Here is a 140,323-nt window from a genome sequence, read left to right as displayed (position 1 = left end):
TCTTGATGTACTGTCTGCAAAATTGCACTTCAGAAAGCTGCTTTGTCTTCCAAGTAACACAATGCAAGATGCATTCTGTCTTTTGTGATGACCAACAGTGGATGAGGATTATTGTTCTAATTCTGCAGAATGAGGGGGAATAAATGACCAGAGTTTTCTACCCATTCTTCAGTCTCAACACAAAATTTTTGTAAAAGTCATCATTTCCAAGTGCTTGCCATTTGCAAAACAGCAGTGTCTCCACTGCAACTAGATGCATAATTCCTACAGGTGTTGATACATTTCATCACCTTCTTTTGTTTTGTTTGTGAATAACCTGTGAATTAACTGTGATCATCCCAAATGCATCCATTACCTGGTACTATTCACTGCACACTTTTGACAAATAATCCGTGGCTTGTCGGCTCTTTGTGAACAGCCGTATTCCAAATATTCATGCAGATGCATAAACCATGTTGTATGTGTCTTTCTCCTGACTCGATGGAATTAATTCTCAGCAGTAGGGTTTCAGACTGTGAATTAAAAATTTTATTTCTATGAATATCCTGCAATATTTATTGGAAGCTTACAGTCTTAGTCAGTCATTTGCTACTATGTTTGTGGTACATTGGAACAGAAAGTTACAGGGGTTCAGGGATCACATCTAAAAATGGGATTTTTAGATTTTCAAAAGACTTCACAGCCCACAACCCCGAGATGAAAGTCAGTGGGACACTATAATTCCATTTCATTAGGACTTAAATGAAATGTTCCACCTCTGCCTCATTAGCACAGCTGAAGCTGGCTTGTTTGAATCACAAAACATTTTCAGAGGATTTTGCTGGGTCTGTTTTTTCTGCCTCCATGAAGACGTCTGCTTCCTGTCTGGTTCTCATAGCATGGACATGTTCTGCTTACCCAAAACCTCTGCTTCATGTTAGGATGCATGATGCTACTCATTTGCACTCCAGCTCTCAGCAGCCCTATGCATCTACGCAGAGATGGTTTTTGAAGGCTGGGCAGGGGTTTCACAGGGAGAATCAGAGTAGTCAGATGCATTGCAAAACAGCAAAGATGTGGTCAGCCGAAAGAAACAGCAGTGCAATGGCTGAGGTTGTGCAAAACACTTAGATCAGTTCCCCTCAGAGCTCTCTGTCACACTTTCTCTCTCCTCTTCCTCTACCCCTGTGTTGCTAGGATATTTGTCAACAGAATGGAAATGATACTGTTCCCCAAGGAGGAATAGCATTTAATATTAATACTATCTTCCATGGAAAAGCAAGAGTGAGTCAGAGCTGAATACAGTTTGTTTTATATATGAAGTCTTTCATTCTGCAAGGTAACTCAAAGCACAGCCCTGTGAATTTAATGCTACCAACTCAGGTGGCTGTGTAGGCAAACACAGCAGGCTTTATGCATTAAGCAGCAACGTGTGCTGCTGTAGCCATTAGGAGCAGTTTCACTGACAAAGAAATAGAAGAGGAATGCTCATCAGAGTCTTTCTCAGTGGGCAGTATTTGATAAGTGCCACAAGAAGCTTTGAATGCACACTGGGCTGAAATCAGGTAGGATCACCTCTCTTTAAATGGACTCTGCTTTGTCTCTGTCTTTCCAGCCTTCTTTGGCTTCCTCTTTATTTATAAAACTATACAAAATGAAGCTGTTCTGCTCTCCTCAGCCGTGACTCTTACGTTCATGCTGCCCCTATTTCCAAACAAAACAATATAATACAATTTAAAATGTCAGGATTTGATGATACAAAGCTTAAAATGAGCAGCTTTGTCCATTTTTTAAAGTAAGAACTTCACCTTTCCTTTCAGTGACCTTTCTGTCATGTCCCATCGTATTTGTCCTGTGTCCTGTCATGTCCTGATAATGTTGCTGTTATAAGTAGCTGGTGCTTCCTCAGACTTTAATTTGCTGTGGGAAGGAGGGTACCTGCTGAAGTAACCCTGCTCGGCTCTGCATGCTAATGTACGGGTATTGCCTGGTCAAACAATCCCAGTAAATGGGAGGCCACAGTTACTTCTGTTCTGCTCTGAGATGCTGTTTTCCCTGTTTGTGGCCAGGCATGGGCAGACATAAGAGGAAGGAGGAGAGAAAGGATAGCAGAGCTGGGAAAAATATGGTGTTTTGTTGATGCTTGCAGGATCCAAGGCAGATGGTCAGTCACAGATGGATGCTTTGGGCTGGCAGGTCAGCCACAGCAGCTATTGCTCTGGTTGCTGGCTCCCTTCCCCAGTTAACCGTGTAGCCTGGTCAGCGCTGTTTCTCTCTGTTTTTTTTACAGATCTTTCCCAGTCTGGGCAGCTCTGGATGCCTCATAATGTCTCAGCCTGTTGGCTGCACTACAGTCAGTCTCAAGATGGCTGAAAAGCTGAGTGCAAGATGGAGAGAAAAAAATGATGATGAAAGAGGAGCTTTGAGGGAAGGGGAGACAGGAACATTACATATTTCTGGGTCCTTGCTCATGCAGTGGATGTGATTGGGAAGGACTGCAGTGGCGATCTCATGGAGCTACTGTGATTCTTCGGGTCCAAAAGAGCTTTGTTACTAGAGTGGAGCAGATGCAGATTGGCCCCTGCCCTTTCTACAAGTCCTCCTTCCTTCCCCCACCCACTTGTCTTTTTTTTTTTTTTTTTTTTTTTAAGAAGACAGAAAGGGAGACAGAACATCCTTTCATTACTTTAGCTCATTAATTCCAGTGCAGCTTTCAATGAACTCCTTTCTGACTCCAAGCGTCTCTACACATTCCTTGAGCTTTTCCAGCTGGAGGGTTTTATTTGTGTAATTCAATATTCCTCTCCTCCTTTTGCATCTTTCCCATTTATGCTCAGTGTTCAAGAGTAACAGAATATTTATAAATCTGGTGTCCACTTCCCAAGCTTCTATTCCTAACTACTGTAAGCCAGTAAACCTCAGTCATTAGTGTGCTCGCCCATAGGAGTCAACAACCGAATTTAAGAAAGCCTCAGCTTTACTAACATTAATAAAAATTGGCAAAAATGCTTTATTGCTTCTTTCTTTCTGGCCTCATCCTTGGGCTCTTAGTCTGAGGCAAGGGAAGACCTGCACTAGCATGGCTTTCCACGTTGAGACTTTAAGCTGCTGTTTTTCAGGTTGTTGCTGTCTGCCATCCAAAAGTACCAATCTTCTTGGGGGTAACAAAGTGGGTCTCTAACAAGTGTTGTATCATGGAAATATGCTCTTAGGGGCTTTAAATGGTTAAAGTGTTCCAATATAACCCTCACTCTGGTTTTCTTCCTTGTTTTTATTCCATGCTTCATTTAATAAAATTCTCCTTCAAGAGAACAGTGGAAGGAGAGAGAAAAAAAAAAAAAGAAAAAAAAAAGAACAAACTCTTTCAAAACCATGTGAAATTACTTTTGAATCAGATGCAAATTTAGTCCTATTGTTCACAAATTGCTGTGTGCAGCCTTTCTCTGACAGGTCCTGAAGCAAGGGCAGAAGTGCTATCTACAGCACCATGGAGCTTTATGACAGCAAACCTATGAGGGAAACACTGCACCACCGATGTGAGCTCAAGCTGTAGTAGCAGAGCTCATGGAGCTGTTATGCACATCAGTAACCAAAAGCAATCAGGGTCTGGAGGATAAAGCTGAGGTTGGAGGGGTTATGAAGAAAGGCTTATGGGCTGTGCAGTCACCACACGCACACACACACACACAGAGAGGTTAGGAGGACCTCAGGAAGCTCATGGTGAGTGAACTGTGCCCTTCCCAGCAGAATTTATGACCACACCAACAGGTATAGACAACATGCTTCCAGCATTTTACATTTATTTCTTTACTAAGAAAATGTCTGTCCGTTTCTGCAGGCATTAAGTACAGAAGTGTTAAATGCAGACAGACAGAATAAGTGTGCCGATGGGTTACTGGTCCTGTCCACCTGCTTGCTTGGTAGCCATGGCCTTTAGTCAGCCATTATGTCTTTTGTGTCCATGCTCTGCAGCTCCTTGAAAGCTGGGAATCCAGGGCTTTGTGGGACCCTTAGAGCTGCAGCCTTTTCCTGAAAGAGCACAACCTAGAACCTAGTAGTGCCTCCTGGAGATAGGCAGTGGCATTGTCAAACATAGCGTGAGTTCAATGAATACTGCAGGTTTTAGTATCACCCAGGGATGATTAGGTCCCAGACAAAGATTATTTTAGGATGAAACTAACATAGGTTGCACCAGAGAGATTTCTAGGATAAGATTTTGGTCCACAAAGCACTGAAAGAAAGTGAGAGGTGCTGAATGTAGTCAGAATTTCCTTCTCCTGGCTGAGTCCATAACCCTGATATATCAGACAGGATTGTTGCTGCTGTCACTAGGCTCAGCAGGAGTAGTCCCACATCACCAGGAGATGCCAACTGCCAACAGAAGGCTCAGCAGCTCCAGCTTTTGATTGCGAATGATACCTTCGGATTCCATCATTCATACTTGGCAAAGGCCAGCCAGTTTTACAACCTTCTGCTGCTTTCACCAGTGCTTCTGTGTCTGTGGTTAAGTCAGCTTTTATGTGCTGCGGGAGGCTTCTCCTGCACAAGGTCTTCAGCACTTTCAGGGGTACGTGTGCTTGTGACTCACTGGGGCAGCAGCAATGGACTGCACGTGTATTCATCTCACAACAGATTCATTGTCATCTTCCCTACCTGTCATCCAGGCCATGTTAACCAAGAAAAGGTCAGGTTCTTACCTCTCCTTCCTGGACCATGTGTGTGAAGGATCTCCCAGGACAGTGTCAGCTAGAAAGAGCATCTCCACTGAAAGGGTTCAGCTGAGTGTGAATCAAATAGATTGTACAGACATAAAGATCCCAGGAAAAGAGAACTGCTAGCTTCTCTCAGCCCACCATTTTCTGTTGGAGTCTTACACTCTCTGGTGGATACAATATTAAAGTACTATTAACCTGTATTATTTCCCTTTGTTCTACCAACATCCAGGAATTTGTGTAGATTAAGTCCTACCAGGTGCACATGGTGTATTCTTGTCTACATCCGTGTTAAAGCATTAAAATGTATCCTAGCTTTGGGGAAAAAAAGAAAAAAAGAAAGAATCCAGGTTGCTTTTTCTGAACTATGTGTTGATGTGAGTGACAGAGGAAAAGACAGATCTGTGATAGGAACAGTCCAGAAATGGCTTACAAAAGACAGCATAAAACTGTTCCCATCTGTCCATGGCAATGATTTAGGCTGGGATTTTTAAAGGCACCTGATGTAATGATGTGTCCAAAGCCAGAATGCTTTGCCAGATTCCCAGACTTTAATGTGGGATGAAGAGCATCACTGCATGGCCCACATCTGAAAAGCTCTACTCCGCTAACTTTCTGTGTTTTTTGCTGACCAGCTTTATTTTTGTTTTGAAGGAAAACGACTTGAATGAGATCAGTGTTTTTGCTTTCTCTCTGCTTTCCCAACCAACCGTAGCTGTAGAAGCAGTACTTCAGTCTATTTGCTCCCATTTCAGAGTTCTGGATGTGCGTTGACATGCCTACCTACCTAGGCTTGGCAGATAGATAGATGTGCTGACCGGCTGTGCTGCTCCTGTTGCCTGGGGAACTTTTATCCCTTTAACAACAACTTAAAACCCAGGTTTCTACCTGAAACAAGCAAGGAACAATTAAGATGCTTTATTCCAACTCTCCAGCCTTAGACAAGGCACCAGTGATCTCATCCTGTGCTTGGACCCCTTGAACAACACATCAGCCTACCTAATGTTCCTGAAAAGCGACAGAGATGGGGATAAGGCAAAAGAACCCTACACCTTGGTGAGGTTTCAAACCTTTCAGGTTTAATATGTGCCCTCAACGGGCTGTCTCCCAGAGGAAGAGATAAAACAGAGGATGGGGTAGTGATGTTCCTGGCAGAAGCATGTTGGTCTTAAGCAGCACAAAGCCAGCGCTGCCAATGCCTTTTCCTTGCTGTTGCTGTTGAACCATGAGATGGACATACCTAAGGGCTGCAATAGCCAGCACTTTTTCTGCAAACTGTACTGGCCTAACAACAGTTAGTCAAAAAGGTTTCATCTAGGTTGTTTTTCAGAGAAAAACTGAGGTTTCAACTAAGAAACAGCTCATTTTTTTAAAGGAAAACCTTTGACTTGGGAAGTGTAATCTTAGTTTAGAAGGCAGAATAGGGTGTGATATGCTGTTATGAAACAGTGCCCATTTATCTCAAAAAACATATAGACTTGAGGCAAAAAAGTGGCTCACCTGTTTAAAATTGAAAAATGAATACTTTCCAAAGGAATAAAAGAATTCTTACAAGTTTAATTGATTCTGTAGTTGCTAAAAGCCCATCCCTCCCCCAAACTAAGATAGCTATGAACATGTACAGGAAATGCATTCAAACAATGTTCTAAAACCCTAATAAAAATATTTACTTATTGATTTTGACTCAGTTAGAGATTTATGCTAATAATCCAACAGAATTCAACTACCTATCCTTATTAGACCCCAAATAAAATAAATTCAATTACTTTCTACCAACTTGAATGATTCACAGGGTGAAATTGGGGGAAGAACTGAATACCCTGTTCTGCCTGGTGAGGAGTGCAGCCTGCTCAGCACCTTGCAGGATGAAGCCTTCTGACTGCTCCTCTCTCTGTGGGCTTGCTCTGCAAGTCCCCAGCCCTTGAAGGGATCACAGATATGTGAAAGGATAATGAAATCTCTGTCTATACAATTATAATGGATTACTAAAAGTATCAGTTGCTGTAAATAAATCATTATATCAGGTTCATTTAGCCTGATTCCTACCCTCAGATGGCTTGTAATACCATCCCAGATCTGAAAGTCAGTCATTCCTTTGCAATTAGATTTATCGCTAATCAAAAATGGAAGCTTTTCTGCCAGCTCTGAACTGCACTTGGAAATACTGTGTTGGGCTCAAGCCTCAAAGCTGTATTTATTCATTTATTCAAATTTAAAAACCACCCATCTGTAAATATTTAGGTGCCCTAACTATTAATTAAAACTTACAACGTCCATCTAGCGAGGTGCAGCGCCCACATTAACCCAGCCATCTAGTAAATCACAGCAGTTCCTTTCACCTCCCGTCTCCTGGCAACACACCTTCCACCTTCCTCAAAAACTCCATCCAGTAAATGGTTTACAGCAATCACATCTCTGCAAGCTGCAATTTTGCCTTTTAACAAAGCCCGATGGGATGACTGGTCTTGCAGGCACTGTGCAGCCAGACCTGCACCAGCTGTACCTGGGGCAGAGCTCTTGCCCAGCTGGGGCTTGTGGCAAGACCTGGCTTGGGCTGTCTGTCCTCCCACGCGACAGGAGCTTGCACTGGCCCAAGACTGTCTTAAAAGGCACCTCCCTTGTATCCCTCACTGCCTTGTTTGCAGCACCAGACTGTACAGTCGCATCTGATGGCCAGCTCCCCACTGACCCATGCTGGCCACTGACCTGCTCCATGGCCTTTCCCTTTTGGGTCCCAACTCACAGCATGGAAACAAAAACATTTTTGTGTCCTGGAAGGTCTCGGGTCACTGCTCATTCAGGACCAAATGCTTATGTAAAGGCGAGTATGATCTTTTCCCCCATCCCCCTCCCCCCCGCCCCCCGCCCCCCCACACACACACACCCGCCCCCACCAAATACACCCACAAAATCCCAGCTTAGTAAATTCATCTTCTGCAAATATGTATTGGGCCAGGATTCCAAACAACAGGCTGTGTGGGTGGATGTAAATAAAATCCCTTTACCATTGCAATCTTGCCATCTCTGGAAGCCATGGCAACCAAATAAGAGTACTCAGATTCTGTCATCAGTGATACAGCATAAAAGTTTGTATAATACAGGACAGGTTTACACCATTTCACACAAGGAAATCAAAAGGTAATATTGTATTTACCTAGAGATACAGGAGGAACGAGGTGTGTGTGGGAGGAGACATCTGGATATGACCAGATTATATTTTGTAGTTTAATTCCTTTACTCTCTCATAAATAGATTTAGGTGTCAAAATACTCTGAAATTCCTCCTCAGTGCAATTCAGTTCAATGAGCAACGTTCTGTGAGTCTCTATACACAGTCTCCAAGGATGCTTTGAAGACGTGAAAGTATTTTTCTGCCACTGTGTGACCTCATGAAATACTAATATCATATACTTCTCATGTAATTCTTGGTCCCTGAGGGGGTGATTACAGAGAGGAAGAAACATTTGTCTAGGGACTGGAAATCTGTGGGAAAAAAATAAGTATCATGTGGAGCAGAAGCCTGTTCTGCACAAGGCAGCAACCCAACCTCCACCCAGATATCCTCCAAGGCCTACTTTTTAGGAAAGTATAGTCTTACCTATTAAGTAGAGACTGGTAAGAGGATAATATTAAGAAAAAAATCTACCCCCCTACCCCATCCCCCCACCCCCACCCCCACCCCGATTATATTCTGTTGTCCAAAAGATAATGTGTTGCACAGAACAGACTCATTTCAACAAACATTCTCTCTTGCTGACTATAATGGGCATGTATAAAAGTGAATATAAACCAGAAACATTAATAGAATCTCAAGTTGAAATTTTGTCAAGCATGGCATAATGGTTTTGCAATTTAATTTTACTACTTCATTACAACATGTTGTTTGGTGGAGTCCAGTTAACCACAACTATTCAGTATATGAAACTAATTAATGTAGTAATGGAGTGGCATCATGCTATAGATTTCAGTAAAGTGGTCACAGTATGTTAATGTGTATGCTTATCCATGGTACTGTGGTCCAAGAAAGCTTCTCTCAGCAAAATCATGTAGGACTTGTTGCTGCAAGGTTGGGACATGGATCTGCCCCTTCTGATATACCAACCACAAAAATGTCGTGCATCTGGTGATGTTTGATGGTACAGAGCTTTTCCAGCTGTGCAAAAGAGGAGTTCCCAAGGTGCTCAGGAAAGTCCTTTTGATTTTCTTCCTAGCCCCTTGGTCTTAAGTGTGAAGTCTCAGTGTAGCCCCCAAGTCATAAGCATGAGGTGCAAACTGATCATTGGGGAAGATGCTGCTATGTGAAGAAGCTCAAGAATGGCACCCAAGCCAGTGCACAAAAATGAAACTAGCTCTCAGCTCTCCATAACATGGACAAGCACTGCACAAACACCTGACATGAATACCTGCTGCTAGTTTCCAGAATAATTCAGTAAATGGCTAAAATCTCCTCTAAAAGCTGATGACAAAGGTAAGTCTATTGATTTGATCCATGAGACCTTACTCTCTACTCTGTCACAGCGGTTTGCACCTCTCTGACACTGATACCACAGTAATAAACCAGATCTATCATATTCATATGAAAACCAATAATATGCATTGGAACTAAGCAATTAAACAGGATAATATGTTTCAACAAAACAACTGTTTCAATCCAGCAGAAGCAGCAGGAAATGATTTCATTTTATTTTAGAAAACTGTTCTATTTTTTTAAAGAACATTTTAAAAACTCGTAACAATTTGAGTAAATGTGAAGTCTTTAGTCAGCACTCAGAAAATGAGAAAAGGGATGATTTAAAATGCAGAACCTATAAACTTGGCCTCCTTGAAGTTATCAAAGCTAGCAGAGGATCTGATTATAAAAGTGATAATTTAAAAGAATAAGAAAATGCAGTAGAATAAAAATCAGGGACAAAAGCTACATATTTTAAAGCAATTATTGTTCAGCTTGCTGCTGTGTAACACACTCATATAGCACAAACTTTACGTGCAGCTTTGTGAATTTAACAAAAATGAGAGGAGGTAATTTTGAAATCCTCAGATCAAATGGATAAATCGGAAATTCAAATGTTTGGTCTGGGCATCACTTTAAAAGCTGAAGTTGTGCTGTGGGGTCCAGGATGATCTGTGGTTTCAACACTAGATATTACAAGAAAGGCTTGAAGCAGACCTCGTGTCATATGCACAGCCTCTTCTACAGCAGGTGTTAACACCAGTGGGCCTCCTACCACATCTGGTAGGTGACAAGTCTGCACATTATCTTACCTGACCACAGATCTGAGATGGCACAGCCAGCCCTATCAGGGTCAGGGCCTGATGCTAGCCATGTTGTAATGACAGACATGCAGGATACGGGTGTTAAAAGCCATCCAGGTCTTAGTGACCGAGTCTGACTCAGTCGTTGAGACCAGTTGACTACCTGTGTAGTCAGTGGGGTAAGCTCCACATTCAGACGGCCCATGACTGATACTAGCTTTGGGCCTTATTGCTAGATCATGACATCTTTACCCACATCCACCAAGTTCTTACCTCTGTTCGTTGTGAAGGGTCTGACAGCCTTGTCTGCTACACCTATAAGTCATTCACGGTTCTTCTGACAATGAAGAATGTCTTAACAGGCATCATCTCAGTCTAGCTTAGGTGCCATGGCAGATGGTCTGAATACGGTCGATGCCTATGCTGATAAAGCAGAAAAGGGCCAGGGACTCAGCCCCTGAACCTCAGGCTAGGGAGGGTGGACAACAGCCACCACTCCCTTGCACAAGGCCCTCTGGAGCAGCTGTGTCTTGGAGGGAGCTGGCTGAGGCAAGACAGCAAATGAGACATCTGAATGATCAAAGATACACTGTTTGACCTTGTTCCCTAATAACATAGACCTATACAATCTAATAATTTATGCAACACAGCCACAGGCTGATGTAACATTCCCGGTATGAAAATTAGGAAGAAAAACCAGACCTACCTGAGAAGTTAAAAGTCTGCATTTTCTTAGGATATAGCTTACAGTATTTATTAGCCCCTCTACAAATACTGAGGTAGAGATCCTCATACTGTTGAGATATTTCCAGTAACATTTACTTTGTGCAAGACATCCCTCTAGCATTACAGAAAATCATGTCCTTGCCTTGTAGACTTCTACATTTTGCACTGAGAGACCAATAACTTTTTTTTTTTTATCCCAGCTGCTCCCTTTTACAGGAGAATAAGCTTGCTGTACTGTGAAAGAGCTAATGAATGCATTCTTGAAACTAATTCTGAGCTAAAGGGGATGAACCAGATGACTCACAGGTTTTGGTTGCTGCAATTTTGTTAAGCCCATTGGTGGCAACATCTGTTCCTTGAGTGAGTGAAAATGGAAATGCTTTATTTCCTTTTTTCGGTTATCAGAGTTATTAAAAAAGGAGGGGTAAGGTAGAAAGCTGGCTCTAAGGAACTCTGTAGTGTCACAGATGAGCTGTTACTGGCACTTAGATTACTTCATATGAAGTTCGTTCAAGCCTTTACGCTGGACTTCAGTGCAGATAAGCCTTTACTAGGCCACTGTGGGTATATCTGCAGGGAGTAAACATGCCAGTTCCACCAACACTTTCCATCTGATGAATGTTCATCCAACATGCAAGCGGTCTATTTCCTATCTTTGGAGAACAGGAAAATCCTGTTGTAGTTTTATCTGTGAACTGACACAACAGACACCTTGTCAAACTATCTCCACTTCTACCTGCTTTGGAGGAAAAGGGAGGATTCATGTGAAGATGCAGGTGGTGATGCTGTCAGACTTGAAAGTAGCATTGCACAGGCTCTCCTTTGGAGACAGCCAGGTAGGTGTAGTCCTGGTCGTGTCCTGGATGTCTAATACAGACAGATCTACCAGGTCTCAAATAAGAGGCAGATGGAGAACTTTGTTCTTAGAACAGAATAAAAATATTGATGCAAACAGTTCTAGTGGGACTACTCAAGGGATAGCTCGCCCTTCTGAGAAGGAAACTCCTAATTCAGCCACATACTGAAAACAAACAGGTAAACAGAAGTACTTCACCAGGAGGCTTCTGCCCACTCTGCCCATGAGTATTTGGAATCATCCAGGTGTCCTTAGAGCAGGCAGGATATTAATCCACACATAATCCCACTAGAATCAATGGAGTTTAAGGCGTTACTCCTAAGAACCCATAATCTAAGCGTATGTCCACTGAGTGGTGCTGCACAATACGCCTCACTGTATGGGTATCAATGATATGTCAAGCACTAAGGTCAGGTCCCTCAGCCTGCTCTTGTCTCTTTGTACTAAGCGCAGGAGCCACACTGAAAGGAAGTGTCTCTAGAAACTGGGAGAGAGGTAGGAGGGCCTGTCTGGGAGAGCTGAGGAAGGAGAGGTACATGGAAATAATAATTAAAAAAAACCATCCACTTTGCTAAAATCCAATCACAGAGCCTGGTGCTGCATCAAGGTGGAAGAATAGATGTGCTGGTATTGTGGGCAAGCCCATGAGCAGTAGGGCTCTAGTAGATATGCAAAATAATATTTAGGAAGCTCCAGTGTGGCTTTTGTCACATATACAGGGAACAAATCAGGAGGCACAAGATTCCATTTCATGTTTGCCATCTCCCACCACCTCCCCATACATCACACATACTCCTGAGGCTCAATTTCTGTTCTATGTCCCTTTGAAACCCACATTCTCTCCCCAGTGCAAAGAGGGTGTCAAAATATCCCTCAGGAAGGGGATATTAGGAGTAAAGCTGACAGAATGGGCTCTAAACCTTGTTTACTCTTCCCACACCCATGCCAAAGCAGTACCACACAGTAAGGAGGTAAGACACATTCCTCCTGATACTGGCTGTAATGAGGAGCAAGAAGTAACGAGGTGATTTATGGTCCCCCATCTCTCCTGAAGACCTCAACACATTCTGGCTCTGTCCTGGACTCCTCAGCAACTGATTTCAGAGGGACAGAACTCTATTCATTCTTTTGCTGCAGCAACATATCCCGCCTGTTCCCCCAACACAAACAGAGGAGACCAGGCAAGTCACCAGGTTCTCAGAACTTTCCCTCATAAAAGCAATATATGTGCTTATTGTTTTTCTAGATTACAAAAAAATTGGAAAGGAGAAGAGAAGACAGTAAATTGCACAGTTTATTTTATGGAATAGAAAACAGAGCAGCAGACCACTACTTCAGTGAAGTCCATTTATCCATAAAGGTGTCAGGGCTTGATGGAGAGTGCCATAGTCACGCAGATGAGTCAAGATTCCCCAAGAGGAGTATCCACCGGGTTCAGCACAGTTTACCAAATTTGACGGAGAGTGAAGAACTGTGGAACTGCTCCAGCAGCTAAGTATCCCCCAGCTTCGGACAGTCCATTCCTTAACTGCTATCAGTCTTCTGCACTCCTGGGTGTCCCAAAGTCTCAGAGCCAGAGTCCTGTTGTGCCAAACATCGTACAAACAGAAATGAACAAAAAGTCCTTGTAAGGCTATCTTCAGATTTTTCCTATACTGTAAACATTTCTGAATGGAATCTAAGGAGGAGATGAGATATTTAATGTAGAACTGTGAACTTCTTGTTCAGGATAGATTAAATTCTTAGGCTTTCATGCTAGAATGTTTTTCTTCACCCTTGATCCTCCTGGTTTCTTTGAAGCTCTTGGTGAAATAAAGGTGAAATGGATCCAAATTGTTTTGCTGAAAGGCAGGCACCAGTACACCCGGTGATATTACTGGTACCGCTGAGCACACAAGCAACAGCAAGGTATCCAGGCTGGTCTGGCGGAATAGGCAGCTTTCCAAAAGAGTGGTGTTGGTACAGTCATGGTGTACTGAAAAGCCTAATTAATGTTTATTCAGTCTCATGCTGTGTGGGACAGCAAAAGTAGGGTGAGCACGCAGACTGCCTCCAGTCCACAGCTGCCAGGATCCAACTTCTTACATCACCGATGGCAAAAGAAGACATGATCACTCAGACAACTCTGTGTCATTTATCAGCCTGGTCCACTGACTGCTTGAAGTCACCAAAAATGTCTGCTGTTTTCACTGGGTTGGTCTTTGTAAGCCCTGCTGGGTCTGACAATAGTGAAAGTGATCCACAGTACCTCATTTAAATGAGGTAGCTCTAGTGTCATACCAATTATAATCGCAAACTGTACTGATAAACCCAGTGGCCTTCTTCACTAGAAATAAAAGCTCCATAACATGAATCTGGGAATTTCAACAGTTTTTCATGTACTGATTAAGTTGCAGTGATGCGAATCAGAGCCAACAAGCATGAATTTCAAAATAATTGAGGGGGAAAAAAAAAAAAAAGTCATTCTCAAATATAAGGATTATTCTTCGGAGAGACAAACACCCTGAAAATGGAGCTGGCATTCTGTTTGCAGCACTTACAGTGTTTATCCCATGCTGTTTTGCATCACTCATGAGCAGTATTTAAGTAAAAGCTACCTTAGGATCCTTCCGTTAATACTGCAGGCAATTCTTTTGGAGTCTCTTAGGGCTTTGTTCTTTCCTCTGAAACTGTCTCAGGACTGTACGCAGCCACCAGGTTTACTCTGACACCCAGTGTTGCTTCTTGCTCTGCAGCAAGGAGACCAAGGGGAGACCACATACCCCTGGTCAATGCTTCCAGAATCCTGCCACCCTGTTCATCTGGGTCTGAGCTCCGCGTTGGCTGACCGGCTGTGACACACCTGCAGGGTACCACGAGGCATGGGGAGGGCAATTTGGAGCTGTCATTGAGCAGGCTTTGGTGGGACTACCCAGTCCAGCACAGTGTCGGCACACACCCCAGCTCGGTCCCAGAAGAGCTGTGGCTGCATTAGGCTGGTGCTGTGCCCAGAGTAATTAGATCTGCCTCTCAAGAAGACTAAGGAGCTTGGGCAGAATGACAGGGCAATGTAATTATACCGCTTCTGGAGCTAATTCAGGGACCACAGCATTAGGCTGAATTGTGTAGCCTAGATATTTCAGAAGTTACTCCATTTTGAATTATCTCTGATAAGAACTCACAAGGGAGAGATTCAGCACTGCAGCTGTAGGTACCCATCCATCTCTCCCTCCTAATTCTATTAGCAGTGCCTCCTGTGGTGTTTTCCCTTCCAGCCCCCAAACCCATGGTGCAGTCACTAGTGTTATCCCCCCTCCACACTCCAGCCTCCACCAGGATCACAGTCCAGCATGGCTCTTTGTCAGAAAGGCATCTGACACAGATGCCCATTCAACCTTGGAAAAGACCTTACTCTGGCATTTTTCAGGATTGTGGAATGGGGAAGCACATTAAAGGAATGAAAACTAATGGTGTCAAGCACGAAAGAATGGGGTTAGGTTAATAATATCGGAAGGTCATTATTAATTTTTGCTGGCTTTTCAGAATGTTTTTTTTTTTCAAAGCAGCTCAGATATGTTACTGTGATAAGCACAGCATAAATGTTCAGACAGACAGTCAGACACTGTACCTTCACCTTATTACGTGTGACTGAAACTGCAAACAGCTCAGATCAATCTCAGAGATATTAAATTAGAGCTGAAACTCTCTCTATCTCCCATACAAAGTGAGCTGAGCTAAATCGGAGATAATGCCCATATCAAGAGACATTACAAACCATATTCTGCTGGGTGAAGATTTATTTTTAGTTTTTCCACAGAATATTTCTGGTTATATGAACAATAGGAAAGAAGAGAAATTCTCAGCATTAGAAATGCATTGAATCTGTACATGCATTATGTAGCAGCTAGAGGTTCTGTCTTTAAGACAAGACTGAATAATGATTCTTGCATAATGTAACAATATGATAACTATAAAGAAGGCCTGGGCTGAAATGGGTAAAAGAGAATATTACAGATTCACAGTAACAAGGGCATTTGAAAATGATGGCAAGTAAGCAAGCAACCCAATAAAAGAAAAGTAGATAAAATTAAGAGAAAAGAAACATTCATTATGGGGTGGGTACAGACCAAGGAGTAAGTTAGATTCCTAAACTAAACTAAATTGACACATATGTGCAATTTTCTACCTCTAAATCTCCAAAAAAACTATCTTCTCCCACTCCTCATACTGTTACTGCAGTTCTTAGGGGGTTAAAATGAATCTTGCATCCTAAGCACTGATCTAAGCATCATTGTCATCATCATCATCACAACCAAACTGGTTTTAGGCCACTTCAAACAGTTAAGTGATCATTTTTTGGCTATTCCTACAGTTGTAAATAGAACAGGGACAGGTCATAGGCTGACATGCTGTCCTAGGATCATTCAGAGTGTTTATTGCTAAAAGCTCTCCGGCATATTATTCTATTATTTTTCTGGACAGTTTCTGGACACATAGGGGGAATAACCTGGATGAGGAACAGTTTGAATGTGTAAACTCTTTTCTGATGAATGAGGGGAAAGGTTTGCCATGTGGAGATGAGCTGTGTTGTGCCACTTGGCCTCAGGGCCAGAGCATGCTCCTCCGTCTGTTTTATTTGGTAGTGCAAAATGAAGCCTTTGAGAATCAGAGGTCAAATAAGGTACCCGAAGACGGGAGAAAAGGCAAGTGTAGTCATTATTCTTAAATAGGGAAAAAAATCTGTCAACATCAGTTCTTAGAAAAAATCTAGAACAAACAATTGACTAAACTATATGTAAGTACCTGAAGGATAACAATAAGACAGATAATGGCCTACTGGACCTTATCACAAACAGATTGCATTAAACCGATTTAACTTCTGTCTATGACAAGATCTTACAGATATACAAGAAGCAGTTAATTTCACGTATTTTGATCTCAACGTTGTCTCATAGGACATTCTCATTAAAAAAATCTACTTGTATATAGCCTTGATGGAACTTCTATAGTGTGGGACAAAATTGACCAGATAATCACATGCTAAGAATATTTTCTGTAGTTCACTGTTAATATGGAAGGAGATACTGAATGGTGCGCCAGAGGGATCTGTCTTGAATCTCACTCTACTTGATGTTTTAATTAATGACTTGGATGATGGAAGAAAAAATATTAAATATTAAATTTGCAGGTGGCCTGAAGACAAGTAGGACTGCAAATGCATTGGAGGACAGATGTAGAATTTAAGGAGAGACTGAGAAATGAAACACTGAATAAAATTCAAAGTGGATAAATGCAAGATATGACACTAAGGCAAAAGTAATCAATAGTATGTATGTGGTATTCAGTACAACCAGCAACCAGTAAGTCACTCTTCTTCAAGACAGGTTCTGCAGGCTGCAGGGTACTTCTGTGACCTGCAGAGGTACCCAAGCAGGGCTGTGCAATGGGAGCAAGTTTGTAGAGTGAAAGAGCCAGGGCTGAGGACCCAGCTCTCTTGGGTTCACTTTTAGAGGGTTTACTTCAGCCTAGCTCTAGTTTGGTCTTGTGGACTGCCTGTCCATTAGCAGAAAATCCTCAGTAAGTGCATTCTTGAGAAGCATCTTTTGGTTTCATTTCATCCCAAGGGAAAACGGTTTATGCACTTCAACACTGCTCTGTAACGCAAACTAAAACATGTTATATGGAGACAGAGTCCAACACTTCAAAAGTACGCTTGTAACAACTGAAATACTAATGTACATGCATATCATTGGGCATCATAGGCTGAAACCAATATCAGTTTTCCATTGCAAAAATGGCAGGCATCAGATCAGGTTTTACATGCAGAAGAGCAGCTTGCAAGACATATTGTTTTGTTCCACTTTTTGCAAGAGCTCAGCTGAAGTGCTCTGTTTAGTTCTGGGTATCAGAAAGACAAGCTGGAGTCAGTCTAGAAGAAAGTGATTTTGAAATTATATATATTATATATATACATATATTATGATCTATTGGGAAACATTAAAGGACTTGGGATTACTTAATTTAAAGACTGATCAGGGAGATGACAACAGATCACAAACACTTTAAGAGAGAAGAGAATAATCTGTTCCCTCTTCCCATACTGGATAGTGCAAACAAGAATTACCGGAAAAGTCTCCTAAATCTACACATGGAGAAGTACTGACATAGATTGCCTAGGGAGTTGTGGCAGCTTCTGTCCAGGAGGCTCAGTAGCAATTAGACAAGCAGAAGGTATAAATGATTCTTCCTTAGACTAGGTGGATGTACTAGACAGCTTCTGAAGGTCCCTCCCAATCCAGTTTTTCTATGACGTTGTGCTCACTCCTCCTGACTCAGTGGAACTGCATTTTTTTGTTTTTCAAAGGTCCTTGTTTCAAGCAGTGAAGAGTAGAATGGACTTTGCCACGGAGCAGCTTAGGATATTTACCTGGGATACAGTCTGAAGCTACTAGGTTGGGAAGGTCCTAGGAACCTATCTTGCATAGCTGGTTCCTGTTAGAGGTCCCACTCCTCTTGCTACTGAACTGCTGGGGGGAAGAGGCGTTTCCCCCCTCTTCAGACCATGGTTTCAAATAAATGTGCTTGTACTTAGCTGACAGAGATCATGACAGTGCAGCTCACAAGCAGGAACAGAGATTTAGGTGATTTGGAAAATGTATTGCTTGTTTATTTGGGCATTTGAAGAAGTGTTGATAAGATTGTGGCGGAGATGGGAATACGGCCTGTATATTCTGTGTTTCTGTCAAGTGCCTTCAACAGAAGAACATAAGGACTTCAGAAAGTAAAAAGAGGAGAGGCAACTGGAATTACCAGTTGCAGTGGCATGTCCACAGGGCAAATAAAACAATCACCTGACCACTGACTGCAATCCTTATGTAGAACAGGATACTATCTACATTCAGCTAGTAGTAAATTGCTGTTAATCGCATAATTTGTGTGTGCAAATCCAGTGTATATGCAAACTCCAAGGGGGGGAAAGTGGCTCACTGTTGGTCTGCATGGTTCTGCCTTCCTCTCTAGCATGGTACAAACAGCGCTAAAAGGATGCCTTCTCTGAAGGAGCACAAGGTCTGATGCAACAGGGTGTGGGCTTGAGCAGATGCTCAGAAGCTCAGAGCACTTTGCCCTTTGCAGAATGAAGCCCCCACACACATCAGAGGGTAGCTGCTCTTCAGGAACAACATGACATTTAGCACCGAGACAAGAGAAACACAATGGCCTAAGCAGTGCTGAATTACTGTGTTGATGACCACATGTGCAGTGACATTTTAAAAATAAGCACTGGCTTTTTAGTGCTCTACAAACTACAAACCTGATCCTTTAAAGCCTCCATGCACGGAATTCACATTGACTTGTGTATATGGAGGACTAACCAGGTCAAGCTCTGAATATTGAATTATCACTTGTCATTCCTGATGTTGCTGCTTACAATTGGCATCATATTCTTTTGTTTAGGCAGAAAGCATCCAAAACTTTTTCATGCTCTGGGCTTTACTGAACTGAGAAGACTAATATTTATAGAACAATCGCTCTTATTCATCACTCAGAGAAGCCCCCAAATCTGAAATGAGTATAACATAGGCAATACCTACCAACAAAGCATTCACTGAAACAAATAGCCAACGTTAAAAAGAACAGGAGGCCATCCCACAACAACCTCCACCTTATTAAGCAGTCTAGACAGTCTGGCTGCAAAAAACATGAAGAATTTGCCCTTCCCAAGCTACAACACAGGGTTTTTTAGCAGCCAAAATGCTCCATAGGCAAGGAGAGCATGCAGCCAAGTTGTGTCAATGTTGTTCATTTTTATACAGTGGAATAAATTGTAAAGGTGTAGGCATTAGTGGGGCCTGAATACAATGAACTACACTAGACTGTGTCCCCTGGACTCCAGGACTCTGCAGTTTAACTCTGCATCATCCATACATTGAAGCCTGACTGAGATCCACTCCTGCCGAAGCCAAGATCAGGCTTGTCCCTAGAGGAGGTTAACTCTAGAAACAGTAGTGGTAGGCACAGTTCATTCACTCCGCAGGGAAAATATTTTAAGAACCTGCAGCTGTGGCATGACTCCTCTACTTACAATGTATAAGGAGCTGCAAATTCCTCCATTTTATGGAAGCAGAGCATGTCTGTTAAGTATCTGGAAAGTAGCCATGGTAGTTTTCCATAGGGCAAAGTTTTGCTTCTGTAAGCCAGAAGAAATGAAAATGGAAATGCAGGGATAAGAATGAATGCTGATGTCTAGAAAACTGGGGAACTGCAAATATAATTGACTGAAAGGTAACATAGAGAAGCAGTGCATTTCTACGTACTGGTTGATAAACCTACTAAATTGATCATATCTTTTTAACTAGGAGAGCTTAACACATATGTAAACAGAGTCCATAAAGTAAATTATTGTTAATTGCAAACTTGATAGCTAAAAGATGAATAGTCCATGAGTAGGAGCACCAACGGACTACCATCATTACATAAATGGCAGATGGTCTGAGCAGCCTCACAAACTTTTCTTATGAAAGTTGTTTTCCATTTCAGTGAAAATGAAGAGGAAACATAATGAAATGAGGTTGTGCTTTCACCATCCACAGGTTGGATCCAGCTCTTGCTGAAGCTGATGGTGGTTTTGTTAAATGTATAGTGGCCACCTGCTGTAAATGGTTAGCTACATTCCACTGTCAGGTATTATTTTAGGGAAGAATCTGGGAAGAATGTGACTCAAGACTTGCTTTAGAGCAAGACATTCAGGCTCACTTCCCAGCCTTACACAAAAGCCAGTTAATTTGTATTTCTGGGGGTTTATTTCCTTCAGGGTGATAATATATCTGGTTCTACATGCTTGTACAGTACATTATTAACCTAGCTTGGCTGGTGTGCTTGGGCAATGGCCTCTGATAGATGACATTTGTAATATTAATGACAAGAAAGAAAGATCACCATTGGCATTAGTTCCCTGTTCTGTGGAGACCCTGAAGGTGTGCAAAGGGTTGGAAGGTACTGCTCCTCTCTTTCCTCTGAGTCAGGATTCAGGCCGCTGAGGAGGACAAACCTGCCATACTGCTGCACGTGGAGCATAAATCCAGAGATTTTTAGGTCATGCCCATTACAAGCACCACATTTATTTGTGATGTAGTAGTAGTAACACTAGTAGTTGTAGTAGAAGTAGCAGTAGTAATAATAGTAGTTATAATAATTGGTGCTGGAAGAAGGAGGTCCATAGGGAACATGGGATCTACTACCCCCACCACACTACTACCCCCACTAATTCTCCCTATTACTGTGCTTATCAATCCTAGAATCCCAGAATCATTTAGGTTGGAAAAGACCTTTAAGATAAACAAGTCCAACCATAAACTAAACATCTGTTTGGTTATTTCATCAATCTCTTTGGCTAGAGCTAGAGCTGATGTTCAGGCAGTTTTTTTGTTGCGTACTTCCCCTGGCTGGGATTCCTCCAGTTTCTGGAGCATTACAGAAACTTTTGCAGGCAGCTTTGAGAATACCTCCACCAAGATACGCATAATACGTTATTTACTGAGAAATCCCTAAAGAAGAAACTGCCCTTTAAAATAAACTTTGCTAGACCTAGGCAAATACATTTAGAAACATTAGAGTCAGAGTATTTTCATCTACATGAAAGGATTCTCTTTTTTTTTACCAACCAACAGCTGTGTTTCATGGATAAGCCCCAGCAGAAGAAAATATGTCCGTAACTGTTACAGCTACTTTAAAGAGCTATTGCCAATATCTAGCTTTGCCACTTGCTTCTCAGTGTTTTGAAACTTTGAAATAATTTATTTGCTAAATATCTTCTCAATTGGAAAACTTACCCTTCAGGATTTCCTCCATGATTTTCTGTACACGGGCAAGGTGAGCAAACGTAGGGCTACTCTAAGACAGAACCTTTTAAATTGGTATGAGTGTGGGTCTGATAATAAATATAGAGTGTCCTCTTATGCAAAACACAAACACTTAGGTGGTCTGAGTTCTTGTGGCAAATGCATTTGCTTTACTGGAAGGCAGCGTGTAATTTCATACAGGCTCTGCTCAGGGAAGAGGATGATTCCACTGTAGACACTTTAAGTTTTGTATATTTGAACACGTGAACTGTCACTTCATTCCCTGATGTCAGTTCCCAAGAAGAGCCTTACAAGAAGGCCAGCAAAGACCAGTCAAAGCTTCATTCTCAAGGTCAGGTGTATACACTGCAAACACTGGCACCACAATCTGCATTGGTTACACTGGCTGGTAGCAGTGGTGTGGGACAAGTCCAGATCGCAGCTGCCCAGGTACAGAATACTACCATTCAGCCTGGGAAAAGGCATTTCAAGTCCCCTTTTGCAGGGCTGTTTGCAGCTGGGTTGCCTTGCAGTTGCATGTCATGCTATGGGAACGGTACTGCAAACTCTCCAGTACATTGGGGAAAAGCTTATGTGGTCTATGCACCTCCCTTTGCTCCAGCCTCTGTTGTCTTCCATTCAAGCATGCCACCACCCCGACTCTGCTTTTGTTCCTCAGAAAAGATTTTACCTATCCTGTTTCATTTTGTTGCGTACACAACGGACTCTTTGATCAAACTTCATGTTAAAAACCTTCTTTGAGTGTAAGTTGAAGCTACCATAGTAACTTGCTAGAAGCAGGGCATGCCCAAGGGACATGGAAACCTAAATACTGGTTATGCTTTAGTAGCACACTATGCTGGAAACTGTGCCGATTGAACTATTGGTGCTATATTGTGATTATTTGTGGTTGACTGCCTCATCAGTTTTCATTTGGGAACTGAAACAGAATTTGGAGGTGGATATGGTATTAATTAGGATGGAAACTGGCTGCAATATGCTTGGAGATAAAAATCTGTTCTGGTGGGAATCTGGTCTTGTATCATGGCCAAATTGTTAAAGAAGCATTTTAATGGAAAAGACATTTTTATGCAATACTGTTACCTCTCACAGGAGAAAAAGTGAATTAAACATGAATATGATTGGATTAATGAGAAAAAAAAAACCAAAACCCAAACCCCAAATCTAGAATAAGAGGCTTTCTGGCTACAAAAAATTTTTAAGAATAAACCTTTTATTGGCAATGCTGACTACATAGCCCATGCATAGCTCCCATGTCTGTGTCAGTAGTGAGGCAGTTATCATCATCGTGGCACTTTATTCCTTTGGCCACTCTGTCAGGAACATAAGATCATTATAAAACATTCACAAGGCATAGCTACAACATCTGTCCTATAGCTCATAAGTGCTACTGAAACACATCTTATGCACAAACACTATATAATGGTGTGCATTTTTTAAAAGTTAGGTAAGAGCTTGACAGTGAATTCTGATTTAAGACTCTCTGGCATATTAACCTCAGACACCAAAACGAGCTTCTTCAAGCTTTGAAGGAGTTCAGTTTCTTTCCCAATTGCAGAGCACAGCTTCTTGTGATTGAACTGGCCCTGCGTGGGGTTTCTTGCTCTACTGGGTCCTAAGTGTAAATTGTGGCAACAAGAGGATAGCAGCAAGGCCAGAAAAGAGAAAAAAATAACTGAAGGATGCACACCGGCTAAAGTCAGACATAAAGCGATGAAAAACATCACAGGAAAGAAGGCAGAAGAATCAGGGTGGAATGCTATTTGGGAGAGGAAAAGGCAGGATAAAGCACTTTTTACGAGGTTGAAATTCATTAGAGGGCTTATAAGACACAGGAAAGAATGAAATATAATGAAGAAAAGCAAGAAGTGACTGAAGGATGTGGAAGGACTGAGCGGAAACTGGAGAGAACAACTCCGGCAATCAATAGGAGAGTTGAAAGCTGACAGCAATCCAGGAATTTAAATTCAAGGAGTGAAATACTAGAGCCAGGCTGACTGTCAACATGAAAACTGAAGTCTGCTCTCCTTAGAAAGGGAGGACTTGAATTAGAGAGAAAGAAAAAAGAAATCAGAGGAAAAATAATCAGAGGAAAAAGTATTAGGGAAAAGGAAGCTGAAGTCACCAGAAGACAGAAAAGAGACGATGAGCTGGATTTCCAAAGAGAAGGAAAGATAAAAGGGGAATAGGGATTGGCCTGACAGGAGAAGGCAGTAATAGCAGGAGTCTGGCAACTCTGCAGTGGCTTTGGGAATCAGGCGGCAGGTACCTCGAGCAAGGGGTCAGCCACACCTAGAAACGCAGGAAATAGGCAAGGAAGGAGGGGTCAAACAAGCCTTCGTAGGAAAGCTGACAAAAGTCAGGGAGATGGGGTAGCCGTGGTCCTACCATCCGTGTGGTACAAGACAATTGTGATAAAGAGACTGTAGCCCAGCAAAGGAGCTAACCTGGGATATGCTGCTGTGGTTTGATGTCAAGAGTCCAAATGCTTTGCGGGGAGTGTTGTGGAAAGGACAGTTCTGTATTTCTTAGACCAAACTGTATATTCCTAAGATTACCTAGGGCCCAAAAATCTGTGGCTGTGGCTTGTACCTGGTTGCTTGAGGAGAAAGGGTTATCTTAAGTAAGACTTTTTACCTTTTATACTAAAGTATATTTTATTTCTTTCCATGGCACAGCTGGTAAATTCTCTCTGGAAAGAGAACAAGTGATTAGAAGAGGCAACAATTTCCCTGTCATTGTGGAAGACATTGGGCTTTTCTGGAAGCTCAGAATTACAACTCTCCTTAAAGAACTTCCCAAAGAGAAGCTATCTCTTACCTGGATGTGCTTGGCTGGAGACATTGCTTTTAGCCATAACATTAAAATTAGATGTCAGAAAACTCAAGGTCAAGCTTTTGTTTTTATCAAAGCTTTAAATTTTTAAAAATCTTAAGGACTTACTTTAGAAAGGGCCCATGGCTGGAAAGCTGGCAGAAATGTTTAACAAATCTGCAAAGCAGCTCTACTTTTTTACACGGAAGACCTCTTCTGCACCAGAGCAATTTCAGTCCATGAAATGCTCAAAGATGCAGTGCCACCTTTTGGACAAACAGATGTCATGTTAGGTCAGGCATGAAGTTAAAAGAGGGAGAAAGAAATAACAGGTGACATTCAGGCCCTGGCCAGAATTGGTTCTCTGAGAAATGATCAGTAGCAAATGGAGACAATAATTGGGAACAGAACTGATGAATGGCTGTCTCTTTTTCCTTTAGTAGATCTATGGCTTCATATCCTAACTTATTTGAAAAGCTGTTTAAGGTCAGTGAAGTCTACAACTGTAAAAAAAAAAAAAAAAAAGCAAAAAAGAAAGAAGAGGAAAAAGGCATGCTATAGTTATATAGAACTGTAGCATAGGTGTTAACCCACAGTGCTTGGCCTGCCTGCTGTAATGTCAGATAAGCAGTACCGATTTCTCCAGTGACCACAAATCTACAGTGCATGATCCTTGAAATTTAGTGAAGAACATTCAAACAAATAGGTATACCATCATCTAGATCCAAGGGGACCACCTCTGTGGTCCTGAAGATTTAAAAGCTGACAGCACAGAAACCACATGCAATTCTCATCTAGCAGAGGGATACTTAAATGAAATATCACTCATCTTCAGTTATCTGTAAAGTCTGTGTATTACCTTGGCTGGCCAAAGCATCAGTGAACAAGAAGGAAGCTAACTGTACAGAAAAGTGAACGGATTAATCAGGAAATTTCTACCCATTAGTACTCTCCCACTGTGCTGCACATTCTTCAGGTAATCTCTGTAGGTTAATTATTTCCTTGAAAAAACTGAAAAGGTGTTGTACAAATAAAGTGCCCCACACTGGAAGTATCATGAAAAAATTCGGGCTCTGCATCTGTCCACAGTGTAAACCCTTTGGCTTCTACCCAGGCCAAATCTCATGACTAGGTCTTGGGTAATTTCCTCCATTTCTTCTCTCTTGTACCATAACAGCAGCAGCAACTGTAGCCCTTGCTCAGATGGCTCAATAGCCTGACACAAAATACTATCTACTGTAGCTCAATCGTTAGGGTTTCCTAGCACTTTCCTGGAAACACTGTAATAAGGACTTGCAGTTTGAACCAGGACAATATTCTGCTGTGGGCTGCAGCCCCTGCCAGAGCTGTCACCCCACCGAAGGGGCGGCAGGCTAAAACTCTGGCAGCATCTGCAAGCATCTGCAAGGCTTCTCCATCTTTTCACCTCTGCCACTTTCTGCAGCATCTATTTTATCTCCTGGGGACCAGAACTAGAGTTCAGAGATCTGGGGACCCTTCTTATTTTGCGTGGAATTACTGGCAGGTATCTTGGTGGTCTTGGGACCCATCAGGTAGTTAATCTGTCTCTCCCCTGTGTGCCAGCACAGGGATTGTTATTAGACTCCTGTCTACTCCCTTTTCTTCTCACTAACTCAGCTGATTGCAATTGCAGACCATTTTCTCCAGAAGGGTGAATTACAGAGCATGCACATATTGCTTCCTAGGAGGGAAGAGGTGCTTTCAAGAGTGACACAAAGTTCTTGTTCCCAGCGGCGTACCTGTACTAAAGCCACTGTCCTGTCCCCAGTGTTTCACTTGTCTTTGACGAGCATCCTCTCTCTATTCCCCAGCCCATTCCAATAATGCTGTGGATTGAACATGATTTAATCTATGGCCTTGCTAATGCTATCTTTTCCTTTTTGTTTTTAAGCTTGGCAGCTAAAACAAAAATATAATGAAGAAAATGCATTTCAGCCGACAGAAATCCTTTTTGTTCAATCCCAAATGAGATATTTTGTTTCAGTTTTGTGCATTTTTCTCATGCTTTAAAAAATAAAATTTATCTGAAGTTAGTCTTGAAATACCACTAAAACACTGCCTATACTATATATAGCATACTTTATATATTTCCAAATTTTGAAATATTTTGAATCTTCCAGTATTAAAAAAATATTATAATTGCTTCCCTCACCGAAAAAACCCACAAAACCAACCCTTTTGATTTCATATGTAAATATTTGTGCATTTTGGCAAGAATTCAAATATTGGCAGACCAAAGCATGTTTTCCTTTAGTGAATTAATGATGTGTATGTAAAAAATATGTCTGACTCTAATCACGTCTTTCAATTCAGGTATGTGTTAGGAAAAAAAAATAATTGTGTTTGCTTTCAGCTAGCAATGGGTCTGAAAACAAAAGAAATAAAGGCAGAACTCTCATGGAAAATGATATTAGAAGTTTATATTACACTCAAATTCAGTTCACATGCCTGTACTTCACCCGTGTGCAGTGGGGGCATGTACCAGCAAATGGCAATTAACTGCCGATGTTCTCCATGCTCTGTACTTGCCCGTTACTGTGCCACGCTGTGCTGTGCTGTACTGCAGTTCCGTTGTATCTTTTAAAATACATGCTGTGTTGCAGGGATGCGATAAAACATGACAAGAGAGTTAAACCAAGAGAAATGCAATAGTGTGTACATCTGCACACATGAAGCAGTTGGCATATCTATGATTCTGGAAGGGGAAAACAGGTGACTGGAGAATGTAAAGTGAAGGGCCGGACTCCAGCTCTTCTCTTACACCAACTTCATGCAAGTATTATAAAATTCAGGTGCAATGAATGCAGTAAAATGGAGAGTTAAGCCATTGTCTGTCTTGTTATGGGCAACTGAGCCTGTTAACAGAAGCAAGGCTTCCTTTCACTTTTCCCGGATAATGAAATTTGGTAGAATCTAAAATGCTATAAAAAGAGGACATACACATTAAAAAGATGGACCAGCAGTCTACTGAGCTTAGAAAAAAAAAAATGCCCAAACCTCATTCACATAGCAGTCGCCAATAAATGAGATGGAGGAAATAAGGTGTTAGCCCTATTAAAAATACAGAGTAAAGTAGCTGCCATGCATAAGAATAAGGTGATGGTTTAAACCTGAGGTCATGCTGCAATTATTTTTCCTGAGGTGCTAAGCATCTCCAAATCATCATCCAATATTCATGCCAATATGTTACAATTAGAGAGATGACTAAGTGGCAATACACAGTATGCGAGGGCGGAAAAGCTACAGACAGCTAAAAAAGCTTCTCTTCACAACTGCAACAAGAAGGTCTTCTAGGGGGTGCATCAATTTCACTTAGGACACTGAGCTCAATTTTCAAGTCCACCCGCAGAAGCTGTTTTCCCTTAACAGGACGGATATTATTAAAGTAATACAAACCTTCTCCAGGATGAACACAGCTGCAATGAACAGCTTTTGAGGTAATAGATTGTCCTCTGTAGTAGAACTGAATCAGTATAATTGCTTTTAAAATGTCACTCTGTAGTTATTCTGTAAGTACATCCTCTATAGTTACACATGGAACTGTGTGTGAGTCTTCCTCAGATGTCTGAAACACTGTGCTCTTCTATCATTGCTGGTGAGCCACAAATCGATGGGTACCTTCCTGTCATCTCACATGAATGCCATTAAAAAACAAATGATGCACCCATAGCTGGCATGAAATGAAGTGACAGTGTGCGCTAAGTCCACAGACTGCAGGTTCTCCACCTCCATTTCCATAAAGATTTTCAGTATTCCAGTGTGAACTCCAGTGTGTGATAGCATTGAGTTGCCTTGTTGCAAGCAAGAGCTGGTTGTTCTGAGAAATGCATAACGATGTTAAAGGGTGGGATTTCATCCAACTTGAGGAATTTGCACCCATTCGCATTATGGCTGAATCAAAACTATTTTCTGAGTTCAAATCTGATGATATTTCTTTGTTTACCATCTTGGTTTTTTGGGGGGAGACAGTTTGTTGGTTCAGCAACACAATAGGTTTTACAGATTCTGTCTGTGGAGCCCTGGAAATAATTACACCCTGAAACATTATTGGAAGTTGTTTTAAAACACCTTGAACCAAGCTCCTCAAATCTTCCTGCCTTGCCCATCGCAGGTTCTGTTGTCAGGGTCTGCCTGGATGAATCAGGGGTTGCATCACTTGAGCAGAGACCACAGTTCGGTGGACAGCAGACAGTGGTACCCAAGAACACAGTGCCCATACTTGTACAGTTCCTACATTATTGTGGTGTGTGTGGAAATACTTTGCACGCAGAAGGTTTGAAGCTTGTTTACACTTAAGAGAAACCCTGATACAGCCAGTCAGCAGGGAGTAATTGGTGCAGCTGGACCAGCTTTAGCCCACTGTGGGGAGAAGCAGCAGTCAAATGCTCTGCATGAGTGCAAACTATGTGCTTAGTGCAAACTATGTGTGTCTTTCCCTACTCCTAATTGTCATCACTGGAGCATCTATATTAATAGTCTGCTTCCAACTGTTCCCAAGAAAAGCCATGAGGGTTGCCTCACATATTCATGCCTGCTATGTGCAGCTGTGGTACTGAAGTAGAAAAAGGCACCAAGTTAAGTGGATGTGGGCCTCCGTCCTCATTTCTGGCCCAGTTCTGTAGACCTTACGTGTGGTAGACTGTGAGTAACTCTCTTATGCAAATGTATTTTCTGGAAGTGCAGATTAGCTTATACCTTATTCATCAGCAGAAAGTTAAATACTAGATGGAGGAAGGATTTCCTCATCCAGATCTCCTCTGTTCAATTTTGCAGTCTCCCTGAAGGTTTGTTTCAGGTGAAAAATGCTCAGAAATAAACATTCATGTGGTATCAGGCAGCATTTATGATGCAAAGAGAGTGTATTTTGGCAATACCAATGTTTTCTATAATTGGTAAGCCCGCAAAAGTATGTACTTGACTGAACTCTTGAGTGGCAAGTATTTTACTCACAGTAAACAACAAGATCATCAGAGAGGCATTCACAGGAGAGAGACCGAATCAGTGAGTGAGCAGCAGATGGGGCTTGAGATTCAAAAATGAAGAGCACGGGCGACTTCATCTCCTAAATCTATTATTGATTAAACCATGAACAGTCAAGACTCTCATTTCACTCACGTTTAGTGCAGCAGCTCTTGACTGCCAAACTTAGGTAGTGAGCAACCTAGCAGGAATTAGAAAAGAGTTGGATAGCAGAGTATATGCAGACGAGGAGCAATCATACCATTGTTATTAATAATAATTCATGCACTGCTGAGGCCATTTGCACAGAGATCAGAGATAAGGAAAGAAATCTTTAGCAGTACTTGTGGCAGCACAGCTGCACAAGTGTGAGACTGGCACAAATTCCTTGTTAGTGAGTAAACGATCTCCTGAGTACTACTGTCTGCAACATCTCCTTTCACTTCTTCTTACTGAGACTCTCTTTCTCATCCCCGTAGTAGCTGATGCACATTTACAGAAGTGCAGGTAGCTCTACCCCATGAGAGAGCAATGCTTCGATTTTCTTTTTTCCCGTAGCACCTAGTCCAAAGTAACAGATTTGCTTTCCTACCACGTTGGCCTCTTTTTCTTTTTGACACTTGGGGAGGAGGGGGGAGCCTCTAAGTTCTGTCTCCTTCTAAATCTTCCTCTTGACCTCAGCTTTCTCTTGGGTATGATACCCAACCTTTTATTTCAGTACAGGATTCTCTCTTCAAGCTTCTCTTCAAAGAAAATCTGGACACTTTTCTCAGGGTCTTAGTGGTCTTAGTCCAGTGACCACCTGTTTCTGGAAGGCAAATAGTGCCTAGTTCAGTCTTCCCTACTTCCTACTCTGCCCTGTGAACAGGGAAGTTTGTTTGGCCCAAGTAAGCCATTGAATATCCAAAGACAGTGCATAGGGTTTGAATTCTTATCCTTCTGTGTTCCTTCTTTCTGAACCTGATCAACACGATTCCTGCTGACTTTGAGGGATTTCCCTAAGGGCAGTTGGTAGCACCAACAAAATGCAACATCGTGCTAATCCTGAAAATCTGCTGTCCTCTTACTTGCAAACCATGGCCTGAATCTGAGCTCTTGAGAGACAGTACTTCAGCTCTACTCCTCTACCCAAGCACGTACCTCTAACAGTGTGTGTAGAATAGACGTTGGGGAAGGAGCTGCGGTGGGACGACGTCTGTGTGGTGGGACGACGTCTGTGCCCATACCGACAAAAAAAAAAAAAAAAAGCGCCTGACTCCACCTTTTACACTCCCCACATCAGGCATTTATCCTGACATGGATAAGTTCCTCCTCATCCTGCTCTTATCCAGAAGTTTAACAGTCCCAGCTCTCTCAGCCTCGCCTCATGCCAAAGATGCTCCAGTTGCTTAACCAGTTTTGTGGCACTTCACTGGACTCTCTCCAGTATGTCCATGCCTGTCTTGTACTGAAGAGCCCAGGACTGGACACAGTACTCCAGGTGTGGCCTCACCAGTGCTGAGCAAAGGGCAAGGGTCACCTCCTTTGACCTGCTGGCAATGCTTTTCCTCATGCAACGAGGCAATTGACCTTCTTTGCTGTGCAGACACATTGCTGGGTCACAGTCCACTTAGTGTCCACCAAGACCCCGAAGTCTTTCTCTGCAGAGCTGCTTTCCAGCCAGCCGGTCACCAGTGTGTACCAGCCAGTTTTCAAAAGTTTTCAGAAGTTTTCAGACCACCTCTCTGTCCACTGATCTAACCCATACTTTGTCAGCTATGTCTATTTGAAGCCCAAATGGTAAAAAATGGAGTTTCCAGATGGAGGGTCCTATCTTGAGCCAGAGAGAGGGTGAATTTAAGCCATTGACTGTGCATATAGCACAGGGGAGTTGTTACAATCAGCCACCTGAGTGCTTTAGATTCTGTGATAAAGAAGACGGTAAAGGCCCTTTTCAGCTTCCAACAGCACTTAATCCAAACAGAGCATGACCTGATCTACCTGCAAACTGCTGCCATCATATTTTGCTCTCTGTTTTGTCTCAAGGGGTGGTTACATCTTGCTTCCTGCTAGACACACCTGGCCACATTTGATTATGCTCCATTTCTTAAGAGGTCAGGTCTTTAGGCAAGCAATAAGAATTGCCGGTGGTGTTCAGAGATTTACAGAGATTTGTTCTATATCCTGTAGGCTTCAATCCTTTGCACTTCTTCAGAAACCCCTGGGGTGGCTCGCTAAGCTGGTTTGTTGTGCACTGGGCTCTTTTTTCTTTCCCTTCTAAATTTATTAACATGATTTTCAATTACTTTTAGAACCCTGATAGTAATTTATTTTTAATTATCTACACTATGTAGCAGTAACTTGCTAAATATTCAGGTCAGTTTAAGGTCTCCCTCTGAAAACTAGTATTATGGTCATGGAAAGGCTCTCAGTCTAGTTCTATTATTGTTATTAATTCTAATTAAAAGAATACTTAGTACTTATCTAGCAGTTTTATGTCTGGAGTATTTTGTAAACATTTACCGATTCATTTTCACACAATTACTTAAAGGTAGGCAGGAAATAACAGTAAAAATATCTGTAGCATAGAGTGAAAAGAAGAAAGTCACTTATCTTCAATAAAAGGAGTTTGTGAGCATGTGTTGCCCATAGGCTCGTTCTCCTGGAAGTCTATGTAGGCTCCTGCACGTGTGTGTAGACCCACTGTAAGGTAGCAGAAACCATGCATCCCAGCAGCACGTAAGCTAATGCACACTCCGTTTCCTCTCAGCAGGGAATAGAAAGCAGAGAAGTTCGCATCATCAGGGTCAGCCTGAAAAGAAGAGATTTAACCAGAAGGTCAGGATTTAAAGAGAAAATAGGTCTCCCTGTCTTCATTCAGAGCCACGCAAAGGATTATATTCTTCAGCATATGGTTAAGTACCAAGGGAGAAGGACTAAATAGACAAGATTGGATTGAAAGGAAGAGAATAGATCTAAAATTCAAATTAGGGAAGCAATGATAAGCCCTTGGCCCTGTTACCAAATTTGACACTGACAGAGATTAGTCTTGGCACCATTAGTAATGAGAGAGTTGGGGTGCTTTTTAAGCTAAATTTGCTGCCAATATCTAAAAGGTTTGCCATCCATGGATGAGCACATCGTGTCAGAAGGCCAAGAGCTATTAATACCGTCACCACATAATGAGTGGGGAAGACCAAAGGAGCAGCTTCTGTAAGATTAAAGGCAGTTCTAAATCAACACCATTTCTGCAGTGTTACAATTCCATGGACTAGCTACAGCTGAAGTCTGGGACTCCAGTGAAGAACATCAGTGATGCAAAGCCATTGACCAGTGCATTTGCCAAAAGAAGCCCAGGGGCATAAACAAATTATTTGCTCAGGAAAAAAAAAAAAAAAAACAAAACCAAAAGCGGGGGAAAAAAACCAAAAAAACAAACAAAATTGATGGCTCTGCTCCTTGGAACAGAATGACACCAGTATGACACTTCCAGGCATAAGATAGACGCACAGTCTGATCACCAGCCATCAGGAAAGATGATGAAGAAGCCATCACCAAGTGGTCTTCGAAGCCATGTCATTAACATGCCATGGGCTGAAGACTTCCTTTTCCCATAAATGGGACAAAGCACCTCAAAGTGTATGTTGCTTGCTAACAGCTCCTTTGTGTACATCACAGGGCAGGACCCGTGCAGCCAAATGAAGCATGAGGCAGGATGAAGGCACAGAAACCACCCTTACTCAGGACCGGCCAGTTTGCAAAGACATAGTGGCAGAAGACATTATTATCATGTAAACGACAGGCTGGGTATGTGCAAGAAAGGATATTTTTCAGTGCATCCAAGGAGTTATTCCTGCTGTCATGAGATAGACAGGTATTGAAACAAGCCAGTAGTATACAGCATGAATTACTGGTTGTGAGTGTGCAGGAAGTAGTGGAAGGGGTACACAGAGAATAGAGAGGAACATCAGAAGCACATTGCAGTCTTAATATATTGCCTTCACCTACACCCAGAACAAGAAAGCCTTGTTTACTTTTACAGGACACAGCAAAGGTCATAGCTGTTTTCTGTTCTTTTGAGCTGTGGAGACTATCAGGAGCATACTCAGATAGGACCTGTGATCAGAAAGGAGCATTCTCAATAGGAAAACTTTAAAAACAACCTGATGGTTAAAGCCCTGAAGAAGCCAGTTGATTACCTTCTGCTCTGGTGGTCAGCTGCAGGGAGACTCTGGCTTGAACACCATGTAGATTCCTACTCCATGTCAACAGAAAACCTCAGAAACCCCAGAAAGTGTCAGCTCAGCACATTATTTTTCCCTTCTCCTTTGTTCTTTAAGAAGCTGTGCATATCTGCTTCACCCTGTATAAGTAAGTAGTTCAGCAGTCTGGCATTTGCAGGCAAGAAAACCAGTTCATTTCACAAACAGAATATGTTATTGTGGCAGAGAAGCAAACTCATTGGAACCCCTAATCAGAAGCTTTGGTAGCCATGACAAGGGTACCAATACAGGAGCTTAGCCTACATGAGCTTCTGGGTTAGCACCCACAGAAACAAAAATCTGCTGGAGTAGAACGTATACTATTCAGAGTATATACTTCACTCAAGACATCTCCGTGTGGTGTGTGGTGTGGATCAAAAGGTCCACCCAGTTCCCAGTGCTCTGCTCTGCCTGGTTTCCTTCAGTTTTGTAGTTGGGTCGGGGGCTGCACTGTCCTGCAACAGACCCTGGTGAAGGCTGGCGCCCTACGTCTTCATGAACAGTATCTATGCCATGACCCAGGAGGGGCAACGTTTGTTCTATATTGGTGTTGCCAGTGCCATTTCCACTCCTCATAGGTGCCGGGCCAGCACTGGTGATACTGTGTCCTGTTCTCCTTTCACTTCAGTGCATTCACTGCCAACCTGGAAAAGGCTATTTCTTGATAGTTTCCTGCCTAATGAATAATTGAAGATGTAAGGTTAATAGTTTGATCCCATAGGAAAACCTCAGCCACTGCCCTACTTTTTGTGCATGGGTCTCTCCACAGCCAAGTACGCGTCAAGGTTCCTCAGCCTACATGCTTGGCACATGGGGCCCAAGCTGGGGGGAGCTTTGGACCGGAGCCGTGACTGTCATTCAGGCTGATTGCACAGATTAATTTGTGACAGTCTGAACATGATATTTAAGTATCTGTTTTTAAGGGGTGATAGGTGGAGTTTGCCAGGATCAGGGGCACATGCTGCAGGCTGGGGCACATACTGCAGGCTGTCCTATCAAGGTGCCAGTGCTGGGCAAGGTCACGGACCACAGCGTGCCTGCTGAAATCAGCTGCAGCCTGCCCTGAGACACGTGAAAACGACGATGGCGAAACTATTGCGTGACAATTCTCCACCACCATCCAGTCAGTGAAACACAGAGTGCCCTTACTCACACAAATTTGAGAAAGAAACCAGCAGTAGCTAGGGCCGGGGACACGCTCATGGGAAATGAAAGGACAATCAATGGTACGAAGGGTAGACACCCATGAGGAACCGAGGCCACGGGTGATCAATGCCGGGCAGGGGCATCCCTGAGGGACCGAGGCCATGAGCAACCCATGCAGGGGCAGTAACATCTAGAGGGACCGTGGCTGTGTTTGACATTGGAAGCAGGGAGATAGATGTTTCTGTAAGTTTTAAAAATCTAATATTTTTCTTCTTTTTCTCAATACACAGGTCATTGTCTTGGCTAGCAATACATTAACTAAAGCAAGACTCCCCAGCCTGAGAATCTTCTGCCCATGACAAATGTCCTGCTGCCTCTCATTCTGGGTCATCAGTGGTATCCAAAAGTGCAGCAGTGATAATAATAAAGATAATGACAACACTAAAACAGCTGGATTCAGGATAATAAACACAAAGTGAGAGGCACATGGTAGCACCAACACTATCCAATTCCCTCCACTTTAATACACATGATATATAGATAACATATCACAATATATATAAACATTCATATATTTATATTTAAACACATAGATATATTTGAATCTATTGTATATACACATGCTAAATTCTATTATATATTAGCATAGTTTATTTATGTCAGCATATTTTAATACATAAATATGTCTTTTGTATAAATAAATTTATATATCAATATTTGGAACTGTGTACATAATAATAATCTACTCCATATGTACTATACATATATACTAGACACACTGTAACATATCTTAACCAATCAAAAGATTAAGCCATATACTTTACAGGTTAATATACTGCTCTTCAGCCATCCAGTCAGTATCTCTGACAGACAATAGCTTTCTACACTAAAACTCAGATTATTTTTAACTTTTAGTCTATATTGACAAAAACCCAATAGATTCCTGAAATATGACTGGGGATTTTTGTTTGCCTCCTTCAAAAATATGTAAATTTTTATTTTATGTATATTTATATATATGTATATATGCTCTTCCCCCCAAAAAAGAGAAGCTGTCTTTTAGAATAAAGATGCTTTAAAATTGGTGTTTTGAACTTCAGGAGAAAAAAAAAAAAAAAAAAAAAAAAGTCTTCCTCTGTTCCTGTCAGCAGGTTTTGCTCTTCAGCAGTTGTCAGGAATTCTGCTGATTCCCTTGTGTGGGAACCTCTGGGACAGCTCACAGCCAGTCCTGTCCAGTACCTCTTGATGAGAAGAGATGGAGTCCTGGGGACTACGGGAGTCTTTGGGCTGGCCCCATACAGTAGACCAGCAATGGACCAGCAATGCAATGAACCCATTAAGGGAGAAAAATTCATACTTAGGAAAAAAATGACTGAAGTGTCTGCTAAAAATACATATGAGGACGTTTTGCCTCACTATGTAGAACAATGCCATTTTTTCTTAATAATATTTCTGTTCACCTTTCAAGACCCAACATAATATAATTCCTTAATCATGACAGTTTGGCACCACATCTAAATTTACAGCTAAATGTAGCTTTCATTGAAGTCAACCCCCTGCTGGCATCCCAGTGGCCATGAAAAGAAAATGTTCTCTTTCACTGCAGAAAAAAGCGAAGGTGTCTGCAAAGAATAAATGAGCTAGTTATCAAACTGAATTTTAAATCTGTACTTTTTAGTGTTATGGGGTATTTTAAGTGACTTATTTTCTTTCTACTCTCTCTTGCTAATTGGTTGTTCCTGTACCACCCCACCCCCACCCCACCCCCCCAAAAAAAAAAAGGGAAATTAAGCAAAAGAAAGCAGAAGTGCTGATCAGGGAATAGATTTGATTTCTCACAGCATGGTCGTACTGTGGTTAGTTAGCCCCCTGCTCCTGCTCAATGACCTGCAAGGACTACTCAAGAACATGACTGTTCAGTTACACCCTGGCTTAGGGGGACATTTCAAACCAGTTTCTAAGCAGTAAGAGTACATACACGCTGTTGCCCACTTGGTGCTGGGTGATATGATAGTCAGGCAGACTTAAAAGGAATGGCTGGAGAGATAAAGCAGGGAGCTGTCATCTGTGTAATAAAAAACCAGAAACACGCTGAAGCTGTTCAAAGCAACACTGGTCGAGGTTTGGGGTTTCCTTTTAATACTGTGTTTTAGTGAAATGTTACAGTGAAATAAGCTGTGGAAGGCGAGGGCAGCTGCATGTGGCAGCATGTGGCGAGGGCAGTTGTGGATACTAAGGGGGATGAACGTATGGGGCCCCTAGCCCACACATTTCCATTGTCATTCCTCCAGAAATGAAATATCATGTACAGCAACTTATTCTTTATGTCTTCATTTCCTTCTGCCCGAGTAGCCAATCAGAAACATAAATGGATGAAAACAATTCCACAGTAAAAATGTATGTGTATTACATCACAGTAATATTAACTGAATTTTTTCTCTATTTTTGCCTAAGGATCAATGGATAACTGAAATGCAACAGGAAATATTTTGTTTGCTTGCTTCTTAAGGAAAAACAAAACAACCCAATTAATAATAAAAATTGGTATGTGTTTTCCTGTGAATGCAGTCTGGCACGGCAATTAAGTATTGAGTAAATAATAAACACCTCAAGGCAAACCTTTTACGGCCCAAATAAGACAAGTGAGTTATAAAATGTTCACTTACAATAGGAGAAAAGTGCTTTGTCATCACTGGAAGCAACATGAAACAACTGATGTTACAGTTCAATTCCTGGTGCTTTCTCAGCAGCCCAGTGGAATACTGCGTGTTGTTTGGAAGGAATTAATTCCTTCATTCAGACATGTGGAAACCAACATTCTCAAGACTTCTCAAATTCTGATGCTGTATTAACCCAGGAAAACTATTCTCTGCATCCGTCAAAGGTTTTGTTGTTTGTTCTTTTTTTTTAATCTAAAGGCCTTGAGAGCTGTTTTACTTCAGAAAGGTGTCCAGCAAATGATTCGTTTGCATAATAATACAAAAGACATTGATTGTCCAGCTGGCAGAGTAGCAGTCCCTTAATTAGCCCAATCTGCAAGCTGGATGGTCCTTCACCACACTGTCTGCTGTTGTGTGAAGTATTGCTCCTGATGAAGTCAATGCTGCTAATGACTTCTGCTGAGCCAGGCTTCATCCCTCAAGGACAGCTGGTTTTTTTGCAAAAAGGCTGCCACTAATCTCCCAGGTTGCACTGGGACAAGGTCTCACTTCAGCTCTGACTGGGGTGAGCCCTGAGCCTCACAAGTGAGAGATCCCAGCTCCTGAGAACATAACCCTTTGGGTTGCTGGGGCTCGCACTTTCCTGTGGGCGCTTGCCTTGGGCAGATCCCTGCAGCGTTTAGTTTTGCAGCTTGGCCATAGCCCATTACAAGTGGACGGGGTCACAGACATGACAGGCTGTCTCCTGGGGAATTCACTTTCTGTTCTGCTCAGGCACTTTGCTTGGGTAGGCAATTTTCACAGCATATTTCCCTGCACGTTAACTGAGGCTTTCATTGGACCAGGAGTGGCTTCTGCAGGCTGTGCTGCGTGTCACTAGTCAATGAGACAGACATGCAGACATCATGTGAAAATGGATTGATTTCTGTGAAGAGGGGAGAATGTGACTAATTATTGCAAAGCCACCTGCCGCTACAGCCGGATTGAAACATCTCCACTGCTTGCTATGTTTAGCAGCAGATCGCTAGGTGTGAAGGACTTCTGCCAGCCATGCGAATGCCTGGCACAAAAGGGTGCTGCCTTTGTAGCATAATTCCATGACTTTGGCTTTTGTAGCCAAACTGGCCTCAAACTAACAGTGCCGGTGCTGCTAGCAAAATGAGAGGTGTACTGCTCACCCCATTTGCCTGGCCTTTGGGAAGGAGTTTTGAAGGCAGTTTGAAACTCAGCTAGGGACATGACCATGGCCCGCAGTGCCAGCGCTGACCTTGTTACAGGCATACCTGGAGTACGCCCTGTTGCAGGAAACTCTTTTTCAATAGTGTTGTACCTTGACAGGTCTTGAGGTGCTTGACAAAGCTGCCACGATGATCCCCTTGCCCAGATGAGAAGACTGAGGCAGGGAGACAATAGCAACTAGTTTTGATCATCAAGACAGCAATGGTAGAGGCTCAAAGTGATTCCAGGCCATTTGTAAAATCCCTGCTAGATGTACTATTTCCTAGTATCTGTCTGTGCTTGTGCCTTCGTTTCTTCTGGGAAGTCATTTGCTCTAAGAGAAAAGAAATGATGGATCTCACCTCAGTGATTTTAAAATCTAGTTATGTTGTTTACATCAGTCCTAGACCTATGAAGCTGACTTGGAAGCTCAGTGTGGCTACGCCAGGTATATTGCATTGCAGCTTTGTCTGGTTTGTACTAGGGTATGAGTGATGCTTGTGCCTGTAGCAAATGTATTCATAATGCCTTGATACTATTTTCTCTTCTAGATACTATATACTCTTCTAGAGTCCTTGTGGTCTTCAGACAAACTGTCCCTTCTTTGTCTGCTTACTGAAAAATTAGGCTTTCAGCTCTTCTAGGACCGACATATGTCTGGAATTCCCTAAACACATTGAATAAATCATACAGATTTCTTAGTGCTTTTGAACACCTGTCTTTTTAATACAATTGCTGTTTTGATGCATGGAAAAATTTGCCAGCTCAACACTAGTCTCACGGTTGTTGGGGTTTTTGTGTGGCTTTTTAAAAATTTGTTTATTTTTATTTATGCAGACTGGTTACCTGTCAATTTGGAGAGCATGCTGTTTGCCTGCCACTGTAAAATATTTAATTTGCCATCCTCATCCTCTGCCCATTTCCAAATGGACACACAGACAAAGAGACTGAAAGACCTTCCCTTGCTTAAATGGGAATATCGAGGACGGCATGGGAAGAGAGTTTAATATCTCATATTTCAAATAACTTACATCTCAGATTTCCCTGCTTAAAGTCCCTTTGAAGTTATTTTTTAATTGGATTGGACTCGGAAATTAATTATCATGATTCTCAGCCGTTATAGAGGCTTTACCTCCTCCGAGCCCTCCTCAGATGCTAATGAATTAAAGGCAGTTTGCATCTAATTTGGACTAGGTGACTAAACAACTCGGAAAAAAGGACCATGTTTCTACATACAGTGTCTCATTTTGTTGCTGCTGGGGGAAGTACCTGCTTGGGGGGTGGCTGGTATTTAAGGGCTTGTGCAGTGAGGATACTTCCTTTTGCAGCACAGAGTCATTAGGGTTTGCTCCAAGCAGGTTTTCTTGGCATGGTGCTGGAAACAGTTGAGCTCTGTCTGCTCCCTCAACACACAGGCAGCTGCACCAAGTCACTTGAGAAACAGCCAAAAATCACGGACAGCATGTACCAGGGTAGATGGGCATATTAACGTGCTAAATACATTCAACCATAATCAATGGTTCATTGCAGGTGGGTTAAACAACCTTCTCCCTTGCCGAAGGATTTTATTTGACAGCAAGGTTATAGTGAAACACAGAAATCCAATATCCCTTCTATAAAATACAGATGGAGAAAAAAATTATGTGGACTAAAATTATGACTTAATATCACATTTAGTTTGTCCTTTGCTGGGATTGGTAGGCTGTGTTTCAAAGCTTTATAATTGATATTGCTCATAACACCAGGGAAAAAGAGAAAGAGGGCAGGCTATAAACTAAAAAATTGGAGCTGTAAGACAAGCATATTGCAAAGCGACAATAGGGAACAAGGTGGTTAAGGGATCACTAGATGGCAGTCAGCTCTCCAGCAAGGATCATCGAGGAAGGGAGTTATAAACTCGTGGAGACACAAAAACAGCACGGAGGAGAGCAGCTGTAATGTCATAAAATTATTGAAATGATGTCAAATTTGCTTTGCTTTGCGCCAGGAGTCCCTCAGCAGGCAATGCTTCCTCAGAGGTGGTCTCATTGTGTCAGTGGGTTTACTAACATAAGGAGAGCAGGTGGAATTGGTCTGTGCACACACAAAGCAAGGAAGAGAAAGGAATTAAATGTAACAAGAAAGAAGAAAAGAAGGAAAGAAGGAAAAGAAGGAAGGAAGGAAAGAAGGATAGAAAGAGAGAAAGAAAGAAAAAAGAAAGAAAGAAAGAAAGAAAGAAAGAAAGAAAGAAAGAAAGAAAGAAAGAAAAAGAAAGAAAGAAAGAAAGAAAGAAAAAGGAAGGAAGGAAGGAAGGAAGGAAGGAAGGAAGGAAGGAAGGAAGAAAATCGTCTTGCTGAGTCTTTCAGCCTTGTTTTGAGATGTGAAAATGAGGTAGTTCAAACTCAAACCCTAATGAAGTTTTAGATACAGATTGCACACATTAATGTTACTTACTTGCACAGCACCAGAGGGGGAGTGCCACATATTTCAGCAAGGCTGAAAATAGAAGAATATCTGACTGTCTACAGAGTTTATTAATGTTGTTTATTCTTTCTATGGCAGTGCTCATGGCGCATAGACCTGCACTAACTTCAGCAGAGAAGGAGAGGTACCCCCAGTCCATAAGTCAATACCAGGGAGTTAATTAAAATACCTGAATTTGGGATCATCCCAACATTTCCTTTCTATCGTTAATATTAGAGGAAGGCAGGAATTTGGAAGGTGAGGAGCATAGATCAAAGAGTAGCTATGGATTAGTTCACCTGCTCTTTTGCAATTCATATGCCTATCTTTTCCACATTAACAGTCATCCAGAAATGTGGCAAACACGGCTCAGTTCTCCATACAGGAATAATTCCTAATTTTAAGGGACACAGGATTATGTGAGTTCCTGTATAACAGCAAAGACCATAGGATTACACTGAAAAATGTGCTCCTCTATCAATACTGCACACTCGCAGCTGAACTAGGGTTACGTTTTTCAACCTGTGGGGTCACAATTTTAAGCACATGGTCACACTGAGAACTGGGAATGTATTAGCCATAGCTCAAATTCTCCCAGCTGGCACTGCCACATTATAAGGGCTTTAATACAGGATTTTTTTCACATTAGCCCCAACACCTTTTTTGTAATGTTAATGTACATTGTAATGCAAATGTTAATACCAAACTTGCCTCCCTCAGGGGAATAAGAAAGCATTTTTTTAGAAAGTCATCTAGCTTTGCTTAATGACTTGGAATGATGGAGAGGTCACTAATTTGTCTGGCCGCTTGCTTCTTCAGCATTACTCCAACAGGCATCAGTCTGAGACAGTGATTTACAGGCAAAAAGTCTAAAACCTGCTAGCACCTTGGAGGAAGGGTACACAGAAAAATCTCTTTCCTGAGAACACTTTGTCCCTTAGAGATAGTATCTTGGAAATAGGTTAAAACTTCTTAACTTGCAATATTTGGTGTCTTTCTCATTTTTTTTCCACATGGATATCCCTTTTCTGGCCCTGACAGGCTCCAGTGGTTTTAGCCAGTTTTCTTGATATTCAGTCCTTGGCTCTTTCCTACACTTTGCTCTATGGTTATCCTATACTTTCTCCTTGTAATGAATGCATCTTGTTGAATTTGAGCAAGTCATCACCTCAGCTTCTCAATGAAGATGGTACATTTCAGCCTGTCATGCCAAAATGCATTTTTCAAACTTCATATCTTTATAACATAGCACCTTTCCCCTGAACTCCTCAGGAGTTAGGAGTTAACTGCTAGGAGATAATGGTTAGCTGTTTATCCAACAAGGATATCAAACAAGATATCCAAGGTCTTCTCAAAGTTATTGCTTTGTAAGACAATCACTTAGTCTGTTTGGGCTCTGTTCTTTACTTCTAGAGGTACAACTTTACATTTAGCAGCATTTAAATAAACAATCTGAGAATTTTCAACACGTTAACAAAAATACTGATTCAATAACTCAAAAGGACACGGTGGGGACACACACATTGCATGTGATGAAACTTACAGCTGAGCCTTGTCTGATGACCATATTCACAGGCAAGCTGCCTTAAGAGTTCCCAAACCAAGGAGTCCTCTGTGCACTGTCAGTAGAGAAGCCTTGCTTTTCTGCTCCCTTAGATCTAGGGAGCACATGGATCAGCATAAGAAGAACAAATTATTCCCAGTGTTTCTGAAATAAAGCACTGTAGAAAAGGGAAAGAGAAGGAAGTGCTTTGGCTTTTCTTTCTGACTTTGCATGAACATTTTCTTCAAGGTCTTGAGATTTTCAATGGAACTGAAATTTTGGGTGCATCTACACCAGTATTTTAATCTAAATCAGCAGTGTACAGTTGAAGCAAACCTCCTCAGCATGCCAGTCACCACACATTTCGGAATAGTCTTGGATAATGTTCTCTCCTGATGAAGCTAAAGTATAGGAAGGACTTCTGTGGTGCCTTCAGCATGTTCCAGTCACTAATGGGTCTTCAATCTGCAGAGTTAGTCTGTAGTCAAACTACCGAAAATAAGGACAGTATGGGTCCAGGTTCCTCAGCGATAACAGTTCCGCTCTACAAATCTGATCTGATTAGGCAAACTCCCTTGTTAATATTATATATCCATTGCATCCCAGCCAACCTAACAAAAGCACACATTTGAGTGCACACCATTTCTCAAGCAACATCCTTGTTAGTCTTTGTTATTATTACCTATTGTATGATTTTTTTTTTGCAGCATTTCTGTTACCAGCCCCTGGCAGGATTCTTGGTTTTCATGAAGGCAGGTTCCCTGCAGCCTGGTGTAACCTTCACAGATAGTAATTTAGAGTCATCAGCTTGGTCTCACTAATAACAAAGCAGAGGACCTGATAGGAAGAGGAGCATCTGGACACCTAGGTGCTACCTATCCATTTCTGATGCAGTTCCATCATGCTCCATAGACCCACAACCCACACAGGAGTATCAAGGTCTCATGATTTTCAGGGGATCCCAGTCAGCCTGCTTTCACTGTGCAGCAGTGGACATCTAAAGCCGAACTAATCCCAGGTCACTCCTTCTGTACCCAATAAAGAGAGGTGGGCCTCCAAAAATCATTTAAAGTGATCTACATTAGAAACATATCTTACAATAAGATTCATCACCCAACAGAGATCCCTTTTTTACTACACCAAAAGAAGCCAAAGGTAACTATGACAGATGGATGTGTTTTGGTTTTAGAAGCAGATGAATCCTATCTGTGGACTAGTTAGAAAGAGATGGAAAATTAAGATTTTGAGGAAGTAGAAAACTGAAATTTACATTTTCTATTGAAACCATTATAAATCATAGCATAAAAAAATAAAAATGCCCATAATGATGAAAAATTCTTCAAGTGACAGGTCAGGGGAACAGTTTGCTGTTTCCATGGAATAATTTAGCTGAGACAGAAGTATTGTCCACAGTCAGAGTAATATGTATGCAATAGGCAGCCATCAGTTAAGAGTTCCTCTGCTCCCCGGGGTCGTTATAGAAAAAGCTTATTGTCTTGAATTTCACCTTGCTGTAGTAATGTCAATCGAGCTAGCTCTTTTCTTCTACCTTTTTCTTTTTCATGGTAAGGATAAGGCATTTGTCTTTTGTTTTCCTGGTGGTATATTATCTACTTCATGCCTTATAGTTCTCACTTTTGCCTGCACTGTCGCTTTACTTGGAAATATCAAATCAACTCCATCTCCTTCCTCTTATGCATGCATTTCTGTTATGGACTGAAGGAATGAGGATAATTTATGTCATCAGACCGGGATTTGTGGATGTCATCACAATTCATTAAAACTAGTGAGACCTGTAGCTTGTACCTTATTATTCTGCGATACAGTTGGTATATGGATTGACATACTAGTAAAAGTAGACGAGGACATTTAAGTTTTTTTACATAGAGAAAAATCCCTCTCCTTCATCGTCTCAGCCTAGTAATATGCTTTCAATAGTGTACTTGGCTACCAGTCCTTTGCTACCAATATAACGCTAGTTCTATGTCTTCCAGGTATTTCCTTCTTCCTTTATTCTTTGACATTTGTCCTCCTGTAAGTCATATAGGAATCAGTAGAGTTTGTAAAGCTTTTGATAGCATTTTAAAACCATATCACAGCACTTAGTAAACAATTGCACTTTTGCTAGTTGATGGTATAAGTCAGTAAAACAAGATGGATAAATGCCTTGTGAAAGTATATAGGCTTTTTGACCAACTTCTTTTTAGTGCAATTGTTTTTACAAGACTTCTTGCAAAAATGCACCTTGGAATGATGTAATATCTCCCAAGGATGTGGAAGAAAGATTTGCAATAGTTCTGAGCGGTGCATCACACCTCAATTCTGCTCATAGATCTTGCTATTAAAGGCTTGACTAGCACTTAATTTCCATCTCTATCTAGCTGTTCATATTGGCTCCTTTCTCTTTCCTTTACCTTCTTATGACTTTCAGGTCTTTGTTTCCTTTCTGGACTTCCTTGTTACGTTCAATACACTTCTTCCTGATTACCTTCTCATGCTATTACTTGGCTGGAAGTGCACTTGTTTCTTAGATGCATTTTATTTAGATCATAGAACACAAGAATCTTCTTATTTTATTATTTCAGGTAATATAATTACTGTAACTAATCAATTGAGATTTTATGTTTGGTTTGTGTTGTTGGTTTTTTTGAAATTATTTTTAAAATCTCTTCTGGCATTGTTCCTAGCTGGCTGCTTTATTCCAACACAAAGATGTCTTAGACCGGTTTCCTTGGTCATAAATCCAGTGCCTCTCTTTCACAGTTTTAAGCCAGAATTGCTCCATGTGCCAGCTTAGGTTAAGCATTCTGTATTCTGCTGCATTCTTGCATTTCTGTGGAGCCCTACAACAAAGACAACTAGGGCCTTTTCTGGTGCTGGTGATCAAGCTAAGATTTAATACTAAAAGCTAATCCCTGCCCAAAGAGTAGATCAACACTTCTTTTTGTTGTTGTTTTTGTTTGGTGGTTTTTTTTTAAAGAGCAGGCAGGAACATACGGTGCTCCCTGACTTGCTCAGTTCCCACACATATGGATGCCCTCCAGCCACCCTGATGGCAGACTTGGCTGGCAACAGACTTAATGCCGATGTCATAGGCACACTTGAATGCACAGCCTGCCCTGCACTATGGGGGGATCCCTATGGGGCATCCAGGACTGTGCTTGACTGGAAAGCTCTTTTGAGGTGCCCCTCAAAAGATCACAGAGATGCATCATTTTGGATTAAATGTGTAGGGTATTTGTCACTGTCATCTTTTGAAGATTGTTGTCCCTGAGCTGAAAGGTTTTGCCAAGCTGTGTGCTTGGTGTTAAACTCTGACTCCTGAGTAACCAATAATGAACTATTCACTGTCAGCAAAGATTAATTTATGAGTGTAATAATAGTTATATGCTCACTATTAAGTATTTCTAAATGGAACTTGTGCACATATGGAATAAAGTCAGTTTTGTGACATCTCTTAACTCTGGTCCAGTTTCATTAACTTTTATTTTCCTCACCTGTTTCCACTGTCATTATTGTCAGCCTCGGGGCAGGCATTTTTGAAACATTCATTTTAATTACAGCACAATAAGAATACAGCCCCTTGTGACACTTATCAGTGGAATACTCAAAAAAATCTTAATATATTGAAAATAAATCGTGTTTATAGCATACTGCTTTCCTAACTGTAGATTTTAGCAGTTCATATATCATGCATTTACCACCTTTTTAAAATTTAAACAGAGCCTGAAATTTACGCCCTTGATGACTCACTGGTCCCTGCTGCTCAGTTGTAATCATCATTCAATAAGAAGTGGAAGTACTAAGTGAACGCAACTAAGACTGCAGTGCCAGCCAGAGTGAAAAAACTGAGCAAAGTGGATTAATAAATTCCAGCACAATCTGTTCCTAGCAACAGACATGGGCACCCCAGAACAGGCTGGGTCTGATCTGTACACATGCCAGGCCAGGTAACAGAGAAAGTGAGACTGCTCGATGCTCAGCACAGAAGATCATTTCAAAAGTTTATGGTAGGGTTTTACTGTCCCCTTAACATTTGAGGAATGCAACCTTTGGTGAATGAACGATTAACCATTTGCTGGGAACTTGGGGAAATCACTGAACAAAATATATGTAGGACCTGTCTGAATAGGCTTTGGCACAGAGGTCCACCTTTGACAGGTTAACTGTACCTTATTATAGCAGGAAAACACTTCAGAGATCCATTAGCAAGGAAGTGTCCAAGGAGAAGACTAACTCGTCACTACTGGGAGCTATTAGCACATAGTACTGCTGGCCTTTTTCCCTGACATGTGGAAGGGTTGAACATAGCAGCCAAATCTTTGGCCTCGCCGCTCTGCAGTTAATGTCCTTTTGCAATTAAACACAGTGAGCTGGTTCTGCCTTCATCTGTGGGCTTCAGCTGTAACTGAGATCAAGCGGTGGCTTGGCATATCGCTGGCCCTGCCGGGCTTCTCCAATAATTCCTTTACTGATGTGCACGACTGCTTTGCTTTGGCACCCACAGCCGATGCACAGTTGGTGTGCTTAGGAGGTGCAAGGAGGTGTGGTAGCAATAGGCTGCAGCTTGCTGAAGGGATTCCCAGGATTAAGTCTGTTGCCAGTCCAATCTGCCATAGGGGGTGTTCTGCCAGCTGTGTGGCTCCTTCTCAATGCATGGGACTCAGCTGCTCAGGGTGACTCACACCGAGATATGTAATTCATGTGCAGTTTAAAGGACCCAATTTCACTGAGGCTACACTGATTTACCCCTCTTTATGATCTGACCATACATATTTATTCAAAATGCTGTCAGAGTCAAGGTATCATAGATGTCTGTGTGGTCTATATTGCCTTTAGGATGAAATAGTGTATCAAGTGACATAAACCTCAGTACTGGTACTAGGTATTTATGGGTGTTGTCATCCCCTTCAAATGTATGCCTGACAAACAGCAGCCAAGTGAAGTAAGGTAGCTGAGGGATAAAAAGGTTTTTCAGCAACAGTGAAGCCATAATGCATCATCTTCTCAAGGCCTGACCCTGCCTTGGTGCCTCCTAGTTGGGGTGTGAATGAAAGCCCATCAATGGCAGAGGCAACTCTGCAGGCCATAGAAAGGGAAGAAACAGATACCAGCTAGCCGTAGCCAGAGCTCCCTCCTGGTAATCCTACTCCAGAGCTATTGGGTGGTGCCCCTCCATCTCCAGCATAACTGTGATACCCTGAGAGTTATTTCTCTCCACGCATTTTGTCCGCAGAGTAATTTCTTTCTACCCCTCAAGCCATGTGGGCTCAACGGAAGGCAGTTCTAGGGAGATGCCACCTTCCTGGGACTACAAAAGATTTTAAGCTGGCTGGCTGCTCACATGCTGTCTCCACAACTGCTTCACTTCAGCTACAGGCTCTTCTGCTCTCTTCTGCCCTACACTAACCACTCCCCTTCCACCCCAGGTTCCCCTTCCCTTATTTCCTTTTTGTAGTTAACCCTCTCTAACAAACTTCGGAAGAATTAAATAATTAAAAAATGTGCCTCAGAGTTCATTTGCTGTTCGCCAGCCATCACTCTGTTCACGTATTATACTCATTTTCCCTCTCCCCTCTGCCTTGCCTGTTTAAACAAAGCCCCTTTGGGCCCCTCGGTGAGCGCTGTGTGCTCTCACAACAGGCTTCTAATCTCAGCTGACCCTTCAACAACTCTTAAGGTTATCCTGCCACAAATATCAACATATAATTTCAGCTAATAGATATCAATGAGTGCCAAGGCCTCCATTTTAAACTGTGATCCCTACATTTGCCTGAAAGACCTATTTGTGATAACTGACAGAGTGAAGTGTGGAGTCCTGTAACGTCATGGAAAACCCTTGCGTTTATTTGTGAAAGCAATTTTTCAAAAAGGCTCCAGGACTATCCATATAGTTGCAATTATGGGAATATGCTGCAAGTAAATCACTTTTCTTGGTGCTTGGGCTGCTATAGTTGGGATTCATGTCACTGAAAAATTAGGAGCATAGTCTGTGGTGATCATTTGTGTTCTTTCCATAACTTTCCAGCAAAGACAGACATCCTGACAGACTGATTCGTCTTAGATGTCAAAAATCCCCTACCAGATGCCTCCACAGGTCTGCTCTCCAGACAGTTCAGAAAACTGAGTTCTTCCCTAGGTAAAGACACTCCTTGAAACAGAAAGTAAACTGTTCCTGCAGGACCAATTAGTGTCTGCTTCTCCTCCACACACGCAAGCTACAAACCCAATGTGTGGTCTGTTTGTACCACCTCCTTTTTTTTGTATTTGTATTCCACCTACCTTTTCAGTTTATTCTGCCTCACAACATGAAAAGACCACTATAAAGTTTACGATTACTTATGTTAAACTAAAGATAGAAACAGTAAGAAAGATATTGTCTATGAATCATAGATTTTGCAAAATGCTAACATGGTACCGTTTGTTTTCAGTACTTGTTCATGAGTCCACTCCCAAGTCTTAAAAGCTGTCCATTTTGCATGCCCATTTTTTGATTCCAGGGCGCTAACCTGCAGGAGGCCCCTGTGCTGGCTATTCCACTTGAAGTCAAAAGGAGCTGCAACTTGTAAGGCAATAACTACATTGAATCTGTTTATTATATTATTTCATCTTTATGGTTGGGTTTCTTTCTTTCTTATCAGTTTAAACTATTTCAATTTGAATATTTCCCATTGCCTTGTGCTGGAGACAATTGCCAGGGTACAAAGAGCAATCAACGAACTTTCCCAGATTAAACAGAGAAAGCAGAATAAATCACTGCTTCATACAGTCTTTTTTTTTTTTTTTTTTTTTTTTTTAAGGAGAGCCAACAGAGACATTGATTTAAAAAGTAAAGTAATTGGCACTTTGAGTTTTGATCTCACATATAGAAAACATAGAAGTTCAAGAGAGCAGAATTTGTCAGAATTGATCCAGTGTGACAAGGTACTGCAGAATTCTAAAATAAAGGCTAATAAAAAAAAAATCCTATCAAGTTCAGTAATTCCTTCTCTCTGAAGGAAATGAAAATAAATAAATAAAAAAGAGTTCATTTTATTTTGTTTTGGTTTAGTTTTGTGCTTTGGCTTTGGGGTTTTGTTATTTGGGTGGGGTTTTTTTGCCAATTCGTTCAGGTTAAAAAGAAATTGGGTGAAATAGGTGAAATTTCCCTAAGAAACAACCTCATGTATTACAGCTTTCCAGTTGCAATCCACTTACCTTAACCTCCAGTGAAAGGTACAAATTAGTTCATTATAAAAAGGCTTTTTGATTTATTTAAATGGGGTTGGATTAGCTATGTGAATAAAGAGTAGTCCAATTTCTAGGACTGAAGCCTCTAGTCTCTGCTTCGCTGGGACAGCAATTGCTGACCTTCACGATCTGCCACAACAACACATCTGTTTCCCAGACTCTCTATGAAGAAGGAGGAAGCAATTCAGTTGTGGAGATCAACAAAACAAATACAAACCAGGATACAAGCATTCCAACAAGCAGAGAGAGAGAGAGAGAAAGGGAGACTCAATAGCAACAGAGTCTCTCTACAAAAGCAGAGCAAAAGTGAAATAGCATAAGGTACTGTCCATTAAGGAGGAAATTGTACATTGAACAAATGCAATTGAACAAACCAGAAAACTTTTGGCTGTAACTGAGAGGGCAGTAATGAAGAGTAGACCTGGCTGGCTTCTTCTTGGCTGCTGGGCCATAGTATTACTCAAACAAAGCTTTGAAGTGGCAGTTAGATGAGAGATTTGGTGTCAGGGATACAAGAAGACTGCATTTGTTATTTTCTTCTTTTTATAACTTTGTTTTCACCTTCGTACTCTAAGACAACCTTTTCCTTGTTGGAGTAAATATGGAGGGTGGCTACTAAAAGCTTATCTGCTCTGAGGATAAAATTTTACAAAAATGGGACATGCTGCTTCTCCAGTGGTCACCAGTCATGTGCCATGGCTTGTGAAAACAGAGCCTCTAGGAACATCTGGGATCAAAAATTATCAGAGGGCTGGAGCACCTCTCCTATGAAGAAACACTGAGAGAGTTGGGGTTGTTCAGCCTGGTTAAGAGAAGGCTCCAGGGAGACCTTATAGCAGCCCTTCAATACTTTAAGAGGGCTTATAAGAAACTTGGGGACAAACTTTTTAGTAGGTCCTTTAGTGGCATGACAAGGGGTAATGGTTTTAAACTAAAAGGAGGTAGATTTAGATTAGGTGTAAAGAAGAATTTTTTTTACAATGAGGGATGAAACACTGGCACAGATTGCCCAGAGAGGTGGTAGATGCCCCATCCCTGGAAACATTCAAGGTCAGGCTGGACAGGGCTCCGAGCACCCTGATCTAGCTGAAGATGTTCCTGCTCGCTGCAGGGGAGTTGGACTAGATGACCTTTAAAGGTCCCTTCCAACTGAAACTATTCTATGATTCTATGATAGATTCTATGATTTTGGAGACTACTGCTACTTCATGCCTACCTCCAGGGAAACGCCCCACCTCAGGCAGAGACCAAAGTATCTAGGACAAGGAGCACCAGCAAAGAAACTCATACACCCCCACAGATTAGTTCAATAACAAACACTGTGCCAAACAGGAGGCAAAAGTGCAAAAATCCCCACTTCTGGTAATAAAATAAATTCTTATTCACTTTTGGGAAACAGACAGATGACTATTTCCAGATTAAAATAGGGAAACATGTTCCTTTAGTAAAGCAGGGGATTACTAAATATCAACAAAGCTGAAAACTCAGACCATTGACTGTAGACGTATTGACAGATGAGATTGTTAAACTGCTGTGTTCAAAGTAGGATACTGGGCAAGTTCTCTGGGGTAGGGTGACTGTCCCAAAGATTTTACAGAGAAGACAAGAACATATTTTTTTTCTCAATATTTCTGAAACATAATGTGCTGAAAATGTAACTATAAGTCTACCAATCTAATGCTTACACAGGCAAAATCTCAGGAAAGGAAAATAGGATTTGCTTAATCAAGAATTAAGGGTGAACAGCATAATTAATACCCAACAAAGTGGTTTAATGAAAGATAAAACTTTACAGATAAATAAGTTGCATTTTTGGTGGGATTACCAGTGTCTGACAAAATGTGCTTTTGTTAAAATAGCAGAGTTACATATGGCCGCATGACTTTGTCACTTTAAAAACCCCACTATTCAAACTTCAAAGTGAAGGTAAGCAAATTAAAAATCTACTACAGAGATTTTTAAAGAAAATCCTAAATGGCAATAGTCTTTCAAAATAACATTTCTGGTAGAGTTTTCTTATCCAAATATAGTTCAGGGGAGTTCATGGATTGATAGGGAGGTTAAGAGAAATTGGTGGTAAAGGCAGTGGCTGGCACTAACTGAATGAGAGATAAAGATAGCTTCTAGAGAGAGGTCCAGACAGTAGGAAAATCTGGGCTCCCTTTCTTTTAATTAAAGAGCTAGGTGCAAAGATCACACAGCTAGGAACTGGGAATGTGGGTTGTAAGTGAAATAAAAAATGAATTAATGTTGGCATGAAAAAAAACCCACCCTATTTTAATGAGAGCAGACTGGAGAGAGTTCAGATGAGATCCCTAGAATGGTTTGAAATTTGGAAAGTCTTAATGAAAGACTGACAAAGCTCAAGTGAATTTTCTCTCATCTTCAAGCTTGCATTTCTACCCAGCCCCTTTCACAGCGAATGCCCACCTCTCCCTCCCCCACTAACAGTGTCAGCATCTGCCCATGACTCCTGGGACTGAGGTGACGCCTTTAAACAAGACAAGAGAAAGCGTTTATTCCAGATAACATGACACCCTTACAGGTTCCTCCTCCAGAAGCAAAGGAGGGAAGTGAGCACTGAAGCTGGCATCCAGGGTCCTGCAGAGCTATCCAGAGCTGTCTGAGGGAGCCAGCAGAGAGCTGGAGGCGAGCCACCATGGTCAGAACCCAGGAGGACCAGGACTGGCTGTTGCTAGAAAGGAGGGTGAAGACAAAGGGTTGACTCCAATATTTAAACATAAAGAAATAATTTGGGATATTGATTTAAACTACTTAAAAAAATAAAGAGTGTAGACTTACTGTCAACAAGCCACACAACTTAAAAAAAAAAAAAAAAAAAAAAAAAAAAAAAACAACCAAAAAAGAGGGTTGGAAACAGTTAAAATTAGTTGGGGCACAAAAATTTTTATTTATGTCTGCAGGATGAAACAACAGCTCTTGGATTGTGAGCTGAAAGTGGAAAATGCAGGCTGAAGAAAGAAATGAGTGATAGCAGATGAAAATAGCTATGGACAGATTAGGATATCACTGCAGGACAGGTAAGGTTCACAGGCACCATCTGGAGATCATCTAGATCTAGTACAACCTCCCTGCTCAGAACAGGGCCACCTACAGCACGCTGCTCAGGACTGTCCAGTTTGGGTTTGAATATCTCTAAGGATGGGGACTCAGCAGCCTCTCTGGGCAACCTGTGCCAATGTCCGAACACCTTCACGGCACAACAAAAGGGGATGTGTGTATTTACACAGCATTTTCTGTATTTTAACTTGTGCCTATTGCCTCTTGTTCTGTCAATGGGCATCAAAAAGAGCCTGGCTCCATCTCCTTTACTCTCCATCTTCCAATATTTAACCACATGGATAAGATCCCTCTGAGCCTTATATTGTCCAGGCTGAACACTCCCAGCTTTCTCAGTCTGTCCTTATACCAAAGATGATCCAGCACCCTCATCATCTTTTTGCTGGACTCACTGCAGCATGTCCATGTCTTTCCTGTACTGGGAAGTCCAGAGCTGGATCCAGCAATCCAGATATGTCTCACCAGTGCTGAGCAAGGGGAAGGATCACTTCCCTTGAGGTGGCAATGGCACCTCTTTGGCAATGCTCTTCCCTAATGTAGCCACATACCAGGATGGGAAAGGATAGGATAAATGAGGGGCATAGAGAGGAGTCAGGAAAACACACTCACCTCTCAGAAAGAAGACAGAAATGACTGCAAAAGAAAAAAAGATAAGCTGAAGCAGCAAATAAAAATACTAATTTGTCCATTTGTTCTTTAATAAGATATAGCAGAGAAAGTCAGTTGATGAAGTCCAGAGTGCTGAAGAAGAATCCATGGATTACTGGCACCTGATTCAATTCAGCTCGTGAAGCAGAGGGATTTAACAAGAAAGGGGGCATGGGCATGACTGAAGGGAAAGGAAGAGGAATGCTTAGCGGAGGGAGCAAAAGGGATTTCTGTCAGACTCCAGGAGTACTCCAGGAGCAGGACTAGAGAAAACAAATACCTGGAGTGTAAAGGAGTGAGTGTGCTATGTGAAGGAGCCCTTAGGGAACACTGTGACAGGGAGCAGAGTCATGGCATGGGCCACAGAAGGAACATAAAGCTCTTGGGCTAGATAAAGTCATATGCCTTCTCACTTCACATGAATTTCTTTTTTTTTTTATGTAAAGCAGAAGAGCCATCACAGCCTGGGTCCTGAGAACTGCCCTAAAGAGCCCAGTGTTAAGATGTTCTCCAAGACAGGAGATGGGGATTTGGATTTCTTGAAGCAGAGGCATGAACATGGATGAGTATCATAAAATATAAGCTATGGATTAGCTCCCTTTCTAGTAGCTAATAATATTCTGCCTCAGTGGGGGACATACAAAATAGAAGACATACATATACCAAATCCTATTGCATCTAAGGGTTTCTGTAATCTGGGATACTTTTAAGAATACAAGCTGAACGAGGACTGCAAATTGAACGAAACTGTCCAAATAACCACACTGAAATAAAACAGAGTCCCAAGGGCAGAAAATTCTTTAATTTACCAGGCAAGTGGCTAAGAAAATTCAGTAACAGCTACCTGAAACTTGGCAAGTTTGAACTAGGAGTCAGGCAGATACTTTTAAAAGCAGGGATAAACCATGGGATCAACTTTTAGGTACATAACGGAGAAGGAATCTTGTACATCCTTAGATGAACATTGTGTTTCTTTGTAGGAAGGTAATTTCTGATTTAGGCAGACCATAAAATCTAAACATAGGAATCTTGCTGTCACGTTGTATTGGCATTCAGAACAGCTGATCATAATGGTTTAGTCAGTTTGCTAAAATGAATTTGTCTCAGCAATGAAAACCCAAGGGGTTTCCTCTTGCAACTTCCAGCCCCATGCCACTCCCTCTTGGAAGGTTTGTTTCTGAAATGGGACGAGATCATTAGTGCAGATTATACTGAGATAACAATTTTCAAAACAAAAAAGAATGAACCTCCATTTACTGTCACATAGTAATAAAATCTGGATTTAGGCCACTGCATAATAGATTATTTTTTTTTTTCAGTGTTAAGTTATAACTAGAGGAACCTATTTGTATTTCAAATCCTTTACTCATAACTGGTAGATAGAAAACACACCCAGCTATCAATTCCTAACTCTCCACAGACATGAAGCCATTTTCCCAGTCCATCACCAGTTCATTTCGTTATAATCCCATTTCAGGCCATGTCATGACATCCCTTTGCTTTCAAGCTTAAAAGTTTTGGCAGGATATGTGTGTGTGGAGAGGTGGGTAATTCTGAGATACTGGAAGCTTTCCAACAGCATAAGAACAGCACTTTTCCAGACATCCTGCTAACGTCAATTTGTGGATGCATATAACTTCTTATCATCTCCATTGCAGGCCACGGCTCTCAAAGATGCTTCCTGGGCTACTGTTCATATAGATTTGTTTGTTCTGCTCAGAAAGATAGGAGGAAAAATTCAGATACTTTGCCATTAAAAAGGGCTGGAATAGCTAATGTCTGAAATAGTTTGTAGAGAGCATTTCAAATAAGAGATTGAAATACTTGATAAGGGGAAGCACTTTGAAGATTGTGATCGAATTTCATCTTTGAAGACAGCCAAAAGAAAGCAGACAAGCTTAATGGAAGGGGTTACTCAAGGTGACTTGCCATCACTGTTCCTGATCATGAAAGTAGCAGGTTAATAAGAAGTTCTTCTTTTTCTTTGGATATTGAAACACAGCAACATGATTACACTGAATTTTAACTTGTCAGTGACCATGGTAACTTCCCCTCCCACTCAGCCTTTCTCAGCAGGGTCTAGGGGTATCGTACATCAAGTATAGAAAGGCTGCAGGTTCACTGCTTCAAGAAGACCACCTACAAGTCTTTGTCTGAATAGAGTACAATACAAGGATTTGATTAAAGCAAAAACATTTCCTTTAAAATATATGAGCATGCATATACATATATTCCACTCTGCAGACATTTAGCCCCAGCCCTGCTATCTACTAAAGGAGGCTGGGTAAGGGAGTTCTTGAAGGGAGATGTGACTTTAATTTCCAGAGCAGCAGTCCGACAGCACAGCCAAGTACCACTTGCAATGCAGTGCCCTTGTGTAGGTGTGCAAAAGCCTTCCCCAGGAATCTTCCCAGTGCCAGACACTTAACAAAAGGCTAAACCGCAGAGCATTAGCAAGATCTCCAGTATTTCCTATGAACATCAGCTAGACAGTAGTATGAGATATTTGAATAATTCCTTGAGGCAAAGAGAGCCAAGGGCAACCGCAGAAAGTTCCAGAGGGACTTCAGGTGATCCATTACAAAGTTGCCATATTTCAAGGGTGATGGAAAAATATTGTGGCATGCCTGCACACTGAAAAAAACTGCTCAGGAAACCTTGAACTTCACCTAAGATGTACTTGTAAATGCTGCAGATACTTTTTCTTGTCTACGTGGTTTATGTAACATGTAATGTAGACCCTTCTTTTCTGTTAGAAGTATCTTGGTCATACAACTGGCTATGGAAAGCATCAAAATGTTTTTGTCTGCAGAAAGAGGGGGATATAAATTAAATTCCATTAGACTAGAGGGACAAACAAAAGCAAGAATCTAAAGCTAACCTTGTAGTAGCTTCCCCCACTCATGTAACAGAAATTTCTAAGGTAAAACAGGCTAAGTGAGAAACTGGTATATATCACAAAAGATGCAGGAGAGATCAAATACATTTCAGTGTTATGGCAAGTTTTATTTCTTTCCTGTGTTGTAGTTTTCTAAGAACATATTTAAAAGATCGTGTTTACAATACACATATTTCTTCTTGAGTGTCTGCTGTTAAATACAATAGCAAAATAATTCCACAAAATCCCCAACACAACAAAACAAATCCAAACCCCCAAACAAACAACCCCGAATCAGCAACACTTCTCCTTCCCATCCCCAAAACCCCCACCTCTACCTGCTTCTTTAGTTCAAATCTCTGAGACATTTTTGGCTGGGTATAGAGCAGCAAGTAAACACTGATATTACTGCAGCTTCTACAGCCACTAATGTCTTCTTTTTCTGAGATCCCAAAGACTGGGATAATTACATTCTGCAAGAGGCAAAACAATTTATGAAAAAAAATGACACATTCTCTTATTAAAAATTAAATAGGACTTCCATAATCAGCTGCTTCAAATATGCGTGAATAATGACAGCTAGAAACCAGTCTCTGCAGATTGCTCATGAAGTGGGTGTGAAGCTGAAGTCAGAGTAAGAAAAAAAATCACAATGATAAAAGAGCGCTTTCTCAGAGCTTTTACAAGGTCATTTGGCCTAGGCCAGATAAAAGTGAATATTTCTCCAGTACCCTGTAACAAGAGGGAGAAAACAGAATTAAAAATTATCTTTTGCAGCAAAAACAAAAATCAAAGTCAACTTCTCTAGGATTATGTCCACTGAAAAATAGTCTCCCTTTTCTTCTGACAGGTTTTAGCTTGTAATTATGTAAACCCTTCATGAAGAGATTCCTATCTTTTTGTAAATTTCATTCACAAAATGTCCTAATTAGATGTCCTATTAGATTAATAACTCTTTGAACAATATATTCATGTAGCAAGCTGAAATGTGTTTTCAAAACAACAGCAAAATAAGGCTTAGAAAAGTACACACATCCATAGGTCTTATACAGTTCAACTGTAAATATATTATTGGTATTGTAGAAATTGTGAAAAACAACAAAGGATCCAATACATTGAACTCCTTCAGCTGCTGACGGTTTACAAAACCTAAGAGTATCGTGGGCTGCAAAAGACAGCTATTTCCTCCTCTGTGGGGAACTGCCTTTATTTACTTGTTGTCATTTCTTTAGTGAATTTGAGTTAATTTTTAATAACAAATTTACTCCTCATTAAATTGAAAAGATGACTCATGGGAGGCCAACAATATTATTTAGATACCATCTTCAGAATACAACTCTGCTGCAAAAATACTAAAATAATTATTGGAGCAGAAAAATGAGGAAGAAAGTCATAGAAGAATACCTGCATTTGTGGGAGAAGGGTTGAAAGCAAGGGACTTACTGAAGTTTGGGGTTTTTTTAATTCCTCTTTATAAAATCCTGCTTCTCAAAAAACATGAGTTGTGTCAAAGTCATCTCCTAAGGCAAGAATAATGCGTGTCAGTGCCTGAATCTGCTTCAGAAGTGTCTAAGTCTGGAAGCAAAGGCTCTGCACAAATCTTTATATTGGAAATCAGAGTTAGGGTTGGGAACCCCTTTCCCGTAGGTGCAGTGAGACTTACAAAATGGTCATTTGAAAATAGGGGGCCTGATGTCTCTGATTCAACAGTGGTGTTTTACTGACAGCCTCCACTGACAACAGTGTCCCTTTTTGCTCACGGGAAATAGCAGTAAGAACACAGCCCACAACAAAGTTATCCTCTTTCACTTAGGATCACTGAAAGCTTGCAAAGTCACCTCCTGCATTTCCATCCATATTCCTCAGCTGCCCAGGTTTATCCACTCATAGTCCATGACACAGAGAACGTGGATGTATCAGAGTTTTAGCCTAAATATCAAGGCACCCCCAGCAGATGCCTTCCATGCCATCAGAACTTCCTCTGACTTGAAATACACGTTCTGCAGTTCTTCACAAAAGAATGTGTTTTAGAACAGGTATGTGCCATTGCATGGCCCCAAACACAGAGCTGGAAAGCATTTGTTTTAATATCCCCTCTCATTACTTGATAATTAAATGACATAAGCTGTTATAATGAAATGTCAAATACGAAGCTAAATTAACACCAGCATTGGTACTAAAAAGAATGAATAAATTCATTGTTCTTACCTTTCTCCTCCTTTATTCCAAGTCATTTGACTCCTGGATAAAAGAAAAAAAAATGCATTAGTACAGTACAATGTACAGTACAATCACATATTTATAAAAGAATTATGGTTATCCAGTTGTGTGGAACTTTCTTGATTACTTGGTGCCCTTTCCTGTCTTTTGAAACTTCACTTAAAATAACAAGTAAACCCTTCTGCAAGATTCCAGTTCCAGCAATAAATATTTCTTTAATCTGAACTCAATATGAATAGGAGGACGTATCAACTCAGGAGATAAACATATTTTGGTTTTGCTGGAAAAAATATGTCTTCAGATGCTTCAATCCTTTCTTGAACTCACAATTTGAAAGAGTGAAAAGCTTCTTCCGTTCCTCCCCAGACTCCCGCTATTCTCTTTTAGGATGTGATTTTCAAAGGAAAGAATGATTGAGCTCAAAGTCAAGCCAGGCAGAACACATCTGCATATGCTGTTTGACTGCCTTGTCAGAGGCAAGTCATGAAACTCAGCTACAGCATGCCTGGACCTATTCATCTGAGGTCCCCATATCAATGCTGATACTTCTGCAGAGTAGTTTCTTTTCTGCCATTCTTCTGGCAGAAATAGACAAGCACCTTACAAAAAAAACCCACAAAAACCCACAAAAACAAAACCCAAACTCACCTCTTTTAGGAACAAAAATTAATAAACTTTCCAACTCAGATTGTGCATTGACTGACCAGGTTAAAGCTAAGTTAGGAAACCACATTCTTTGTTAAAACAAATGTAACCATTGTGGATTGCACTCTGCGATATTCTTATATAAATTTTCTATTCTCAATATTCCCATGTTAAAAAGAAAGATTTTTCTTTGCCCTGGGAAAGCAGCATTTTCAGTGCAACTTTATCCATCTAAAAGTAGCTACAAGAACTAAACCAAGAGCTAACCCACAAGCCATGTTTATTTAAAATAGTTTTATCCATAAACCATGTTTCCTTAAAACAGATTTATCCAGCCTCCATTGAGTCTCTGTTCTGCATATGGGAAAGGAAGTGACTGGGGTTTCCTGTCCCACTGCACCTGGTATTCAGGGCACAGTTGCTTCCCACAATGAACATCTAGAATTGTGCATCCACTGAAAGAGCAGAGTCAGCATCTGAGAGAGCATTTCTCATTCTCATGCACGACACCAGCTGTAACGGAGACACGAAACAGGTTGATGTAATATGTCATGTTGCCTTCTAGATTCTGGGTTTACTACAGCTTAAAGAGTTTCAGCAAGACAACTAGTATTCTGTTAAAGAAGAGCAGACATATAAATTTCATATGTTGACCATGTGACCTTTCGCCATTGATAGAATAGACAAAAGGGTCCTTGACAGTGCTCCATTTCCATGCAAAAAACCCCCAGGAGCTCTGTTACAGGCTTGCCATGCACTAGCACTTGGCCTCTGCAGATCCCTTCGTACTTGAACACGGGCAAATATCACAATGCTGTGAATATAAAAATATGCACCTGTTTTAAAGTTATTCTTTTGTAAAAATAGGAGCGGTTTAATATTTAAATAAAACTGACCATTCATTGCATTACAGTGAACAGATACTGTCTCAGTCGTAGGTCCCAGCTGACTAAGGATTAAATCTTATTGATTAAACTTTGACATCAAAATGACAACTTTCTTTACCCTCCTACCCTGAAAGGTTTATCCTTATGTTAGAGACAATAGCAGCACACAGGACATCAAAACTTTCTTGACAGCATACAACAAGACTCAATGCTCTCTCAAGGGTGCGGTAGCTCACAGACAGAAGTAGAAATTCATTAATTTGTCTTCCCATTAAAATAGAAAACCACACAACCACCTAGCGAGTGCCCTCGCACTTATAACCAAAAAGGAAGAAAAGATTACTTTCACAAAGACCTTTCTTGAAATAACAGCTTACAAATATTCCTAATAAAAACACAAGATGTCAGATGTCAGACGAATTAATGAAAACCAGTTTCCTATTGATGAGGGGATAACTGGGCAACGCAACCAATCTCCTACCCACTGACTGGACGCACACAATGAATTCGCCTTCCCTCCCTTCTCTCCATGTCCCCTGTGATATCCATGTCCCCTTTTGTATCCCCTACCCCCAGGAAAACAGGGCAGAGCTGCAGCTGCTCTGGAGCTGTGCCCATGCTGATGGGCCATAGGGCTGCAGCCAAACAACGCACAGAGTGCCCGGGTCCTTCCCACCGCCCATCAGAATGGGGCACTGTTTTGGGGTCTCTCCTCTGCCAGCCATTGCTTTTCAGGAAACACAGAGAATCTTAATTATCTTTGAGGCTTACACTCCCTTTCAATTTTGGCTACGGTTGGCCAGCAGGTTGAAAACCTTATTACATGTAGACAGACAGTGTGATCATAGAAACTTCATTTCCTTAAGAAACCAGGCTAATAGAAATAATAGTGAAAAATCCAGCAGGTATACTGACAGCACAGTGAGATGTTCAGGTTCTGTTAAGTGTGAAGCCATTGTGACTGTGAAGAGTTCAAACAGGGGAAAAAAATAAAAGCAGGAAAGAGAACAAATATTTCCTCTTCAGTGCCACTGCACAGATGGAGCAGGCTCAAAAATTATCTGCAGGTCTTAACTTTGGGAACCTTTTTAGTTTCTTTTAATCTTAGTATACCGTCTGATGTGCTTCAGTAAGCTCCCTTGTAATGTAAACCACCATGCTGCAGACTACATGACTTGTAAGCCCCACCTGGAGTTCGATTCTTTTTGCTTAAAATCCCAAGGGAAGAGGGAATAATCTTGGTATAATCAAAGACACTGAGGTTGCAGCCTCCAGCCTGTCTTTTGAGAGATATTTTTCTTTCTTGCTCTTGTTAACAATACTCATTTTTAATTCCTTTCCATGATGGCGTATTCTTTCATAGTTTATTCTTTCCCCGTTTTGTTTAGTCTTCAAATCTCACATCATAGCATAATGGAGAATCGATAATCTAGCATTACCCAACAGAAGGCAGGCTCCTTGGGAGCCATTAAGTAAACATCAGAGTAAGAAATTTATCACTTCTACATGCAGGGTTTTATTACATTTGTGTTGATGCATTCTTTGAATATATATATATATATTAAAAAGCACAGATTGGCTGCGTACATCAGAGTTGTTTGTTGTTAAAACTGTGCCTAGGCTGAGTGCGCTCATTTAGTGGTACCAGCACCTGTCCTGTGGAAGAGGACATATGGCACCTGGCTAAAGGCAACACCCCACCCCTTCCACCTCCCCACCCCCCGCCTCTGCAGACAATGAGACAATGGCAAGGTTTTCAGTGGTGACAGCAGGCACTCTGGTGGACTTTAGATATTGGGGATCTTGGCTGCGTCACACATTTTCTTTTGAGTTTATTAGGAAACAGTTTACAAATTGGGGTAAAGGACACAAAGTGAAATAGAAACAATATTTTCCACCCTTGCTGCCTTTGTTAACCATCTAGCAGGCTTTACCTTTTGCCCCTCTGTCCTACCTGAAGTCTCTAATTCCACTATCTGCAGACATGCCATCCTTCAGGAGATGATTCAGGTCTGCCATGCAGAGTGCCCTCTTGCTCACACTCTTCTATTATCCTGGACACCTGCAGTTTGGCTTCCTGGATTGCCTGGCATGTAATATAGGCGTTACCAGTAAAGCCTCTAACCAGCTGGTTCCCCAAGCAGCTGCCCACAGGCCTTACGGGAGGTTGAGCTGGCAGACCCTGCCTCCTCTCAGCAAGACCAAGAGAATCAGTCCGAGGTTCCCAAGCCTTCTGCCATGGCCCAGGGCTTGCCCAAAGCTTGTAGTGATGGAGACACTCTTTTTTCACTTCCAGTATACAGAAAAATCCAGCAGCAAGAACATCTGCTGCTTAATCATGCCTTGATTGATTGAACCCAAGGCTTCCTGGCATTCACCTGCCAACATACACGCCCTCACCAGACAGTCAACTAATCAGTTCAAGCTTTTCTGGTTTATTAACTAAACATATTTTTCTACACTGACACATTCACTAAATTCTCTTAGACTCATCCTTTTGCTGCTCATTCTTTGTAAATCTTCCATTTCTCCGCTAGGGTCCTCTCAGCAATGGAAAGTCAACCTAATGGAGATTTCCATGATGGGAATACTACACAATTTTACTTTTTTTACACTGAGTAATGTAGTTCTAAATAACATTAATGCCTCATTAGGACAGCTCAAAAAAATTAATGGATGTTTAAGAAGCTACAGTCAAAGTATCTTTTCTTCAGACAATCCTTACAAACCCTGTATTTTAAATTGGATGCAGTCGAGTCTTCTTTGCCATTATTTTATACAGGTAAAAAATAAACTGCTGTATCTTTCATGGGATTTTCCGCCTCCAATTTCAATATGGTATTAAAAAGTTTACAGCATTTCCAAACATCCTTCATTTATAGACTTAAAAAATCCCTTACGATTTCACTACGCTTGTTCTGAACTTAAGAAGTACCTTGGATGTAGTTCCTTGCAGTATGTACCTTGCATGCAAAGCCACTGAGTTCTGCTGCAAGAGCAGCTGTTCCTCCCTTCTCCCATTTGAATAGCTTATATTTAAGACAAGATTTCTTCTTAAAAACTACTGTAGACAGCCAGCAAGGACTGTGAGTTCTGTCAGGCAGGCTAAATGTACATAGACACATAACAGAATCTGGGGGAAAAGTAAACTTTTAAACAAACTCTTTGCTTTCATGTTCTGTATCCAAAAACTTACCCAGATGCTGTTACTGAGGTAGTTCAGATTCTCAGAATATCCAGGTTGGTGGAGTCTATCAGGTTGCATTTTGCCCTGGAGTCGGTCCAGGAAAGCATTATTTACCCTTAAAACACAACAAAAAATGAATAATGAGTGAAGGTAGCTGAGGAGTTCACGAACATTTGAAATTTAGCATACTTTGAGTGGCTTTCCCTATTGGCAGTTTAATACCCACCTTCCTCTGTTTTTCAAATCTGTGCTGCATAGCCATGGACAGGCATGACATAGGGTGGATTTAATTTTCAATTCACTAGGTGCATCCTTATCCAGGGATCAGCCCGTTGTGATTAAAAGGCATAGCTCAGCTGCTGTGAGAAATGCACCAAAATTATCTGTAGAAAGATGACCTGCATACCACCACCCATCTTATTGGGGAGGTATTGCTATTTTGGCAATTCACCTTAGGTAGTCTTTCAGCTTTCAGTACACAAGGAGAGTTTCCAGAAGTACTAATTTCCTAACGTCAATGAATAAAACCACTTAAGCTTGTTACTAATAGAGACAATTTGTGTAGCTGACAACTTTCCCTACCATACAGCTCTGAAATCAACTCTAGCATTTCTTTGTACTGCTCTATCAATCTGGAAAGCATGCACAAATACAAATGTACTTTTCCTCAATCTCTTCTAAGTGTTTTCAAACCTCCTGAAAACTGTTTCTTTTTTCTCCCTATTAATGCTTAGGACTGACACACATGCTTAGACATGACTGTTGTTTTAATGTTTTACAATGCTATTTGTAAGAATGATGTAAAATGCAAGATGCTGGATTATTTCTATCTAGGGACATGAGATGGACTGAATCAAAAATCCTTCATTAACTTCTATGGGTAATTATCTCAATATCTTTGCTACAGAAAAATAAGAAATGAAAACAGTATGGAGCGTGGTTGCCTAAAGAACTATTTTTTTTATATATATTACCTTAATGATACAAAAAACCCCACAAATGGTGGTTTTATTTTTGAGACTAAATGTTGCTTCTTTTTACCAGCACAAAACAAAGCTGACAATAAAGCTGTGCTTCAAGATAATGGAAAACCAGTTAAGTGACAGAAGTGCAAGATTAGATCTGCTGAGCACAGAGAGGGCACAGCAGTGGGGCACAGCCCTGGGGTGCGAAGCAATACAGCTGCAGAAGGCCTTGCTGCACTGCAGCTTCGATCTGTGTCAATATCGAATCCCACGTTTATCTCTGCCTGTTAACTTCAGTGACAGCCAACCACGAAACGTGGCATTGACAAAGTAGCACATACTAAAATAAAGCAAGATTGAGTAAATAAATAAAAGATAGATAGATAAAATGTTTCCCAGCTGAAGCTACTGTACTAGTAGTTACCCATGAAATTACTAATAGTTTCTACCCTATATCCTGTGCCGATAGGGTAAAGTGAAAAAGGTACTCTGGGTCACACTGCATTACAGTAAACAGTTGTAATGATGGGTGTTAGTGTCTCATTTGAAGGCAAAGTTAAACCAGAAATGAGGTCAGGGATCCTCATTGCAATCATCTTCTAAATCATGAATGCCTGCAATTTTGAGACCATTTCCAGATAGGAATTTAATTAAAGTGTGTTCTGCATTTTTGCATCATACCTCCTCTGTTCGTTTTGACGTGCTTTTGTCCTGGCTTCCTCCTCCTGCTTTTGTTTAAATTCCATTAATTCAGCCTGGGAATGATAAGAGAAAAAACAAAAAAACCAAATATCTAAACAACCAACAAACTTTTAATTAACAAACCTATGTTGCAAACCCAATTAATTCCACATGGTGTTACCTCCAGCTAGAGCCATGAGACAAGTTCATTCCCAGAACTTCTCTCAACAGCATTTGATTTATGTGACAGCACGATGTTAAAATCTGCGTTCATTTTTCTGTTCAGCATTACACTGGATGAGTTTTGTTTGTGCCTTAAAAGGTGGGAAGTTACAGGATTCAGACATCCATAGTCCTAAATTTGAAAAAGTATGCCAGACAGGATTCTGCTTTCCCTTGCCCCCACCCATGGGTTTGAATTCCCCTGTGGGTCCAAGGAGGAATACAGATGAAGTCACTTTGCAGGAGCAGACATAGTCATCGCACCCACAGGGTATGAAGACATGCCCTTTGCCTCCTGCCTCCATGAAGCATGAGGAGAAGATAAGAACAAGGGTATGTGGCATGGCATGTCACCCCCAGCTCCCTGGGGCTCCCCCCAAGCCTGAGGGAAGGGCAAATGGTACCTGTTGGTACCAAATGGTAAAAGTCTGTGCAAGCTTTCAGTGTTGCAGTAGCCTACCATCCTTACGCTATTAAGCTTTATAAAAGAAATTCTTCTCAGAGGAGAGTTTGCTTATGCAATTTCAACCAGGTCTGCAAAGGAAGCACAGGCTGTACGACTCTGCTCTGCATGTCTGCTTGTTTGTCTGGCTCTTTCTTCCTGCAATGCACCCAAGAACTGGAGATGCAGATTTTTCTGCAAAGAAAACTTGGCTTGCAGGCCGAGGGGGAAGGGATGGGAACAGACCCATCTTTCATATTTTCCATAGCAACTAAGCAGCCGTAGGAATAGGAACTAAAATAAAACGATGCAGTTAGGTAGAAGCTTCAATAACTGAATGGAACCACAGAAGTTGTTTTGTTGTTTTTTTTTTTTTAAAAATCAATTTAAGTGGAACATTAAATAAAAACTATGCAATAAATGTATGAAGAAAATCAATAACTGTGAATGTGTTGTGTATCAATATTTGTCTAGCCCTAAAAGAAGAAACAGGATTAAGAAATAAAAAAGCCAACCTTAATTTTCAGTGTTTTAAATAACTATTCAACCTGAAAATTAAAACGCAGTATCTGACTTTCCAATATGCTGAGTCCTCTCTTGGAGTAATGTCTGAAATATATTGTGTCTATATGATGCGGTGTTCAAAGCGTACTGAAAATTTCTAAATCAAGCAATACACACTAAAACCTGTTTTGAAAAAAAAAAAAAAAGGGAACTGACAATACCTACATGTTTTATAACTACACTGTGCTAGAAGGTACACACAAGACAGAATTCACAGTTATTTTATTAAATATTAGTTTGAAGAGAGAAACGCGCCAACATATATCTGAGGGACAGTTATTGGAGCCTTTAAAATACATATTATATACAGTAGGTTTATAAGTAGTGCATTACTCTGTGCAATAGGTAGCAGCAACTGTGAAGGCAAGGAGCACTTGGAACTGTGCACCGAGCCAGAGCAGTCTTAAAAGCACCCAACAGCTTCTCAGCAAGTTGTGGAAATTGGTAGAGCCTAAAGCTCTAAATGAGTTCCTTAAACCAAACTCATACAGTAGGGGCATGTTATTTCACATCTGTAGTTATTTTCTCTATGGAAGAATCAATGTAAAGAATACAACAGCTACCAGACTTATACCCATCAGGACTGGCTTTCAAAAAATTTTCCTCTGTACAGTTCCTGGGATTAAGCACACACCTGATGGGGAAGTAATTAAAAGCTTCTCTTTTCCCCCACCTTTTATTTCCAGCACCCTGGTTGCTAGAACACTATGAAACAAGGACAGTTATCGCCAATATTTAACAAAAGATATCCATGAGAGGGGCTCAGTCACTTGTCCAGCTCTAGTAGAATCTCACCGCTTGGAATTTCTCATGCTAAGATTCTGCTACTGGGGAAGCAGTTGAACATTAACTTGGATGGTAGTAACAGCAGAGGCATGGCAAAAGCCTCAGTATTTTTTCATATGTTTTTGAATTATTTGCTAATACGATTTTCAAATGCTGCCCTCCCCATACTTGCACAGTCAGACCTGGAGCCAAGTCAGATAACTTGGCACAGCACCATCACCTTGTGTAGACGAAATTTATGTGGATACGGTACCCAAATCTACGCCAGAGGGACTACAGTGGTTCAGACACATTTCAGGCAATGCATGCCACGTATGCAGAAGATGAAGTTCAAACCTGCAGTTGTGGCATGCTTGCTTTTTAGACAATTCAAAACTCTTCATTTAGGTGGTTAGCAAGGGAACAGAGCAGCATACAAGCTTAACAGCAAATCTGAGTGCTTCTGCTACCCCATTCGGGAGGCAGGGCTCACAGGCCTCAGCTCTCTAGAAAGAGACTACTCAGAGTCCAAGTTAATCATGAATATCTCAGTAAGATTACTTCTGCCTGAAAGAGAGGAAACTGGTTTCCTTAGCCTATGAAATCGGGTGCCATGGTCAGAAAATGCTCTGCACAATTATTCAAATGGAGAGGTGAACAGGAGCCAGTCATCCAGATGCAAATAACCTTGAACCCAGAAGGTAAGTCAGTCCCTGCCCACATTTTACAGCTTGGCTCATCTCTCCCACAATATTTGAATACAGTGACTGAATCACTTTTGCGAAAGAGAAACTCTGTGCGTAGGTTACAAGTAATCAATGTATTTAATTGGTTTCACAGCATGCAAAAATGCTACAATATGCAAACTGTTGATGTATAATTACCTTCCTCCGTTGTGCTTGCTTCATCTCCTCTAATCTTCTTTTTTCGTCCTCTCGAAGAGCTTGCTTATAAGTATGGCTTCTTACCTATTGTTCAGCAGAGAATATAAACATATTGGTGTGGGGAGAGGGGGGGGGCAAAGTCCCCAACCTTATTCCCAAATCATTATACAGGTAATTAACAAAACAGAAACAGATGAATAATTCCAGTTACTTATAAAACCAGATTGGCCTCAAGAAGAGAATTTAAACAAGAAGTGGCCTAAAGCTTCTCAGTCTCAGTTTGGTCAAACGTCCACTGGCACGTCACAAGGCAGCCACAGCACGTGCTGTCCCATGTGCCAGTGTCACACATACATATGCTCAGGATACCCTGAGCAGTCAGAAAACACCGTCAGGATGTATGGTAGTGTGATGGGGTACTCTGGGAAGAAATAAAAGTACTGAAAATATTAGTGAGATAACAAAGCGGAACGGAGGTCTGGTAACAGAGAGGAACCCAGGATTATTTGTGGAAAGGCATTTGTGGAGGTAGGGCTACAGAAGCTGAGAGATCAAACCTGCTGTACTATTTGTGGGGCAGCCAAGAGAACTAAAAATCTGAACTACGCATCATGAATAATGTGTTCAACTCTGGTTTTGTTACAATAACTAGCCCTGGTCTTTCACAAGTAGTAGTTGTTTAAAAAAGACAACCTACCGCTAGGATCTTACAGGATCCTTAGAATCTTATACACAGGAACTTAGATTGTAAAGCCTTTGAGCAGGGACATAGTGTAGCACACTAAAAAATGAGCCAGTGTAATTTAATACAAGTGTGCAGCTTTGACTTTAGTGAGGAATTTGTTGCAGGTCTACACAATGTTCTCAAAACTTGATATATGCATGCAGAATGACACCATTAAAACAACAGGCACATAATTTGCTAAAAAGACTGAATAGAGAAAGCAATTATTAATAGCTCAATTTTGAGCTGGGAGGAGTTGTTACATATGTCCAGGGAGACTCATTCTGGGCCCAATATTATTCATTACTCTCTGTAATGGCTTGGAGAATTGTGTGGAGTGTATGTTAATCAAGTTGGAAGACAATAAAAATCTACACAGGATTGGTAACACTTTGAAAGACAGGATTAAAATTAATTATGAGCTTGATTAAATAAGCGGGCTGAAAAAGTCACCAATGACAGAGTCACTCCAAAGACGTTAAATTTGTTCATGCACCTCAAGTAACGTTTGACACTGATATTTGAACCAGGTGTGCTAAATTAATATCATTATCAAAGAAATTATGTGAGGGAAAAAAATTTTATCAACATTACATCGTTCCACACCTCTCTTAGAACACAAATCTTAAACTTAAAAAATCACAGACACGCACACACATATATATATGCCTCCCTTTTAGCATGCATGTCAAGCACCTAAGTTTATCACATTTCACTATTTCAAATACATTGTTCCTGAATCTTTTAATTACTCCAGACAAAGGGCAGGTCCAAGATAACATCAACATTAGAGTTCAATTTTTCCCACTGGTTTAGCATTTTGGTACTACACCAAGTTTATTTAGATAACAACTCATTGGTTATGTGTTTCAGATTCCTCACACAGAACTTGTGCATATGCCTATAGACCATACCTTACACAAGTTGGTTGGGAAGACATTTTGCTAACTGCATTGTGCACTATAAGGAAGTTATTAATTGATTCATAAAGCTATAAAAATGCTGCCATGCAAAAGTCACGTATAGTATCAGCTAGCATTAAAGAACAGTACGGCTAAACGATGTATTTTATCTGCTTGGATACTAGTGAAGCCAAAGATGAACATGGTATATAATTTGGCATAACTGATTAAGAAACCCCGCAAAAACTGGAACAAGAAAGGCACACATAGGTAGGTGAGGTAGAAGGCAAAGGCTAAAAGTAGGACATGTTCACCTGAAGAAATTCAGTGTTCCTTTAGGCATCTACCCACTTCTGTATAGATATGAAGACACCACACCAAAATCCACGTCAGCCCTGGGGACACGAGCTCACTTGTCTTCGCAGTTCAATGCCCACACCATACAAAAGGCTGCAGAGCTGGGTTATCGCTATCAAAAACACAAGCTTCCCACTGTTTGGAGTATCAGGTGCTTCAAGAGGGAGGTAGAAGTGGTTTCAAGACATCTTTTCTCCCTTCCCGTAGCCTTTCATCTCTCTTGTCTGCTCAGGACTACAAGACAAGTCTGAAAGCCACCCTCCTGCAATGCTGGGCAGAAGTTGGCTCCTTCAAGCTATATATCCGCCTACATATGCTAAGATTTCTTTAGGGTTTTCAGAGACACAAAATGACCTGAGGAATCAAAGGGGAAAGGAACTGATTTTCAGTATCACCTTCCCTTTTCATGTAATGAAAACCAGAAAGAGATACTAGAGGCAAGACAGAGCTGTCGTATATTCTGTTTGCAGCAATTGCTATAATGCCAGGTCCTTGCACATTTCCAAGGCTTCTGAGGAAATATCGTGGTAAATCTTTTCCTCCCTTTACTCAGCTGTTGGTGTTCAAGATTGTATACAAGAGGGCTGCCCAGATTGAATACTTCCAAGTTTCTGCTGACTAAGGACTATTGCCTGTAACGACAATTTCTGTCCACTTGGCTGCCTGCTCTCTGTCTTCCCCCAATTACAAACCTCCCTCAAAGAGAAATACTTCTGTCTCAGGGTTAGTATTCCTCACTGCAAGCTTTTACATCAGCAGGAAAGCTTAGTTTAGACACAAAGAGACTAATCGTATGTGAAAAAGCCTTTTTGAGGCCATTAAAATAACGAAACTTATGCAATACTTTATCTGTTTCATAATTACATTGATACTTACCAGGCTCATTCAAACTGGGACAAAGTCCCCAAGCAGTCTATGGAATCACTTTTAGGATGCAGTGAGAAATAAGCTTCTCTTCTGACTAGATTTTCAATGCAGTAAAGCATCTGCTGACATGAACTAGTTGAGATTTCATAAAAGCTTGCCACCAGCGGATGGGTACAGAGCAAATTTAAGATTCTGCTCTGACCTTAGAATATAAATCTGGCTCTCATTTATCAGAGAGAGATCTGTGAATAATAAAGGCAATCCCCAACTATGTAGGGTATTCTGCTGGTTTGTAAGAGACAATGTAGGCAATCTCACTCACTCACCCAGAAAGACTCCTTGATACTCACTCAGTTATGTCTAGGCAATTAAGCTCAATTAGAATATTCTGCTATTACACTATTGACAGCACCTGGAAAGCTGACAGAAAATATAGCACATGCCATGGTTTTGCTTACCCATGCTGTAGATTCTGGGCCACGATCAGCAATCTGACAGGAATCACTCTTTGGCAAACCCAAGTCCAGTCTGTTCAATAATTCATTGGTTTTGCTATGAAGAAATCCAATCCAAATAGAATTGTTAGTGCTTCCATAAAAATAAATACAGCTTTTTATTCCACCCTTGGAATCTAGCCTAGACGTTTTATCATGTGACTGCTGAAAACCATCACAGGTGGAACAAAAGGTTATAGAGACAGACAGAATGAAATGGGACAGAGGATAAAGAACCTATATCATAGATAAGATGTTTGTGGTGAGGAATTTTTAAGCAATTGCTGTCATTTGCATGTTTGGGGTCTACAGTGGCTATGCTTTCTTCCCTTACTGTAAAGCTCCTAAACCACCGAATTGCATACCACTGGATTTCATCAGGATGCAACTGCTTCACCGAATTGTTGGAAATCCTTCTACCAGATCTATAAATCTCAGATAATTAATTTAAAATATTATTTTAAGGATTTTTTCCTTCATGATTAATAAATGCAGCCTTACAACAGGTTACTTAATCAAGCAGAAAGATTTTGAAGCATTTTGTAGCATTGAAAAAAAAATAAAAAAATGCCTGCCTTTGGTTGAAGCAGAATTGCACAACATTGTCACTTCTCATTCTGGAAAGGGCAATTTCATTTTTCCAATCACATCCGTTACAAACCAGATTTTCAAAGTAGCGTCATTTTGCTCACAGTTTCAACCAACCACACTTAAACAAAGTCACAAGCAACAACATAAAAAAATGTTAAGTATGGGAGATTCAGTGCTGTGTTCAGAAACCAGTTCCTAACTTGCAGTCCCAGGCATATCTATTCAAGCCTTTGCTCACTCAAAGGAATAGAGTTAGAGGAAATTTTATTTCTGTATACAGCTTTGGAAAGCATGAAAGTACTGAAGCGATAGCAGAAAGAGTGCTTCAAGAGGCATTCAACACAAAAATTTACTCTGCTAAGAGGGCAACCAGCTAGCTCTGTGGGGGAGAAGATGCTGTTACCAAAGACAGCTACTTAACCTTGGAGAAAAAGCCTTGGCTGCCAAAGAGTGATGATGACTAACTGCTGAAACAGACTAGCAAGTGTGTTTTTATCTTTCAGTCCATGATCTGAAATGGTGAATAGATGCATTTTTGGAACATGTCCTGCTGGTCAGTGGTTATATTGAGAAGTGGGGAAAAATAACAAGAACTCACAAGTTCTTCTCTGCTACTCTACACCATACAAAACCATGTTACCACTTTGGGTACAGAGTACTTGCTCAAGCTGGAGCAAGCCATGCTTTTTGAGTCTCGGCATTCTCAGTTCACTCCCTTTCCTCTATTACCCGGGTAGTTAACATGGACCTCAGCCAATGCACAATACAGAAAGAACCAAGTGAAACATAAGATTCCCTGCTCTACAAAGCACCTGTATATCAAGGTTAAATAAATTAATAGTCTTCTTACCCAAGTGCTAAGCACACACATTTTTTTCCATGAAAGATGAGTGGCTGAGTGGTGAGATTGCACAGAATAATTTGCGGAACTTGAAGTTTTAAATTGCAGATTTTGTGTTTCTCTACCCATGCTAAAATTGCTAAAATAATTTATTTCTACACCAGAAAGACTAAGAACTCCTGCAGAAAGTCTAGAATATATTTGAGCAGGTTAAAGCTCTGCAAAGAAATATGGCAACTTGGGGGTATACCTGGATGTCCTAATTCCTTATGGATGGCAAAAAAATGACATGGAGTATGAGGAAGTTCTCATTATTTGCATAAAAATGGGGTGGAGGGTTAAGACACTGCATATCCCAGATCAGCACACTGACAGGTGAAAAGCTAACTCAGATTTGGTATTAGAAATGACAGTTACAAAAGTGGAAGCAAATAAAGGTTCTCAGCAAGACTGTGCACTACCTTTGAATACAGAAAAAACCCACTACACCAGATGAACTAATTAATACCTTAACAAAGTGTCTCTATCACAAGAAAGGGACTCAGATTTCCGAACCCGAGTAAAGACAAACTCAGTCAAGTCAGTCACATATGTTAATTCGTTAATGCATCATCTCTGTGGAAACCCAGCAATACATCTGGAGTTGCCAGACTGTCAAAATATTGTCTGAATGGTATTTTTCATAATATTAAACCTATAGTCATAACAATGCAGAGCACAGCATAAGCCATGCTGCAGGGAAAGGGAGAGATGACAGTTCAATTAATGTTCCAGAGAGGAAAGCATTATCTCCAGCAGGAAATCAGCATATCAAAGTGTCCATAGGTGTTCCACATTCAGACAGTTGGAGCAACATCTCACTCGCTTGCTAGAACTTCAAGGGCTAATCAAAGATGCTAATAAAATGTGTTCCTCTAAAACTAATTAATATTAAGGAATGAAGAACATGAGCTGAAGAAATTAATTTCAATACAGCAGCATCCTGATACCCTTCAAAAATAGCTAGGCAAAAGGAGATCCAATATTTAAATGAACCAAGCAGATGGCGCCCTCCTAACAGGCTGCTAACCTGAGCTCGGACTACCCCTAAGCATCAGGCGGAAGGGAAGACAACCACTCAGAAACACTAGTTAAACTGGAGTGATCTTATGATGGCATTTTGCCTTTCTCAGTAGCCCTGTTTCCCATTACACCATTGGCAATGAGCCTTTCGCTCTGCTAATTAAAACAGGCTACTCCCATACCAGAACGTTTAGTAGGACCAGGCAATACTCTCAGCAGAGGAACTCAGCCATCTATACTGTGGTAACGGTTCCTGCAATAGTCTTGACCTGTTCCAAATAGCTTCTGGCTGCTGTCTGGGAAAGAGTATCAACCACAGGTGACTCCCAACAGGCACAGTGGATGTAACAGCCCCATTTTTGGAGGTGAAAAAGTTTGCTGGCAGTGGAAGCAGGCGGTCTCAGGTCTGTTGGCCTCAGAAGGGAAAGTAAGTGACAGTGTTTAATTTATTAGCACAGACGCAACTGTGGGGGAGTGAAGCACAATACTGGATTTGGGGGCTGAAAAACTCTTTAATGCTGTCATGGGAAAATACTGACTCTGCTGCCAGGAACATTGAGTAACGTGCTAGGAAGGGACAGTGCATGACTGTGGAAATCAGTCCACATTGCAGATGCTTTCTGTGGGGGTCCTCAGAGATACGGCTTTACATTTCACAACTGTTCTTCAGACAGAGTCCTTTCTTCAAAGCTGTTACATAAAAGCATATACTTGAAGCTCAACAAGGACACGTAAAATGCAGAAACATGAATTTGCTACGTGTTCCACTGACAATGGTGCAATTTAGGGATTTAGAGTTGGCACCCTGCACTCACGAGTTACTTCTAGATCAGGGAATCCACACCCATTTCTTATTGTTTGGGACGCTGTATTGTGTGTGCTGCCCAAATTCCCACTGGGGTGAGGCAAGGGGGTAGATATAAAAGCTGGAGTGAGCCTAGGTTCCTATGACCGAGGTAGGAGTTCCGAAGCTCCAACAGGGTCACCAGCCTTGACAGCCAAGAAGCAGAAAGCTCCACAGTTGACTCAAGCATGCAACTGTGGAAGATATGAAGACCCACAACTGATCTTGTTGCAGGACCCGAGATCTAAAATCCTGTGCAGAGGTCTTTAATTTTGTGTGTCATTTGGTCTTAACTCCTGTGACATCTATAAAGCCAACAGAAGAGCCAGTATTGAAAAGGACTCATCCTTAGGGACGTGAGTAAGGATAGGGGCTCTGGCCCCAGCATCTTCCTCCACCCAAGTCACACAGCACTGCTTGCTAAGCTTTTAATTTGAGATTGTATTCCTCAGAACAAAGATGTAAAGAAAATAAATTTTTGGCCTATATATAAAGTTCTTGGCTTTAAGTCTGTTTTACAGACTAATATTAAAAATGCATAAATTAAAAAGGTTTTTTGTAACGTTCATTACTTCTTCCCAATGAAACCAGTGGCAGGTAATTCTTTTGCTCTAATTGATGGATATTGAAATGCCAGGACACAGAAAAATATACTGGCTTTTATGCCAGTGCTTTTGAAAAAAAAGGCAGCACAATACTTTTGCATATATCATAAATCTATTTATTTCTCTTGACATTTTTTAAAAGATAATGGCCACTCTTATTACTACTGAAAACAAGACAGCTCCTGAACGCCTTGTTTTCCCAAGCTGCATCAGCAGCATCTCCAGCATTAGAATTCTGCTCTAATGAATGTTCGCAAGTATGCTAAGAGCCATTAAAAAACAGTAATATAAAATAAAAATAAAGAATCCCAAGCCAAGTAAATCATTACAGCCATTTCAGAGAGGAGACAACAGGAGTAGTCACTAAGACAACAGTAGCACCCAGTGCTGAATGACATGGACACATCAGCTTCCAAAGTCATTGCCAGCAAGCAATGCTAAAGTTATATTTCAACATTCCTTCCAATTAAGCTAAAAAACTAAAACCCATGCATAATGCGTACATAATGTTATTTTCACACATCTGCCCAGAAGTTTCACAATGGTTTTTAAACAATAGCAGGATTCTCCCTCTCAAAAACAAAACCAAAAACTAAAACTGAATTTCCTTCAAGACTCATCTTTTTGCAGTGCCAGCAAGCATATCTACACTGCTCCCCACTTCAGCTTACTTAATTGGTGAAGCATAACAACTTCCCTGGCTTTTGCAGAAATTAAGATCGGTTGATTAACACTACCAAAGTCCACCCATAAGAAAAGCTGCCCTTTGTTTCGGTAAGGTCCGTGGTGGGTGTGTTCTTACTGATGCCCTTGTTCCTTCCTCAGTGAGGGCTCTGCTTTATGCATTGCCATATGCATCCTGGTCAGGCACTTGCTATGACACACAAGGCTGGCTGGTACTAGGGCCGCTGTTGCTCCTCTATCATGTGGCCTAACAAACATCAAATGTTAAAATAGAAGAAATTACAGAAGCTGTCACAAAGGTTGATGAGACTGCTGTCCATTTATGGAGGTTTCCCATAGATTCCATCTTGGGAGTTGGAGAAAGAGACTCCAAAGGGAGGTATAGTTGGGATTTTCACTAATGAAAATCAGTTGCTAAAGTGGGAATGAAGCTGGGAGGCCAGTAATACCATTTGTGGAAATAATCCCACCAAAGGTACGTATTTCAAAACTAAGCCATTAAGAAAGTTGCAGGTAGCCCGAGTGGAGCCACCAATGGCTTTTGCTGGTATACATGCGCCCTCTCACATCCCCTCTTCTTTGCAGAGATTTACCACAGCAATAAGTTTACAAGGTTTAAAGAAGTTCAGAAGGCTACAAGTAACTGCCATGTTTCCTAAAGCTGGGCCATGACAAGGGGCAAGGCAGTAAAAACATCTCCATTTGTCAGCAACAAACGTGCCCTCAACTCTACATGGGTTCTGGTTCTCCTATATGTCAACTCTAACCCACACCAGCAGGACAGAGTCCACTTTTGGGTAAAAATAAAAACAAACATCAGCCATGTGCAAAGTTCTCAGCATGAACTAACATCCATTTTTTGGTGTGCATGTGGGTGTGGGATTTATCTTTTGCTGGAAGCTATAATGTGAAAAATTACAATGTGAAATGCCTGTATGATGTTGATGGCTCTTCTGCAATGCCCTTTACTGGGAAGAAAGGCCATCCTCTGGGTATTTAGCTCGCTTGCTTTCCAGCACAGATTGTTTTGGTAGCCACACACCAAGCTTAACGCAGCATTCACAGACTTCACTGGAAGTAATGTACAAGCATACTAACGAGGACTTGGACAAATCTAATGATAGTGATCAAAACTGTACTATCTTTGGCTGATAGGCTTTCTTGCCTGACAAGTTCTTGTTCTTGAGGATAAGAACAAAAAACGTGGCAGTAGTTCATATTAGGTATAAAGCTTCAAGCATAGAAATATTATTTTTTTTCAAAAAAGGTAACTTTCTCAGCAGAATTATTTTCATCATTCCCTATCCACACCCAAAACTAATCTTTCTGTCAACCAACTACCAACTTGCTTTTTTTGTTTTCCTGACTAGATAAAATAATACAGCTAAGGTATTTTTTCCTCCCACCAACTCATCCAATATTCTTGGAAGTTATCTTAGATGTAAGTTTAATTTATTATCTAAAGTAATAAGCATAAATCCAGTTTTAAGGGAAGTGCAGTTTTGTATAAGTCTATTGCATAGATCTTCCATTCTGTGCGCTCCATCTGCATGTGCAATCTGCTTCTATATTTTCAGCCAGCTTGCATGGGCAGATTAATGCATACAATTAGAAAGCAACCTCACAGGCGTTCAATAAACTGCCTTCATTATTACACTCAAGAGAGTCCCTTTGGATGTCTATAAAAGCCTAGTTTTCTGCCTGTTAGCTAAATAATTGACAATGCTTAAAATAATCAGGAGCAAATGAACAAAATGAAGACCATTGTGGTGAAAAGAAGCAAACAAAAGATTCTCAAGGCTGCAAACCCTTTTTGTGTGAGTCCTCTTTCATTCTCTCTAGCAAGCTATGTTAAAAGTCTGGTCAGGTTTACATTTGCACTTCTGTGGGGAAAATTTGTTACCAGCCTGCTGTTTGAACCACACATCATAGGGGACTGAAAACTGGCAAGGACACTAGCATTTATCCTGTAAAAATAGATAAATAAATAAAAATTCTGTTTTGATTCAGGTTTTATTTTCTTACATTTTATGACTTTTGAGAAAACTGAGTTGGCAGGCAAATGTACATCAGCTTGGTTTGGTGAACCTCCTGCATTGTGTTTGGAATATGCACTCAGAGACACTCTGGCAAATTCCGTTTCCAGTTCCAAATTCTGAACAGAATATATTGAGTGCACACATGTACCCTAGTGCAACAGTGCCAGGAATTTTTACAGGAGTACAACCTTCACAAAAACAGAAGCATGAGTATGTAACAAGGGGAAGGATGAAGTGATACAACATCCATCATGTACTATTAAAAAGTAACCCTGTGTTCTAGACTGCTTTTCCCATTACATAAATAGGTAGATGACTATTAGAAAAGCAGTGGACCACATCCAACACTACAGTTTCTGGGAAGTCAAATCCAAATTAAATAAAAGCACCTTACTAGAGAGCTGGGCTAAAATCATATGGTGGGAAACACTACAGATAGGTACAGAATCATACAGCCTGCACAGCAAGCCACAGAGAAAAGCAAGTCACGAGGTAGCCATCCCTCACAACTGTTTAAATAACAGGTTTTATGTCCTAAAGAGGGATGTCCTTAAGAGTCCTGGGCTACCCATCTAACCTCTTCTTCATTCCCATTTGGAAAGATGGACACTCAGTCTTTACCTTACAAGGATTAGCAATTGCAAAGTATGAACTACGCAAGCATTCATTCCCTTTTAATGCACCCTTGACAGAAACACAGCTTCTACCACAGGACACCAGTGTAAAATGTATCCAAGACACCGCTACTCAGAAGGAAGGACTCCATTTCATGTGTAAGTAGTTTCTGGTAGAAACGTGCATATGTCATTATCTTCTAGATCTGACATCTTCAGAGGCAGAACCGTGGCAACACATCACCAATAAATCCCTCAATTGCATCTCCTCCGTTACTACAATCCATAGCAATCCTGCCATGCAGCAACTCCCCCACCCCAAAGTCTGCTCCTGTGTGCTCTTCAGGGTTTTTCTACTCAGCTACTTTAGGAGATGCCTTGTGAGTACTGTCCATTTTAGTCACCTAATAGAGCTTGAGTCCACCTGGTTCAGAGGAGCTGCTGATCCCAAAAAAGAGAAGCTCGCAGACTTTTCCACAGCACCCTGCATGCATATCTAGACCCCATTCTCATAAGACACAAACGTATACTCAAGTAACTATAACAGATAGAGTTGACTTTCAAGGGCCAGCTGTACGCACAGAAAGAAGATAACAAGGCTTTCAATAGACAGCAAATAACTGTGTGCTGCAGGCAGCGGATAAGGTTGCAGACAACTTTTACTTTTTGGCATTCACTTAATTCATGTTACACCCTTTGAAAGGGGATTTCAGTCAGCGAGAAGTTCTTGGTTTTAATAGTGACAGGAATTTAATCAGAACAATGAACTTCTGGGTAGCATCATACTTTATTGTCAGAATATGTTAATGAGATGCAAATCTTCAGTGTCCTTACTTATCAAATAGAAGCGGCACTTCATACAAGAGAGGCACTGATTGGGCTGTACCTGTGGAGGCTGATACAACTAGAGGCGGTGATCAATTTTAAAAGGTTTCTCAGCTAATGAGACTGTTGGTACACATTGATCTCAGGAAAACTGTGATGTTGCAGCTACAGATGCTTACAGAGGACAGAATAACCAGGCAGCTTATCTTTTGAAATGGCTCCAAAGGCCATGACTTTGCAGAGGTCCTTGCTTTATATGCAGCGCATGACCTTCCTCCCCGCCTCTCCCAGCAAGCAGGGAAGGTCAAAATACTCTAGCAGAGACAGCGAGGAAAGGAGTACAGCCTCATATTTGTTCTCTTCACCTCTAGACATAGGGTCTTAGATGATGGAAGCAGCGAGTCACTCATTTTTGCATAATAGGCAAAAGCACATCTTTAAATACCAAGCACTTCTACACAAACATGTCTCTAATAACTGGCAGTACTTCAGTGGAGTTACTTTACGAGATCTGAGATGTCACCCACTATCTTTCCATTACTCCTGGATGTTGTGCTCCATAATGTCAATGTATCTTAGCAATGCAACCTCAACAACATCCAGTGGTAAAGACTCGTCTTCCTCTGCCCACCAAGGGATTCCTTTGGACCAGGGAAGGCACTAGCGCTACTCCGTACAGCACGGGATGTTTTTGCTTAACCAAAATTCACTGTAGGTAGTTTTCAGGTCATTTCCTCCAAGCGCAGTATCTGCAGGGCCCTCCTGGTGGTATGTTCAATACACAGTACATACAAATAATCTTCTGATAGTTGAACATGATCTTGAGCAATGGAGCTCGACAGTTCATCTTTACCCTCAGCTGCATCAGTCAGTTTGGTTACCTAAGACAACACTTGCTGAATGCTCACCAGGCTTTCCTAGATCAGTGGACAGAACGGCTGCAAGCCAGTCTCCTTCTCAGCCTCAGCTCCTGCACCCCATGGGAACCAAATTACTTGCCCACATGAAGGTGTTTCAGAGGGTTTGGGCCTGCTTTTGACAGAACTAAGCTTACTTTTAATGGAAAAAGTGCTGATTAGCAGAATTCATTTCACCCTAAGCCAAAAAAAAAAAAAAAAAAAAAAGGTACAGACAGGGAAAGTGAGAGAAAGGAAGTAATATGTCTCTGTTCATAACTGAATAAGCCTTAAAACAAAAACCCCCAGATTAAATAGGAAGATAAGAACCCTGACAATGCCCTTGGAAAAAAAAAAAAAGTCCCATAACTGAGGACCCTGCACTGAAAAGGTTCTTGTTTAGTTAGGCTTGAAGAGCTTGAAGGTGTCTAGTCTGTCAGAAACAAGCAGAGAAATAAAGTTGTGCAGGGTCTTCAGAAATCCTGAGGAATCAGGGTGTGCGTGTGAGAAATCCACACCAGGACCAACAGAGGACAAACAGCAGGGAAAATACCAATATCTAGAGACAAACATTTGGCAATGTATTTAAAGCAAGAGGTGTATCTAAAGCTAAATGGGAAGAACTGAAAGGAAAAAGACACGGCTGAGATCAGTGAGAAAGCACTAAAATGTCTATACATTAGAGAACAGAGACTGGGCAAATGATGAAGGAACTGGAGCTACTAGCACGGGACAAAAGTGACCTCTTTAAAGGTCACAGAGGAGGAAGGAGCAATCAATCATGCTAAGAACACAGGTGAGTAATTTCAGGAGCCAAAGATAAAAAAAGGTAAAGGTGACTAAACAGCATTGTGTGTTAATTATGTGATAGAACTGGTTTGTATCAGTTAAAAATAAATAAATGGGGTAGAGTGAACTGGCAAGGCAGGAACTTCACTGCCAATGGAATTAATTATGTCGGGAGTTAAGCCATATCTAAATCTGACATTAAGGAGGGATTCTTGGGAAACAGGTCTTCACAGCAGATCTCTACATTTAAGCTGTAGGACTGTGCTAAATATAGGAAGCCCTCATTATTTCTGTGTGGGTTAGTTTCTTTACTAGTCACTAAAATAAATGGGTGGAGATGTAATTTAGATCCTGTTTCAATAATTAGTCTTGGATTGAACGATCACATATTGATTTAGTTACAGAAAGAAAGCACAAAGTCATTCTATGATTCACAGTTTTCATTTTAAAATTTATGTTTTCAGAAGCTAAGAGAAATCTACTGAACCCAGTTTCTCACAGAATAAGGCATGGAGGAGGGTTCAAATATTTCACAGTATCACAGAGTGGTTGATGTTGGAAGGGACCTCTGGAGGTCATCTTGTCCAACCCCCTGCTCAGGCAGGGCCACCTAGAGCTAGTTGCCCATAGCTTTTTAATATCTCCAAGGATGGAGACCTCCCAGCCTCCCTGGGTGACCTGTGCCCATGCTCAGTCACCCTTAGATTAAAAAAAAAGAAGTGTATCCTGATGTTCAGGAGGAATCTCCCATGTTTCAGTTTGTGCCCATTGCCTCTTGCCCTGAAGTCAAAAGTTTCATGTCAAAAAGTGAAAGAACAGCAACAGAAGCCAAACCTTTTCTGAGCCCCAAACCAGACAAAAGCAAACAAATTAAAAAAAAAAAAAAAAACCAACAACAAAGCAAAACAAAAACCAAAACCCAACAAAATCCCAAAGCAGAAGGACAAGCAGATGAGGAATTTTAGGTAATAAGTTTCAATTTTTACTTACTAACATTGATCTTCAAGGAACATCTCTCCTCTTTGTATTTCTTGTTGCCTTTTTTTAACTTCAAGTCTCTCTGCCTACAGCATTCAAAACAACAAAACATACTTGAGATTTGCAGTATGCAAGAAACAAACATTGATTACTTCAATTCAGGTATTTCAGTAATCTGGTTTTTCAAACAACTATAGCAGCAGGTGAGTACAGAAGTGACCCAATCTCAAATTTGAAAGTCTTTAGCCATGACCAAATAGCTCCCAGTCAAGAGACATCTGAAATAGAAAATGCTACTTTGCTCCTGGCAGACCGGTCTATCCTCACACAGGGTCTCACGAGCCTTCACAGTTCCCATGCCATGGCACTGCTGGGACCAGCTCTTGGTACAACTACTGCAACACTGGTCCTAGCAGGAAGGCAGAGGACGCGAATCACCGCACCGAAGCAGGGGATAGTCCTGTAGCATTGAAAGCACAGCGACAGGAGTACCTGTAGCTCTGCACGTAGATCTGTGGCCTTGAGGAGCATTAGGTACTGGCCAGCTGAACACGTCTTGAGATGGATGGAAGTGGGAAACATTTGTGCTTAATCAATGCTATTCTACCTCAGTTACCAAGCCCAGTGCAAGTCAACCAAACCTTTGACACACAAAACTCCTCTGGAAATCTGGATACCACACAAGTGATGAAGCCTTTTAACATAAAAATGCACATAGTTTCCAGTGGAAGGATCATCTATGCTGCCCCACCCCCAAAATTCAAGTAGAATAAAACATGAAACTAAATCAGAAACTAGAGAAGCAACAGCAATATGTACCTCAAGCTAAATTCCAGTCAAAGACTAGTCAAATGGGTTTTTTTGACACACAGGCTGTAGGCAGGTTCAGTGTGAAGAGCAGTCAAAAGGCAGTTCAGTGTATTAAAAGCACAGAAGTGCCAAACTGGGATTTCAGCCCTGCTATATTTTAAGCACAAGCTCCCCCTCTGCAGTTGGTGGGGGGATGCTCCAACAGCAGCTCCCACCCGAGGTTCACGACGACTAGCATGTTGAGCAAACTGCAACTTCAGACTGTCACTCTGCTCATCGCCCACCCTCAAAATGAAAAAAGGTAATATTTGGTAACCCAGCAACTAGACATTGCTCGAAACGAAGTGCCTGGGAAATTTCAGACAATACCTTGCAGAGGTGAGAAGGGAGCTGTGGGTGGGAATGGCCCGTTTGGTCAGAGCCCAGGTGAGGGATAGGACACTGCACCTGGGTGGAGGTATTGTGCAAGGCCAGGTAGAATAGGTGGGAGGTGGGGGTGTAAGAGGGAAAGCAGTGTTAAGAACAGGGTTGTAACCCCCACCCCAATAATTTTCTTCCTGCGCTGCAGTCAATAACGTTTCAGAAGAATTACAATTCTGCTGGCAGTTACTCAATTACTTTGCCTTCAGTGATTTCAGGGTGGGTATTTTTTAATTGGATAAAGAATGACTGCCTGGAAGAAATTTGCAAAACAAGTGCAAATTCGTCCACAGCATGTATTGAATTAAGAGGAAAAAAAAATCCTGTCAGATGTCTGCAGATAGGAAAAGAGCCACTGTGTAGTATAATGCTATAAACTGTTGGAAGGCAAATGACTTAGAAGTTATTTGGAGAAAGGCAATGGAAAAATAAACAAAAGGAGAAAGACAAATCTCTGAATAAGATGTCCCATTGCTCAGTCATCTGACATGCTGAGACAGTGGTAGAATGTATGAAGTACTGATGCAATTAAAAAAAAAATAATCAAACTAAAGTAAGGAATATCACCCCACAGTACAGGTAAATTTTGATAGTGTTCAAGGGATATCTTGTTTGCTCCTAACACCTCCACCCAGAGACAGATGGTTTTTCAGGGAGAAGACTCCCACTCACCTGTGCAACGTAACAATTTACAGGGAAAGAAAGGAAAGAGGAAGAAAGGAAACCTGATGGCATCTATTTTTGTCAAAGGTGACGCTGATACCCTCAAGACACCAGTAATAGCTCCCAGGCTTTTCACCGCCACTGCTCAGCACTACAAGCTGATGCCTTTACCTCTCAAAAAGCATTTGACATGGGATCCACCATCATACTGCAAGGCTCCCAAAAGTTCAAATTCAAAGATCACCGGATTTGCTGTGGTCTAGCTCCTAGCTAGAACAACACACTGATACTAACTTTTATAAATACAGTCCTTCAATATCACCCCCATCTCCCAGCAGATAAAAAAGAAGAAAAAAATCCTACAGCTATTCTACCACCAGAACAGTGCCTGAAAAGTATACCAGCATATTGAAATTATTTACTTGTGGCTGGTGTGACTATTTTCTGCTCTGGAGGTTTACCCTGGGCCTCCTGCTTAGGACACATACAAATGACAGGCAACGGGACTGGGACATTCTCTAAGTAATGACAATCTATCAATAGACATTGCCAAAGCACTCCACATTTGGCATGGTCTTCATAAACAAAGCCAAGAGTGGAACAGCTGTGATACTGAAGGTAAACATGTTGAAAAGCATTAGCAGAAGGTCTGTAAAGTGCCTGGTTTTAACAAATTCCCAAAAAAGGCCATTCATGCTGATTAACACAGTCAAATTAAAGAGCACATGATCTGATAAAGAATAAAACAAAATTACAGCTTATTGTAAATAGGAGAGTTTCTAAAGATGGCAGGACTGTTACCACATAATGCAAGAGCAAAAGAAAGTTGCATGCAATAGAATTACACTAAGCCTTTTCACTTCAAATCTTTCAAATCTTTTAATGTTTAGTCAAGATTTAGAATATACAAGGAAAGGCTAAAAGGCAGGGCAACAGGAACAGAGACTGAATGACAGGAAACATAAATATCCAGTACGCTGAAGTTATGCTATTTTGTGTACAGCACAAATGCAGAAAGCTTAAAAAAAAAAAAAAAAAAAGCCAAATATCAGCCACTTCTTTTTTTCTTGGGAACTTTGATGGTCCTTTCACCCCAAAGACACACAGGAAGTTATGGTTTGGTCTGGTCAAAATCTTTCATGTGAAGGGCTGCAGAAAGGACACCGAACCGCAGATGCCTGCTACTAATGAGCAAATAATAATTGTGCTACTCCCACACCTTCTGCAGATGAGACGTGCATCTCAGCACTAGGGACAAATGCAGAAATAGGGACTTCCTTGCTAATGTTACCAAGTCTCTCCAAAATTATTTCAGTGACCACTCAGAGATCACTAGCTTAGGAGAATAGCCAAACTCATGCAGCCCAGGGTTATCCCATGAACAAAGCAAAGCAGTCCCAGAACAAGCTGCCTCACACAAAGCACACAGGATCCCAACTCTCATTCACTGGAACCATGGAGACTTGCATACCAGTTCACACAAACTGGTCCTGTGGAACACAGAATGAGGGGGAGGGGTCCATCTTTCCTCTTTCTGGGAGCTGAAGAGAGACAAGGTAGATGCCAGGCACAAGGTATTCCAGCACCTAACCTCATGGTTAATTAAAGAATCACAGAGACAGTCAGGTGGACTCATACAAATGGTAAAGCAGATCTTCCACATTTGGGTACTGCCTTGGCAGACACCCAGTTTTCTCTTGGTCACAAAGGTAACAGGAGAGTGGATACCGCTTTTCTCTGCAAAACCAGCATTAAAGCACCAACATAAACAGATCCTATGCTCATAAGCACCACTGGCTTACAGTACACCAACCTTACAATCAAGAAAGAACTGAGCTGAGTACCAGCACCTGACCTAGTCACTGTGCATTAGTCTGCAGGGCTTCACCATTCATGTTTGTTGGCAAAGCAGCTCTCCAGCTGCAGAAGTTTCAGGGCCCCTGCTGATAAAGCTGGCTAGCCATTATTTCCTTTCAGCCTGTCACACAATTTGGTTTTTATTGAATGAATAATAACCTTGAGCAAAAGAAGGACTAGTGTGCAAGAACAGAAGGTTTGTGAATCTGCTGAAAGACATGCTCTCAGCTGATGCCCTGCAGGTGCAGTTGTCTACAAATCACTTCTTTAAAAAAGTTCCTCTCCTGCAGTAATCAGGCAGGGCCCAAGGTTGGTCATACAGTACCAGTTCTTTAGGATCCCTTTCCTGTCATTCTCAGATCTCAGAAACCTTTCATCTGCAGGCAGGGTGACATAGCCAAATTGACACCTTGTAGTAGCTTTCCAGCATGCTTTTCTTAAACACAGAGTTGAATTTTTAACATATAAACATCTTCCAAGCAGAAATCTTCATCAGCTCAATCACTATTGTGGAAGAGAATCCAAATAAACAAATTCAAATTAAGAGTTCTCTTTCATGCTCCTCTGTTTTGTTTATTTGCTTTGTGGGTCTATGTTTATTTATTCAAATTAAACAGTCTGTTTGGAAAAGATGTTTGCCACAATGTTGCATTCTCCTTTAGAAGAAACTGATAGTTACAGTTTTACTATGTACATCATCTATAAAGATTTTATAATCTGCGGGAATGAAAGTAAGGAAAGTAAAGAGCATGAAAACAAAACTGATACATCAATATATTTTCTAGGTGTAACTATAAATGATAGCAACATTTTTCCTGTCCAATGCCCACGGGCAAACAACATATATTTAATAGGCAAATAAAATATAATTAATCCTCTTTTTACCATTGCTATCATCACTACTTCTGGAGCTATCCATGATCTGGTAACTGTTAATGACATTTCCACATGATAGTATTTATTGCCGCTGTGAGCTATTATGTATGGGCTTATCCTGAAAGAGTAATGCTAACCACTGAAAGACTGGGAGCAGACTAACCCTTACCTAGAGGCAATTAAGGCTATTTTTGTTCATGCATGCCCTTGTACACCATCAAGTAGTGATGCTTTTTTAATTAACTCTCAGCATTCAGCTTCCGTGCAGAAGATAATTTTTACTGTTGTGGAGAAAAAAATTGCAAACTTGAAATCTCCCTTTCTCTCACTATTACTGTACACATTGGTATCATTCTCCCCCTCTTTTCATTTCTCCTTTAAATTCCACATCACATTCTTAGGCAAGTGCTACTTGGTTGCCACCAAGGAGACATGAATGAACTTTAACAAAGGTTTATGCAGCACCCAGGACAAGAAGATATTTTGTGAGAATAACTAGAAAAAACAAATGCACACAAAATAAACCCAATGATTTCAAAGTGAGCTATCATTGGCATCAATATATGGTGAATATTAGAAGGAAAAGTGATTTTTCATGCTAGCGATATACCTGGGTGTGCAAGCCCCAGAGGGACTAGAGGGACATCTGAATTTCAGGGTGCACTCAGCACAAGGCAGATAAGACTACACTGACCTGTTCATAATTTGGATGCCATTTCAACCATGACAGGCTGGATTTTCTTGTATTCTTCCCGTGTATGCAGCAAGCAATTATGGATTTCTATAAGGTCTTTGTGCCATCTGCCACAGTCCAATCTTACAGAAAAAGCTCATGCCGAAGTGAACTATATAGCCTGTATTTGGAACACTAATCATGACCCCAGCATTCTCCCTTTCTGCTAACTCTTCAGGATGGATGCAACTGAAAGGCTGGAGTTTCTGAAGACCCAAAGGAATGCTCAAGCCCCAAAGAACACCAGGTCAGGCATCCTTCAGCCAGCTACCAAGAGGAGGAGGGCTGGATTTCCTAACTCCCTGATGCAATCCAGGTCTACTGTTTGATATAACTAGCCTGTTCCACGTAGTTCAGCAAAATCAAGCATCAAGACAATAATTTTTTTTTATGTGGCTCCAATTCTGCAGTAACTGTATTTACCTTTTCTCTCTGAATTGCTTTCTTTTTGAGGATTTCAGCTTCTTCAGCTGCCTTTTTTGCTTTTACATACTCTTCTCTCTTGTGCTGTATGATATAAACATAAAAAATTATTTTACATATGTATGCATACAAAGAACACACAAGGTAACTTAACTCCTGTACTGCCCATCTTTCAAATCTGAAGTGTGTTTGAGGAAAGTTTCCAGAATTTTTTCTTAAAATGAGACACTGAATAAAGCAGGCTGTGCACCAGCTACTCCAATATTGGCTTTAAGGAGACTGAGAAATCTGGGACTGATAAATGGGCCTCCATGCAAGCAATCACAGAGCTGATTCATAACTTACAAGCATTTATACCTTTTATAACACGAACAACATTTCTATATAAGCACTGGATGGGGTAGTACATTGATCAATTAGTCGAACTGTAGGGAGCATGCTGGAAGATACAGCGAGGCATGTAAGTGGCTTTACAACTGTACTGTTATCATTTTAGATATGATCTGTGATATGGGTTTCTACATATTTATAGCTAGATTTCTCATTTTCTTTGGTGCAATACATTTGTTTCTAGTTTTCTGCTGCTTCCTTCAGGTTTCATGACTTTCTTTTGTCAAGCAGCTGTGAGTTCATTTTATAGTCATATGAAACACTTCATGAAAAGCTTTTTTTAAATTCTTAAAATAAACAAACAAATTTATTCCTTCTGACCTTTTGCTGGTATTTAGATTGCATGAGCATCATTTGCTGTTTTTGCCTTGTTTGAGCCTCTGATTCTTTTCCACCTTGAAAAAAAAACAACACAGAAATTGCATTTTGCATGAGCATTTTAAGTTCAAATGCGAGTCATTTCAGAACAAAGCAATGTAACAGATTGGATGTATGCATATACAGGAAATTTTTCATAATTACAGTAGCTGTCTGACATTAAAGAGAACAGATAGGAGACCTTTTGAATCATTTCATCCATCCATCAAAAGCACTAGCTTGTTATGTACAGAGCATCCACTGTATCATCATCACTCTACCAGCAAATATGCCCTACAGTATATGATCAGTTTACTGAGACACCATTCCATTTTCAGAAAACCAGTCGTGCTTTGCAGGTGAGTCTCCTTTTTCAGATTCAGCTCTTCCCACCTTTGTTCAGTTTGTCACCAACACGCATACAAAGTCAGAAATTTTATTGCCAAAAAGTTTCACTTTAATCAAATTTAGGAGCTTGGAGTCTGCCAACTCTAATAGGATGCTATCTTTAGTATCTTTTAAAGTCATGTCTTGGGGCTCAAGCAAGAATTCCCTTTCTGAAATAGGCATCAAAGCCTTTTCCCACAGACCTCACATTCACATCCAGGTAGCAGAAGGTGCCCTTTCCAAAAGCACAGGCTCTTTTTTGAGAGCATCTAAAGCTCTGGCTGTAATATTCATTCTTCAATTAAAACCAAACAAAAAACCACAGCCACACAGAGAAAGTGGTAATAAAAGTCTTAAGGGATGGAGGGAATGGGCTTGATTCTATTATTCTTCTCTACTATTTTCCAAAGTATTTTCTTGCTTTGGGAAAGCCAATAATTCATTCCCTCAGTTGCTGCAAAATGCCCACCATGACATTCTGACGATGAAATCTGTATTTTCACCTATGGTTTTCTGAGAGGTTCTCCACTATGTGGCTGTTAGCTCTACAGTAGCAGCTGGACCAACCTGTGCTACCTGAGGTGTCTGAAACTTAAGACAACTATACTAGGTCTTCCAGGAGGGATCGCTCTTCACCAAAAGCAGCTTTCTCTGCTTACTAATGGAAGTTAACTAATCTTTAGGTGCTTTTGTGAGGTTCAGGGAATGGAAGATCAGTTCTCCAAGTGTGGCAATGTTGCAGCACTATGAAAACTAGCCAGCTGCAACAAGGCTTTTACCATCCTATACCAGGTTAACTTCAATAAGTAGTTAGCACACCACCAATCCCCCACAAGGTTTCAACAGTTCATCTACTGTCCATGCTCTTTCTTCATACTCTTCAGGCCAGTCCACCCTGCTTCTTGCCTCTGCTACATCCTTCTTGTCTCTCCTCCATCCAGGGAATTCGCTTCTCTCCTCCCTCTGCTTCCTCCAGGTCTCTCTTCATCCAGAGCTCCTCTTCCATACCCCTTAGAGCTATTTAACTACTTACAGGAACCAGACACAGCTGCACCTTATCCACATCAGCCAACCCACCGCCCCTGAAGCCAGCCCACAGCTGTATATTATCAATGTTCATTAACCCAGCTTCATCCCTCTACATGGCAACATTTATATGCACACAAATAACTCCATAAAATTACTCTCAAGAAAGATCAGCCATACAGTATACAAGCAACAAGCTTACAGCAGCAATAACCATACAGCTGGTGTTGTAGTGTGTCTCCTCCCAGGTCTGGGAAATAAAATTGCTACTAAACACATTTTGAAACCTTCTGGATGCTTGAGTTTTCTTTCTTTCTAGCCTTTCATTGGCAACATTTAACATTTTTGTCTTCACTGTACTTTGCTGCATGTACTGTGGAGGAGGGCAGCACTTGCACCTTTCATTGTTCTCATCCTTCTGTGGTACCTGTAAGTTTGCCAGTCAACTATTACAGAGTTGAAATCCACAATATTAATTTCCCTATGGAAAGCATGAGAGTTAAGAAACTTCAACTTTAAGAATTCTCTGGTGATTTAGATTCGATGTGTAGTCTCTTAAAATCACCCTGAGAAAATAACACAGGATACCTTTTTATCTTAATGAGTAACTTATTTGTGAAATTAGAGACGCCACTTATTATTTTTTTCTCCTTCCTTGGGCTCTCTTCTGTTCCAAATTTATTCCTGTGGGAATGATAAAATCTAATAATCTTTGCACCTTCCCTCTTTTCAGATGCACTGAACATAGTGCATGTGTCTCAGTCTCCAGAAGTCTTTCTAAGTGGCATCTAGACAGTGACTGAAGAGCTCATAAAACCTTCTTGAATTCTTTCAGCTTTTTCTTGCCCCTCCCCTTTTTTTTTTCTTTTTCTTAATTTGCTTCCTTCCCAAGAATATTTTTAAATGCAATGGGACCAGAAGAAGTTAAGACTCCCCACACTCAGTCACTGCAGGTTTGCCACCACATCCCCAGTCACGTAGCCAACCTGAAGGCGTTCTGCATGGACACCACACACCAAATTTCTGTTTCCAGATTTCACTTTCTTCAGCAAAAAACTTTGTGGTCCTCTTGGGAAAGAAGCATATCTTCTAGGAACTGCTCACAGGCAAGAATCAGCTAGTACATATGAACTCACAAAGAGCATGTCTGGCCACACAACTGCTCATGATGGTGGGAATTCAGGGCATTACACCAACTTGCAAAGGTAGGTTCATCACCGCAAACAACTGGAACTCCAGCTGCAGGGCAAAACAAACATGTGGGACCGGTATCACCTTGACCACAAAAACAAATCTGGGTTGGAGTCAGTTTAAGTTACTCCATCTCCCACCTGCTATCTATTTTTATACACAGGACACCAATTCAAACTTACCTTGTGTAGCACGGTAAAGAAAGAAATTAGTTCCCGGGTCAAGGCAGACAGTAGCCTGCATTGTGCACCCCAGATTCTCCAATGACAGCCAAGGGAAGGAAAAGTAGCCTTAGATTTACAAAACTAATAAAGGCATCACTATATTCATACACTTTTTCAGAATGGATTTTGTCATTCAAAGTCATCCCATTTTTGCTGCACAGTACCCTTATCATGTTCTATATGGATGATGCTTTCAAGTTTTGTCTTGTCAGTAAGTTTCACCAGCTTTCTCCTATCTTTTGTGCCAAAGACATTAAAGAAAGATACTAAAATGAGATAGGTCTAAGACTGGTACTTAAAAAGCACTTCTAATAATCTTCCTCATGCTTCAGCACAACCTGCAGTCCTATTTTCTGAGGGCGGGTTGGGAGTTTTTTGTCTTTTTTTTTTTTTTTAAACTAACTCCCAAATAGCACTGAATTAAATGTTTTATAGTGGTTACAATTGAAGAGATCTCCTACAGATTTTCGCACCTGTCTAGAAAATAAGTTGGTTATCTTACCAAACACATTTGTTCAGGATGACTTCAGTTCCTGTAGCTTTTTATCCTGTTTTTCATTTACCTGTCTCGTGTTATTTTTATAAAATTGGTTATACAGAGCCTCATGCACATTTAGCCTGCATGCCTGAAGCTGCAGGGACCACTTTTGTCCCTTCAAGTGGCAGCATCAGGAAAGCCGTACTGGCCCATAACAGAGGAGTTTTCTTATGGTTAACTGGAGGGTCTCCAACACATGCTGTCCATCTGCACACTAATGCCAAGTGTGCACCCCCTCAGAGGCAGCCACAGACAATGTCACCAGCAGGAGGGATAATCCACCTGTTCTGCCCAAATGTTAGTATAGATTTTCTACACTGATCTCAACAGATTTCTTGAGCGAAAATGTTTTGTTTCTTCAGTGCCATCACCATCAAGAAGCACAGAGCACATACAGTAGGCTCATATTAGCCCTTATTGACGCTGAATCTCTTTAAGTAGCATGTGAGAAAAAGTGAAAAACGTCTCACGTCCTGGAAAATAAAATTTTGCAATTGGTAACAGCTGATTTACATGTCTTACCCAGTCTCTGTGGAACCAACTTAATTGGCCCTGGCCTGTGCTCTTCCTTCCACCACTCCAGGTCATCTAGCTCTTTCTTAGCAACTGAGCAGGTACAAAAAAGAAACAAATATATGGATGTTAGAGGCAATACTAAAAAGCAGGCAGTATCGCTAATTGTATGTAACCCTGAAGACCATCCAGTAACAGACAAACTTGTTCTCAAGGGATGCAGACATCCCCCAGGATGTGACACAGCCACTGCAATGATCAACTAACAAGGCAAACGTTTTGCCTAACTAACTTGAGACTGTATGGTGAGCAAACCCTAGGATTCAACCCCAAAAGCAAAACTAAGAACAGCTAAGGGACTGCTAATAGACTGCTTTTTAATGCCTGGGAACCTGTAGGTAAATGCCACAGTGTTTACTCCTGCAGGTAAAGCAGAAGTTGTTACAATTGAGATGTTATTGCTGCATGGAGGGAAATGCTTGTGGTGTAACGCCCCTCAGCAGGGAAATGAAAAGTAAGTAATTTTCCCTCCCGACCACATGCTCCCTAAATAAAAACAGGAGGAATGCATGATTCAGCTTCAAATTAGGACACTTCAACATAGGTGTCCACATGTGAGATGGGTGGCAAGTTCCCAGTTTAGCTGGTGGAAGTCTAGTCAACATAGCCAGGGGCACCGGCCATATGCTCTAGGATGGCTGGTTGATTAAAATGCTCTCTTGAGTCGACTGACAGAGGAAAAAAACCCAACAATTTCTTTCAATAGCCAGGCCAACAAAGCCTATGAAAAGAGGAGCTGTGTATTACAGTGGTGCTTCAGTTGCTCTAGGAGCTCGTTTCACTTTTACTAAAACCAACATGATCCATATTTTCTAAAGGCAGGCTACAGCTATTTGACACCACCAGCAGCTCTCCTCTAACAAGACAAAGCCAGTTCCTGTGCAAGGGGCCTAAGAGAGAGACCAGCTTGTTATTTCACCTTTAAAACAAACACTTAGGTAGAGACTGGATTCAGTGAGGCCCTGTTTCTGCCAGTATCCAAGGGAGAAATATTTAGCATGCTTCAGACCTTGCACGCTGGTGGCACAAAGTGAAAACAGATCTTTATTAGAGTAGCAGCACCTTTGCTGTTAGTGTCAGAGTCAGCTTTAAGATGATCTGCTTTTATTCCACCTTCTAGAATATTACGGTTTAGTTCAGGAGCAGTTCATTTTCTTTCTTGCAACCAAAGGAAACCCAGCCCCACACCATCCTGCTGGTGAAGCATTTCAACCAAACTCACGATGTTTGAGAAGAAAGGATTTAACTGCACTGTTTCCTTGAGGGCTCAAAACATGATGAGTGCTGACTGACACTCCTTCAGCTTTCATATCTTGCACAAATAAACACTCAGGAGTCTAGGACTGCGGTGCTTGGTCACCCCTGCATACGGGATTTCTTTCACAGCCAACTCTTGCTGTAACTTTGCTTTTTAACATATGCTTAATCTTTCTGGTAGAGGTTCAGGGTGTCCCTGTTTAGCTACTTTCACCAGCAAGACTCAAAGCCAAGCAAAAGTGAACTTATATCCACATGTATTTTCTGTCTAAAATTATCTTTACCAGCTTCATTAAAAGAGCCACCTACAATCCTTAAATAGAGATTAAACAGCCATCAGTGGTTCTAGTTGCTTTAGTCTCCACATGGGAGTATTTTAAAAAATATTTTTTACTTGCCTTTTTTTTTTTCTTTCCCCCCCTAACCTGGAGAACATTCAAAACTGGATTCTCCAATCTGAATTCAACCCTGTAAAAGTGGGATAGAGCTAATTCCAGCCAAGTCTTGTAGAAACCAGTTTGAACAGCTCCAGCACCTTTTCCTGAACAAGACTTATTCTGCATGAAGTTTAGCCAGATGAGAAATTAATCTTAAGAAAAGCCTACATGATGATGGAGAATGCTCATAGCACTGACTTCACTGTCACAGCTACACATATAAAAGCACTGTAAAAATGAGGATAAAAGTTGCTAGGGCAATAAAGTGCACAAAATCCTAAACTTATTCAAGTAGAAATAATGTATTACTATATTAAACAACTCAACTTACTTTGCTGCAACTGGTTTCTTCTGGTTTCGTTTGGAGTTATCAAGACATAAGGGCGGACACTAAAAGGAAAGAAAAAGTCTTATTTTTCCTGTCTGCAGAAAACCAGGATTAGAATGGGGTGCCTTCATCAGTGAGGTCAGTTTTCTGCTGTTGTAGCAAATAGCTTCATATCAAACCCAGTATTCATTTTGATTCAGCTCTTCAGGAATTTTTGGCAAATGCTCTAGAAATACCTGTTGTATTTGGAGCTGGCTAGAAATACCAAAGGTAAAATTTTCAGAAAATTTTAGCATACGCCATCACTTTTCTTATTCAAGTCTCATTTTAGACCGCTGACCTCAAATCTCATGCATTTCAAATCAAATCACTTCCTTGAACCAAAATGTTCTGTACGGCAGACAACTACTTCTGCAGCTTGCTCAAGCAGAGGAAGACCATTGCCTACTGGGAAGAGCACTGGTGCTGGCAGTCCCACCCCATACCTTGAGGGCACCACACCTTGTGGATTTAGGCAGCCTGTTCAAAAGTTGTCCAAAAAGTGTGCAAAATCATGCTGTTTGTGATGGACCTAGGCGACTTGCTTTCAGCCCGAGCCTCAGTTTCCTTGTCAGCCTTGCCTTTGTCAGGCACCAGGAATTCCTTGGGCGTATTTATGTTGTTGTCATGCCTAAGATGCGACTCACTGAATCAGGACAAAAGCCCTGTTTTGTTAGGCTTAATTCAAAACTCGGTTGCTGTCTCAAGGGGCTATCAATCTCACATGACGGCAAAGAGGCAGGACAGGGTTCAGAGTATGTAAGAGACTCGAGGTGATCAAAAGAGTGATGAAAACACATCAGTTCCACTTGCAGAAAACAAAGGGGTTTATCTACACAGTGTATTATGCGGGTAGGAGTTTACACTGCTCCCGCTCAGCAGAAGCTGAGCCACGGGGTGCAGGTTTACCAGAAATGCACTTAAGCAGCAGTTGGCTCCATGTATCAGAACAAGCTCCCACCTCTCTGCAGCATTCAGCAGGGGTTTATGTGCACGCATGGGCACAAATATTTCATCTGACTTCATAGTGGGGAAAGCCCAAGGAAAAGAGCAGACAACAAAGAATAATGAGGGGCGAAGGCTCAGCCTCTTAAAAGAAGAAAGGGCCACAGGGGGTGGCTAGAGGACAAGCTAGGAAGTAGAGAAAGCACAGTTTGGCTGTCGAAAAGTAATGAGAGAATAAGGCCTGAGACTAAGCTAAAAAGGGGAATGAAAATCATGCAAAGAGATCAAAGTGCAAAAAGCTGCCTTCTACCATATCACTGTAATTCAGGGTTTGGGAAGGAAAGTATTTATATCCAATTACCTCTTTCTTTTTGAAGACTTATTCTAGGAGGATGTGGATTAATTTATGATATTAAACTAGTAAAGATAGAGCTGCGAGCTTTAATGGTGCCATTTAATATGATCCCTTCCCTTCCTGCCAGCATACCCTGGTGCCCGTGAGACTGTTCTTCACTTCTCCACCAAATCCCTGACTCTCAAAGGCAGGAGCTAAGACAGCAGCAATGCCCCTCTGACATTCATGGCTCAACTGCAACAGTTACTTAAAAGAAGTTTTGACAACCCACCTTGCTTATGGTGTAACATTCCCCATAATTTATGTTTTTTCAGGGTTTTGTTTTTTTTTTTATTTGACCAAGTAGTAGCATTTATAATTTATCCCAAACTGCCTTTGACAAGCTGCTGTACAGTTTATTGGTTTCAAGACGTTTTAAAGTAGTTTTTCTTGGCTGTTTCAGATATTAAGGTCATATTTCTCTCATACACAAAAATTAAGCACTTTTTATATTCCCCTCCCTTTGTCAGTGAAAAAAAAATGGCTGGAATAGTGAGTTGCAAGGCTGTGTATTTCCCCCCCAAAAAAAAAACATCAGTGCATCTCCGACATCCCACTGCTTCACAGCACTAGAGGGCAGAAGAGTTTTTATATCATCAGATGTAGTTTTATGACTTCAAACAGTGTGTGTTTGGTTGATTTTTAAATTAGGAATCAAAAAGAAAGCAGGGACATCTGTGTGTCTGCACATGTACGAGAAATCACGGTATCAAATCCAGCCCTTTTTCCATGAATCATTTCCTTTATCTGCTTCTGCTTTTTGTCTGGAAAGCTGAGTCCAGGAGGCCATGTCAGGCCACTCTTGTGATATCTGACTGTGGTCATTACCCAGGAGCTCAGAAGGATGGCACATAAAATATAGCAAAGATCAATCGGTTTACAAAAGGGGTAGAGGTGACACTACACTTGGCGCCAGGGAAAGCTCTGCTCTGTTTTCCAGGGAGCAGTTTAAGAGTCATTGTGGTTAAAAGAATGCTGACTTAAAAGGCCAGTTTGGTTTCCATGTTACTGAAATAAAGGCAAAGTTAAAAGTCAAGTCTCCAGTGGGGGTGGGAAAGCAGGAAAAGGGTACCAACTTTTGATTGTCTTTTACCTTGTGCTTATACTACATGCTTTGCTTTAGTCCAAGTTAACAGGGGAAGAAAAAAAAAAAAAAAAAAGCATTAGTGAGTTTATCTAACTATATAGTGTTCACCTTGGTCTCTAGAAAGACAGATATGTAAAAGTGTAGCTTTGGGTACTGGGTCAAGGGGAAGGATGAGCAAGCACACAGTAACTCCATGTGGGGTTGGTGAAAGTTAGGGTATGAACTGGTCCTTGCTTTTCGAGCCTACAGCAGGAGAGGAGCCAGATGAACTGTTGCCTGAGACACCCCACCTGCCCTACTAGTTCTAATGATAAATTTAAAATCTGCACCTAGTATCTCTTATTGTCTTGAGATATTTTTTTTTGAAGGAGAGAAAGTTATTGCAAAAACTCACCGCCAGGTTTCACCTTGTGTTTTTAGCCAGTTTGCAGGATATTGCATGTCATTTCTTTGTTCAGACAAAACCTCTGATCCAGTAAAGCCTATAAAACCCACTACATCCTGTCAATTTAATATTCCAGTCAGTTTCTGAGTTGCCACAGTAGCCATAAGTATGGAGCAAATTATCCTACTTACCTGGGTAGCAATTAAGGAAATGTGAAGATTTGAAGCTATCAGTGCTGTGCAGACTTTTTGTACTTTATAACAATATACAAAGTGCTTCAAAATCCACAACCAGAAAAGATGATAAAGAATTTAACTTTCCAGGTTCCCTAATAACGATTCTTATTGTTATATGACTTAAGTATATCTTTGAGGAAAGGTTTTTTCATAAATAAAAATACAGAAGTCATGGAGGAAGCAGGGAGAACATCTTACACAACTTATAGCTCTTCAAAAAAGAGAAGCAAATAGTCTTTTACCTTCATAGATCATATTAAACTTGATGAGACTTTTTTTGGTTTATTTTCTCCACAGAAAATGCGAATGTATTGACTAATTACATAGACTGAACAGATACTAACAAGAGTAAGAAGGTTATAATCCAATCAGAGAATGCATATATATTGAAATAAAACAAAAAGCAATTTCCAATGATTTTTCAGATAGCCATCAAATACCACAGTAGTGGGAAGATAAATACCTACGTAATGATACATACAAATAAATAGACATAGAAACACTTCAGTCAGAAGAAACATGAATAGTCACCAGAAATCTGAAAAGAGAGTTTACAGTTTGAGTGATCAGCAACACAGAGAACACTATGTCTGCAATCTTTAAATTCTGAATCCTGCATGTAACTCTACTCACCTAACTAGCACCACTCAAGGACACCTTTTCAATGCTTTCAGAGTATAGACCATAGAAACTTTTGTTCTACTTTCTTTCACGTTTGTATAAAATATTTTATTTCTAAAATTTAAAAAAAAAAACACGAGAACTGCAATTCACCAATAATGTTTTTTGCAGAGCTGTGCCCTTCAGTTTTTCCTCAAGCCCGCTCCAGCCATCTACCACTGGAGAGCTTTCCAAATGAAGTGTGAAATAGTTTAAAGAGTTACAAAAGTAATGGCTGTTATAAACTATTTCCAGTTCCACTGTGTTTTATACTGTGAGTGCATTGGCACATGAATGCCACAAAGCTGAAATCTAAATATTTCGCTCTGCTGGGCAATACACTCTGTATAAGAGGCAGAAACCAAGGAGAATGTAGTTGGAGAGCAACACAAATGACTGAAGCTTGGGAAAGGACCTGGGCAGGTTCAGTCTGGAGAAAGGACTCAAGGGAAGATATAGGTGAAATACTGCATTAAATAATACGCTAAGACTGAATTTAAAAGAGAAAAGGGACTAAACTGCCAAAGATGATTGTCAAATCTCCTTGAAAGATACGCTAGCCTTAACTTTGAGATTATTTTAAGACCAATCACGTTCATGTCACCACAAAGTATTGTTTTCAGCAAGGCTCCCATGCTTGATGGAGCAGCCACAGGCTACTAAGCACCACGGAAAGTGCCAAATCAGAGGGCTACAAGATGCCAAATCCCAGTGAGCAGACAACTGTCCTGTAAGTATCCCTATTTCGCAATGCACACATGGCCAGATGCTAACGACAACTGACAGCCACAGTCTGAGACCTCAGTCAAGCAATATGCTCTGTGCCCCAGCGGTGCCACAAGCAGAGCTCTGGGAGGGTCTACAAACCTTGCGTGCAGGCCTGGGGCTCTGGCTTTCCATCTTTATCAGCAGCAGTATCTTACCAATTTGCAGCTCAGAGACAAAAGTGAATTACCGGGGCTTAACATTATACACTGTCCGATTCATCCTAGCTGCATGTGCGCTCTTAACACGAGAGGCAGAAAATAAACTGCATTAGCAGAAAATGTTTATCATCGAAAGTCTACGTTCATGGATTTTGTCCTGTGCTTGCCACAGGCTAGGAGTGCACTTAATTACCACAGTTCAGCTGATGTCTGGAAGCTTATTAAGCCAGGGTAACTGACTTCTGTATCTGGTGCCTCTGCTTTCATTGAAATGGCCAACATTTTTGCCATAGTGATGCCTCAGGATAAGACAAAGAGTTAAATCCTGAAGAAGTGAACTTGCATGGGGAAAGAACAAGAAGGAAAACAGCAGAAGAGAGGCCCAGGAGAAGGTATGAGTCAGAAACAAGCAGGAAAGCCACAGACCCACAGTTCTGCTGATGGCAGAAAAATCTTAATTCTCCAGTACCCACAAGCTTGCAGAGAAATTTCTGAAGTTAAAATTTGGTCCAAGGAGTAATACTGAAACTCAGAACTACATTTCCAAGATGGGGCTCAGATTCAGCAGCTTAGTTTGAGCTCAGTGTGCAGCAGCACAGCAGAAAGAATGACAGGTGCTTCAGCCAGCACCCCATTCTGGACAACCTCAACCACCTTCTAAAGCTCCAAGGAAATTGCCACAGTGATGGAACAAATTAGGCAGCCAAGGGGTAGCTTTCAGCCCAGACTTGGCTCGCAGCACAGCTTTCTCTCTTCCCTGAAAACACCAACGTGCCATTAGTCAGCATAAGCTCATGGGCAGACTATGCCAACGGGAGGCAGTTCTCTGTGGCAGTGTAGTAGACTAAAATCAGGCCCAGCAAAGCCTGTGAAGTCAGATACAGCCATGTTTATGCTGTCCCCGGGTCCCAAAGCAGCTCAGTTACCTCAGTGCAGCACCGTGCCAGGGATGCAGCCAGTATGCCCAAGCCGTCTGGGGCACCTGGCAATCACCAGTGGTACGGAGCATGTGGGCAGGGCACTGGGCTGGCCATCAACTGTGCCCATGGGCACCCGTGGACATGTCCGTGTGGCAAGACAGGCTGGCCAGCATCCCTGCAGAGCTGAGCAGGTCAGGCACTGTATCACATGAAGATTAAGAGTTCAGCTAGTGACATGTTCACCTCTGCTTCCCTCGCTTTCTTTTCAACAATACATTTCCTTCTGCTCTGCCTCTGCACCATAGTATTTGTTGTCCTTGTATCGCCCCTGCCCAAACACAGTATCCTCCCATATATTCCTTGTTCATCATCTCACCACAGCTCCACATCAAGCTGTGCAAGGGAACACAGAATCATAGAATCAGAATCGTTTAGGTTGGAAAAGACCTTTAAGATCATCAAGTTCAACTGTTAACCTAGCACTGCCAAGTCCACCACAATATAAGCCAATACATTAATTGCAAAAGGTATTAAAACAAAAATAATCAGCAAATTAGGATCGCATAAAATGGAACTGCTATGCAATGCTAACAGTTTAGAGATAATGTATCTTATGACAGTCTAACTTTTAAATGGAAAATGAAATAAGAAGCATGAAAATTATAATTGAACAGCAGTCCCTCTGATACATTCACAGAACAGATTGGAACATGTCGGGGCTTGTGCAAATCGAACTCTTCCAAGAAAGCCTCCTAATACAGGAGTTAGAAGGACTTCCCTCACTCAAGCATGATGAGGAACACACCGACCCCCACAATCCAGACTAATGGATATCTTAATGCATAGTTATCCTCTTACATAGACCCTGCCACCAAACACTTGGCTGGAGATAAGGCTGGCTACTGACCACAGTAGCCCGCACCTCTGCCTCGCCCTGCTGGGCTCTAAGTACATCACCTGACAGACAGAGAGCTGGGAGATTTCTCCTGCACAGCAAAGGTAGAGCTCAACTCTAAAGAAATTCTCCATAATTGGACGGGGCTTTGAGCAACCTGGTCTAGTGGAAGGTGTCCCTGTCCATGGCAGAGGAGTTGGAACTGGATGGTCTTTAAGGTCCCTTCCAACCCAAACCATTCTGTGATTCTACGATAATTGAAATTACCTTTCTAGCACTCCACTGGTGGCAGGGCAGTGAGCAAAACAAGCTTTTTGCTAAGCATCTGCCTCCAGTTTCATAGATTAATTTGGTGTTTTTAAAAAGAAATTTCAAATCATGAAAAAAAAATTTCAGAAGACTTGTGTGTATTCTATCAGCAAAAGATTGAGAGGTCTATATCTATACTATATATATATTTAATATTTTTTTTTTTAATTAATGATGAAGATTGGAAAAGGAAGGAAAGAAAGCACTTATGGATTTGGCTCTGGCAGTCAAATAATACAATTTTGTGAGTCAAGCATCCTAGTAACTCTGCTCTCCTTTCACACAAAATGATGAGGGACTGTACCAGCTGCACGACAATGTATCTTCAGATTTTATTATTTTGAATTTCATTTTTTTAATGGATTTTACCAGAACCAATGTTATTCTTTCCAGCTTTAAAGGCACCAAGGACACACTGCTCAATGGAGGCAGCAATTTCTTTTTCAGGCACCAGCTATAGTTTTTTCCTAATTTTCCCAGTTTCCTCCACCTTTCCTTCTATACAGACTTTTGTTTCTGAATAGACAAGGACTGGGACAATTTGGGATTTCACTTTCTACAAGTTAATTTCATGGCACTTAGCAGACAAAGTGAAGTAACTCAAATGCAAGCTTATTATTATAAGCAGTTTCAAGCACTTGTCATCCTGGTGATTTTTTCTCCATGGCCTGAAACCACATCCTATATATAACTGGAGGAGGATGTGCAGAGTTTGATTTCAATTTTGCATTTGAACAAGTACTTTTCTTAATTAGGACCATTTTATTCTCACTTGTCAGCCTCAGCATATCATGTAAGGGCTTTTCCAAAGCAAGAGAAAAATTACCCTGTAATACCAGTTGCTCGCCTTGTACTTTTTAACAGTCAAGTTTGAATATCAGGCAGTGGATGAGACTGCAACATGCCACATCCCAAACATATTTCCTGTGTCCGGTTTACATGTAAGGTCACCTGATCCCACCCTGAGATGCTGCTCAGGTGTTTTCCCACTCCCAGTTGCACTGGAGCACAGCCTGAGATTAAGAGTTTGCATGGAAACAACTCACACAGAGGCTTCAAAAGAGACTCCAACTCACACTTTGCTGGCAGCAAAACCATATGTTGGCTGTTTCCAAAAAACAGCAAGGAGCACACACACATGCTGGAATAGAGCCTCTCCTTGGCACAGAGGTATCCTGCTTAGGCCCCTTATGTTCCCTCTGCTACACATATTCCAGGAAGCCTTCTAGGTTAATGCTAGTCTGTGCATTTTTTCTTATATTGACACCCTATGACTTCAGCTCTCCAACGATTCTGTTGGAGCAAACCTTTGGATATCTCACAGCCTGAAAACCTGGACGATTCTGAGGGTGTCCTGGTAGTTTAGTTTTAAAGATCATGTTCAAAAAGAGTGATGGATAAAAGTCTGAGTCATCTTATGATTGCTAAAATGACATTTTAATCTGAGACCTTTCTTGAAATGTAACTTGACATAACAGAAAAGATAGTAACAATGAATGAAACCATTAATTTTTGTCTTAAGAATAAAGATCTCCCCTTGTCTGCTTCAGTATTTCACACAGTACCTACCACTTTAATCTGGATTAGTTAAGGAAATGGCAGTTTAAGAAGCTTCATCCCATTCAAACTGACTGCTAGCATCTCCCTTCTTGAGGAAAGGTAGAAAACCCATCTTGTTCACTTCTTTTTTTGAGTATTCATTTTCCACTCATATGACATGCTTTTCTTTCCTCCCTCCTCCTCATTAACTACATACTAATGCAGACTTTAATTTGTACACTCCAGGTTTAGGAATAATTCTTTGTTACTACCTTATGAAGACAGAGAGAATCTCATATCACATAGCAAAAATATTAAGCAGTCCTTGCAGTAGATGCACAACAGCTTTCTCTCTGCAAGCTTCATAAAAAGATGAAAAAGGAAAGAGGGCTTTTAATTATTCTCCCCAAAAAACTTACTTAGTTTCAGGGGGGATCCCATCATCCAGTCAGAATCTGTGTGAATATATTTGCTCTAGCCTTAAATTCAGTGGGGAGCTCAGGCTAACTGATTAAGTATTTACCTAACCTGTACTAGGGGGTTTGCATCCCTGGCAAAAGCTGGTCAAAGTTATACCAATGGGAAAATTCTTGCTATCCACCACCACCACCTCCACCCACCATCCCTAAAAAAAAGGCAAAAAAGCAAGACAAAAAAATGCTAGTAGCACAAATACATAAGTAAACTAGGGCTGCTCTCACTCTGCTGTAAATATATGCCAACATGATGGCAGGCAAGCCACAGGGTCTTTCATGTTTGGAAGTGGCAGAAAATAAACATGAACTGTAGCTCAGGAATGGTTGTTTGCTCTCCTGAAAGTTGGTCATTAAAGTGCTGACGGATTTCAAAGCTACCCAGCTCTTAATAGTCCCTGTATCATTACAACCTAGTAGGCAAGCATTCATAGGTTACAATGGAAAGCTGCTGATTGCTGCTTGCAACCAGCAGCCTGACAGGTCTTTCACAGCGTGCTTCCACCTTCTTCATGCAGAAAGAAGGGAAACGAAACTGAAACAGCCTTTAGTTTCCAGCTGCACTTTGAAAGGTGGGGGAAAAAAGGCAAGCTAAGCAAACTCAACACATCATAATAGCATTACATGCACTGTTACAACAGGTCAGAAAAGGACATTTGGGGAAAAAAAGACTGTAAATAATTATCTTTGGTCAGCTAAGCATATTTGTATTAAGCACATGTGCATAAAATACACACACACTACTTTCAGGTTTTATTTTGTATTATATCTGCAAGCTAGAGCTTATACAAGCTATCTAAGAATTGTCACTGTAACCCCAGAGATGGACTGAGCATAGATCCCAATAAAGCCTAAAATGAAATTGAGGGCTAAAGCTTTGGGTTTACTTTTGTCAGCATGAAGTTATTGGAAACTGTTCTGTGTCCTAGATTGCATTCAGATTAGTGCTGGAATGCAGCCTATATCCATCTCTTAAGCCAAAGGAAGTATTTTTAGACTTCCCAGGATGAAGTATTAGGAGACAGAAAACATGGAACTAGAACCAGATTTGAAATTTCACTTTGAAAAAAGATGCCAAGAAACAGACACCATGTACGCCAATATCAAACGTATAGAACCACCCACTGCTATTACACAAGGTGTAAGCCATGCTATCAGGAAGCCTGCCAGAACAACTCAGGTCCCATGTAGGAAGCGTCATTTGTAGGTAGGCTTCAGGCTGATCACAGGTGGCTCTGAGAGAATGAGGACATGCTGCTTTTGTACCCATTGACAGGTTCTCTATAAAGTATTTCCACCTTTGAAGGTGCACACCTTGAGTAAGGTGGAGAACAGGCACCTGATACACATAATACCATCTTAGTCGGGCTCCTTGTTACTTACTATTCCTCTTGCTGTTGTTGGTAGACCAGCGCTTGGCTGCTTCCCTCCTCTTCAGATGTTGTCAGCTTCTGGGTTTTTTCAGCCTCCTCTGTTTTGTTGTTTCCTCTCAGGTAACCCTGAGAAAAAAATGGGGTACTGGAGGCAGAAGGTGTCCTGTACCTGCTGCCTTCCCTCTGTCCTCTAACCCCAAACATTGCTTTGGGAGTACCGTGCCTTGTCAGAAACAAGTGCTGCCACTAAGGCTAGGGAAAGACTCAAAATTTTTGAGTTCACACAAATTGGTTTCATTTCCCTGTAAGACCCGCCCCTGGCTGGACTCTCAGCTGTAAGACACATGCACTAGTTTCTGAGTCATCCTCCAGCTGAAGCACAGTCTGATCATCTCAACCACAGCACCCAGGCAGACTGGAGTCATGGGGTGACAGCAAAGCTGACCTGTACTAATAAAACAGTCAACAACAGTTTGTGCAGTCTTGGAACGGACTGCTTCAGCATAAGTACAGTGAGATTTGGCTGAAAGCCATATTTCTGACATTTTTTTTTTACCCCAGAACTTCAAAATTGCCTATGACAGAGAGGAATAACTCCGGGGGGGTTGCTGGTTTCTATTTTGCAGGAGTGTACAAGGGAAGATGAAAGCGAAACTAAAAGCTCACCCTCAGATAAATCTTAAGGCAATGGTCCTGCGCAACTCCCAATTCTGCCTTTCAATTGTGCTCAATCAGAAAACTTTTTTACTTTGACCTTCCTAATTCCATCTGATGAATAGAGGACAAATACATCAGCCTCTTAAGTGAAAACATTGATCCCTCCAGTGAATGCATCTGACCAGCGGTACTGTATCTATGGGATCTGCAGGGCTGGGGAAAACCAGCAACCTTCTTAATATCACTAGCAAAATAAAGACGTTTGGCAGCTCCTAACCCATGAAAAAAAGAACTAGCAATGCTGTTCAAGCTTTATGCAGCAGAGCTAGGTAAATCCAGCTCCACACATATAGATCATGTCTCTTTTTGCCCTCAGCTGCTCAAGCTGCACTAAAACCACATTGCTAAAGGGAAGCTTTTGTAGCCAGGTTTCTTGGCTGTCCAGATTATCTAGGTCTTACAGTGCACCCCACACACCCTGGGAAATTAGCAAAATAAAATTTACATGGAGAGCCTCAGGCTGCCTGGTGTTTGTGATGTTTGTGATGCTCCTTGGGGTGCTGTATGGGACCCTGTCACCAGTAGCACACCTCTCAGAGCTGCCACATCCAGCAGGATGTATCTCTGAGGGCTACCTGATGAAGACAGCATCAATGGTCTCTGCCTCCCACCGTACCCTCAACATGCTCTGCAGCAAGAACAATTTCCATTCGTGCATGAATCATTCTGCAGAGTCTGTGGAGCGCAATAGCAGTGTGTTGCAAGGGGATGAGCAGTGCATAGTCCCTTGCACTGCTCCCCAGAACTGTCTCACTTCTGGGCTGTGATGGGTCTAGCCTGGTCTATGAACACACAGAAACATTGTGGGAGAGTCCAGTATGGTCACTTCTTGGAGACAGACAGCAGAAGTTACCCAAAGGCCCTCTGCCTACCTTCTGACAAGCCCTGATATCCCTAATCCCAATCTCTTTTAGCTGCCTGTGCCTTTAATCAGATTGCTTGCTCACACAGCTCGTCTTGGTTTGCAAACTGCTCAGGAGGCCAGAGCAGAAAATAAATGTAGACTACAACAGCCTCCTTTGCCTCATGTTGTTTAAAGCTATATGCTGTGGGTGAACGAGCACATCTAGCCTGTAAGATATTGCTGGGTCACAGCTCCAAGGCAACTCTTGATATTGCAAACAGCCAACATAGGCAGGTTTCTTGTTTAAGAGTTTTTCAGGTTGGTCTGGGCAAAGGGTGTCTCCTCTGCCAGTTGTCTTCAGGAATTGCTGAAAGAGCAAAGGGCATTACAGCCTTGGACTGGATGTGGGCATTTATTCTTTACTTCTGCTCTGTGGGGAACACAGACATTTTGTCCTGGATAGTGATTGCACTCTTACCAGAAATGAAATGCATGGCACTTCACAATCTGAGTCATCCCCTAAGTTGTCCAAAAAGGTGTTCAAGTAGGCCAGAAGGCAAGAGGTTTGCTGTCCTCCTTCATGTGAGCTGCCAGGCACAGCTAAATGCAGGCCCTGAGGAACAGCTCTTAAGCCAGGTTCCCCCTCCTCTTCTCAAATGTATGTGTGTACATATATATATATATATATATATATATATATATAAATATAATGTACAAGGTGTTGGCAAATTAAACTAAGCATCAAGCTTAGTCCTTTATGTAGGACTGCAGGATAAATACATCAGGCGCAGAGAGACCAGAAGCAGTTCAAAATGATAGCAAAGTCATGTCTGAAGACTGCAAAGATTTGTGGGATAACAGATGTGCCTACAGACAACCTATTTGGTAAAAATCCAGCTTCAACATCTGGATTCTTCTTAACCCATGCAGATTTATGTATTAATAACACAAATTTAATTACAAAAAATTGATCATAATTAATGTGGCCGCTGCTGCTCTATCTTCAATCCCATATTGTTATGTCAAATTCAGATCTAGTATCCGTTGCCTCTTGAAATGTAGAAAGTTATGGCTGCAAATAGTAACTGTACAATCTAAATAGTTTACATTTATATTGCTCAAAAATAGGGATGTAAATTGAACCCAAGCACCAGAAGCTCAATCGCTTACATCACTTCAATGCTTTTTTATTTCTTAGCTCTGTTGTAGACAACCCAAACTACCCTTCTCCAGGAAAACATCCAGGCCTGGCTCTGAGGATGTTTCATGCCAGACATGACCCCCTAGAATATCAGTATGAACGTGACTGCACCAGATTTAGTTTCCTCCACCTTAAACATCCCTCCAACACCGTCCCAGCAATCTCTGCATCTCAAATGCATCCAATGTACCTCTGTGCCATACTCCACAGTATGTCACTCATCAGCCCTTCAGTTTCATGCTACTAAAACACGACTTTTCATGGGCTGCCACCCATCCCTCATACTGCTTCAGACACATCGAGCTGAAATATCCCCCCAAATAATAATTTTCAGGATCACAGCAATACCACCTAGGGCTCTCAGGACACTTGGAGTTTCAGTGCTGTGTAGTAAGAACATGCATATTGCCTCTACTACACCTCTCCCAGCCAAGTGGAGGCTGGTCTTAAGCAACACATACATAAGCAATCTGTGCTAGCTGGATTTATGACAAAGGATCAGCCTCTGGCCCTGTTTTGTTTACTGTTGTAGATGCTAAATAGATGCTGAAGTATCTGTGCTTCCAAAGTATCAGAATGCCAATGTATTCAGCCTCCTGAAACATGTAAACTCCACCCAATCTCAACCCTTCCCAAATATTCCATAAGAATTTTAATTCAGTACTTACATTTTTCTAGACCCACTAAATACTGACCCTCTATTGTGTCCAACGGTTTATGTTTATCTTACATCCCTGACTGGGTCTGATGCTGTGGCATTGGCCCTTGGTAGCAGGCAAGTGCCCACACAGCTTCTGGGTCCCTCCCTCCCCAGCAATGGAACAGGGAAGAGAACAGGAGGAGTGAGAAAATTCATCTGTCAAAATAAAGCTTTTTTTGTCTGTAAAGCTCTGTTGATTCCAGCTGCTAACAACATTTTTTTTATTATTATTTTGTGGGAAATAGATAGATAGAAAATTATCTTTCTTTTGCTTTGAGAAAATCCTTCAGTGGAGATGTGAAATACTAAGAGTCATCATATTCCCTCCCTCATCTACATTTTGCATGAAAACACATGTTCTTCTGTAGAGGAACATTCTATATTGAACCTTTATTTCCAACTCTGCAGCACCATGAACTATACCAAAATGAGAGATACCAGAGATCCTTTCTCACTATAGAGGATGCTCAGAATCCTGGTCAGCTACCTCATCCTTTGGGAATGTCCGATGGGATAAAACCTTGTTCTATGAAAGAAATAGTATTAAAAAAAAAAAGAAAAAGCAAAGTGTTTACAATGATGTAATGTACCCTACCTTTCCTTCCCAGAAAACACCTATTCCTTCTTCATTATTTCACTGTTTATGGATATTAAAGTTTTGAATTTTAAAGTTTTTTTTCTACAACCACAGACATTTTTCATTAAAAGCTAGGATTTTAATTTAATCCAAGGAGACTAGAAGTCTAAAGTCTGAAGAAAATCATCAAATTGCAGGAGACACTTGAGAAAGATAGCCAGGACACACTAGCTTTGCTACAGCCCACCTCTCTAGTTTTCCCAGGAGCCTGCAAATGGTATCAGAAGGCCTTGACTACTGGATAACTGCTTTTTCCTTCGCCGTCAGCTGAACTGCTTAGTCCTACAGCTGAGTGTGATGCTCAAGGGTTAACATACATAGCTTTTTCCCTGGATCTTTTGGCTAAGCAGGTAAGACACATAGCTGAATACACTGCACAGCATATACATGTCATTGATCATTGGGAATATCTCCCTACATTTTAGGGCAATGATAAGGGATGGCAAATATACCTAGAAGTGCATCTATAACTAGCACTGCATATGGTGTTTCTATAGCATAATGACACATTAAAAATTGAATTTTTGAAGACACATTTTATCAAGGTTTTTCTGGCTGAGTACTCTAGTTTCCTGTACAAGTAGTTGTGAACAGAAAACCTTAAACTGAACAAGTAATGTTCAGCTTGACTTTTAAAATACTTGATCTGAAATACACTTATGACAAGCTAAATATCTGAGCTCACTGTAGACCCAAACCAGAAAACATTAATATGAATGAAAGCTGTAGTATTACCTTTAGGTTTGTGCTCTTCACAGAAAATGTTGCATTAGGAGCAAGATTACTCTTTTGTGAGGACAGTCTGTTCTGCAGCATTGGTAACAATAATTGTTACAGCTCAGGGTGCTGGAGAAGAGAAATTTCTCTGCTCCCTGGAGAGGTAGCCCCAGGAGGGTGAAATGTCAACATCTGGCCAAGATTTATTCTTGTTTAGATTTAAGAATGGAGTTTGTCAGGCTCAGCAGAAAGAATGCCATTAACTTTGACAAGTGTGTGTGTGTGTCTGTGTTGGGTAATCTATTTAGGAGATGTAAAATGCTGCACAGACTTCCCATTTTATTGCAGAAAGCTGAAATTGACGGTACCTGTCAAAAACTATAATCTACTCTCTAAAAGAAAATTGACCCTTGCTTTCTTTGCAGTATCCTTCAGCACTACAGCAGGTCCACCTCTGCTTTAGCTAATATTATGCAGTGAAAAGGAAGTGGAGACTGAAAATATAATTGACTTGATGTCCAGAACTTGCTAACTTGAGATCCTGAAAATTATCACTACACTTTAAGAGTATTTTTATGCCTGGAGAGTGCTATGCATATCTTTATTGCTACATAAATAGTATTAAATACAGGGCTATTTTAAAGGCCTGATGTTACAAACACAATCAGAACTACAAATGAATGTTTCATACCATTAAAAATGCCTGCAAAAAAATCTATTGGAAAAGGCAAAGTTAACTGGTAAACTACACAAATGCTATCAGAAACAAAGAACTCTTACACCTAGTGCTCCAGCATTGTGACCAGAAGGAAAAAGTCCTTGAGAAGTCTGACAGTATTAAAATAGTATTTTGTAAAATTCCTGAATATGTATTTTTCTTAACAGTTTCTAAAGCAAAGGAGATTTACTTGTGAATAAATAATTTTAACCCTCTTATTCCTAAAGATACCTGAGCCTTTTGCCATATATACCACCTTCTCCAAGGAATAATTGTACACCTGTAATTCCTGAAGGCCATGGTTCATTTCAGTTTAGGATTTTGTATAATATACTATTCTGTGGTACCTAGTCAACCAATGGTGTCATGCAGACAATTATTATAGTATCTAGAAAGAACATTTTTTTTGTTTAACGTTTCAGATTATGCTACTTGAAATATGTAGAAGTCCACAGCTCCTGCCTCTTTTTGCTTTTATAGTATATTACAGCAATGAAAGAAATATACAGATGCTTTTAGGAGCAATGAACTCTTCCAAACCTCTAAGCCTGGTGCAGTGGCTGGGAAGATTTATTCTTTATTCATTTGTATGCACATGACAATTCAGCAAAGCTCAAGTACTCACTCTACCAGTTTTATATGATACGCCTTATGACTTCCTTGATAACTCTCAATTACACTCTCTTCTCTGCCTGACCTCAGAAACTTTAATCTTTGGCATGAAACTTTATTCCCTGCCATTCTAACACCACTGCTCAGGTGCTACATTTACAGATACTTTGGAAACTCTCAGTGGTAAAGAGTAAATCTAAAAGCACCCCTCACACTCCCACCCCCAGCCTTGTTATCCATTTCACAAGCTTTAATCTGGTATCTGTTTCATCCGTTTCTAGATTCTCCTTCATTCCTGACAGAGATTCTTGCCAGCAGTGATCCTGACTGCAACATGGAATACTGTAGCACAGACTGTTTAGGAAAGTCATTTACAGGAAAAGTATGCAGACAATTAACTTAAATGGCATAACAAATCTGGACAACATTGCTACACATTAATAGTGACAATATGCTGGAACATACCAGTGTTTAGGATTAAATTAAAATAGTAATGGCCAGATTGTCTCTACCAGCACCATCCTGTGCATAGTGTAGCACACAGCTGTGCCATGCTGAGAGGAGCTTTGGGAGAGAACTGTAACCAAAGACCCAGCTGCTTTCACTCCTCCCCTCCTTGCTTCCAAGGGAAACAACCTACAGTCTTTCATCCCTAGCAAAAGATGTATTTTCCTTGTGTTGATTATCTGGTTTGCTCTGCTTAATCTATATGCCTTCTGAGTCTCACTGTCTCAGAAAGAGTAGTAGTACCATTGCTGATGATATGAGGAAGACATTTGGAGGAGTTGTTTTCCAACTCAGAGCTTGCCTGGATGTATTTGGATGGACCATAATAGTATGACCCAGTGTCTTTAAAGGCCAAATTTTGCTACCCTTACAATGACATGTTTCCTGAGTGCATTGATGGTAACTTCCTTGCAAAGGTGATCAAGGAGCTGACAAGGGGAGATGCTCTTCTGGATCTGATACTTACAAATGGGGAAGAACTTGGCTGCAGTGACTGCGAGACACTGGAATTAGGCCAAAACAGCAGAATCACAACCTTTAACGAGTGCAGATTTCCACCTATTCAAGGGTGTCAGGGATTAGCTTGGAAGGATCCCATGAGATATAGGACTGAAGAGAAGTCCAGGGCAGTTGTCTAATTTTCAAGGATCCTTACCTAAAAGCTTACGAACATTGCGACAGCAGGAAGTCAAACAAGAGTGGCAGGAAGCCTACATGGATGAACAAGCTGCTCTTGACCAAACTCAAATATAAAAAGGAAGTATCCAAGAGGTGGGAGCAGGGGCAGGTAGCCCAGGAAGAATACAGAGCCACTGTTTGAATGTACAAGAAAGAGGATCTGGGGAAAATCAGGTTGTTCAGCCTCACCTCGATTCCAGGGAACATCGTGAAGCAAGTAATTCCTGGTGGAAAAGCTGACCATAAGCCAGCAAAACGTTTGGGACTCCTCACACTCCTGTACTTCACATGGATTTTATATGGTATATATACACTTAGGCAGATTTTAAATTATGGTTGTATACCTGGATATTATAGAAATTCTTGTAAACTGCTTTGCTTTTTGCTGGTCCAGAATTACAAAGCACTGTTAAAATTCATTACTCTTGATGCTCTGCTGATTTTTGTCCACTGAGTCTTTTGAAGTTTTCCAAAGTAATTCAGATATTAGTTTAGAGCCAACCATGTGTATTTCCTACAGTTTCCTGTCCAAACACTCATGGTGGCTAAAATGAGTAACTCTCATTCACTTTACTGTCCCATTGGACTCAAAGATGTTACTTTTATGAGTAGGTACTTTTCAATACAGGTAAATGTTGCAGAAGCTGGAAAAATGGGGTATTATTTTCTGCAGTCTTTCACTTCACAGATTTGCCCGTTACTTTCTCCTAGTTGTACTTGTTTTGCTTCTTTTTATTTCCTGCCATTTCAATTTTTCCCCCAAAGCAATGTTTCTTCTGTTATGGCTAATTATCTTTTAACAAAGAACATTGTGTCATCAGGAGAGGCAGATTTTTTTAACCAAGTCGCAATAAAATGCAGAATTGAAAAAAAAAATCCTTAAATACCAATACTTTCTGCTTACTGTTTTTTAAACTGAGCCTGCTCATCAAAAAAAAAGTAGTTACATGCCATTCTACATCATCTCTATGCAAATCAATGAACAAAAAATGATCAGTTGGAGGCATTTGTATTGTTATTAAAATAGGTTTTAAGATTACAAGAAGTTCAGTTCCACTGAAGGTTTAAAAAAATAACCATGTATGATTGTATGTTATGTGTTCAGTAAGGAAGAAAAAAAGTTTCTTCCCAAGTGGATCACCATACAACTTCCAGTGACTTCTATGATGTAGAAAGTTAAATTTATACGTCTATCTGAGATTAATGAAATGCTATATATGGTCAACTCACCTTCATGGTTAGTAGCAGCTGTACTTTGAAAAGATACTTAAGAGCTGAATTAAAGCAGTTGCTGTTTGGTATTATAGGATTGATGAATCTCAACCACATACACAAAACCATGATATGTGCTCAGAAAGATGCCTCAGAAGAGCAACTGTCATCTGAAATAGGAGGTAAGAAGTGTAATTCTCTTTGTTGAGTCACACCGTTTAGCAATCTGCAGACGATTCAATTCCATTGCCAGTACTACCAAGTAGGAGAGAAGGAAAACCGCCGTAAGGGCAAAAGAAGAGCTGCTACACTGCTGTACTGGAACAGGATTGAGCGCTCCGCATTCTGCAGTACAGGGCTAATGGTGACTGACAGCTTCTGCACGTGACGTATCACTGGAAGATTTTCAGAAGAGTGAGCTATAAACCCAAGTGTCTGCATTTTAAGGAAATGAAAATTTAAATATACGGGAACATATACAGACATCAGCTAAGGTGGAAACATACAAAGAGTAAAAAGCATTTTTTGTGGTTTTGTTCATGGGGTTCTTTCCCAAACTTTTATTTATCCTTTCCCTTCTGCCTTTTCCGCCTTCTAAAAATCCTATATTCTGAAGACGGCCATGAATAATTTGTGCGTGGCTTTCTCCAAAGTGTTTTCTCTCCTCCTTATCCTATTCTTTTAATGCACGCATTACCTCACACCCCTTCATCTCACTCACACACCCACCCCTGGTTGTCCTGGGATTTAAAACGAGCTGCCACCTCCGGTCTTCCAGCGCCTCAAGACAGTCAGGAGGACAACTAATGACGGGGACACCAGCCTCCGGCTTCGGCCCAGCGCCCCACCGGTGGCCGAGCGGGGCTCCGTCGGGGCCGCCTCCCGCCCCGCCGCGGCCGTGACGCGCGACCGGCGAGGGGAGGGGCTCCGCCGTCCGCCCGGCTGGTTTGTCCCTCCGGCCGACCCGTAGCGCCCGCCCTGCTGCCCTCTCCAGCATGGAAGGAGCGGCGGCCTCCTCCGAGGGCCTGCGCTATGCCGAGTACGCCAGAGTCCCTACGGGCGCCGGCAAGGGCCATGCCGAGCTGGACCGAGGGCTGGTGAGCGCGCCGGGGGCTGGGTGGCAGCGCATCCCGCGAGTGGCGGCCGAGGGGAGGGCAGGACAGCAGCCGGCTGTGCCCCTCCGGCCCGCGGAGCCGGGGCGGGGGCCGCTCCTCCCCCCGGGCTCGGTGCCGCCGCGGGGTGACCCCCGCGGGTCCGGCTGGCGGTTGGGCCCTGCCGGGCCGTGAGGCCGCCACCTGCCCTGTTTGCCAGCCCGGGGCTTTCACCCCCCGGGTGCGAGCAGCGGGACAGCGGTCGGGGGACGGGGCTGTGGGGGCGGGGGTGCCCGGCGCGGGAAGGCGGGCGCCTCTCGCCTCAGGCGCGGCAGGGCCTTCACGGGCGGGGGCGAGCGGGCCCGAGCTTTGGTTCCCCTGCCGTACAGACACGATACACTTGTGATGTTTCCACGTGCTGTGCAAGCTTTGTTACGGCGGGTTTGGGCGTTAATGGTTTTGTAGAGCGCTGTTTCAGGGAAGTGGCTCTCACCTGGTGCTTTGCGATGGGAGGGAGGCCGGGTGGCTCTGGAGTGGAGCCAAGGTGCCGCCGAAGTGTCCTGGTGCAGGGCTGTGGTCTGGGGGAAGGGCACTGGAACTTCATCCCACTCCTTGGTTCTGGTCACTGTGACTAGTTCGTGGGACAGCGAGTTCCCTTTAGAAAAGGAGAAGTGCGACAAATACATGGATCGCTGCTTAAAGCACTGGATGGTGAAGTTTCCATGTTTTGAGAATGGCTTTAAAGATGTATTTGCCTTACTTCATTGTGTGCGTGTTGTTATATCTACTTTTTTAAAAAAACATTTTTTATATCATAGTTCTTTATAAGTTATTTATTCATTGTTACTACTGTCTAGGTCTAGGACTTCCCCCCCGACCCCCAAGAGAGTTTTTCTGTGTATTTAACAGCAAGCTGTGTAATCTTTAGACACTGAGTCTTAAACTTACTATTGTCAAGTCCATGTACTCTCCCCATGGAATTCTAGCAGGGAAATTCCTAGTGAATTTTGTGGACTCTTTGGGTCATCTTACTTGTTTGGGCTAAAAATTGCACCTGGGGTTACCACGGCTTGCTCTGTTGGTAGGAATTATTTTGTCAGATCCAGAGATTGAGGTAGGTCTTTAGAAGAGTAGAATCTGGATTGCTGCAATTGTCTGTTGAAATTTATTCTTTAGCCAGGCCTTTCAGTGGAGAATGCAGTATTTTTCAGGCATATATACATTGTAAACTGTTAGCATACAGTTGGCAGTAGAAGCTCTTTTAACAGTTTCTCTGGATGGTGTCGTGTAGATGGATAGCGGAAGAAAGGACAGTTATTATTTCATTCCTGGCTAAGGAATTCAGAAGGAGGTTAAGCTATGTATAACCAAATTCTAAAATTTGCCAGAGAGAAATAGCAAGATCAACCGTAGTGTTTTTGCATCTGTCCCTCTGACGTCCTACAGAGCCCTTCTTGCCACAGTGGAAGGAAATAGTAGCAGAAGAAAAGTCAAACAGCAGCATCCGCCTCGGGGGGCTGAAAGAGCTACCCTGAATCTACCTACCCTATCTTACCCTGAATCGTAGTTGTGAGCTGTCCAGGATGTTAGCTGAAGTCACTTGATCATGATCACTGTTACTCTGGTAGCTGGTTTACAAAAGCGTTCGCAGTTTGAAGCGATGAAAGAGCAAAAGTAGAAGTATAAAGAGTCTGTTCTCACAGATAACAGCAACAGGCCATTGTTAACACACAAGAGGGTTGATTTGAATACTTTATGGTAATGCTTCTGTTAGTGAATCTGTTGCTCAGGTACCATTTCCTATGAAAAAATAGCAGAAACTGTAGGCATAGCTTTATATACAAACCAAAAAAGTTGCTCTGAAATAAATGACGCAAGAGTTAACATGAGAATTGGGTGAGTACAGAGAACAGCATCTAGCTGAAATTACTTTTAATTTGCTGTTGGAAAAAAAATTCAGTCTCATAGGAAGGTAAGATTGGAAGGAAGGTATTAGATTATGAAATCAAATCTGTTGCAGATACTTCATAATATAATCCCACTTCAAAATGTATTCAGCTCCATATAATTAGGTGGTTTGCTCTGAAACAGTCTTCCAGTAAGTTGTAGCTACTTTTCTGATGAATACAAGCATTATTCTAGCTTCTATGCCAAACAATCATTTATTTCAAATCAAGAATTTTTATTTAAGGAAAAATTTAGATTCAGAAATATTTTTGTACACTTGGTTAATATACTTGTGAATCCTATTTCTTAGAGTCATACAACAGTTAATAAAAAAAAAAGAAACAACAAAAAACAACAAACCACCAAACAAAAAAACCCCACCACCCAACAAACCAAACCTCCTTAAAATGAAATCTTTGGTCAAGCAATTTACTCTTCTGTACTTAGTTGAATGTAAGAACACACTTCCTATTTTGCTGATCTGTGATTAAGTATGGACTAACTACAAAATGCCATCAAACCCATCAGAACAAATTACTATTTTCTCAGCTTTTTATTCTATTACACTGTAGGTTTCTGAGGCAAAAGACACTGGAGCTCTTGCTGTGTGTCTAAAAGCTAGTTGTGAGAAGATCAAAGTATTTTTCATTTGACCGAGAAGGGTGTTTTCACTAATTGTGGTAGAAGAAGCAGTGTGTAAAATCCAAATCCTATACAAGCAGATAGGTTTTGACATTCATAATGGTGATTCCTGTAGTCTGTAGTCGGTTGTAATAGTGTTGTGCTGAAATTTTAAAATTGAAAAAATTTAAAAATTGAAATTCTACTTCTGTTTATAAGTTTAACTTTTTTGTACTTCATAGAGAGGCTGCAATGCTAAGAATTACAGAAGTAGTTATATTTTTTTGACTATGGTTAAGGTAGCAGAGCACTGTGGATTAGAAATTTGCAAAAAGATTATCTCATTCTTCCCTGTTTCTTCTGCTAAAAAAATAAGGCTACTGGCAGATCAGATATTAAAAGATTAAGCCACAGATCTCTGTATGCTAACAGTATATGAAGTAAACCTCTGAACATACTCTATGTTAATTAATATGTTTTAACCTCTTGTTTGCCAAACTCTTTGGGAAGTCAGGTCTTGCAGTTGCCTTTCTAAAGTTTGTGTTTCTTACACATGTTTCTGAAAAGAATATTTTAAGAAAAATACCAGGTTTTGCAGTTTTAGCAAAACTTCATTTTATTTGTTTTCTGTATCTAAGAGGGTTTGTTATTGAAAACTGAACTATATAGTAAAAGTAAAATACTGAGATCAGCAGAATAACATTGGGTTAATGACTAACCTTTGGGAGCTGATTCACTGAATAAATAAAGGGAAAGGTGTTGCTTTTTAATCCTGTATTTCTTTATTTTTCCCTCTTGGAACTTAACAGAATGCTTTCATTTAAAAAATAAGTCTTAGAGATTTCTTGATGGCATTTTTCTGAGGGAGGGGGAGGTCAATTCTGTCCTAATTGAAAGTCAGTAAGTATTTAAATTTTTTTAGCCTTTATGAGTCTGAAATAAAATGCATTTTCAAGCAATGGGAGCTAAAAAATGGTTGTGGTGGTAGCTGTATTAGCATGCCATAAATTAACTGATCCCTTTCACAGTGATGGTGAGTTGCTCTCATTTAATATTGATATGGAAAGAGTGCATTTAATTAAAGCTTTGAACTTTATACTTTACACTTCAAAGCACCAGAATAAACCTGGATTTACTGTTCTAAATAATCAACTGAATTTAGTGAGCATGGCAAAGGACGCAGAGTCAGGCTGGACTTAAAGGGCTCATTGGTTAGTACTTGAAGCTGCCACTTATTTTATAACAGTGGCTGCGTTGGTAAAAGGCAAACCATGCAATCGTTCTTACATTGGTTCAAATTCAGTTTTTATCATGTGTGTAGCTGGATATTTTCACACACAACAAACATTCAGGGTGGTTTGGCATGACTATCAGTTCTTTGCTACTATGTGGCAATTGACTCTAATCTGCTCATCATACAAATAAGGTGAGTTACCATAAACCAGTATTTCTCAGTTTTTCTGGTGGTTGTACCTCACTTCAAAACATGGACAGCCTTTCATGCTTCTCTGGCTTGAACTTTCCATCACTTTTACCTTTTTTCTGACTTGTCTTCATATTCCTGTTGATGCTGTGTACTGCTCCTATTCTAGAGCTGCTGCCATGCTGCTTTTTTACCTGCCGTTTTCCAGGCAGCACTAGCTTTCTACTAACTGCTGGTGCTTTCCACTGAGAATGAAATAATGCATCCCAGTGGACATGGCTGACTCTATCAGAGGCCCGCAGGGGTCCCAGACATTCTGTTCCTAGACCAACACTTAAGCTATTTCTAAACTGAACTGACAGAGTCCAGGTATTATTTATTAGCCTGGTCTCTGTGCTTGGCCTTACCCGTGATGAGGTGTCTGCTGCTTAATGCCTTGTTGCAACCTGGATAACTTGTTGTAAACTGCTGACTTAAACCACCTTTTTGGTGGCAAAGCAAGTATAACTTAATTTGGACAAGTACAAGCTAATAAATATTATTTCTTTTGCCAGTGTGATCTATTTCACACATTGTTGAGCTCTTAATTGACTGTAATCACTTAGTAAAAGATTCTTGCTGTCACTCTGAACAAGTCAAGGAAAGAGGCATGGTTTAACACCAGCTGGCAACTAAGTACTATGCAGCTGCTCACTCGCTTGCCCCCCTGCCCTGGGATGGGGAGAAGAATTGGAAAAAGGTAAAACCTGTGGGTTGAGATAGAAAAAAAATCAATAATTGAAATAAATAATAATTATAATGAAAAGGGAGATAACAAAAAGAGGAATAAAACCTAAGAAAAAACAAGTGATTCACAATGCAATTGCTCACCACATGCTGACTGATGCCCAGCCAGTCCCTGAGCAGCGATTGGCACCTCTTGGCCGGCCCCTGCCAGTTTATGTACTGAGCATGACATTCTGTGGTATGGAATATCCCTTCGGCTGGTTCGGGTCACCTGTCCTGGCCCTGCTCCCTCCCGGCTCCTTGTGCCCCTGCGCACCGGCAGAGCACAGGAACTGAAGAGCCCTTGCCTTAGGGTAAGCACTGCTCAGCAACAGCTGAAACATCCCTGTGTTATCAACATTATTCCCATTCTAAGTCCAAAACACAGCACTGTACCAGCTACTAGGAAGAAAATTAACTCTGTCTCAGCCAGAACCCGGGCACATGCTCTGACTTCATTTAGAAAAAAGCTGTATTCCTCTGTACCTAGGTTCTGGATCCTATGGTTTTAACTAAGTACCTACCTCGCAACTACCTGTGATGGGGCTATTCTAGCTGTTCACATAACATAATACTGCAATTGCCTAGAGTTTTCTAGTAGAAAAAAAAAAGACTAAACATAGTGAAAGTGGCACTGCAAAGTTAAGACTAGGGGTGTTCCGGCCTTAAAAATCTGCCTGTCTATCCCATTTTAGTAACCTAACTCTTTCATTTCGGCGTAGTCTTCAGTCTCAATATTAGCATTCATTTCTGAATGTAAAAATAATTTAGTAGGTTTATGTCTGTTGTTTCTTTCAGTTCCACAAAATTTCCCCTCATCTTTAGACCATGAAAAAAAATCTAAGTACATTACCTTAAATCTAAGTACAGGAGCAGGACCATGAAAAAAAAAATCTAAGTACATTACCTTAAATAGTAGAAGATGTAAAATAGCAAAGCATACAGTTCATCTCCTCACAAAACTAAAACTCTTCTAACTTCTTCTCACAAATCTGTTTCCCTAGGCTCTCAGTATTCGAATCTTCTAAAAATTTCCTCCAATTCCTTTGCTTAGACAATAACCAGAAACAAACACATTTCTGAAAATATCACAATCCTATAGCAATTCTGTATTACTCTGTTCTGTGGTTTGTGACCATGGATTTATGTTCAAGAGACTTTTTGTCCTGATTTTGGCTGGGATAGAGTTAATTGTTCTTCCTAGTAGCTGGTACAGTGCTGTGTTTTGGACTTAGAATGGGAATAATGTTGATAACACAGGGATGTTTCAGCTGTTGCTGAGCAGTGCTTACCCCTAAGGCAAGGGCTTTTCACTTTCCTGTGCTCTGCCAGTGAGCAGGGGCACAAGGAGCCGAGAGGGAGCAGGGCCAGGACAGCGGACCTGAAATAGCTAAAAAGATATCCCACATCATAGAACGCCATGCTCAGTTTATAAACTGAAGAGACTGGCCAAGAGGTGCCAATCGCCACTCAGGGACTGGCTGGGCACGGTGAGCAATTGCATTGTGAATCACTTGTTTTTTCTTCAGTTTTATCTCCACCCACACTTTCATTACAATTGTTAATAAATATGTTTTGTTTTATTTCAGTGATTAAACTTTTCTTAACTCATTGTTTTTACCTTTTTCCAATAATTCTCCCCATCCCATTGCAGGGGGATGGAGGGAGAGTCAGTGAACAGCTGCGTGGCACTTAATTGCCAGCTGGGGTTAAACCAGCACAGTAGGCTACCACTTTTTTCCATACTGACAGTGATCACAGCTGATTGCCTTCAAAGCTGAAGCCATAGGAGCCACTGGGCATGATGGCAGTGCCTACACCTTGTACAGCAGTGCATTTCCTGGGAAAGTTGTCAACCTGTGTTCTAAACCCTATTAGCCAGCTCTAGAAGGCTTTAAAACCAGTGTTTCCCAACTCTTCCCCTACTCGCTCTGTTTAGAAATGAGATTGGGTACAATCAAAGAAGATTTTAGCCCCAGGAATCTCAGTAGCAAAGGCAACTTGGCTCCAAATCTCCAAACCCAGTTATTAGGGCACTCACATTGAAATTTGGGCTTTAAGTCTTACTGTCAGGCTTGTTGGTAGAAGACTTATAAACCACTTATTGGATAAATGCAGGAGTCAGTCATATATAGAAGTCACAGTCTGGTGATAAAAATCACTTTCACTATCATTATGTTTTGAATTCAAGCTAAACGGGCCTAATCTGACTACTTATGTTTCCTGGGGGAAAATTCAAGGCATTGTTGAACTATCATTATTGCGCTATCGCATGATAAGACAGATAGTACCACGTATGACTATTTCATTTGTTTCCAAGATTGCATGTAGGCTTTTTTGAAGTGGAACTAAAGCCCCAACACTTGCAATGATCATTACCCTTCTTGAATTCTGCAAACGTGTGAGGTCAATCCCTCCTTCAAGATCCAATATGTATCTTTCAGCAGCTTTTTGCTCAACACAGAGATACCTCTTATTGTCCTTCTTGAGGTGCCTGACTTTCTTCAAGCACTGTGTACACCTAATCTGAGGGTTCCAGTCTTTTTGGTGGGATTGCTTCCAATAAGCCCAGTTAGACTTAAAGCAGATTTTGGCTGCTGATAAACATTGTCTGAAATCTGTCAGAAATCAGCCTATTCACGAATATTTGTACTATATGATAGAGTGTAGCCAGTGATTGACACTAATGAAAAGAGGTTACTGGGCTTCATGTATTTATTGGGGCTTCCATGAGTCAAAACATGAAAGATGGAGAACACTAATGTACATTTGTGGTTGTAGCATTTAAGTTAATATTCCAATACAATCTTGAAGTAATTTTATTATGAGATTTCCAGTGAAGGACTTTGCAAAATAATATTGTTTGTTTTAGTTCTTTATGTTTTTCTAATGAACTGATACTTTCTGTTATGTAATGTGTTGACTTAGTCTGCACAAGTAATTTCAAGTAATCACAAATAGTTGTCTGCTTTATATTTTTATCATGACATACTGTGAGCTGCTTTGTCAGTGTTCACTGATTTGCTAATGGGTAGTTCCAGGTTACACCTGATGCATTGGCATGGGTTAATGGGACTGAACTATAAAATCTAACATAGCCTGTGGAATACAGAACTCACTTTTATCTGTCTGGTAAATTATATATGAAATGTCTATGTCAGACATCAGAAATACTCACTGTTAAAGTAAAAGGTGCATGTATTTTAAATTAGAATTTGCATGTTATTCTGATTCCTGTTTTTCTGCTTTTAGGCCAGGACTATGATAGCAGTTGGGCTTGGTGTTGCAACTGTTGCATTTGCAGGTAAGCTAAATTACCAGCTTAGTGTGGAATTACTGCTTGTGAGCTGCAGTTTCCAAAAGGGTTAATGAAGTTTTTATGAATATAAATAGTGAAAAGTGGAAGGTCACTTGAGAGTTCTCTGGAGAATTGTGTTCAGTTACAGTTCCTGTCCCTTCAAAATCCTTGACATATTTTCCAAGTTTTTTTGGGAAAAATCACAGCTATTTTTGTCGGCATCAGCTAAAAGGTTCCATCTGCTTTTTGTCTGCAAAATGTAATGTGAAAAGTTTACTTTGTTTATTTAATAACATAGAATCATAGAGTTATTTAGCTTGGAAAAGACCTTTAAGATCATCAAGTCCAACCATAAACCTGTATGCTGCCAAGTCCACCACTAAACCACGTCCTTAAACACAACATCTACATGTTTTCTAAATACCTCTAGGGATGGTGACTCAACCGCTTCCCTGGGCAGCCTGCTCCAGTGCTTGATAACGCTTTCAGTGAAGACATTTTTCCTAATATCCAGTCTAAATATCTTTTAGATAGTGAAATTTTGAGACTGTTTCCTCCAGTTTTATCACTTGTTACCTGGGAAAAGAGACCAGCAGTTTTATAGATTACTGTTCCCTAGCTACTTGTTACTACCCTGAAGCGCTGAAGAAACTGGTCTTGCACTGAAGTAGGTGGAGTACTCACAAGTTAGAAATAGTAACTTTAGAGTCCATAAGCACCTGTTCAGACTAACCTGAGTGGTTTGACAGTGATGCAGACTGAAGAATCATCAGTTGAGTCATTTGCCTATTTTCGGGAACAAGAGCAAATCTATTGCAAGGTGAGGGCTCTGTAGTACAGAAGAGTGCAACAGGATCTTGTGATGTGAAGGTGATGCTCAACAAATTCAAATACAGAAAAATGGAAGGCTGTAGTGGCTGTGGTGATTTTATCATACTAAAGTGTTTCCACAGTACATTGTTTGTTACCTGAACTCTTTGCCTCTGGACTGTATGTTCTTCTGAAAAATAGGTTCTAGTCTGAACATCAGGGCATGGGCTTAAAATAATTTGTACTCTGGGGTACTCAGACCAAGTAACTGTGGTCTGTTCTGGTTTCGAAGTACACAAATTATTTCCATTTTTTTCAGCATATATGTGGAAATGCATACACCAACAATAGATGCAATAGATGAACAAGTTGCAGCAAACATTAGCAGGTGTTTAGTGGGTACAATTGTGTGTGGGGGAGGGTTGGTTAGGGGAAGGAAAGACAAGATCTTTGGTGATGTACACCCATTAAGAGTTTGGTTTATCTATGTGTTTGTATAGAAGCAGAAGAGGAGTGCTGTTAAAATTTCTGCTGGTTGAGCTGAAATATTAATGGCAGCTAGCAAAGAAGTAGTAACAGCAAGCATTAAAAAGAAGGTGAGGTAATACATTAGTACATCACAGCATGACAACAGTGATACTCTAACAGTGATTTTAACTTCCGTGTTAACGTAGGCACAGGTTTACATGACTAAACATATGGACACATTGCATATTTTAAGAATGAAAGCAAGATGGTGTTTGAATGAAGCAGAGCCACATTTAATAACAAGTTTTTGCATTGTGTATAATAGTACATTACATTGCTAATGAATAGTTAATCAAGCACAGTAATTGGGGAGAGGGGACTCACAGGGAAATCCTGCAGTAACATGGTGCAAATCTTGGTTCTGAAGTTGATAGACCTGCTTTGTACTTCTAAGAACACAGTCAGTAGTGTTCCTTCTAGTCTTTACTAGCTATAGATGTTCACTGCCAGTGGGGAGTTGAATGGTTCTGAATCCCAGAGGATCGTCTCTTTGTAACAAAAAATACCAGTACTTACAAAATGTGTGATTAAGCATACAACATCACAGCAAGAAATGTGTAGTACATAGATTTCTTTTTTGAAGTTGCAACCTTTGAACAGTATTTAATAAATAATGTATATGTAAAGCTAATGTTTTATACTACGCTTTTTTCTTAAAGTTCACAAGGCAGATATCTTCATTTATCATATTGAAGTGCATTTGAATCTATTTCTTTTGTCAGCAAACACAGTGGATCTTTGCAGTCCATGACTAGGTTTTTAGATAAGGTATACTAAACCTCTTCCCCTCCCTTCCCCAGTAGTGCAAAGATTGAAAAATGTAAACCATAGCAAGTTTACTGTGGAACTTTGGCTGGGCAAGATCCAAAAATGGCTGTTGAGGGAACATCTTGAAAAGCAGTAAAGTGCAATGTTGCTGTACAGAATATAAATGAGACAAAAAGATTAACAAGGAAGGATTTTTATTTTTTCTTTTTTTTTTTTTCCTTTTAGTGAATGTTGGCTATCATTTCCATTAACTTCAATCTGTTTCAGGTCGTTTTGCTTTCCACCTTTGGAAGCCATTGGAGCAGGCAATTACAGAAACAGCAAAGAGGATTTCAACTTCTGTAAGTTTAGAGGTTACTTTCTACTATGTGTTTTTAGATTTCAAGTATTTAGAAAGGAGACGTTTTATATTAAACATGGTAAGTGCCACTTAAGTTATTTTTTTTTTCTAGGATAGGGGTGCTCCTTACTTGTGTATGTTCTGGCGTATTATCCGGTATATTTTAAACCCCTGTGGATGAAGCTATATCAGAAGATGTTTATGAGTTTGATAAACAGTTCTGATTTTTGTGGTGATGTTCCATGTTTCAGAACTCTTTGCTAGTAAATGTATGATAAATTGTTGAAGTGTGCTGTAAGAAAATAGCTAATTTCTAGAGATTACAAAGGAGTGACATGCAGTTTCATTTCAGGAAGCTAAAACTGAAAGAATTTAAAGTCATTTTTCTTTCAGATACAGTGTTAAAAATAAAGAAGACAAATTGATAGACTGCTAGGAAAGGTTGCCATAGAGATGGGGGAGCTTATTTTCTTGTGCATGCGAGAGTTGCCTTTTTTTTTTTCTTCCCCATCTAATCTGAACTTTTAACCAAGTTTTTGTTCTTTGTTTTGCCCTACATATTTTACAAATATATTAATGAGGCAATAAATCAAGAGGTAGAGTGTTGTGAGAGGAGCATATGCGGGGAATATTCGAGAGCATTTACTTTCTGCTTCAGTGGCTACACTGTCCTCTGGTAAATAAATAAGTACGTTCCATTCCTGTTTGATTAAAGTAATTCCCAGAGAGGTGTATGTCTGCTTGTGGCAGTGTATTCTTTCAGGGTTCATAGTCAGTGAATGCTTCACCACAGTGGAAGGAGCACCATTTCCCTCTTATGCCGATGGGTGAGGGTGTTGAGGGAGTAGTTGTTGCAGATTATTATTTCCTGAAAAATATATTTAAAGTAGTTGTTTTTTTTTAAAAAAAAAAGTGATCATTAATATTGTTCCTGTTAATGTGAGGCTGGTTGCAGCACAGAGCCTGTCTGCAGTGTATAGACAGATCCTAGGGTCCAAATTCATTTGCCATCAGTACTTCATGTTCATGTGCTGAAACTCCAGTTTTCATCAGTGCAAGCTTCCTGGGGAGGAAAGGACTCGAAACATGGGCTGTCCTCTTGGGGATGGTCCACACTTGTTCTTAATTGTGATGTGTATCAGCCAGAAACAGGCCTCCTGGATCAGTTTTTGCTTTCTGTCACTCTATTGCATTGCTGTTGTGAGACCAACACCATTTTTTTTTCCCTTTTCAAAGTAAATTTTTGAGAGATTCGAAGGTGCCTGCCAAAACAGCAGAGGGGACTTTAGGTACTGTGAATTAAATTGCTTTCACATGATACAGATCCAGTCTGACTTCAGGCTTGCTAGAAGTAGCTAGCAATAAGGACATGTGGCTTCAGAGTAGGGAGAGCTTCAGTCTTCACCTTCCCTCCCCAGCAGTTTTACTCTAGCATTTCTTCTTCTATCCATTTGTAGACATAGGCTAGAGAATCTAAATTCAGACGTGTTCACTTAAGAAAGCAGACGGTGACTCTTTTTATCACATTGAAATACGACATGTTGCTGCACAGAGAGGTGTCTGCTCCTAGGAAACCGTACCCTTCAATACTGGTATACTGGCTGAGCCAGGGTCATTACAGGCCTATCGCATTTTTACCACAGTGACTTTCAGAGTCCTGCAGAATTCATGAACAACATAAAGAGCAACCAGGAGCTTCTGCACTTCTCGGTGTTCCCAGTCCCTGGAGCTGCATCCTCTGTTTGCCTTTGCATCCTGCCTCATAGCCCAGAATTATATGTTGATTTCTAGTAGAGTACATGTCTTCCATTATTCTATTTCTGAACTTGCAACTATGAGTTTTCAGTGTAAGACGAGTTCTGCTGAATACAATAAAAATTCTCTCTTATTTGCCATTAACTGTATGTATTTGTCAGCTTTACATTTGTGAGGGTAATGATAATGTTTTTCTTCCACAGTCATAGTCAATTTTAGGATACTTGTGTAATTCTTAGCCAAAATCAGTTGTTCTTTACTACTCTACAGCTACTACTTTCTTGGATTGTATTTTTTTCCAAGTATTTTTCTTCTCCCCTTAACAATTAGTTATTACCTATTTATAATTTTTCATTAAACAATACAGAAAATACAGGTCAAAAGATCTTCTGTAAGGGCTTATTGTCCAGACTTCTTATTTCAGTGGCTTTACATGATTTTGTTTGGAGAATTTGAAGCTGCTGAGTATTATCTGTGGATTAGCACTTTCATCACGTTTTACAGCATACCCTCCTCTAAACTTTACTGACAATTGAAATCAAGCAGTTAATACTTCTACCTTTGCTTACTGGAGGAAGAATCTCACATTAAAAGCTAGTGCCTAGGCTTACTGTTACTTTGCTGGTTTCCTATGGTATTTAGAGGTACCTAACTTTCAGAAGTTACTCTAGCTTTCTAGAATCAAACCCTGTCCCTCATCACCTCCCTTTTTGTTTTTTGGTAGGTTTTTTTTTTGTTTGTTTGTTTTTGTTTGAGAGAGACTGTGAAGCAGCTGTCTGTTTCAAAGCTAGCTTGTTCTCTCTGTAAGCCCCCATTCTTCCTCCCCTCATTTGCAACTGATGTTGTGTGTCCTGTCCCCGTCATCCCCCTGCCCCCCAACCCCCCCTCCCCGTTTGAAGTAGAAATCACAGTTTGTGTTGGTTGTAGTCACACAAAGTAATCCAGATGCCATTTATGCTTTCTTCCTGCTCACTAATAAATGACTTGGGTAAGGTCAAGTTGAGCAATTCTGAAGTGATGATTTAAAATGCTTGCTTGCTCTGTCTCGGGTATTTGACACTTCCTATTTACTTACCTAAATAAATAACATGTACAGTCAACAGCTGCACTCATCTTTTACTTGCTTTTCCTTACTATTTGTGACTAAAAGTGGTACGTTTATTCTGAATTTCTACCTCTCATTTAACTTTAACTTACAGCAGTTAAACAGGTATTCTTAAATATGATGTGTAAATGCTGCTGTAATTTGGCTCTGAAATTCTGTACCATCTTTTTTCAATGGAGAAAGACATGAGAGGAAACATTGTCATTTCCCCTCTATGACAAGTCGTAATGCTAGTTTCCAGAGAAACGCTTCTTTAGTTTGAGCCTGGTTTTGTTACAGGTGACACAAATGCCAGTGACACTGTTTTGTTTCTGTGTGTAGTGACAGGAGTCTGTTGCCAGTAGAAGGTGCGTAGCACCAAGTAGTCATTTGGCTTTTCTTCCTTAGGCAGACCTTAATGCTGTTAATTATAATAATATTTCCTGAAATGTGGAATTTAAAAAAAAAAAAAAAAAAGAATTTCAATAGCGTTCATTACTTTTCTTTGTTGAATCACTGATATTGAAGGTTGGAAGTTAGAAGATACTGAAGATAGAAACAGAAATTCTAGGCAAAATGAACTGTCAAAATACTTAAATACCACAATCCTGAAAATTCTGCATTCCAGAAGAAAATGGTGTTTTCTATAGCACTTAATTAGAGATTTTTGCACTGCATTTCCCTTATTGGATCTGATTCTGCTCAGACTCACAGTGTTCTGAATTGAGAGGTAAGGGTAGCAAACATCTCTCTTGTCCTTCATTGAAAATAGTTTCCAGAGAATAATGCAATTTGCAGTCCTTTTTTTTTATTTATTTATTTTTAATAACTGAAGTTAAGGAAGTTGAAGTTGATCTTGGCAAATTATAGGTTATACTATAATACAGCTTCTAAATAGTTTGTTATTATAGTTTGGGGGTTTTGGGTTTTTTTTTCCTTCCAGTGTTTGTTACCATTTCAGTGGAGAAGTATACTGGTGGTGGAACAACACATACAGTTTTCAGAAAAACTCACTACTTCATGTTACATGATGGATGAAAAAGTCTCAGTTACGGAGTTTTGAATCTCTTACCTGGCATTGAAACAGTGATTATGCTTTCCCTGTGCTATGCCAGGAAAAGTATCTTGAAAACGTCACGATCCAAATGGGTTGGATTTTCTTAGCTGACTGCTTTTGTGAAAATTTGCAAGAGTGAATAGACATTTGCAAAGCAAGTCTAGCCATTTTCTGTTTCCCCACCGCCACCCTCCCAAATCTATGAATAGTATTTGTTCAGGAAGCAGAATTTGCTCCCGTAAGTTGCTGAACATAATAATATATAAGAATAACATGCAAGGAAACAAAGTAAATGAAATGATAGGCTGTCCCCTCATCCCAAATAGTATAAAGAAATGGAGAGGTTATGTCAATGTCTTTTCCAGTACAGACTTTGTTTGCAATAGCCAAAGTTAATAAATAAACCAGTGTCTTTGTCTGGAACTGCTTGCTCATCGAGAAGTTCTCATAACAGAAAATATCTTGAGTATTGTTTCATTTTATTACGGCCATTGCTTAGAATTTACAACTGGGGGTGGGGAGGGGCGGGCGAGCAGGGGGAAGCTTTGATTTTGATAGCATACAAAAGTTGTTTCATTAGGGAACTAGAAATTTGTGAAGACGTTTCATAAAACGAAGACTCAACGAATCTTCCCCCTTATTCTAACCAATGGGAAAAATAGCTTTTATGTCTAATTTCCTTTAAATTCTGGTTAGGATCAAAATCTTAATTTAAGAATTGATTATTATTGTTACATGCTTCACTTCTGAGAAGAAAATGTTTTTTCTTAATGACCAGTTCAACAAACTGCTTTTGTTTGTGTGCCAAAGGGCACAGACAGAATTTTTTTTCATTCCTCTTGGAAGTGAACTGAATCAAGGCTTCCCAAGGTTAGAACAGTGTCAAGGAAGTGGGCTTTAAAAACATGAAAACGTATTTCTGAATGGAAGCCTGTAGCCATCCCTCTCTATTCTCTTATTTTAAATAGTAGATTTTATCTAAAATACCAAGAACAGAGATGAGCCATGTTAGAGATAATTCAAATATTGCTCTTCTCGACATGAACAGTGAACCAGTGTCCTCTCCTCCTGTATGAGAGTTGTATGCCAGAGTTGAAGGGCAGAGAAGAATTAACCTTTTCAGAACTCCATCTGTACCTAAGCTGCTTTGGGAGAAATTCTGGAAGACCTTTTAGAGGACATTAAAACATACTTTTCTCTCCTGGCTGTAGTTATTGTACACCATCGTTGCAAATTTTTGTGCAGTTTTGCCTCCTCAAGGGTGTTATCTGGTGGTCATTAAATTATTGGCATTGTTTCCTTGTAGAGGACTGGAGGAGCCCTTGTGTTACATACTATTAACCCGTAATGTCAATGTGTGCTGTTACAGACCTGTTTTGTGTTACCCTGTGGCTATAGAAGGGGTTCCTCAACAGATTTTTCTTGCAGGTATGACACGTGCACAGTTGCTTCAGCTTTGATACCTGTAGTGTGATTTTGTGTATGGTTTAGGGTGGGAAGAAGGAAGATAAAATCAGTTTCAGATCACAGCAGCACACTAGAAAACCTTTGCTGTGGCTGTGTGTGACTTAAGGGTAGCAATAGGTGAGGTGTTTCTGACCCATACTTTTGGGTGAATGTCACTCCTAAGCTTAATTAAAGGCTTTGCTTAGATATCATAGGCAGAGCCCTTTAAATGCTTTAATGCTTTCGAAGTTACATAAGAGAGAGTTTGTGTAAACATAAGTCAGAATTCTCACTGAATATAAGTAGATTCGTTTAGTGAGAAAAGTATTTTATTAAGGGCTAAACACATCTTTACTTGAGGGTAAAAGGAACACTTCTAAATAATCTCAGCTCTCAGGCCAGACTTCCCTTTGATAGCAACAAAAACAGCTTATTTTTTCCCCAGGTGATAGGTTTTGCATTGAGGAAAAAACTTCAGTCTTGTTGAGTGATTTCTGTGTGCCGGTCCCCAAAGGCAGGCTGTCTTGGAGCTACATCTGCTGCCTCTGGGACTTGTGCAGCTTAGACTATTATTTGTGTAGCAATGGGCTAGTCTCTAATCCTTCTCATAGAAGCATTTACGTTGAGGTCATCACTGCTAACCGTGAGTGGTGGTTCAGTAACTTTTGTTCATTTGGGTTTCTTTTAAATTTAAAATACATTTATGGTTGACAAATACACATGCAACCCATTACCTATGAAATTAATTGTAATGATTTACTCTCATATCCACCTCCTTCTTTTTAATGTTCTTTTCCCACTTGTGTTTTTTCTCCCCTTCCTAAAACAGTGGCTAAAGTCCTTCATGCCAATGAGTTTTAAAAAACTCACTCCAGATCCTTTGTCTTCTACTTGTCATCAGTGTCTAGGAAAGGATGTAAAGGCAGAAGCTGGTTAGGATTTCCCCATATAGTCTGTTACTTTCCAGTGTTCTGCTGAGTGATTTCCTGAAAGAGAGGTTGTGGCTAGACGCTAAGCCTTTTTTTGGTGTTGTAGGGTTTGGTTTTTCTTTTTTTTTTTTTTTTTTTTTTTTTTTTTTTTGTTTTGTTTTTTTTTGTTTGTTTGTTTCTTTTTGCTTATTTTTCAGGGTTCCTTCAAAGAACTGTTGATATAATTTTTGAAGTAACATTCCTTCATGTGAAAACACATACTGACTCAGTGTATTACACTTACCTGTTCTTATGCTTTTATAGTTGTTTCTACCTACTTTCTTTGTAGAAATATCTGGACTTCAGAGTGATTATAATTCCTTGGATGCCAGAGTATTGTGACTTTTGTCGTTTTCCATTGTGGTGGGACCAAAGCTGTTCTAAACAAGTTTCCTGCTTTCTCTTCCCTGCCCTCCCCAGCACACACACTGTACCACTCTATGCTAGTGTGTACTTCCATTGTGGACTTTTTTGCCCAAAGGCAGGATTTTAATGGTTGTAGCTATTAATATCTCTTACTAGCAATAGAAGATGGAAAAAACTACTGATAGTTATTTTTAAGTTGGTTTTTATATGTGTTAACACTCAGGATAAGTCCTTTCATATTAATCTGGTTTGTAATCATTCCATACCTTCAAAATAAATTATAGATAAATGTAATGCTCTGAATGAGGTCATATAAATACGATTTAGGTCCTGGGACCTTGTAGATTAAACTAATTATTGCTTGTTTTCCCTTTCTTCTTTTTAGAGTCTTTCATTGTACTACAAAGGAGGATTTGAACAGAAAATGAGTAGGCGAGAAGCTAGTCTTATTTTAGGTGTAAGGTAGGTGTGTTGTATTAATATATTTTTGTTTGCCAAGTATCGAATGAAGATGCATATTGTGAGAATGTGGAATATTCTTGCCAAAATAATAACTTTTAAAGAAGGACTTGTGATGACTTGTAAACCATGCTAATGTTCTGCTTAAGCTAAAAAGCAAACAAAATGCTAATAAAACATGCAACTTCTGTTTGGCTTGAAGGCATAGTAACATATTGCAGTGGACAATTGGTGCTCTAGAAATAATCAGAATAGCACATACTGTGCTAATTAGTGTGATCACATGGCCTGGTCTCCAAAAATACCCCTTGAGATAAGTAATATTGTAGATTATATTAATAAACGAGGAAAACAAATCAATTTTGCTCATTTTTTTCATGAGTCAGTAATACTATTTTTTTCTTTCTCCCCTCTGATTTGTACGGATTTAAAAAGTTGCAGCATATTCCAAACAAAAATACTCGGAGAGACTTGTCATTTAGAGGAAGTATGGGAAATAATTTCCAAGCTGAGTATTCAATGGATTTTTTTAATAAACATTTGGATGACCAATGGTACCACACACCTGTTTTCTGTAAAGCAGGTGGTGAGTCTGATGGCTTTCCAGATGAGAGGAGCAGATCTGACCCTGGTAGATTTCTTAGTTAAGGTTTAGATTAATTTTGAATTTTAAGGTTTAAGAGAGAGGAAAAAAAAAAAAAAACCAACCATAAGGAGAATGGTTTTAATTATCCCCAGAAGAAATTATTTCAGATGGTGAAAACTGGGACTCAAAATGCTGTTCAGGGTGCTATTTGTGTTTATTTTTAACATAATGGAAATTATGCAGTTTTAGTATTCATTTTAAGAAGTTGTATAATAAAACCTTTACATTTGTTTGAAATACTCCATGCTTGCACACTGAAGAAGAGATTTATAGGAATGCTCTTCAGAAATACTTCCTTTGGCCTTTGAGTTTGATAATGTATTAACACTTTCACTTTATAAGAGCAAATTCAGTGATATTCCAGAGTATCATATGGCAGCTTACGAAAGCACGTATACAGTGGCGATGCCTAGCTTGGACACTTCAGTCATTTACATGAGCAGTTTCATCACAATCAATACACTTGTAATTTTTAATTTTAATAGCTTGAGTCTGCACTGGAACAGTGACACTGCCTGTTGTGTTTAGACTGAATCTTGCAAACATCAAGGCTTAATCAGACTTAAGAAATGTTCTTCTTTAGGCTCAATCCTTTATAACATTTAATTGTGTAGAAGCATGGCTGATATCTTTATAGGAAATAGATTGTTTAAACATGCTTTTCTAGACCAGTTTTAACTCACTGCTTGCTGCATGACATATATATAAAAATGCCACCAAGAAGAAAAAAAGAAAGAAAGATAGGTTGTGTTGTTTTTGGGGTTTTTTTTTTGAGTTATGGAAAATGCCAGAGTATGCACAAATTAGATCTGTCTGGGCCCTGATCTTATTATTGTAACACTTGTCCTCTGTGTCATCACTTCCAAGTCATATTAAATTCTGAGGCAAAGACTTTCTTCAGTACTTCAAATGCTGAGTATGCATGGGTAGTATACATAATAAATACAAGCCATGATAAAGGTGACCATTTAATGGTAGCTTTTACATTTCAAATATATTGCCCCATTAAACATTTCAAATATTATTCTCTAACAACCATCTTGTGAGATTGCAGGGGTTTTGGTAGAAACATGCATGTGAATTACTTGTATTTAAATGATATAAAAGGTATCCAAATCTACCAAATACTGTATTGGAAATATTGACTTATCTTAAGTTCTTGCATTAGTTCTTATGAAGCAGCACTGATTACTGAAATTCAGTGTAAACACAGCAATAATATTAATTATGTACTCTGTACAAGAAACTGTTGATGGGAGAGATGGCAGAATGAGATTACGTGGGAGGTGAAAATGTTAGGAGTGTTTTACAAACATTAGACAAAATAATGTTAGCAAAATATGGCTGTCCTAAGTATACTGGTTTACAACTATCAAATTCCTACACTGAACTTCTGAGGTTAGAAAATATGTCTGAAAAGTGTGAGATAAAATTTACTGTATTATGTGATTTACTCTTTGTAACAAGATGCATACTTTTTCTTTCCAGAGGAAATAGTTAATTGTTTGTTAATGTATGAAAATATATATGTGCATTAAAAACGTTTAAATAATAATTCTTAAATGACATAAAAAAATTAGGCTATCACATTAAAAAAATAGTACAATGTGTAAGTGTACAAACATAAACATACTTGATGTTTAATCCTAGTGGCTTTGGGTTTCTTTGTTTTTTAAAAAACTTATTTTATTTGTAAACACGGCTTATTGCACAGGTAGTCATGTGATTATAGTGTTTACATGATTTCTATGACTATAATTACATGATCATAAGACCTTTCAAGTTGGTGCAGACCTCAGAAGGTCTTTAGTCCTACCTGCTGCTCTAAGCAGGGCCACCAGTGGGGTCAGAGCAGGTTGCTCAGGACTATCCAGCAGGTCTTGAAAGATGCCCAAGGATGGAGAGTGCACATCCTCGCTGGGCAATCCGTGTCCCTGCTGGACTCTCCTTGGAGTGTGCAAGTATAACATCCAGTTCACACCCCCACTTTTCAATTTGTGCCCATTTTCACTCAGCCTCCCACCGTGCATGACTCTGGAGAGCCTGGACCCATATTCTTCATGGCCTCGCTGTAGGTGCTGAGGAGGCTGCTGTGAGGTCCCCAGGCAGCCCTTTGTTCTTTGGGGGCTCCAGCCCCCCGCCACTGTGGTTGGACCTGTGTTGCTGGACCTGCTGGGTTGGCCAATGTCTTTCCTGTACAGAGGTCCCAAAACGGGAGGCAGCAGCTGGATGTGGATGCTCAAGCAGAGAAGAATAGCTGCTTCCATCGACCCGGTGACTGTGCTCCCACTCACGCAGCCCAGGAGGCTGCTGCCCTTCTCTGCAGCCAGGGCCCCGCTGGCTCTTGTTCTTGCTGCGCCCTGGGCCCCGTTCAGCAGAGCCATTCCGCAGCCTGTAGCGCCGTGAGGGGCTCTTCCTTCCCAGGTGCCGGGCTCTGCACCTGTCCTTGTTGAAGTCTGTGAAGGGTGCCTGTCACCCCATTGCTGCAGCCCCTCCAGGTCCCCCTGAACGTCAGCCCTGTCCTCCACTGTATTGACTCTTCCCACCGAGGTGATAGACTTCTCAGCCAGTTGGTAGTGTTGGAAGGCAGCACAACGTTGGAGTGACTCAAGTTGTGAGGCTGTACCATTCAACATAACTGTGATTTTGACATGAAAGGTTTTTTGGTAGTGATTTAAGAATCTTTAGAGGCCACTTTGTGCAATAAGCAATACCTTACAAACTAAGGAAATTTGATGTAAAACACCATTGTCACCATTGCTTCTTGGAGCAGTACAGCATGATTTTCCATGATATGGAACTGCAACTTTTCCACAGTTAACGCTCTAGCCATCTGAGTTTCTAAATGTGGTATATCAACTTTCCTTTTTCTATTATTAAACAACTTTACAAGTCAAAATATAGATGATTGATATTTTTAGCTGTCTGATAAGAAATACTTCATTTTTGTATTTGTGTAGTTCAAGGCCTTTCACCCTCAGTTTAATTCATACTTTCTGGGTTCCTTTCTGTTCCATTGAAATAGTCTTTTCGTATGCAGTTCTATGAACTATTTTTGCAACATACCCTAATTTCCCTGTGACAGAATAATAATTAGAGGTTGTTTACTTCGGGAATTTAGTTAGGCTGATACCTTGAATTCAAACTGTATCTACAAAAAGATTAATTAATTGAATCATCACTGATTAAGAAGTCACCTGGAGTGGAAAACACGGCTTCATTTCTGCATGCTAACAAATCACGAGAAACTGAACCATTCAGACTGTCCTTTTGCATATGATAGCCTTACTGTTTTGGCATACTGCATCCATAAGTGGTTATTTGTCTGTTAAGGTGCGTATTTAATTTAGGCCAAGTACATATTTTATGTATCTGTCATTGAATGAAACAACATTATGTAGCACTCGTAAATCAGCGTGTCCCTGAATGTAATACATTGAAGAGCTTTGCAAAAATAACAAATACAGGGTTTTTTCAGGCCCCAGCAGAAAGAAGAATTATTTATAGCAGCTATAAAAATATTTACAGTAGAACAAAATGTGATAGTATTAAATACTTGTTGTTTTGTCACTGGTCATATAAACACTTATTTTCTAGGAGGAAAAAATGTGTTTTCTGCATTTAATGGTAAGAATAACCAGCTAGAAACACCCTAGAGCTGCCGAGTTTTTTTTCTTTTTTCTTTTTTTTCCCTAAATTGTTTTAAATGAATGGATGTATTGTGTTTAAAAAACAATAAAAAAATCAAACCCTGAAAGATATTTGTATGTTTCAAATACACAGGCCTTTTAAAAATGTCCTTCTCAGTGTGTTTCACATGCCTTTGTTATTGTTACTTCCTCAGAAATGCAGTTTATGTTTTGTCCACAAGATGGTGAAAATCTCAAGATTTAATTATTTTTGAAATGCGTATAAACTATAATTTATAGCCTGAACACTGTGGCATTTATGGTAAACACTTTGATTTATTTTTGCAGTCCATCTGCTGACAAGGCCAAAATCAGAACAGCCCATAGAAGAATCATGATTTTGAATCATCCTGATAAAGGTAAATAATTACTGTTTTTCTTAACCAGAGCTGGAAAGGAAGTGGCTTAAATGAGATCTTTTAAGTTTACTGTTTGTGTAAATAACCACACTGAGTGCAAATGTATGTTATTTATAGACCTGAGCTTCTGTGTGTCTTCTCTCAGATAAACCAGGCTTTATGAACCACAGTGCTACCCATCTTCCTTTAATGTTGTTTTCTATACTTGTGCTGCTTCAGTTAAAACTATGAGCTCAGGGACCAGTCTTCCACACTTTAAAAACTCTACTACAAAATATGAAAATATTAGCTGTAACATTTTTACATTAAACTGAAATTCCTGTTTTGAACTGAGATGGATCAGTCACGTGTGAAAGTAACTTTCTGTGGGGAAATGTTCTGTAGTCACTACATCATTGATGAATTTCAGACTTCCTGGAATTCGCTTGGAAAAAATGTAAAGCTAGGCACTGTTGCTTTACTGGCCAGGTTTTTAATGTAAATTTATCTTACAGAAAAGCTATTATTATAACTTTAACTACACTACAGCTGGTTGAAAAAGAAAGCCCATATGTTCATTGCTGTTTCTACTTTCAAATAACAGATGGTGAAGAGTTGCACTGTATTTCGGAAGTCAAAAGGGGAAATCGGAGGGTTTTTATATCTTTTTGACAGAATTACAGGGCTCCCTGCCAGCACCCCATTTTAAGAAAATGAAAAAATAACTGTGACCACTAGCCATGGGAAGTATTTGATCGATTCTTTTCTTTGCTGTCTTAACCCTCAGTTTAATTCAAAAATTGTCCTGCTTATTCGATTGCACACTTTGTTTTTACACTTTCTATAATGTATAAGCTGCACAGACATACATAGAAGAGAAATTCTCTTCTGTATTTCTAATGTGTTAGGATGGTCAAAGGCCTCTTAACCACTAGAGTACCTATTAGGTCAACATTTTTTTTATAATGAATTTCAGAGTTTGTTGTAGCAGTACTTGGAGACTTGAGCCAGAACCATGAATCTCTGTGTGGATTTTGAGTAGACCTAGAGAGGCAGCTCCCGTTGCAAAGATCACACGTTTTAACGACCCGCTCTTACAGCTGTAATGCACCTGCAGCTGGGCACAGTGTATGTTTGGATGGATGTAGTGAGCCCTCCTGTGTGCTATTAAGATGGAGCATTTTCTCAGTAGGAAGACCAGTTGAAGGGATTTGTGCCTCTGTGCTGCCCCTGCAGCTCTTCTGGCATGGCTATAGAAAAAAAGCTTGTGTAATGTCTTCAGCTACAGAGCAAGAGCCTGGAGTAATCTTGAACATGTGGCATCACAGAGAGACTTGTTTGCTTATGTATGTATCTTGATTTCTTCTGGCTGTGCGTAGCACAGATGTGCTTTTAAAAATAATATTCAACATTAGAATGTTATTTTAAAATAATAATTTACCAGCTAGATTTGGTAGAAGAAAGTGCAATAATTACAGATGTTAAAAGTTACAAATTATCTGAGATCCAAAATGTTGAAAAGAAAATTATTAGAAATAAAGAAGAAATATACAGGAGTTTGCATAATAACATCCCCAGTGAGCACTACTAAAATGGTTGCTTATTAACCTTTACAGTTCAGTTTTAAAGTGTTTTTATATTGATACATTGTATGTTAATTTATCATTTACTAAAGAATATTTGCTCACAGAAAAAAGAGGCAGAAATGCCTTTTTGGACTTGCCCTAATTACAAACACTTGGGCAATCATGAGATTGAATTTTCTCTCATTGGAGGGCTCCAAAATTAATATGGCACTTAAGGATGTAAATGTAGTGAAAACACTTCCAGCACATTTGAATTTACTTTAAGATCCTCCACTCTAGACATGCAGAAAATCAACGCACGTTTTAAAATTACTTGGGATACATTGTTTATTGCAGTTTTTAGTCTTTACTGTCTGTTTGATCCTCTCGTCTACTCTTTGAAGGAAGCATTACTTAATGTAGTAAATCCTATTCCTGACTAAAAAGCCAGTTGGTTTAAAAACAAAGAAGAAAAATATTTTTGTTTTCCAGTAGTCAATTCTCTATCCTTCCCCTGCCCTACCTCGCTTTCCTCCAGTGTGTCTTAGTTATTAGGGCTACATTTAAACAAAACCAAAACTTGAACAAAAGAACTCCATTACTTTTTGCAGTTGTTTTATTACACCATGAAATTACTTTATAATTTGGATTCCTACAGGTATGTTCTAAAGAAGTCTTTAAGAAAGCCTTGCCTTTTTGTTTTTATTTACATGTGTCTACAACTAGTTCTGTGTGCTTCTTCTATCATAATCCTTTCTGATGAATAGAATAGAATGAATGAAGCGATGAATGGAAAATGATTGAACAGATGCCTTGGAAAAGGCTATTCCGTGCGCAGTACTACTGGAAACACATTTTCCTGTAAAAAAAATATAGGTGTATTGTTGTGAGTGGTAAGTTACTGATACAGACCTTGTAATGTTGGTTTTGGTGACTGTAGGCAGATGGTTGACACTCAGGGGGAGAGTAAAAAAAAAAAACCAAACACAAAAAGACCGCTGAACTGTAATCAGATTGTTAGATGGAGCGTAAAGCAATGACAGTATTCAGGACTAGAAGTTAGAAGGCGTACCATGTTTAAATAGCTTTAATGTGATGGTTTCTGGCTGGTGATTCTGGCATCTAGCATAGGAGAGGTTTGTTGTGTGTGAGTGTGCATGTGCACACACTTCCTGATTTATTTTTTTTTATGTTAAATTTATATATAAAATTTTACCTCTTAGTTTTTGGGGTCAGTGGAGATAATAGATGTTAGCTTTGGATGAGTGTTCAAGAGAGCTGACCTTGCATACATTTGCAGCAGCATTGCACTGCAAATCTAAATCACACTGATGTAAAGTGATTTCAGATTTCAGTCTTCTCTGAGACAAATTGTTCAGCATTATTCTTCAGTGACTTCAGTTTTGGTTGCATGTGTCATGTTTCCTTATCAATTAGTTTATATCAATGCCATTTTTTAAGCAGTTGTATGGAAAGGATGTATTTAGGAAGGAAAAGCTAATAACTTGCAGCATCCCCTTATTACTCACTTTTAAGTAATTTGGTACTTAATAGTGATGTGTAAATGGTATTCCTTTCCTCTTCTTCTTCTCAGGTGGATCACCTTACTTAGCAACAAAAATAAATGAAGCAAAAGACTTGTTGGAATCCAGTGCCAAAAACTGAAATCCGAAGCCTTGGGTCGTAGGAGATTCAGCAGATACATCGTGCAACAGCTTTCCTATCTACTTGCTCTGCACAGTTCCTAACACCGCATTGATTGTTCCTATTTATTTTCATAATTAAAAATTTAATACTATTTAAAACCAAAACTGAATCTTTTATAGTTATGTACAGTTATGCTTCTGTGAGGAGCAGGGAGTTGGACTTGATGATCCTTATGGGTCCCTTCAAGCTTGAGATACTCTATGATTCTGTGTCTCAATTTTAGTGTATTTTTACTGAATTATGATCCATTACAAGTTTTAAAATGTCTTCTTACTGTCTGTATTCTTCCTCATAAGTAGTTGCCTCTTTCATTAAACTTTTGGAGCTTTTTCAAATTTAAAAAAATAGTCCTAAATGTAGGGGTTTTTTCTTCAATGATGAAGACTTCATAGAATCATAGAATGGTTTGGGTTGGAAGGGACCTTAAAGATCACTTAGTTACCAGCCCCTATTGCCATGGACAGGGACACCTTCCAGTAGAGTGTGTTGCTCAAAGCCCTGTCCAAAACTAGTCTTGAACCCTTCCAGGGATGGGGCATCCACAATTTCTGTGGGCAACCTGTGCCAGTGTCTCACCATCCTCATAGTAAAGAACTTCTTCCTTATTTCTAATCTAAAT

The 140,323-nt window shown here is 40.6% G+C and overlaps 2 protein-coding genes across 5 annotated transcripts; one reads left to right on the top strand and one right to left on the bottom strand.

The window, feature by feature from the left end:
* Positions 1–56,348: 56,348 nt before the first annotated feature.
* On the bottom strand, positions 56,349–105,074 carry EPSTI1 (epithelial stromal interaction 1). 4 transcript variants are annotated; one of them, XR_013926246.1, is made up of 13 exons: positions 104,501–105,042; positions 94,313–94,371; positions 92,237–92,320; positions 88,313–88,386; positions 87,602–87,685; positions 81,832–81,905; positions 71,016–71,109; positions 67,708–67,791; positions 64,831–64,904; positions 63,194–63,299; positions 59,511–59,623; positions 58,454–58,486; positions 56,349–56,977 (listed from the first exon to the last, which is right to left on the bottom strand). XR_013926246.1 is itself a non-coding variant. In XM_080376814.1 (12 exons), the coding sequence occupies exons 1-11, from the start codon at positions 104,692–104,694 to the stop codon at positions 58,466–58,468; spliced, it is 948 nt and encodes a 315-aa protein (XP_080232940.1). In that variant the 5' UTR covers positions 104,695–105,026; the 3' UTR covers positions 56,349–56,977; positions 58,454–58,465. The 4 variants fall into 4 exon arrangements, 2 of the variants coding, with proteins under 2 accessions (XP_080232940.1, XP_080232941.1); XR_013926245.1 differs by lacking the exon at positions 92,237–92,320 and having other exon boundaries at positions 104,501–105,074; XM_080376814.1 differs by lacking the exon at positions 59,511–59,623 and having other exon boundaries at positions 104,501–105,026.
* An 8,705-nt stretch (positions 105,075–113,779) lies between these two features.
* DNAJC15 (DnaJ heat shock protein family (Hsp40) member C15) lies at positions 113,780–139,808 on the top strand. Its single transcript, XM_080376816.1, has 6 exons — positions 113,780–114,130; positions 122,133–122,184; positions 124,552–124,625; positions 131,686–131,762; positions 136,383–136,453; positions 139,592–139,808. The coding sequence occupies exons 1-6, from the start codon at positions 114,029–114,031 to the stop codon at positions 139,660–139,662; spliced, it is 447 nt and encodes a 148-aa protein (XP_080232942.1). The 5' UTR covers positions 113,780–114,028; the 3' UTR covers positions 139,663–139,808.
* Positions 139,809–140,323: the final 515 nt, after the last annotated feature.

This window comes from Falco punctatus (genome assembly GCF_963210335.1).
Source record: "Falco punctatus genome assembly, chromosome: 2".
In the NCBI taxonomy this organism is placed as follows: Eukaryota; Metazoa; Chordata; class Aves; order Falconiformes; family Falconidae; genus Falco; species Falco punctatus.
The sequence above is the reverse complement of the archived record's forward strand: the minus strand, read 5'-3'. Positions and strand labels throughout refer to the sequence as shown.

Coding starts and splice junctions, on each gene's coding strand:
- DNAJC15 (XM_080376816.1), top strand. CDS start 114,029: ATGGAAGGAGCGGCGGCCTCCTCCGAGGGCCTGCGCTATGCCGAGTAC. Junction 114,131..122,132: donor CCGAGCTGGACCGAGGGCTG/GTGAGCGCGCCG, acceptor TTCTGCTTTTAG/GCCAGGACTATGATAGCAGT. Junction 124,626..131,685: donor CAAAGAGGATTTCAACTTCT/GTAAGTTTAGAG, acceptor TCTTCTTTTTAG/AGTCTTTCATTGTACTACAA.
- EPSTI1 (XM_080376815.1), bottom strand. CDS start 104,694: ATGTTTGGGGTTAGAGGACAGAGGGAAGGCAGCAGGTACAGGACACCT. Junction 67,792..71,015: donor GCCCAGAATCTACAGCATGG/GTAAGCAAAACC, acceptor GCTGAACAATAG/GTAAGAAGCCATACTTATAA. Junction 58,487..63,193: donor ACCTCAGTAACAGCATCTGG/GTAAGTTTTTGG, acceptor TCTTTTATCCAG/GAGTCAAATGACTTGGAATA.